This window comes from Staurois parvus, unplaced genomic scaffold, assembly GCF_062004578.1.
Source record: "Staurois parvus isolate SC_StPar_1 unplaced genomic scaffold, SC_StPar_1.0 ptg001325l, whole genome shotgun sequence".
In the NCBI taxonomy this organism is placed as follows: domain Eukaryota; kingdom Metazoa; phylum Chordata; class Amphibia; order Anura; family Ranidae; genus Staurois; species Staurois parvus.
Window position 1 is genome coordinate 1,925,789 of NW_028319121.1, and position 144,179 is coordinate 2,069,967.

Genomic DNA, 144,179 nt, shown 5'->3' on the forward strand with positions numbered 1-144,179 from the left:
GAAAAATTCACATCAGCATGACACGAGTGGAGTATACACTTAGAACACAAACACGTGTGGCCCAGAGGTTTGTGCTAAATAAACAGTAAATACAGAATAAATCACAGGATGAGGTATTACAATCTGTGGATGTCTACATACAGAACATAACTTGAGTGCAGAAACCCCTTAAGGTCTAGTAAAGTGTACAGAGGATGCAGTTGTGGGTTCCACAAGCCATTTAGACCAAACCTTGTCATATTTCACGGGCTGTTTGCATGTGTCACAGAGCTTGAGAAAAGAGGAAAGAAGAAATAAATCACATCATGTTAGTGGAGGAAATACAGCTTTATTAGATATCAAAGGACCATGACATTGCTTTGAATTAAGAACTGTTACATTATGTAAAGGGACTGCATCGTAGAGGACATTATCAAAGTGAAGAATGGTTTTGAAACCCCAATGTATAAAAAGATACCAGTTTTGTGTATTCAGTATTTGTACTAATTATCCAGACCTCCTGCATTCAGACCTTGTCACTGCTCAAGGAGCACCTGGCAACCTGTGGAGGAATCCTCAAAAAGGGGCTCCTTCAGAGGTTGCTATGTGTTCCTTGAGCATGAAGCAACTTCTGCCTCTCAGATGGCTAATTACTAACAACAAAGATCTTATTAGCAATCTTTAGGGGTGGCGGGATTCTGCCCAATGACCACAAATGTAAGGAGCATTTTTTCCCAGAGGACTGGGAATTGCATTGTGAATTGTAGCTATAGTAGTTATGGTAGTTCCCTGGAACTGCAAAGTTATTTCTAGGGTTCCTTCATGTTAAAAAGTTTGAAAAAGGCTGCCGTAAGTGAAGGTTAATTCTTAATGCTGGTATTCCCAAAGTACAAGCAAGTGAAGGGTTTGGGGGAGAAGTACCTGTACTAATCATTCAGACCTTCTGCAGTATTAACAACCACCATCATCATCTTGGACTAGGCATGAATACTAAAGATGATGAGTATAATTTTGTAACTTTTAGTCATTTTTGTGATGTGTAATAAATGCACCCAGTACAGGGTTGTTGAAAGACATGGATTGGGTTCAGTTGGACCCAACTCCATGAAAGAAAACGTTGATAAAATAAAAAATAGAGCTCCTTCTTCAATGTTTCTGCAGCATTGTTCTCTGCAGAGTCACCAGTATGTGATTTAACGCCAGTCTTCTTCTTCAACAAATGACACTCAGTGCTGTTCCTCAATTTTCTGTGAGCCCAGAACCTCAAAGACCCGAATCCTAGGGGTGTATCTTCAGGTCACCCTGGGCTGCTAGGAGAATTCTGCAAAGAGCAGTGCCACATCATTATAGACAGGACTACCCACTGCCAAGGACAGAAGAGAATTAAAGTGTTACTAAACCCAGGACCATGCATTTACAGTTGCAAGAAAAAGTATGTGAACCCATTGGGATTACGTGGAGTTTTGCATGAATTGTGCATAAAATGTGCTCTGAACGTCATCTAAGTCACAACAATTGAAGAACACAGTCTGCTGAACATAATACTACACAAACATTAGATGTTGCCATGGTTTAATTGCACATAACATGTAAACATTCACAGTGCAGGGAGGAAAAAGTATGTGAGGCCCTAGCTTAATGACTTCTCCCAGAGCTAATTGGAGCCAGGAGTGAGCCAACCTTGACTCCAATCAGTGGGATGATATTGGATGTGTTGCTGACAGCTGTCCTGCCCTTAAAAAACACACACCTGTTTTGGGTTTACTGGTTTCAAGAAGCACTGTCTGATGTGAACCATGCCTCGCAGAAAAGAGCTCTCAGAAGACCTACGATCAAGAACTGTTGACTTGCATGAATCTGGAAAGGGTTACAAAAGTATCTCCAAAAGCCTTGATGTTCATGTGTCCATGGTAAGACAGACTGTCTACAAATGGAGAAAGTTTAGCACTGTTGCTACTCTCCCTAGGCGTGGTCGTCCTGTAAAAATGACTGCAAGAGCACAGCGCAGAATGCTGCATGAGGTAAAGAAGAATCCCAGAGTGTCAGCTAAAGACCTACAGAAATCTCTGGCACATGCTAACATTTTTGTTGACACATCTACAATAAGGAAAACATTAAACAAGAATGGAGTACATGGGAGGACACCACGGAGGAAGCCATTGCTGTCCAAAAAGAATATTGCAGCACATTTGAAGTTTGCAAGAGAGCACCTGGATGTTCCACAGCACTGCTGGCAAAATATACTGTGGACAGATGAAACCAAGATTGAGTTGTTTGGGAAGAACACACAACACTATATGTGGAGAAAAAAAGGCACAGCACACCAACATCAAAACCTCATCCCCACTGTGAAACATGGCGGAGGGAGCATCATGGTTTGTGGCTGCTTTGCTGCCTCAGGGCCTGGACGGATTGTTGTCATTGATGGGAAAATGAATTCCAGAGTTTATCAAGACATTTTGCAGGAAAACGTACGACCATCTGTTCGCCAACTGAAGCTCCGCAGAGGATGGGTGATGCAACAGGACAATGACCCAAAGCATGCAAGTAATTCAACAAAACAATGGCTGCAACAGCACAGAATACGCCTTCTGGAGTGGCCCAGTCAGAGTCCTGACCTCAACCCGATTGAAATGCTGTGGCATGACCTTAAGAGAACGATTCACACCAGACATTCCAAGAATATTGCTACACTGAAACAGTTTTGTGAAGAGGAGTGGTCCAAAATGACTCCAGATCGTTGTGCAGGTCTGATCTGCAACTACAGGAAATGTTTGGTTGAGGTTATTGCTGCCAAAGGAGGGTCAACCAGTTATTAAGTCCAAAGGTTCACATACTTTTCCTCCCTGCACTGTGAATGTTTACATGTTATGTGCAATTAAACCATGGCAACATCTAATGTTTGTGTAGTATTATGTTCAGCAGACTGTGTTCTTCTATTGTGACTTAGATGACGTTCAGAGCACATTTTATGCCCAATTCATGAAAAACTCCACGTAATCCCAAGGGGTTCACATACTTTTTCTTGCAACTGTACCATATCTTGTCTCCCACAGTACACAACATGGAAATGCAATTATTTTAGTAATCTAAACTGCTAAATATCTTTTTTCATTAGCAGTTAGAACAGTCTTGTGACTTCTATCAGTGTCCAGCAGAACAATGGTCAAAGCTTGTAGTCAAAGTTTTCATTCTCCCCTGATTGTCAAATGAGGATGTAGGACCCCTGGCCCTCTGTCTTAGCTCTGTGCTGAGCACATGCACTCTCCCAGGAAAACAAAAACCAAGCAATACACACCAAACTTGCCCACAAGGCTCAGTTCTATCAGGAGATAGATTGGGGACAGTAGAAGAAGGGGAGGATCAGTGAACACAGGATCAAACAGCCTTTTTACACAATGTGGAAGATAAACTCCTTAAGTTCCACAGTGAGTATAACAAGCATGTTTCACTGCATATACAGACTGATTTTACTGTTGTGGGCTTAGTAACATTTTAAGTGAAACTGATGTCATGCAACTGGACTGAAGATGCTTAGAAAAAAGGTATGTATGCAATGTCTGTCTTAAAAGCACTTTCAAACATTGTTGTTGTTTTAACAAGGTATTAGTGTAGTTATGTTCACTGAGTTGTTTGTTTGCATTACCTTGTAATGATGAGCTCACATGTTGTGGCTGCAGATTGTAGTGTCATGTCTGATCAGTTCCCTTATGTCCATGTATTCATTTACCTAGCTTGTCCCTATATGCTAAAGCGGCAGACAATGTCTTGTTCTGGGTCCCACAGCATCCATCCATGCTTCTCCATTTCCTCTGTGTTGCATCACAGATGTAGGAGAGCTAATGTGATGAAAGACTTCATGGTGAACTCTTGGGTGATTGCTCTGCCTGCTTGTGTCTGTGTCAGATCTAATTACTATTTAGCTCTCACCTGCAGAACACTGGGCCAAGGGACACAGGAATTGCAGGATATATTGTTTCACCAAGGGAAATGTCAGTTCTCACACTACAAAGGACATGCATTAACCTGTGCAGTGCCATATCACATGCTTCATGTTTTAACACAGAGACTTCTGAAACCAGAATGGGAAGATTTACTATAGGCTGTGTGTACAGGGCAACAAATGACACCATGATACTACATGATTAATGTACATCCCATGCAGGGGAAAACACAAGGTGTAGGTAGGAAGTTTTATAAAGCTAAGGGTTTGGGGTGAATGGGGGAAGACTGCTGGGGAGATTTCCCTCAATTACTGTTCTCTCTGACACCAGTTACTACGACAGAAATGGATAATAAGTCTCCTCAATAGGACACCAGCAACAATAATATGTGAACATGTGTTTTTATAGCCATCTGTGTTCTAGCAGGGGGAGTCTCCCCTCCATTTCTTATCCCATCTGATGCCCATACAACTGGCCAGGGGTGAGGTTTGGTTGGAGCTGGGCTTTTGAATTGAATAATAAGATTAGTTGAAGATGTCCATAAATTACAGTTCTGTATTTCAAGATTAAAGTGTCAGGAATAACATAAGACAAATCTCTTCAATAAAAATATGAAGATAACTAAGAAAGCCAATATGTGTTTGAAGATATTATAAGAGTTTAAACAAACATGTTTGGATTGGTGGCACCAGACAGAAGTATAGTAAAAATATGACACAAAATTGTATAAAAGATGTGAAGAGCAGTAAGAGGATCAAGTCACATGCCCTGAATAACAGACCATCCTGCTGCTTTCATACTGAGATCTATAGAAACTGATCTAGTGCCAATCTGCATTGTACTGAATATGAATGCATCTCTGTATCATCATTAGAAGAACTATGAGGACGTTTCATCTACGGGAGGTTCTGTTTTATAGCAGTGTGCTTTTTATTTTAATATGCAGATCCACAATGAAATCTCCTACCACTGCATGTCATCTCAGAATAAGGAGAACTACTGATTACTATGAGGACCATTTCCAGGCTGGAGATATCATAATTGGTGGAATCTTTTCACTGAACAGCAGGGGACTCGATTTTCTCTCTCCAGAAGGACCCATCATATGTTGTTCAGAGTAAGCTTTGGTTGATCTGATTCCTTTTGTTGTGTTGTATTGTAATTTGAGATTTGATGCATACTGCTTTACCAAGGGCAAATACATTTTAATTGAATGTTAGGGAACTGTAAAGAGCTTTGTAGCTTTTACAAATTAAAGAGGTCCTTTCAGTAACTTCATAAATCTGCATGAAAATGAAATTCCTGATGTCACAATCTATAGCAACAGAATAATTTGTCTGAAAAGCTTCACATTTCATTACTAAGGATAAGTTTAAACTTGAAGTTGGGGGGCAGTAAAAACAACCTGTAAAGCTGTATTTTACCACCTTCTGACTGCCCCCCATGGCAGCTGTACAGGCGTATACACATGTCATGGTTGTGATGTTTTGCATTGCAGCAACGTGAACATTATCCCCCCGATGCTTTCAGTGGGTGGTACTGTCCTCCGAACACATTGAGGGATAATTGTTTTTCCAGTGAGTTGGGAATCGTATGTGTAAATGAGACCTAAGAATGTATCCTTGAGCTCCAGTCCAGCAACTCTTTCCTCGGTTGAGATGATGCCATTAGTCTCCTCTTCCCCATTGATCAGACTGCAATGTTGTAAATTGCAGCAAGTGACAAGTGGGGATGAGTTTTGAAATTCACCAAACTTGATTTCAGCACATCATTACTGGATGAGGTGGACAGGAGGGGCTGATCCCCAACTTATCCAATCATAAATCACCTGAACAAGGGGTTCTATGAATGGTGGCTGTGCTAAACACCCTTCCCCTCCCCCCCCCTGTGGTCAGTGTGCAGTGGGGCACCTGAGCAGGATCCAGAAGTCATTAAATGGTGTATTGTGGATATTCTGTATGTAGTAGCACCATCTTCTACACACATTTCCACCTTCCCCAACAATTCATCAGGAATAAGATACACATACATTGTGCCAATCTGGATGAATGTTAGTATGCAATACAGAGAAATCCTGGAGTTCAGCTTTAATGTCTCCCTTCTCTCTGTAATACGCTCATCAATGTCTCTTCTGTCACCTCGATGTTCTCCTGCTCTCTGTAATACGCTCATTAATGTCTCTTCTGTCACCTCCATGTTCTCCTGCTCTCTGTAATACGCTCATCAATGTCTCTTCTGTCACCTCCATGTTCTCCTGCTCTCTGTAATACGCTCATTAATGTCTCTTCTGTCCCCTCCATGTTCTCCTGCTCTCTGTAATACGCTCATCAATGTCTCTTCTGTCACCTCCATGTTCTCCTGCTCTCTGTAATACGCTCATCAATGTCTCTTCTGTCACCTCGCGGTTCTCCTGCTCTCTGTAATACGCTCATTAATGTCTCTTCTGTCACCTCGATGTTCTCCTGCTTTCTGTAATACGCTCGTTAATGTCTCTTCTGTCCCCTCCATGTTCTCCTGCTCTATAATACGCTCATTAATGTCTCTTCTGTCACCTCCATGTTCTCCTGCTCTCTGTAATATGCTCATTAATGTCTCTTCTGTCACCTCCATGTTCTCCTGCTCTCTGTAATACGCTCATTAATGTCTCTTCTGTCACCTCCATGTTCTCCTGCTCTCTGTAATACGCTCATCGATGTCTCTTCTGTCCCCTCGATGTTCTCCTGCTCTCTGTAATACGCTCAGTAGTGTCTCTTCTGTCACCTCCATGTTCTCCTGCTCTCTTTAATACGCTCAGAAATGTCTCTTCTGTCCCCTCCATGTTCTCCTGCTCTCTGTAATACGCTCATTAATGTCTCTTCTGTCACCTCCATGTTCTCCTGCTCTCTGTAATACGCTCAGAAATGTCTCTTCTGTCACCTCCATGTTCTCCTGCTCTCTGTAATACGCTCATCAATGTCTCTTCTGTCACCTCCATGTTCTCCTGCTCTCTGTAATAGGCTCATTAATGTCTCTTCTGTCACCTCCATGTTCTCCTGCTCTCTGTAATACGCTCAGAAATGTCTCTTCTGTCACCTCCATGTTCTCCTGCTCTCTGTAATACGCTCATCAATGTCTCTTCTGTCCCCTCGATGTTCTCCTGCTCTCTGTAATACGCTCATCAATGTCTCTTCTGTCACCTCCATGTTCTCCTGCTCTCTGTAATACGCTCATCAATGTCTCTTCTGTCACCTCCATGTTCTCCTGCTCTCTGTAATACGCTCATCAATGTCTCTTCTGTCACCTCCATGTTCTCCTGCTCTCTGTAATACGCTCATCAATGTCTCTTCTGTCACCTCCATGTTCTCCTGCTCTCTGTAATACGCTCAGTAATGTCTCTTCTGTCACCTCCATGTTCTCCTGCTCTCTGTAATACGCTCATCGATGTCTCTTCTGTCACCTCGATGTTCTCCTGCTCTCTGTAATACGCTCATCGATGTCTCTTCTGTCCCCTCCATGTTTTCCTGCTCTCTGTAATACGCTCATCAATGTCTCTTCTGTCCCCTCCATGTTCTCCTGCTCTCTGTAATACGCTCATTAATGTCTCTTCTGTCACCTCCATGTTCTCCTGCTCTCTGTAATACGCTCATTAACGTCTCTTCTGTCCCCTCCATGTTCTCCTGCTCTCTGTAATACGCTCATTAATGTCTCCTCTGTCCCCTCCATGTTCTCCTGCTCTCTGTAATACGCTCATCAACATCTCTTCTGTCCCCTCCACGTTCTCCAGCTCTCTGTAATGCGCTCATCAACGTCTCTTCTGTCACCTCCACGTTCTCCTGCTCTCGGTAATACGATCATCAACGTCTCTTCTGTCACCTCCATGTTCTCCTGCTTTCTGTAATACGCTCATCAATGTCTCTTCTGTCCCCTCCATGTTCTCCTGCTCTCTGTAATACGCTCATCAATGTCTCTTCTGTCCCCTCCATGTTCTCCTGCTCTCTGTAATACGCTCATTAATGTCTCTTCTGTCCCCTCCATGTTCTCTCAGGTGGGGGGCAGGGGTGTTTTTGATCAATGTCAGGCTCTCTCCTCAGGAGGGGGAAGGGGGGGGGGTGTTGGTCAGTTTCCGTGGGGGCAGCACAAAACCTAGGGCAGCACAAAACCTAAATACACCACTGATGTGATCACTGTGACCTATCACGTCAGTTGTGCACAATAGTTTTCATTTATAGCCATTGTGTACTTTTGTGATCTCTGTAACTGGTCATAGTGATCACATGGTATCATTAATTACAGCAAGCATGCACTATATGATAGTTGTGGCCAACCACAAAGATCACAAAAGTACAGAATGGCACATGAATGATGCCATTTATAAAAATAATTGCTTATAACAGTGATCATCACTGTAATAAGCAATCATAGTTTTATAAAATCCTGATCACCTTCCCAGAGTAGTACAGTAGTTACCATGGTGACATTGTACCGCTCTGGTCACAGTATGTAAAAATAAATTGATGAATAAAAAAGAAAAAAGTTTAATTATTTATTATTTTTATTTTTTCTATACTTTTACCAGTCAGTGTTCCCAATCAATGCCAAACCAGTACTGATATTAATGTGCAATATACACCGTGTTCCAAATTATTATGCAAATTCTATTTAAGTGTCACAAAGATTAAATATTTTGTTTTTCAGTGTAACTCATGGATGGCATTGTGTGTCAGGGCTCTTTTGATCACTGAAAACAATCTCGGACACCTGTGATAATTAGATTGGCCGGTGAGCCCAATTTAAGGAAAAACTCCTAAAGGAGGGTGTTCCACATTATTAAGCAGAGCACCATTTTCAAGCAATATGGAGAAGAAAAAGGATCTCTCTGCTGTGGAAAAGAGTGAAATAGTTCAATGCCTTGGATGAGGTATGAAAACATTCGATATTTCACGAAAACTTAAGCGTGATCATCGCAGTATTAAGAGATTTATGGCTGATTCAGAGCACAGACGGGTTGTGGCACATTGAGGAAGATTTCTGCCAGATCCATGCATTGGATCAAGAAAGCAGCTGCTAAAATACCATTACATAGCAGCAAACAGATATTTGAAGCTGCTGGTGCCTCTGGAGTCCCACGGACATCAAGGTGTAGAGTCCTCCAGAGTCTTGCAACTGTGCAGAAACCTTCTATTCAGCCACCACTAACCAATGTTCACAAGCAGAAACGGCTGCATTGGGCAGAAAAATACATGAAGACTAATTTTCAAACAGTCCCGTTCACTGATGAGTGCCGTGCAACCCTGGATGGTCCAGATGGATAGAGTAGTGGATGCTTGGTGGACGGCCACCTTGTTCCAACAAGGCTGCGATGTCAGCAAGGCGGTGGTGGAGTCATGTTTTGGGCCGGAATCATGGGAACAGAGCCGGTCAGCCCCTTTAGGGTCCCCGAAGGTGTAAAGATGACCTCTGCAAAGTATGTGGAGTTTATGACTGACCACTTTCTTCCCTGGTACAGAAGGAAGAACTATGCTTTCCGTAATAAAATCATCTTCATGCATGACAATGCACCATCTCATGCTGCAAAGAATACCTCTGCATCAATGGCTGTTATGGGGATAAAAGGAGAGAAAGTCATGGTGTGGCCTCCATCCTCCCCTGACCTCAATCCTATTGAGAACCTTTGGAGCATCCTCAAGCAAAAGATCTATGAGGGTGGGAGGCAGTTTACATCCAAACAGCAGCTCTGGGAGGCTATTCTGACATCTTGCAAACAAATTCAAGCAGAAACTGTCCAAAAACTCCCAAGTTCAATGGATGCCAGACTTGTGATCTGCTATCAAATAAGGGGTCCTATGTTACAATGTAACCTGACCTGTTAAAATGTTTAAAACGTTAAAATGTTGTTAAAAGTTTGATTGAAATAGCTTTTGATTTCAGTAAATATGCTGCAAACACAACAAATGACAATTTTCAGTTCTTTACAACCTAGAAAGTGTTTTGAAACTTACTGTGCGGAATAATTTGGAACAAAAATCCTGTTATCATTAGGAGGTTTGTTCAATAAAATGTGAATTGTACTCTTATAGTTGTAATCTGAGAATTATGCCGACTGATATTTACATCAATTATTGAGGGAAATGAGAAAAATATCATCTGCATAATAATTTGGAACACGGTGTATATACAGTCAGGTCCATAAATATTGGGACATCAACACAATTCTAACATTTTTGACTCTATACACCACCACAATGGATTTGAAATGAAACGAACAAGATGTGCTTTAACTGCAGACTGTCAGCTTTAATTTGAGGGTATTTACATCCAAATCAGGTGAACGGTGTAGGAATTACAACAGTGTGCATATGTGCCTCCCACTTGTTAAGGGACCAAAAGTAATGGGACAGTTGGCTTCTCAGCTGTTCCAGGGGCCAGGTGTGTGTTATTCCCTCATTATCCTAATTACAATGACCAGATAAAAGGTCCAGAGTTAATTTCAAGTGTGCTATTTGCATTTGGAATCTGTTGCTGTCAACTCTCAAGATGAGATCCAAAGAGCTGTCACTATCAGTGAAGCAAGCCATCATTAGGCTGAAAAAACAAAACAAACCCATCAGAGAGATAGCAAAAACATTAGGCGTGGCCAAAACAACTGTTTGGAACATTCTTAATAAGAAGGAACGCACCGGTGAGCTCAGCAACACCAAAAGACCCGGAAGACCACGGAAAACAACTGTGGTGGATGACCGACGAATTCTTTCCCTGATGAAGAAAACACCCTTCAGAACAGTTGGCCAGATCAAGAACACTCTCCAGGAGGTAGGTGTATGTGTGTCAAAGTCAACAATCAAGAGAAGACTTCACCAGAGTGAATACAGAGGGTTCACCACAAGATGTAAACCATTGGTGAGCCTCAAAAACAGGAAGGCCAGATTAGAGTTTGCCAAACGACATCTAAAAAAGCCTTCACAGTTCTGGAACAACATCCTATGGACAGATGAGACCAAGATCAACTTGTACCAGAGTGATGGGAAGAGAAGAGTATGGAGAAGGAAAGGAACTGCTCATGATCCTAAGCATACCACCTCATCAGTGAAGCATGGTGGTGGTAGTGTCATGGCGTGGGCATGTATGGCTGCCAATGGAGCTGGTTCTCTTGTATTTATTGATGATGTGACTGCTGACAAAAGCAGCAGGATGAATTCTGAAGTGTTTCGGGCAATATTATCTGCTCATATTCAGCCAAATGCTTCAGAAAAAGGGAAAGAAGTGGAATGTTATGCGATGGCCAAGTCAATCACCTGACCTGAATCCGATTGAGCATGCATTTCACTTGCTGAAGACAAAACTGAAGGGAAAATGCCCCAAGAACAAGCAGGAACTGAAGACAGTTGCAGTAGAGGCCTGGCAGAGCATCACCAGGGATGAAACCCAGCGTCTGGTGATGTCTATGCGTTCCAGACTTCAGGCTGTAATTGATGGCAAAGGATTTGCAACCAAGTATTAAAAAGTGAAAGTTTGATTTATGATTAGTATTCTGTCCCATTACTTTTGGCCCCTTAACAAGTAGGAGGCACATATGCAAACTGTTGTAATTCCTACACCGTTCACCTGATTTGGATGTAAATACCCTCAAATTAAAGCTGACAGTCTGCAGTTAAAGCACATCATGTTGGTTTCATTTCAAATCCATTGTGGTGGTGTATAGATCCAAAAATGTTAGAATTGTGTCGATGTCCCAATATTTATAGACCTGACTGTATATATATATAATGCTGAATAAATTGATGGCACTATATAAGTACCTGTAATAAAAATAAATAATAATAATATGGTGACACTGTACTGCTCTGGTGACAGTATGTAAAATACAAATTTAATAATGTAATTTCTTCATTTTCCATGTGACAAATAATTGTCAAAGTGTGACAAAAAAATGACAACTTCAAAAAACTTGTCATGCCGCTTATTAAATATCTTGGGTGTTTACTTTCCAAAATTGTGTTATATTGGGGGGTATTTGTGCTGTCCAGGCATTTTACCGCCTAAGGAAATGAAATATATATCTCATAGTTTGTAGACTCGATAACTTTCACACAGACTAAATAATAAACACTGATTTGAGTTATTTTTGCCAAATAAATGTAGCAGAATACATCTGGTCTAACATTTATGAAGAAAGATTATTTATTTGCAAAATTTTATAACAAAGAAAAGTTTTTATTTCAAACTTTATTGGTATATTTTCATTTATACAACACAAAAAATACAAAACTCCAGTATTAACTAAATACCACCAAAAGAAAGCTCTATTTGTATGAAAAAATTATCCAAATTTAATTTGGGTACAGTGTTGCATGACTGACTAATTGCCAGTTAAAGTAACTCAGTGCTGAGTAGCAAAAAATGCCCTGGTCGTGAAGGGAGTAAAACCTTCTGGAGGCCAAGCGATTAAAAAAATGCCACATGATATGAATCACATCATCCAGCAATCCAGCAAATCCTTTTCAATCCGGAGGAATGACATTCACCAAAACAAAAAAGCAGACCCACCAACACATTCACTGCTTTCGATAAATTATAGAGTCTACAGACTATGGTATATATTTGAAAATTGATGTACTGATGGCCTGTATCATTTCTTGAGGCCATAAAATACCCCCCCCCCCCCCCCCCAATACCCATTTTTGGAAAATAGACAGTCCGAGGTATTTAGTAAGAGGAGTGGCAAGTTTTTTGAAGTTGTAATCTTCTGTCACAATTGTTTGAAAAATTAAGAAATGGTTTGTGACTGGTGACAGTATGTAAAAAGTAAATATTTAATTTTTATTTCAACTTTTAAACATTTTTTCTTTAGTTTTTTTACATAATTTCATTAGAGTAGTTCAGTGTTACCATAGTGTCACTGTACTACTCTGGGGGGTGACCAGGATTTTTTTTTTTACACTGTTATTGCGTAGAACTGTGAAGTTCACTGTTATAAGCAATAGTTTTAGCTGTCATAAATTGGTTTCCATTCATGACAGCTTAGTTGCCGTTGACATGCTGTAATTGGCTACAGCTAATCCCATGTTACAGGTAGTCAGGTACCATGTGGTAGCTGTGGGCCAATCACAGCATCACAACAGTAATCAAGCTGTCATTAATTGAAACCCATTCATGACAGTTTGTTTACATAAATATCATGTGATTGCTATGATTGGTCATATCGATCACATGATACCCCAGCCAATCATAGCAGATGGGTATCGAGTGTTGTGATCCGCTGTGTCCACAGGTCACGGCTATCACGGAATCGGGCCATTTCCCTTGGCCTGCAGGCAACAAGTGTCCACAGGTCACGGCTTGTCAAAGTGGGTGATTTATTTATAGTTTACTTATTTTTGTGAGTGAAGGATCTATGTGCCCCCGACTCATTCACATAGAGGAAGGTGGGATCTGGGGGTCACCTTATTTTGTGAAGTGGGTTCAGCTCTCTGCCCGAAGACCCCTCAACCATAGGTGTGCGCAGTCTATTGCATTAGGACATGCACCCCAAAGCTGAAAACACACACGTGTGTATATATCCGCAACCACCCGCAGTCAAAATGCGTTGCTCTGTAGAGATGTGCGGGGGCTGCCATTTCTTCTTAAGGGCACCCCCATGCATCTAAACCCAAAGGGCACTTGTGTGAGCGGGAACCGCAGAGAAACTGCATGGTGTACAAGCACCATATGATTTCCCTGTGGCTGCATTTTGAACTTTTTTGGGGGCAAAACGCAGGCTCTGCCACCCATTCAAATGAATGCACTGCCGTGCCTACGCAATGGAAACCCGCTACAGTGTGAACCTAGCCCAAGTTCACCCTTCTGAACATTTTACACCTGTATTTAGGGTGTAACAGCATGCACCCCCTCTCCCCTCCAACCCCCCTCTGTGACAGAGGGTGGAAGATCCTCTCTCCCTTCACAAAAACAGCCATACAGGCTCCACCCACTTGGTCACATCATTCATTCATTTTCCTGTGAATGAAAAGACTACCTACAAGTACTGTCCAGCATTGCAGCTGATGGCTTGTAGTTCTCAATGAATTGTCAGGGTGCCGGTGAGTGTTCTCATAGTTCATTGATCTTTCTCTCAGGAAACTGCCTGTCTGTATGGGAGGTACGGGCAGACAGCTGTACTGAGAGTCTGCAGGAGCCTTGCATTGATTGAGGGTGAAGTGCTCTGCAGGATCCTTAGAAAAAAAATAAATGCAAAAAATGTTCATTGATTATTTTTTTTTTTCATAAAGGTGAACTTACCCTTTAACAGAAATCCTCCCTTGCTCCTCCTGAGTCCCATAGTTTTATGGGACTTGGAGTTGTGCAGCCATCCCTGTACAAGGTAGCAGTCCTCTCCCTGAACTACATCTCCCAGTGTCCCTTGCTGCAGCCCTGTATCCTCCACCTGCTGCTGATTGGCTGAGTGGTGACTGCAAGAGGGAGGGGGTTGGTGGGCTCTCACATAGACACATTGTCAATGGGACACTATACTATTGGAGTCACTAATATAGTTCTGATCATGATGAAGATACTGATCCATACAGACACTATACTAGTAGTGGCAGTATTCAGTGACTTATAGTGTGACTATGATACTGTGGAGGGCAAACTGGAGCTAACTGATTCTGGCTGGGAGGGGCAATAACTGACTCTGATGCAGGGGCGGACTGACCATTTGGAAACTTGGGCACTGCCCGAGAGCCCGGGGTCAGTAGGGGGCCCCATGAGATGCCCCTGGTACCTTTTTCATAGGCTCTTTTGAGTTTGGGCAAGGACACAGGGGCCCCATGATCCCCTATTGCCCGGGGGCCCCATGAGCTGTCAGTCCGCCCCTGCTCTGATGCTATTTGATGTCACAGTGACACTAATACAGTGATCAGTAAATAATTCCTGTCCTCTGTAGTAATGACGCTGGTGAAAGGGCAATCAAAGGATTAACTGGAGGACATCCATAGGGTTACATGTGCCTCACCAGTGTATGCAAGTGTACATGCTGCTTCTACTCACACAGGTCTGACTTTCTTCTCTCCTGGAATAAAAAGGACTCATGGACTGAAGAACTGGCCAGATCCCGTGCCTTTTTTTCAAGCAAGACACAGGACTGTGCTTGGCTACAGCCGATCAGCAGATTCAAAGCCAAGATCATTGGTCGGAAACTGCTCACAAATGTGTGCTGTAGCCAATCACAGCACAGGTCAGCAGGGGGTATGCACCTACGTAATGCAAATCCAGAAGCCAGATAAAGAGGTCCCGGTTCTTTGCCATGCGTAACTAGTAATATATGTACTGTTCATGGGCCACAAGTGGTTAAGTGATAGTGTGAGATGTTTTTGGTGAACATTGTTTTTTATGCTTTTTTCCCCCTTTTAAAAATAATGCCGTGGTGTGCCTGACAGCAAAAAATGGCATCAACAAGAAGTGAATTCTGCATTTCAATCACCCCATATGTAAAAATATCTGCAAACACAAAGATACTCCAAAAATATAACAATTACTAACATATGCCCCTTCTTATAAAAGGCCACTATTCTTATTCAAGAAAAGGAGCTTTTTAATGAATGGATTGGCAGCAAAAAGTGGCTGCTGTCCTCAAACTATCCACAAAAATCCCATAAATAAGTATAAAAACAACAGAAGGCAGCTGAAGGATAATGTTCCAACAGCTAGTACAAAAGATATAGTAGTCCTATAAACAGATTTGGGGTAAATAAAGATCTGTGAATAGGATGGGGGGCCACAGAAGAGAATGTACCTCACTACTACAATTCACAGAACCTGAGCAAAGTTTGTAAGTGATCCCCCTAACTACACTCCCCCTATGCTTACCCTGTCCTCTCACTAGTGCAGCTCCAACACGCTGACATTCACCCAATGAAAGTGCATTTACATTCATTCTCCGTGAATGGTGCAAAATAATGAATGTAAATAGATTATAAAATGGCAATGTTCAATTGTAAATTATTGATTTAAAATGGAAAAAGATATTTTTGATTTAAAATAAATGATTTACATTCACAATGCACAGGATAAAGCCTATTTATACTCGTTTTTGCCTAGTGCAGGGGCCTCCAAACTTTCTAAAACAAAGGGCCAGTTTAATATCCTTCAGACTGTAGAGCAAGGGCCGGATAATGGCAAGTAAAGAGCTGCATCCGGCCCCCGGGCCGCAGTTTGGAGATCACTGGCCAAGAGCAAATGAATGCGCACTATCACTGGACAAATGGCTATGTGTGTTCTTTATACATCAACCATATGACTACTCTCCACTCACCTTTTTATAGTGAGAGGCTGGGTTACTATTATTATTTAGGCTAAATAGTTAGCACTTCCGCCTGGCAGTACTTGGGTCATTGGTTTGAATGCCAGCCATGGCACCACCTGCCTGAAGTTTGCATGTTCTCCCTGTGCCTGCGTGGGTTTCCTCCAGATTCTCTGGTTTCCTCCCACACTCCAAAGACATGCTGGTAAGTTAATTGGCTCCTGTCTAAATTGTCCCTAGTATGTGTATGTATGAATGTGAGTTAGGGATCTTAGACTGTACACCCCTTGAGGGTTAGGGACTGATGCAAATGTACAATATATATGTAAAGTGCTGTGTAAATTGATGGCGCTATATAAGTACCTGAAATAAATAAAAACTATTACTACTACAGGTACTTATCTAGCACCATCAATTCACACAGTGCTTTACACATATATTGTACATTCACATCAGTCCCCACCCCCGAGGGGCGTACAATCTAAGGTCCCTAACTCACTATCACACATACACATACTAGGGACAATTTAGACAGGATCCAATTAACCTACCAGCATGTTTTTGGAATGTGGAAGAACCCAGGGGAAACCCACGCAGGCACAGGGAGAACATGTAAACTCGAGCCAGGTGGTGCCATGGTTGGTATTCAAACCAACGACCCGAGTACTGCCAAACGGAAGTGCTAATCTTTTAGCCACTGTGCTGCATCTCCATTATTGGCTGCTTGAAGCTTCAGACCAAGGTCAAAGGCAATGTAGAAGTGACCACCAAAATTCACAGCTCACAATTCATCCAAAATTCACCAGCTGGAGGTAAATGGCAATTTACCAAAATATATTAATTTGTGTTTGATGCTCGTCGCTGTTAAAAAAGGAGGAGTTTCTATTCTAGTCCCTTCCTTCAATGTATCAAGTTTTGTAATACAGCAATTTTAACACTGAATATAAATGGAGGTTTATGTAATCATCCGCTTGTTGCCATGGTTTGTCAGCAGGGGCAGACTGACCATTTGGAAACTCGGGCACTGCCCGAGAGCCCAGGGTCAGTAGGGGACCCCATGAGATGCCCCTGGTACCTTTTTCATAGGCTTTTTTGAGTTTGGGCAAGGACACAGGGGACCCATGATCCCCTATTGCCTGGGGGCCCCATGAATTTTTAGTCCCCCCCTGTTTGTCAGTAATTAAATTCACATGTTTCAAAGCCCAACTCCAGGGTCATAAATCATAAGATATACAACCTAACCTTAAGAAATGTAAAAAATAAGATTTTGATGTGTTTTAAATAAAAATAATTTATCTTTACAGACCATGTACCCAATCATTAATACATCTTCTCATTTTCTTCCACGCCATTGATGAAATTAATCGGAGTCCGGATATTCTACCAAATATCACATTGGGTTGGCATGCATTGGATTCGTGTATTGATACGAGATTGGCTGTAAGAAGTGTTTTACATATTTCATCTGGACCAAATAAAACAGTTCCTAATTATTGCTGCATGGACCATGGACAGTTGGCTGGGGTTATTGGAGATCATTATTCCACCACAACAGTACCAGAGGCTCAAATACTTGGTGTATATGGATATATACAGGTATATTTTTCAAATTAATTGGTTGGGGTACAAATATCTTAGCACAATGCAATGATCTTTTGATGCCTATAAGACCACAGTACGGTCTGATACTTCCAGCGTCCAGCAAGGTAAACAGAAGATATGCAGCTCTCAACCACTTGACCTCCAGAAGATTCTACCCCCTTCATCACCGGGGTATTTTTTGCTATCTAGTGCTGTGCTACTTTAACTGGCAATTGCACAGTCATACTACACTGTACTGAAATGAAATTTATATGATGTTTTTTCACACAAATAGAGCTTTCTATTGTTGACATTTCATCACCACTGGGTATTTTATTTTTCTTATATAAACAAAAAAATAAAATTTACATTCTGGAAAAAAAAACAATATTTTCTACTTTCTGCTATAAAACATATCCAATTAAAAAAATTTAAAACATTACATTTCTTCATAAATGTAGGCCAAAATTTATTCTGCTACATGTCTTTGGTAAAAAAAAATCCCAATAAGTGTACCGTATATACTCGAGTATAAGCCGACCCGAATATAAGCCGAGGTACCTAATTTTACCACAAAAAACTGGGAAAAACTATTGACTCGAGTATAAGCCGAGGGTGGGAACACCAGTGGGAAGAATCGTGCCTCATCATTGGTGTCAGTGGGAGGAATAGTGCCCCATCATTGGTATCAGTGGGAGGAATAGTGCCCCATCATTGGTGTCAGTGGGAGGAATAGTGCCCCATCATTGGTATCAGTGGGAGGAATAGTGCCCCATCATTGGTGTCAGTGGGAGGAATAGTTCCCCATCATTGGTGTCAGTGGGAGGAATAGTGCCCCATCATTGGTGTCAGTGGGAGGAATAGTGCCCCATCATTGGTGTCAGTGGGAGGAATAGTGCCCCATCATTGGTATCAGTGGCAGGAATAGTGCCCCATCATTAGTATCAGTGGGGGGAATAGCACCCCATTATTGGTGTCAGTGGAATAGTGCCCCATCTTTGGTGTCAGTGGGAGGAATAGTGTCCCATCATTGGTGTCAGTGGGAGGAATAGTGTCCCAACATTGGTGTCAGTGGGAGGAATAGTATCCCATCATTGGTGTCAGTGGGGGGGTGGAGGAATAGTGCCCCATCGTTGGTGTCAGTGGGGGGGAGGAAAAGTGCCCCATCGTTGGTGTCAGTGGGGGGGAGGAATAGTATCCCATGATTGGTGTCAGTGGGGGGTGGAATAGTGCTCCATGATTGGTGTCAGTGGGGGGTGGAATAGTGCCCCATCATTGGTGTCAGTGGGGGGGGGGAGGAATAGTGCCCAATCGTTGGTGTCAGTGGGGGGGAGGAAAAGTGCCCCATCGTTGGTGTCAGTGGGAGGAATAATGCCCCATCATTGGTATCAGTGACACCAATGATGGGGCACTATTCCTCCCACTGACACTTGCTGACCCCTGTTCCAGTATGGTGCTGCTGCAGCCAGCATATGTGGTTGCAGCAGCACCTAAGCACGGCACACTTACCTGCATCTCCTTCACTCGATTTTCGCGGGGCCGCTCAGCTCCGCCTCCTCGCCGGTGATTGGCCGCCTGTGTGCCTTTCCTGAGCTACAGTTCTGGCGGCCAATCACTGGTGAGAAGGCGGAGCCGAGCAGCAGCGCGAACATCCAGTGGAGGAACCGAATGAAGGAGCAGCCGCGCTTCCTGGACCGGATCGTCGTGGGACCGGAGCCAGGTAAGAGACAGCAGCCCCCTGCAGACGTTGACTCGAGTATAAGCCGAGGGGGCCGTTTTTCAGCACAAAAAATGTGCTGAAAAACTCGGCTTATACTCGAGTATATACGGTATATTAATTGCTTTGTGTGAAAGTGTAATGTATGTAATATGTGCTGCTTTTCCTAAGAGATGTGGCAGTTTTTCTCCCTGTTTTGCAGGGAGAAAAAACATCCAGATCGCTGCTCTGTGTACAGAGCCCTGTGTGTTTGTTATTGGCCACAGCCGATCAGCAGGTCTCAGCCATAAATCAATAGCTGACACCCGCTGACAAAATTGCATTGCGTCCAACCACAGCGCCGGTCAGCAGGGGGCATGTGCGTGCACGCCCCAAACCCAGAAACAAATTTCTGATGTTTATTTATGTTGCTGAGCCTGCAGCCTCCTCCTAGTCTACCATGACCAGGAGGCAAATGGTTAAGTAAGTGTTACAGGTAGTGATGAGCTGAACACAGATGAACTGCAGATGTAATTCAAAGAAATCATCAAAGATAAATCAAGGAATATCTTGGACAAAATAATAAAGACCAAGAAAACAAAATGGATCATTTTTACAGTGAAAATTTGTAGGCTATGTACCGGGGTGGGCTCCCCAGGATACAGTGAAGTCACGTACGAGGAGAGCAACCCCAACACCAGCTTTTGCCACAACAAAATTTTACTTATATGTGGCAAATAAACACAACCACAAATGCTGGAACATACAATAAATTTACATACACCCAGCCCAAAGTCTGAGACCCTTGTGCTGCACAGCACAGCGCCTCCTGATGGATGAAGGTAGAAGGTGTAGTAATTTACCTACTGGCTGGCAAAACTAAGCTGCCACATCTTACCTGTTATTACCCTAAAAGAGCAGGAATCAGTGTATGGGTGTATGGTATGGGCTAGCCTGCGGTGCAGCACAAGAGCTTACAATATTACACAAATCTACAGTATTCCCCCTCCCATAACTGGTCCTGTAGCACGTCCCTGAGTATTCCTTCTGAGCAAAATGCCAGTCTGGCTTGAGTTTGTAGGATTTTATCAGCTCTCCAATGTGAAATGTCACTTTAAGTTGTGGAGTCCTTCCAATGATCAGTAACAACACTTGTGGCAAACAGAGACCCTAACTAACTAACTATAGGCCTGAACTCAGTCTCAAGGCGCCAACACTGAAATGAGGTGTGCACACGATCTTACAGACCCGGGTCTGCTTTGCATCCGCTGGTGACTCTGAACAGAACAAATGTCTCTCCAACAAGCATGCGGTCTCGCCGTATATGTTGCTTAGTTCCTCTGCTCTCATCAGCATTCCTGGCAGCAATCTCATCAGCATTCCTGGCAGCAATCTCATCAGCTTCCTGGCAGCAATCTCATCAGCTTCACTTAGCTGCAGCTCTGGTTATGGAGGGATGCTCTCACACCTGGATGTCATCAGATTCTCAGCTCACACAGCCCCCCTCATTTACCATTCTCCAGAACATGGCTGCTCTCTCTTCTTCCTGTTCTCTCTCAACTCTGTGTGAAAACTCCACCTCTTCATGAATATAGAAATATCTATGCAGTCTGAGGCTGTGTTAGAAAAACAGTGACATCTTGTGGCTAAACTGCAGAATGTCAGTCAAAACATTTAATTTACTCCACACAAGCAGTATTCAAACAATGAGAGCTGTTTCCCCATCTCACAATTTCACAAAACAGAAAAGAAGCTAAAATCTAGAAAGACATTTTGTAAAAGAACTTAATCATGAATTCTAGAAAGGACTTAATTAAAAGCATGTTTTGTGCATGTTGCATTTGCACAGGTACAGCAGCCTATTCTTTTGAATGGGCCGCTGTACCTGCAGGAAACTCTAAAAAAGGGTCCCTGCGCCTATTTTAAAATTCCAGCCGCATAGAAACCATATGATGCTTCTCCACCAGGCCTTTTCCCGCACCCGATAACATGCTGTGCTTTCAGATGCATGGGGGTTCATGTCAGTCAGCAATTCCATTTTAGGACATGGCAGCCCATTTTTACGAAAAGGAAAGCAGAAAGTCAGTATAACATAAAGGTTTCCCGCACAGAGGTTCTTCTCCAGCAAAAAAGACAAAGGAAAATACAAGCCCATCTGTCCACTCATCAGCTTTTGGAACTGGTCCTCATACTACCATCTATTCCATGCACACAGCATTGAGCTTCTTGGATGTAAACAGCCTTATGCCCCGTACACACGATAAGAAAATCGTACAAAAAATTTTGCGGAACCACCGATTTTCTCTTGGTTGATGAGCAGGATGTTTTAACCGATAACGATATTCTGAACGAAAAAATCTGGTTGAACAATAGTGAAAAATGTGGTCATTTCGCATACGAACCAGCGATTTTCTATGGTATGGCGGTCGTATGAAAAAAAATCTATCAAGCGCTATCACGCATGAGCAGAAATAGAAAATGACCCGGATGTTTATGTCCAAGGAATCTTCGTAAACACGAATGAAAAATCCAAATGTTAAAAGTAGATTGGCCTAATGAGATCATGAAACCAGAATTCTGCATATTATATTTTTATGTATCACTATTTATGTATATAGGAAATGTAATAAACTATATTATACTCATTGCTGGTCATTGTTGTGTATATCGCTCATTCTGGCCAGAAGGGCGCAGCTACAAGGTCACATGCACACTGCATCACTTCCACTTGTACGTAAGACGTCAACACTACATATTGCCCAACCAACAATTTTTTTAGATTGGTTAATGTGGGCCATGATTTCGACCAACGAGCAAACGCCTCTTGGTCGTCGGATGACCGATCGGTCAATTTTCTAATCATGTATTCCCACCTTTAAGCTCCTTAAAGCACACCGGCTCAAGTCCCTTAATGCACACAGCAACTATCCCTGGATAGAGAGTCTCTCTTAATGGCTGTAACACCAACTCCCCTCTACTCCACATACAACTCACTAACATTACAAGGGCTGTGTGCTCCTTGGCACACAACCTGCTGGATGATCACAAAACCTAGACACTGGGTTAGAGATTCTGGCCTGCCAAAGAGTCCTTGAAATCTCCAAACTATGCAGCCCCATCCAGTGTCCGGAAAATGATGGAAGACATGAAAATGTCAGAGTGGTCACAACTCTTTTGCACCCAAAGCATGCTTAGCTTTGGGTGCAGAAGGGTTATGACCACCTTGATATTTTCATGTCTTCCATCCTTTTCTGCTTTATGCTCAACATCTACGTGTATGCCTTGCTGTCATCCAAGTTAAGTGGTCCTTTGATTACCTCCTGCACCCGCCCATACAAAGATTGAATACCCTACAGTTGTGGTTTGTGGTCCTCCCCACCCAGCCATGGGTGGACATTTTTGCTCCTTTTGAGATCTGTGACTTTGGACCATGTGGCCCCTGTGGGCTTTCAGGTCGATGTCGAACGACCTTTTTATGTTTTTTGCCAATCTATGTACCGTCATATTGCCCCTGATGAAGATTATATAGTTATCAAAACGTGAAAGAGATTGATTTAATTGTATCCCAATGAAAGTAGTTGTTGAGATGTTGAATTATGTGTTATTAAGTCAAGAGGTACAAGTTGTACAATTGTACATGTTTTGAATACCAGAATCAAAATAGTTTTTATTGTTTTTTTTTAATGACATTTGTATAAATTAAATATCTTTTTTAAGTGTTTACACTATTATGTTTGCATTAAATTCCCATGGGAGACAATTTATTTTGTAAATATATTTAGGAATGTAGCCGTCCTTGACTCAGGACAACTTACCCATCCCGTTGCCATCATTATTAATGAACAAATCACCAACATAAGTACATATTTCAGCATTATCATTATTAGACATAGCTGCTCTTGTGGGCTGTCTCATCCTTTTTCCCACCACTTGAGCAGCTTTATAGTCGACTTGGGAAACCCTACGCTCTGTCACTGTGGGCTCCTGGGAGGTTCCTCTGGGCAACTCTGCAGCACCTGGCACTAGGGAAAACATTCCCAGAACACTGCTGGATTACACCAGGCACATACAGAGTCCTCAAGTCCTTCTGAGTCCTTAACTTTGCTGCAGGTTGTGCTTCAACCTGTGTCTCCCCACTACTCAGGTAGTACACTGCAGTAAGTCCATGTCTATACACTTAGCAGATTTCCCCAACAGGCACACTCCTGCTTCACTGTGATCAGTCCCATAAACTGCAACAGTCTTACCAGATCCTGTAGCAGGTGACCTTTGGCTCATTTGAGTGTGTTGTCTCTTGGCTGCATCCTCACAGGCTACATCCTCCATGTGGGTACAGGATGACACTGAAGCCTTTCCAGACTCTCTGGCAGTATCCCAGATCACTGGGCAAGTAAAGATCCCATGCCCCACTTGACCACACTCCAAGCATGGTACTGGACTCTGAGCTTCAACAACTTGGCAACTTGAGTTCCTTAATGCATACAGCAACTATCTCTGCATAGAGATTCTCTCTCAAAGGCTGCAACTCCCTTTCACTCCACCTGCAAATCTCAGCAGACCAACAATATAAGGGCGGTGTGACCTGGGCGCACACCCTGCTATTTGACCATAAAACCCAGATACTGGGTTGGAGATTCCATCCCACCCAAGACTCTTTGGAATCTCCAAACTATGGAGCCCCATCCAGAAATATCAAAATCTGGAGAAATCTGCAAAGACAGTTTTCTCTGCTCAAAATTAATGCTCCATAATTCTACACTCAGCAAATGTGCAAACCCTGTGTCCTTTCCACGATGACAGAGCCATGTACTGTTGCAGAACCCAGCCTAAGAATGTAGACAAATATGAAAAAACAAGAATCACATTTTTGATGATCTGTAAAATCAAAAGGAAGTTTCAGCCTTGAATAGATATACCTAAACGTCCATGGAAAAATCATCACTGATGGAACTGAGATCAAACAAAGAATACAAAGAAGACCTTTATAGCACAGACATCAGTAATAGTGATGAGCCAAACACATCTTGGTTTGGTTCAAGAAGATTTCAGTGAACATAAGTAAAGTTCAGGTGCTGAACCTGAACTCCATTTAAATCAATAAGACCTGAATGTTGAAAATCAGTTCTGTCCATTTTCTAGGCTAATAGGGATTCTCAAAAAAATGGCATGGCCGTAGGGCAGTGTTCAATGTGATATAAATTAAAGAGAATCTTCAGTCCAAAAAAAAGAAAATTAAAATTCAGCAGCTACAAATATGGTAGCTGTTGATTTTAATAAAAGGACACTTACCTGTCCAGGGATCCAGTGCTGTCCTCACCTGGGTCGACTCTTCAGCAGTCTTTGGGTCCCCAGTGCAAGCATGCTTACTAAGGAAAGCCAGGTGTGATTAGTTGTGGATTCACAGCTGGTTATCACTGTGCATGCACAAGCCATGCTGGTCCTGCAGCCTTCTGGGACCTATGACATGTCCCAGAAGGCTAAAAGCAAAGAGGGGGGTCAAATTCCACTTGGATCACCTAGGCAATCCGAGCAGAAGTGGAAGCAGGTACCTGTCAAAACCAGGTACCTGCTCCCCCCAAAAAAATAAAAATGCCCAAAAGTGGTGGAAGAGGGGGAGAGGATGCAGAAAAGTGGAATTTCCCCATTGGATTAAAGAAAAAATAATATTTTTCAAAATTGATGGGGAGCAGCAATTTAAATAACCCCTACAGTAAAACTTAAAAAATGCCAAACTCCATTAAATCACATGCCTGGGTGATGCCCTGATCCTGCCTGTGATGTGGCCCCCCCATTGTGATATACAGTAAACAACTGACTACAGAAACAATGACATTTACAAATAAATATTTAAACTGCCAGCAAGATGACAGCTTCCAGCCTCTTCTTTGTGATTATGAACAAAGTGGTGAGGATTACACCATCTATACCATACACATAGTCTAGATGAGGGTCTGGTATAGATGGTAATGAGATTCACCCACACACACAAAAAACTACATGGAATTACCCCATAACTCATATAAGACCCTTCATTTATTGAATTTTAAGAGGGACTCCACTCAAAATGCTAAATTCCATACCAGACTGTCAGAGCCCGGGACCGAACCTGGGACTTCTGCTGTGTGTGGCAATGTCTGATTATCCCATTCCATGTTCTTGGACATGTTGCTTTGTCAATGGGGATAGGAGGGGTGACATTGACAGATGGCTATTGCAGCTAGAGACAAAGTGGACACAGATGTTAACTGCCATTGAGGCCTCTGGCTTGAAGGAAATTATTATTTATTTATTTGTGACAGGTACTTTTTATAGCGCCATCAATTTATGCAGCACTTTACATGAAAAAAATGAGAAAAATAACCTACAAGCATGTCATTGGAGTGTGGGAGGAAACTGGTGTACCCGGAGGAACCGCATGCAGGCACAGGGTGAACATGCAGTTGTTAGTTTTGTTTTTTGACTTCTATCTGTGGGGGATGCTTCTAGGGAGGATTCAGTCTGTCCTTTTCTTGAGGGAGCTCTGTTTTCCCCAGCAGAAAACATGTGATTGAATTGGGTGTGTGCCCCCAACATGTGGAGGATTTGGGTGGAGGTTGGGTCGGGAGTTTTCCCCTTGGTCCCTGCTCTATTTGATGTCTTTCCCTGTGGAGCCTCAACATGACCCGGATTTGTCCACCTGCTTGCATTGTGGCAGCTTTTCCCCTTTAATTATTGTACATTTGTATTAAAGGCCAAAGCCCATTTTTCCAGAACAAAGTTACAACAACACTTTTGGTGTAAACGTTGCAATGAAAGAGAACCCCAATCAATATAAAAGAAAACAAAAACAGAAGAAATGTGATCATGATTAGACAGCATGGTAAACTGTACAGTACAAAAGCACAAAACGACACAAGCCTGCACATCGTTGGGTTATATTATTTGTCAGAGGCTCGGTACATAAAGAGGTGTCTGAGCTATATAGGGGGGGGAGAGGAAGGAAGTCTACCAAAGGGAGAATAATCCCATAATTCCCAAATAGATACAAAATCACCCACTAGAGCTGTAAGATATTCCATTTCTCTGATTTCAGAGATCGCTCTTAAGAGATAATTTAGCATGGAGACATCAACTGATTTCCAGAGTCGTGGTATCACCCATCTAGCTGCCGTCAGAATATGTATTCCCAACCTCTCAGACCGCTTAGAGATACCCCTAAAGGGTATCTCCAAAAGATAGTATAGTGGGTGTAGGGGTAGGGTAACATTGAGTACTTGCTCCAAGACCATTTTAAACATAGCCTAATAAACCGCAATCTGTAGAGAAAATCAAAAGATGTGTGCCAAGGTGCCCACTCCTCCCATGCACCTCCAGCACATTGTCAGACAGATTTGGGTTGATCTCATGAAGCACTACAGGGGTCTTGTACCAATATATCAATATTTTATATAAGTTTTCTTTATATACAACACAATGAGAAGTCTCAATAGCAGATTCCCAAATCCTCTCCCAACATTTCAAGAGATTGGGCATTGGAGTTTGTCCTCCCTTCTCTTCATATAACGGTGAGGGTTATCAATAGAAGAACCTTTATTGAAAAGTAGTTTATATAAAGAGGTGATAAGATGTTGTTGGGAGGAACCTTTAACAGCTATCCTCCCAAAATCTGTGGGGCGGTCTAGCGTTAAAGAAGAATTCAAGGGCTGGAAACAATGATGGAACTGTAAATAGGTATATCTAGCTGTCAGGGCGCGGGTGTTCTGCAGCATCGCACCGGGCGGCGCATGCGCAGAACACCGACACGCTCTAGCCGGTGGGCGACGGGACCTGGACTAGCGCGGCTGCGGCGATGGACGCACATGCGCACTCGCGATCGCGGACACGTGCCTGGCACCAATGACAGCGCAGGGTGGGCTATTTAAACAGAACAGAGGTATGTCAAAATTGCCTATGTCTAGAACCATCAGGGCCAATGCAGTGAGCAGACCCCATAGATAATCTTGCAGATCAGCGTCTCCTACGGATTCAGAAACACCGCGTATACCGAGATTCTGTCTCCGCGCCCTATTCTCCAAATCTTCTTGTAGGGATTGTAAACTGGGACATCTGTTGTTTCAAAGTATGATTATCTTCCTCCAGTACATGTACATACTGCACCAGATCATCACATTTGGTTTCTAGGTGGTCTGTACGTTCTATCTCCCCTCTGCCTCTGAGTTCCTGTGCTATTTTCCCCACTGCCACAGAAATAGTATGGGACAAACTGTGCGACCGCCATCTTCAGCCTCCATGTATGCGCCCCCAGCTTTTCCCCTTTAGTTCGTGTGTGGGTGTAAATATGCTGCTGTGTTGTTGGTGGCAGTATGGGGAGGACATCTTGGCATCTATATCAGTGGGATAACAGAGGGGAGGTGGATTCTGAGAGGTGCATGGACCTAAAGGGTTCTAGGCAACTCTGAGGGAGGAAGGGGGTCTGAAAGGACTATTCGCCCACCGTGCCCCCCAGTGCACTGCACCCTGACAGTGCATTATGATTTGCCAAAGCAATTTTTGGGTTTGGCGGTGGCAACAGGAATTGTGATTGATGTTGGATTTACTTTGGGGGACATTTTATTTATTTTTATTTTTAATAAAGGACTTGTCAAAGACTGTCTCTTGTCATTTCTTACTACACATGGGGGGGCAGTATCTGGGAGCCCCCTTTTTAATGGGGGCTTCCAAATTCTGATAAGCCCTCCCACCCACAAACCCCCACAACCACCAGCCACGGTCATGAGGAAGAGGTCCTTGTCCCCATTAACATGGGGAAAAGGTGCTTTGGGGGGGCATGTGGCCTGGTATGTTTCAATGGGGGGGTGCTTGCTCCCCCCCCCTTTCTTGGTCTGCCAGGCAGCATGCTCGGATAAGGGTCTTGTTTGAATTCTGGAGGGGACCCCCATTTTTTTAAACAAGACCTGAAGGGCTGGGTATGGATGGGGGGGCACCATGCCTTTTTTAACATTTGTTTTTAATTGCTGGGCAATGTCGGCAATTTTTTTTATGTTCAGCTGTCAGTGGGGAATCCCACTGACAGCTGAAACATGAATGAGTGTTTCATGACTAAAATACTGCATGACCTCATAATGTAACTCAAATGCAGTATTTTAGTAACTGAGCGGAATCTTACCACATACTCAGATGCGGTAAGATACTGCTCAGTTTATTGTTCGGTTCGTGTTTGAAGTTCACCATTGAACATTCTGTAGGTTCTGATGTTTGGCCGAGAACAGAAAAGGGGGGTGTTCGGCCCATAACTAGTCAAGACTCTATGTATTTCACATTGTGCTTCACCAGAATTGCTGCTGATTTAAAACAAAATCAAATTCATATAATTCTGATGTTTCTGACATATGACCAACCAGATGAGGAGCGAGGTGGCCTGACTGCACATATCAAGCAGTCTATAAATAGACAAATTATCACATTTTTGTCATAGATATATAAATTAAGGGAAATAAATCATACTGTTGTCAGCCATCATCACTAGTCTGTGCAAAGAGTGATGCTGTGGGTGGGACCAAGCAGACTCATCCAATACAGGATGTCTACAGAAAACTAGAGGAGTGGGCGGAGACAAGACCAGTCACCCCGTACAACCAGAGAGAGTAGCAGTGACCAGTCTATATAACAGGCATCCTGCATAGAGGCAAAGTGCAGGTGTAGTTTCATGCTGGATTCCTGCACAGACCTTCAAGAAATGCACAAAGAACTGCAAGATTCAAGTAAGAATGGCTCTTGTATTTAGACAATATATATGTGTTTAGCATAAATTTCCATGCTAAGATGTTAGGAGAATATTGTATTTTATTCTGATGATTTTCAGATAAGTTTTGGAGCGATGGACTACTCTCTAACCAACAGACACATTTATCCACATGTGTTCAGAACAGTTCAAAATGATCACATCCACAGTACTATAATAACTGAAATCCTAAAACACTTTGGCTGGACCTGGGTTGGGATATTGGTGTCAGACGATGATTCTGGGGAGAATGCGCTTCAGAGACTAACCAAGTCCATGACAGACAATGGAATTTGTGCTGCCTTCATAATTAAATTGACATCTGATATTTCTGACAATCCAAATTTTTCAACATCCAAAACTTTACGAAATTCTAAAGCCAGTGTGATAATCGTGTGCGGAGCCTATTCTGACTTCTTTTTAACATTTTTGATACGTTATGAAAAAGAGCTCTTTGACAAAACCTTCATATTTCCTCCATCTTGGACCTCCAGTTCTTTGAACGAAGTCACAGATTATCTGGAAATTAATTGTAGCCTGGCTATAGAACTTTCTGTGCAGCGGACTATAAGAGCTGAGGATGTTTTACACAGCATTCAAAAATACCCCAAAACTGCTAATTTACTGAATTTGACATTATTTCAGCAATCTATGTCCCTTGGTGAACATGGAAGTAATTTCTATACAATTAATAGCACAACTAGTGGAGAAAATGAAACTATAGAATTTTTTGAACCCAATATAAATAAATTACTGTCCTCGGGTGTGGCTCCATATGTGTACCATGCAGTAGAAGTCTTGGCTAAAGCTCTGCACAATAGGCATTTATTTCTAAAATGGAAGTATGGAGAAGAAAACATTGATTACAAGGTAAGAAAGTGACAATGAACCAATCATTTTAAATGCTTTTCTACATAGCCACTTGATGACTGTAACCTCTAATCCAAGATCTCCTCTGTGACTAATGGGCCCAGAAGCGAAAAACATTACATTCCTCCCAGGTTCAGAGCTGTCATTCCCCGGCACCTGAAGCTGGGTAAGCAGCTAATCAAGCACAATACGTACTTGATCTGCTGCAGTGGAAAACATGGGTGACATTGATCTTTCCATAAGGAGAACCTAACATGCCTATACTATCACATAGCAAAGTTGTTAGCTAGAGTTAAATGAAAACGTTATCAAAATAAATTGTAATAAAATAAATAAATGAAAAAAAATGTGAAAGCACCCCCAGCCCAGCAACTACAGGTCCGGAAAGGGACAAAAAAAAGGCCCAGCCATTTTAGACTGAGCAGCCAATTTTTCCGGCGGTGGTGGTGAAGTGGGTGGGCATACTCGGGGGTGGTTAGTGATGGAATATTGAGGATGTCTCTTTGCTGGATTGGGAGGTCTCTTTGTTGGATAGGATGTCTCTTTGTTGGGTGGGATGTCTCTTTGCTGGACTGGGCTGTCTGTCAGGCTCCGCCCAACGGGATCTCTAGTGGTCCACAGCACGGGATTTCCCAGGACGCGGAGTCTAAGTCCCAGTCTGCCTTTTCACCAGAGCCCCTGATGGTGGGGATGGACTTGGTGCAAGACCGGAACCAGGTCGTGCCCCTGGGCACCCCCGGCAATGGCAGAGGGGTCCCGCTGAGGATATGTGCCCGGGATGAGCCTGCTGTGAAGGGGCTGACAGGTCCCGATCCGAGGGGGATGGATGGATGACTGCTAGGAGTGAGAGAGGTCAGACTAGCCGGGTCGGTAACAGTGGGGACAGGTGCGGTACCAAGCAGCAGGCAAAGAGTAGTCAGGTCACACGCCGGGTTCAGTAACAGAGGGTCCAAAATAACAGTAACTACAGGCAGAGGAATGGTCAGGGACGAGCCGGGGTCAGAGCAGGAGAGGGTCAGCATAAATCAGAACAGGCAGAGTTTGGCAACAGGGAAACGTACTAACAGGAACACAGGAACAGGAACAAGACCTTGCGGCAATTTGGAGATGCACAGGGCAGGTTTAAATAGGGCGCCCTGTGCTCTCATTGGTGCGGCCGCGATCGCTAGTGCGCATGCGCGGCCGCCGCGATCGCCGAGAACTCCGTGCTCGCCGGCTTGGAAGAATCGGCGATCTGCGCATGCGCGCCCTCCTGACATTGCCCCCCCCCTATGGGCAGCCTCCGGATGCCCAACCGACCCCTTCTTAACGGTTGGTTCTGAAAAAATTCCTGCACAAGTCTTGGGGCGTGCACATTTTGGGCCGGCTCCCACTAATTTTCCTCCGCCCCATATCCCTTCCATTTACCCAGAAACTGAGTTTGGCCTCCCCTTTTCCTACAATCCAAGATAGCTTCAACTTCAAATTCCTCCTCCCCATCCACGTTTACTGCCTCCGGTGGTTTAGACCTTCGATCCGGGAAGGGGTCTGGAGTTGCTGGTTTCAATAGGGACACGTGGAAGACCGGATGAACCTTCATAGATTCGGGTAGTGCGAGCTCGTATGCTACCTCATTGATCTTACACTTAACCCGGAAAGGGCCCAGGAATTTTGGAGCCAGCTTCTTCGATGGGCAGGACATTTTTAAATTTGCGGTGGACAACCAAACCTGGTCCTCCAGCTGAAAAATTAATTCCCCTCTTCTTTTCCTATCAAATGCCCTCTTATTGTCACCCTGGGCCTTTGCCATTGCTTCCTGTAATACCTTGTTATTAGACGACAAAAAGTTCAACATATCCTGCGTGGCCGGGACTGCGACCTCCGGGATCAGATCTGGCAGGAATACAGAGTGGAACCCGTAATTTGCGAAAAACGGGACTGTCTTGTAGCAGAGTGACTAGCATTGTTATATGCGAATTCCACAAGTGGCAGGAGAGTAAACCAGTCATTTTGGAGGAAGGTGGTAAAGCACCTGAGGTACTGCTCTAGGGTCTGGTTCGTTCACTCCGTCTGGCCATTGGTCTGTGGGTGGTAAGCTGAGGAAAATGATAGCTTAATTCCCAGGGTTTCAGATACAGCTTTCCAGAACCTAGATGTAAACTGAACCCCTCTGTCAGATACAATATCCCTTTGAATTCCGTGGAGTCTTACCACTTCCTTAATAAAGACTCGTGCTGTCTCAAGGGCCGTAGGTGTGTCTTTTAGAGGTACAAAATGGGCCATCTTGGACAGGTGGTCTACAACCACAAAGATTGCTGTGTGGTCCTGAGAGGGTGGAAGTTGCACAATAAAGTCAATGGAAGTCATTATCCATGGTCTGTCAGGTATTGGTAATGGACGCAAGAGACCTCAAGCCTTATTTCTAGTTGGTTTGTTTCTCTGACAAACGGGACAGGTCTTCACGTAAGCTTCGCACTCCCTGGCCATATTAGGCCACCAGAAAGTACGCTGCAGCAGCTCTAAGGTCTTACGTGCCCCAAAGTGCCCGGCCAGCGGGTGATCGTGGCAGTATCCTAGTACTACCGTACAGGCTTCCTCAGGGACCACAATCTGATCCTCCTTCCAGAGAAGTCCCTCCCTATTCAGTAAGGGGACAATTTAGAGCGGAGCTCCGATTGGAGGACTAGGAAATTCCCTGGGGACAGAATAGTGTCTGGCTTGGGAATCTCTTCGGGATCCCCAAACATGCGGGAGAGCACGTCTGGTTTCGTATTATTTGACCCTGGCCTATAGGTGATATGGAAAGAGAACCGTGAAAAGAACAGTGCCCACCTGGCTTGACGTGGCCTTAGACGTTTAGCTGTTCTCAAATATTCTAGGTTCTTGTGGTCAGTGAAAATCAATATTGGATGTACCGCCCCTTCTAACAAGTATCTCCATTCCTCTAGTGCCACCTTGATCGCCAAGAGTTCCCGATCCCCGATATCATAATTCCTTTCGGCAGGAGTTAGTTTCCTGGAGAAGAAGGCCACCGGGTGCATAAGCTCCTTGATGCCCTTTCTCTGAGACAGGATCACCCCGACTGCATTCTCGGATGCGTCTACCTCCAAGATATATGGTAAGGACAGATCAGGGTGGCTCAAAATAGGGGCTGCCGTAAACAACTCTTTTAAGGCTTTGAATGCCCTCTGTGCCTCAGGTGTCCACTGGAAGCGAATTACCTGCCTAGTCAGCTGGGTGATAGGGGACACTAGGCCCGAAAAGTTCTTAATGAACTTTCTATAAAAATTTGCGAAGCCGATAAAGCATTGGACCGCATTTTTATCGGTGGGTGCTGGCCAATCCAAGATGGCCGAAACTTTTTGGGGATCCATGGCTATTCAAAACAGCACTTGTCTGCCTTGGCATATAGGCTGTGTTGGCGAAGCCGTTCTAACACGCGCCTCACGTGACCTCTATGGTCCTCCAAGGTTGGGGAAAAGATAAGGCTATCGTCTAGGTACACAACAAAGAAGATATCCAGGTAGTCCCTGAACACATCGTTTATGAAATGCTGGAAGGTGGCCGGAGCGTTGCATAGGTCGAAGGGCATAACCAAATATTCAAAGTGTCCGAATCTGGTACGGAATGCTGTTTTCCACTCGTCCCCCTCCCTGATACGGACTAAATTATAGGCACCTCTCAAGTCTAGTTTAGTGAAGATAGATGCTGACTTCAGCCTCTGAAAAAGTTCGGGGACTAGTGGCAGCGAGTAGCGGTTCTTTACTGTGACCTTATTCAAGTCCCGGTAATCTACGCAGGGCCGGAGGGACTTGTCCTTTTTTTCCACAAAGAAAATGCCCACCCCAGCTGGTGACGTGGAGGGTTTAATAAACCCCTTATGGAGATTTTCATCAATATATTCTTTTAGCACCCCTAATTCCCATTCGGATAAGGGGAATATCCGCCCAAATGGAATTTCCGACCCTGGGAGGAGATCAATTGGGCAGTCATAAGCTCGGTGCGGGGGAAGAGTGTCCGCCCCCCGCTTGCTAAACACATCCAAAAAACTATGGTAGGCTGAAGGAATGACTTGCGCCAGCTCCGCATCTGTCTCTAGACACAACAAGGCCTCTGGAATCGGGGAGGTCCTAGGGAGGCAATGCTGCTGGCAATATGTGGAGAGGAACTGGATAGAACCCGTCTTCCAGTCCACCTGGGGATTGTGGGTGTAATGGACTGCCTGACAGTACCTCTATCAGTCCCCTGATAGAGCCTCCCCAGAGTGCGGAGTCTAAGTACCGGAGCACTTGTTCACCAGGGCCCCTGATGGTGGGGATGGACTTGGAGCGCTCCGGGACCAGGTCGCAGCTGCTAGGTATCTCTACCAGAGGTAGAGGAGTCTGCCAAGGGCTCCAGCGGGTTAAGAGTCTGATGTGAGGGAGCCCAGGGATCCCTGAGGGATGGATGGACGGATGAGCAAAGTCAGAGTCAAACAAGCCGGGTCGGTAACTAGCGGGTCGGTGAGGTACAAGACGAAAGGCAAAGGATAGTCGGGTCACACGCAGGGTCAATACCAAAAGATCAGATCTATAAGGGAACATCCAGGAGCAGAGTCAGGCAAGCCAAGGGGTCAGGACAGGAGAAGGCAACAAGGTCAGACAATCCAGATCAGAGTACTTACTACACAGGCAACAGGATACAAAAGACCATTCGGCAACAAGTGTTTGTGCAGGGCTGGTTTAAATAGCCCGCCCTGCACCTGACAGGCGCCGCCTGGGTCCCAGTGCCTGCCTAGTACTGTCAAGATGACGGGTGCGCCTGGGTCCTAGTGCCCTGCTACCCGCACGTCCTGACAGACACCTACGCATGTGTAGACCCATGCGTCGCGATGGTCCCTGACATTGGGCTCGTAACCACGGGAGCCCCAAAAAAATTGGGAATAATGGGGATGCTATGGCGTCTAACCGAAGGAGTTCTTGATGATGGGTCGATACTGTAGTACGGATAGGTGGGGTTTCGTGGTCCACCACCCCTGACCTAATACGGGACCCATCTGCTAGCAAAATATTCAATCCCACCTCTTTTGTTTGTAGGGGGATTTGTTGCTGAGCTGCAAAGTCCAAATCTATGAAGCAACTACATGCCCCAGAGTCCACAATTGCTGTGGTCACCACAGTTCTCCCAGGCAGCTGAAGTGACACAGGTACCGCTAGATAACTAGTGTTGCCCATACTGTTAGAAGTGACCGTAGAGAAAACAGCAGAACACTTACCCCTCTTGGCTGGACAGGTACGTACCACATGGCCTGCTCCTCCACAGTAGAGGCAGAGATGGTTGGCCAGACGCCTCTGGCGTTCCTCAGGTGTAAGTGTCGGCCGTATCCTTCCCGATGGCCCGGACTTGGGTGTATCCATAGCATCCTGATTCTGGCTTGCCTGCTGCGACTGGGTTAAAGCATGAGGGGGTGTTCCAGTTGGTCCCTGTCCTTGGTTGGACCTTTCCTGCCTGCTCTCCCACAACCGGCGGTGAATTTGAATAGTCAAAGCTATTAAGGCCTCCAAAGTGCTAGGTATGTCTATTCGGGCCAATTCATCCTTCAGGGATTCAGCTAACCCTCTGCGGAACTGGTGGTGCAGGGCCACCTCGTTCCATTGGCTGTCACTACGCCAACGCCTGAATTCGGCGGCATAGTCCTCCACTGTCTGGTGACCCTGCCTCAGTGTATATAGGGCCCTCTCGGCCATTGCTGTGCACAGAGGGTCGTCATACAAGGGTGCCATAGCCTCAAAAAATACTGTCACCGACCTCAACAGTGGGTCTCGATTCTCTAAGAGCCAGTGGGCCCAGTCTTGGGGTTCACCCTGTAGTAGGGAAATGATGAACCCTACCCTCACCAATTCTGAGAAAAAGGTCCGAGGCTGGAGGTTAAAGTATAGCTGACAGGAGCTACGAAAGGCCCTGAATCTACTTCGGTCTCCAAAAAAACATTCTGGTGTGGGGACACGGGGTTCTGGAACGGGTAACAACCCCGGTGTCTCCCTAGTGGGTTCCCCAGACCCCCTGGTAGGTGTAGCTAAGGTCTGCATGTGACCATCCAACTCTGTATAACTCTCCTGTAGGACCCTAACTCCTTGTGTAAGGGTCTCCAGCTGTTGACAGATGTCATCCAGAGGGGAAGTTTCCCTTCCAGGCTCAGTCATGGCCGCAAGGTACTGTCAGGCTCCGCCCAACGGGATCTCTAGTGGTCCACAGCACGGGATTTCCCAGGACGCGGAGTCTAAGTCCCAGTCTGCCTTTTCACCAGAGCCCCTGATGGTGGGGATGGACTTGGTGCAAGACTGGAACCAGGCCGCGCCCCTGGGCACCCCCAGCGATGGTAGAGGGGTCCCGCTGAGGGTATGTGCCCGGGATGAGCCTGCTGTGAAGTGGCTGACAGGTCCCGATCCGAGGGGGATGGATGGATGACTACTAGGAGTGAGCGAGGTCAGACTAGCCGGGTCGGTAACAGTGGGGACAGGTGCGGTACCAAGCAGCAGGCAAAGAGTAGTCAGGTCACACGCCGGGTTCAGTAACAGAGGGTCCAAAATAACAGTAACTACAGGCAGAGGAATGGTCAGGGACGAGCCGGGGTCAGAGCAGGAGAAGGTCAGCATAAATCAGAACAGGCAGAGTTTGGCAACAAGGAAACGTACTAACAGGAACACAGGAACAAGACCTTGCGGCAATTTGGAGATGCACAGGGCAGGTTTAAATAGGGCGCCCTGTGCTCTCATTGGTGCGGCCGCGAACGCTAGTGCGCATGCGCGGCCGCTGAGAACTCCGTGCTCGCCGGCTTGGAAGAATCAGCGATCTGCGCATGCGTGCCCTGCTGAGCGGCCGGGATCCCTGACACTGTCTCTTTGCTGCATTGGGATGTCTCTTTGCTGGACTGGGATGGCATATAGCAAAGAGGCATCCCAATCTAACAAAGAGACATCCGTCCAGCAAAGATACAGCCCATGCAACAAAGATACAGCCCATCCAGCAAAGATACATCCCAACCAGCAAAGAGACATCCCGTCCAGCAAAGAGATATGGCATCCAGCAAATGGACATCCCATCCAGCAAAGAGACATCCCATCCAGCAAAGAGACATCCCATCCAGCAAAGGGATATGGCATCCAGCAAATGGACATCCCATCCAGCAAAGAGACATCCCATCCAGCAAAGAGACATCCCATCCAGCAAAGAGACTGCTCATCCAGCAAAGAGCCATTCTGTGCAGTAAAGAGACAGCCCGTCCAGTAAAGGTACATCCCAACCAGCAAAGAGACATCCCGTCAAGCAAAAAGATATGGCATCCAGCAAATGGACATCCCATCCAGCAAAGAGACATCCCATCCAGCAAAGAGACATCCCATCCAGCAAAGAGATATGGCATCCAGCAAATGGACATCCCATCCAGCAAAGAGACATCCCATCCAGCAAAGAGACAGCTCATCCAGCAAAGAGACATCCCATCCAGCAAAGAGACATCCCATCCAGCAAAGAGACAGCTCATCCAGAAAAGAGACAATCCAATCCACCGCCACTACAGAGTGGGACTGTTCGGCTGTCACAGTGTGTCAGCTGGTGAAGGAGAGAGGCTGCTATTATCCTTTCAGTGCTGCTGTGTCTGCATCAGCCGGCCTGGGAGGTGTCTGTGAATCCCCTGCAGAGTCATCTCTGTCTCTCCTTCTGTCAGCCCTGCTTTAGGACTAGCCGCATAGCAGATGAGCGGTGGCCATGGTCTGTGTTAGCCCTGTCTAGACCATGGTCGGTCAGGTCATCAATAGGCCACTCTTCTTAGGCCCGGCAGCCTCGGCCCACCGGACAAATGCCTGGTGTGCCCTATCATCAGTCTGGACCTGAGCACGTACACACACTGTGTACATTTATATGTGGGTCCTCGTTGACTACCCTGGACCACCAGGAACAGCAAGCAAGGACCACCAAGCTGACAGCAGCCCAGGACCACCCCAGGATACCTGCACGGCAGCACCACCAAAACGGGTAAGCTGCCACCACCGATCCCCACAGACCTGCCAGCCTTCGCAGGGCCCTCCCCACTAGCCCTGTGTCCATCCCTGACCACCAGGAACCAGCTCAGGCCCACTGATCGCTGCTCCACTGCCCAACCCATACATCGGTTCTGGGCCCACCCCTGGACACCCTGCACCCAGCTACCGGGCACCCAGCTACCGCCCCTGGACACCCAGCACCCAGCTACCGGGCACCCAGCTACCACCCAGCTACCGGGCACCCAGCTACCACCCCTGGACACCCAGCTACCGGGCACCCAGCTACCGCCCCTGGACACCCAGCACCCAGCTACCGGGCACCCAGCTACCACCCAGCTACCGGGCACCCAGCTACCACCCCTGGACACCCAGCTACCGGGCACCCAGCTACCACCCCTGGACACCCAGCACCCAGCTACCGGGCACCCAGCTACCACCCCTGGACACCCAGCACCCAGCTACCGGGCACCCAGCTACCACCTCTGGACATCCAACACCCGGACCACCCAGCGAATCAAGACGTCGCCCAGCGAATCTCCCGGACCACCCAGCGAATCTCCAGTCACCGAGCCGCCAGCATCACCAGACGCCGTGCCTACCAACACCCCCAGACATCGCACCCTACGACCCCTCCACTCGCCGATCCACCGGACCCACTGAAGACCCCTCGGACGCCAGCACACTGCACTCACAGATTGCAGCTACAGAAGGACTCTAGTGGACTCCTCCACGGTGATACAGACTCTCCACATCACCTCGCCCTGACCCGTATCCCTTCACCTCCCCGACCCGAACAGCACTGCACTCACCCCAGCATGCCACCTGCACTTCTCCTCCTCGTTTTCCTCTCCTCCATCCCAAAAATCGCCTCCCTCTACCCGCCCACCCCCCCAAAACAGCTCTACATTGCCCCTTCACTTCTGCCCTCTCCCCACTACGGCACTCACCACCTCCTCCTGGTACTCCACTCCCCGGCCGACCCACGTGCCACCACTACCAGACCCACACGCTCCTACACCTCCCATTCCCATGCCACCCTCCTCACCCTTCTCCTATCCGCTGGGGACATCTCCCTGAACCCTGGCCCCTCACCACCTCTCCCCCCCTCCAGGGACCCCCCTGCCCCCGCCAGCCGCCGCAACCCCCTCAACCTCATATCTGTGCACCTCCTCCCCGCATCCATCCCCCCTCTCTCGGTTGCACTTCTGAATGCCCGTTCGGTTTGCAACAAACTAACTGCCATCCATGACCTCTTTATCTCCCGCTCCCTCAACCTCCTAGCCATCACCGAAACCTGGGTACAGGCCACTGACACTACCTCCCCTGTGGCACTCTCCCATGGAGGTCTCGTCTGGTCCCATTCACCAAGACTGAGCGGTCACAAAGGTGGTGGTGTCGGCCTGCTCCTATCACCGCTGAGCACCTTCCAGGTCCTCCCTAACCCCCCCTCCCTAACCTTCTCCTCCTTCGAGGCTCACTGCATCCGGCTCTTCTCACCCACCCCCCTAAGGATCTCAGTGATCTATAGGCCCCCCGGATCCATAGCCCGCTTCCTGGATGACTTCGCCGCCTGGCTTCCCTTCTTCCTCTCCTCTGAGCTACCGACCATCATCCTCGGGGACTTCAACATCCCCATCAATGACAACACCCCAGCTACCTCCCAACTCCTCCACCTAACCTCCTCCTTCGCGCTCACACAGTACACTCAATCCTCCACCCACATCAATGGGAACACCCTGGACCTCGTCTTCTCCCACCTCTGTACCCTTAACCACTTCACTAACACCCCCTTCCCTCTCTCCGACCACCACCTCCTCACGTTCTCTATCTCCCCTTCCCCTAACTCCCCCCCCCAGTGTGCCAAACCATCACCAGCCGCAACCTCCGCAACCTGCAACCGGCCCCCCTCCACTCGGCTGCCGACCGCTTACACGACAGCATCCTTCCACCGTCATGTCCTGACCTAGCCACCACCGCGTACAACGACTCACTATCAGCTACCCTAGACTCTCTGGCACCCCTTACCACACGCAACATCAAACCCAGACCGCCCCAACCCTGGCAGAACGACCACACTAAATGCCTCAAACGCCGCAGTCGTGGCGCAAAACCAGGTCCCCTCATGCTTTCTCCCTCTACAAATCTGCCTTCCTCACCTACACCTCCTCCCTCCACGCCGCCAAGCAGGCCTACTTCGTTAACCTGATTAACACCCTCTCCACCTGCCCTCGCCGACTCTTCTCCACCTTCAACTCCCTGCTCTCTCCCCCCCCTCCTCCACTCAGTACCTCACTTACCGCCCACGAGATTGCCACTCATCTCCACAACAAGATTGACGCAATCCGCAAGGACATAGTCAACTTGCAATCTACCTCCCCATCTAGCCTCCCCCCGTCCATCACCCCCTCATCTCTCCCCTCCTCTGACCTCGCAACGGCACTGCCCCCCACCACACCCATGGCCCTGCCTACCGTAACCCCCCCATCACTGCACTCCTTCAGCCCTACTACCACTAAGGAAGTCAGCAGAGTCTTCTCAGAAGCCCGCCTCACTACCTGCCCCCTGGACCCTATCCCCTCTCAACTCCTCCGGTCACCCCCCTCTTCCCTCATCCGCTCCCTTACCCACATCTTCAATCTCTCCCTCTCTACTGGCGTCTTTCCCTCCCCCCTAAAACATGCGCACATCACCCCCCTACTCAAAAAGCCCTCCCTGGACCCCACTGACCTCAACAACCTCAGACCAATTTCCCTGCTGCCACTCACTTCCAAGCTCCTTGAGCGCTTGGTCTTCAATCGCCTAAGCGCCCACCTGACTGACAGCAACCTCCTTGACCCACTACAGTCCGGATTCCGTCCCCTACACTCCACCGAAACCGCCCTCCTCAAAATCACCAACGATCTACTAACCGCCAAAGCCAAAGGCGACTACTCTGTCCTCCTCCTCCTAGACCTTTCCGCGGCCTTTGACACAGTCGACCACCCCCTCCTCCTTAATAAACTACTCTCCCTTGGCATCAGGGACACCGCTCTCTCTTGGTTCTCGTCCTATCTATCCCAACGCTTCTTCAGCGTTTCCTACAACGATACCACCTCCTCTTCCCTCCCCCTCTCTGTTGGGGTCCCCCAGGGCTCTGTCCTTGGACCCCTTCTCTTCTCCATCTACACCTCCTCCCTTGGCAAACTCATACACTCCCACGGCTTCAATTACCACCTCTACGCTGATGATACTCAAATCTACCTCTCCACCCCTCACCTCACCCCCACATTCTCCGCCCGCATCACTCACCTCCTAAACGACATCTCTGACTGGATGTCGCTCCATTTCCTCAAGCTCAACCTCTCCAAAACCGAGCTTCTCATCTTCCCCCCAGCCCGCGCCCCCCCCCCCATCCTTTCCATCACTACCAACAACATCACCATCAATCCCGCCCAGCAAGCCAAGGTCCTTGGCGTCATTCTGGACTCAAACCTTTCCTTTCAACCTCATATCAAATCTCTCACAAACACATGCAGGCTCCACCTCCGAAACATCGCCAAGATACGCTCCTTCCTTACCCCAGACACCACCAAACTACTCGTACACTCCATGATTATCTCACGCCTTGACTACTGCAACTCCCTCCTCACCGGCCTACCCCAGTGCAGGCTCTCCCCGCTTCAGACCATCCTGAACTCAGCGGCCAGACTCATCCACCTCACTAGCCGCTCCACCTCTGCCACCCCCCTCTGCCTCTCCCTCCACTGGCTCCCCATTGCTCAACGCATTAAATTCAAACTGCTCACCCTGACCTATAAGGCCATTCACAACACTGCCCCTAACTACCTCACCGACCTGATTACCAGGTACCACCCTACCCGTACCCTTCGCTCTTCACAGGACCTCCTTCTATCTTGCTCCCTGGTCTCCTCCTCCCACGCACGACTGCAAGACTTCTCCAGGTCCTCCCCCATCCTCTGGAACTCACTACCCCAATCCATCAGACTGTCACCTTCCCTCCTCACCTTCAGGCGCTCCCTGAAAACCCACCTCTTCAGGGAAGCCTACTCCACCCTCACCTAACAGCCGCTGCCCTTCCCTCCTCCTACCACTCCATCCCCCACAGCCGTTTCCTCCTGTGCCTCTACCCCCTCCCTCCTAGATTGTAAGCTCGAAAGAGTAGGGCCCTCTTACCCCTTGTGTACTGTTTGATGTTACTGTTCTGTTTCATGTATTGTCCCCCTCTATTGTACAGCGCTGAGCAAACCCTTTGGCGCTATATAAACTCGATAAATAAATAAATAAATAAATAGCAATTGTAACACACACGTAAGATATTGTTGCGAATATTGGAGCAAGAGCAATAATTCTAGGGCCAAAATTCAAGGTTACCTCTAAACCAATAACACGTAATAGGCTGTTAAAGCATTGGCTATGGACAGTTTGGGGTACTGTCATTTTTTGCCAGAGCACAGTCACCTGCTTACTCAACACAACCCCATATTTCATATCCCCCCCCCCCCCCAAAAAAAAAGTATTAAATTGTGCCTGTATGTACTAAAATTAATTTAGTTTATTTTAACCTTAAAATATGTCTTTGTATACGAAAAATTAAAAAACCGCCTGCATAGAAAAGTGTTAAAACGTTCCACACCTTTGTTTGCTGCTAACTCAGAGCCGACATTGTCACTGACAGCCACAGGTCTCAGACTAATGATCAGGAAGCCATCAGAGGAATTCCTAATTATGGTAAAAATGAAGTCTGCAGCTGTTTCTATTGAATGCTTTTCAAACAGTATCAGGGAAACTGTCAGGACAGGTTCATGGAAGCCGCCACTGCCTACTGTACTTGCTTTTGGTGCTGGCAGCACTTCCATCCAGTCATGCTGCAGCACAGGGTAACTAGGAGATCCTGAGCCTGTGATCAGTGGGGGATGGGTAATCTTGATGAGCTCCTAGTTATTTAGTGCTTCCACTGAAATGAGCCTCCTTTCTAGGAATATCTTATCTAATTCACCTACTTACCACCTAGGCACCAAATACAGGCCCAGTCTATCTGCAATATAGTTTCATGAAAGTAGTGACTCTTAAATGGTTCTGCCAAATATTTTGGGGTTGACTCTAAAGCAAGGGGCCTCAAATGTTTTAAAGATCAGGCCAGATCCCTGCCCATCAAATTGTTTTGGGGCCAGACTGTGGCCATTGGAAATTAGAATTTTAAAAAAATGATCCGGTGTCTGAGGTCAGTGATAGTAATAGGTGCAACTGTGTCAGTATTTAGTAGGATTCATATCTATCAATTAATGCATCAGTGGTTAGTGGAAGTAATAGACGTCCCAGTTTTAGTGGGTGCAAACAATGCCCTGGGGTCAGTGTAAGTAATTAATACTCTTGTGTTGGTAGGAGCAATACATGTCTCTGTAATCACAGTAATAATGCATTCCGCTTTGTCATTTGGAGTCATAAGTACCTTGGTGTCAGTGGTTGGTAGAAGAAATTAAAACCTGTGTGTCAGTGGCCAGTGGGAGTATTAAATTCCCCTGTGTCAAGGGTCAGAAGAAGTAGTAATTTCTTGTGTGTCAGTAGAAATAATAATTGCCCCTATATTAGTGGTCAGTAGTCTACTAATTTTCTGTGTCATTAGGAGTCATACATTTAACTAATACATTTAGGGCCCCATCATTGGTGTCAGTGAGAGGAACATAGTGCCCCATCATTAGTGTCAGTGGGATGAATATAGTACCCAATCACTGGTGTCAGAGGGAGGAACATAATGCCCGATCATTGGTGTCAGTGGGAGGAATATATTGTCCCATCACTGGTGTCAGAGGGAGGAACATAATGCCCCATCACTGCTGTCAGTGGGGGGAACATAGTACCCCATCATGGGTGCCCCAACACTAGTGCCAGAGGGAGGAACATAATGCCCTATCACTGGTGTCAGTGGGAGGTATATCGTGCCCCATGACTTTTTTCAGTGGGAGGAATATAGTGCCTATCACTGGTGTCAGAGAGAGGGACATAGTGCCCCATGACTGGTCTCAGTGGGAGGAATATTGTGCCCCATCACTAGTGTCAGAGGGAGGGATATAGTGCCCCATCACTGGTCTCAGTGGGAGGAATATATTGCCCCATCACTGGTGTGAGAGGGAGGGATATAGTGCCCCATCACTGGTGTCAGAGGGAGAGATATAGTGCCCCATCACTAGTGTCAGAGGCAGGGATATAATGCCCCATCACTGGTGTTGGTGGGAGGAATATAGTGCCCCATCACTGGTGTCAGTGGAAAGAATATAGTGCCCCATCATTTTTCATTAGAGGTGGGAAGACAATGCCCCATACTTGGTGCTCAGTAGAGCATACCTAGGTGCCTGCTTTATATCCCCAGCCACTCATTGTGGTAACATCACAGCAGAGATGATACAGAGACCACTCCTCAGCCTGATGAGTCTATGCTTGTCATAGAATTCTGGGTGCAGGGATAATGGAATAAATGAAGAAGATACCATGTTATTATGTCCACATCCCACCAATATATAAAACAAGAAAGATTGTATAGCAAAGGAACTGTAGAAGGGCATTCAGGTAGCGAGGGAAGCCAACAAAAAGAACATATACCATAAAATGCCAAGTTTATTGTACAACAATTTAAAAGGACATAGCAGTGACCACATCCATGTAATATACCTCAGCATGTTTCAAAAACACTCTTTCTTCTTCAGGAGCGCATGTGAACACATATGTTGTCCAAGAACATGGGTCATTGCAGTAAAAACAATGTCATAAAACCTTGTTCTGGTGAGTCAGCATACATGATGAAGCAGCAGGGAGCAAATAAAGGACTGTAAATTCATACATGTGACACCAGCAAATAGCATAGAATATCACCCATATACAGTACGTGGGGTGAGTAGGTGCATGAATTGGTGTCTATGGGTGCATGCTCACCATATAGTAGTGGGACATGACAATCATACATGACGGTTATAGTGGTGGTTTTTGCATAATCCTATGTATGCTGCATATCCATCATGGGGGCTGCTCATGGTCCTCTGTAGTACAGATGTGACTTATATCTGGGTATATTACATGGATGTGGTCACTATTATGTCCTTTTATACATTTTGTACAATAAACTTGGAACTTTATGCTATATTTTCTTTTTGTTGGCTTCTCTCACTACCTGTTTGCCCTTCTAAAGTCCTTTTGCTACAAAATGTTTCTTGTTGGGTTCAGGAATACTCTGCCCAGCACCCACTGCCACTTAATGCCTCCCTTCCTCCATTTTGCCATAAGAAAGTCCTGCATGTGAGGCCTTTTCATTGCAGCGGTTGGTTTCGGGCAACCAGTGGGTCATAGTTTGGGAACCGATGTATTCAAGGAATACAGAATGTTCACTTCATTTCTTGCACAAGATGAAGCCACTGTATACTTATCTGAATACCAATAAAAGTGTATAGGAAATGAAGGAAATAACATTTTTTGATATCATGAAATTGGCTAAAGTTAATGATTGCCATGGATTTTCCCATTCCATTCCCACCACTGTATTCTGATCTTTAATGCAACTAAATAAAGATGGGCTACATGTTAGTTCGATCAATCATCGGCCGAGTCGATGTTTGAAATAAGTTCCATGTTTGAAATACGTTCCGCAGCTTCATTACACACTAGACTGACAAGGTCTGTTTAGAAGGTGGGAGTTGGGATTTTGTATTTGACCCACACAGGTATGAGGGACAATTTAGACAGGAGCCAAATAGTTTACTTGGACGCCCTGAATGTGGGTGGAAACAAGAGTCCCCTGATGAAACCCACACAAGCAGTGCTCAATACTGCACAAAGTCAGGATTTGAACCAAGGACCCCAGTGCTGCAAGGCATAAATGGTCACCATTAGGTCACTGTACTGCCCCTCTGAACTTTTATTTCCATAAAGTGAGCATATTCTTTGATAGTGATGGGCCGAACCCCCCCCCCGTTCAGTTTGTGGTCGAACATTCCAACACAACGAAAGTTTGACCACGAGCTTCGAACAGAGGGGACAATTCACTAAGCAGTATCTTAACACATGAGTATGCAGAAAGATCCCGCACACCTACTAAACATATTCCTTATTGTTTCAGCTGTCCGTTGGGTTCCCCGCTGACAGCTGAATGTAAAACAAATTGCCGGCATTGCCCGGAAAATGAAAGATTAAAAAAAGAAATGTGTGGGCTCCCCCTATCCATACCAAGCCCTTCGGGTCTGGTATGGATTTTGAGGGAAACCTCCACACCAAAATGTAAAAAAAAAAAGGCATGGGGTCCCCCCCAAAATCCATTACAGACCCTTATCCGAGCATGCAGCATGACAGGTCAGAAACGGGGGGGACGAGCGAGCACCCCCCTCCTGAATCATACCAGGCCACATGCCCTCAACATGTGGGGGGTGCTTTGGGGCAGGGGACTCCCCCCAAAGCACCTTGTCCATACCAGACCCTTATCTGAACATGCAGCCCGGCAGGTCAGGAAAGGTGGGGATGAGCAAGCACCCCCTCTCCTGAATCATACCAGGCCACATGCCCTTAACATGGGGGGTGCTTTGGGGCAGGGGGACTCCCCCAAAAGCACCTTGCCCCCATATTGATGGGGACAAAGGCCTCAACCCCACAACTGTGGCCGGTGATTGTGAGGTCTTTGGGTGGGGGGCTTATTGGAATCTGGAAGCCCCCTTCAACAAGGGGGCCACCAGATCCCGGCCCCCCCATGCAAATGATTATGGGGTACACGGTACCACTACCCATTCACCAAAAAAAGGCTAGTGTAAAAAAGACAGAAGACATTCTTTGACTAGTCCTTTATTAAAAATAAAAATGTAAAAATTGTCCCCCAAAGTAGATCCAACATCAATCACGATGCCCGATGCATGATGACCTGTGGTAAGGTGCATTGCTTTGGCCAATCACAATGCAGGGTGCAGTGCATTGTGGGGCGTGGCAGGCGAACAGCCCGCTGAACGCCCTTGCCGTTTGTGTGTTCGCTGAACACAAGAACAGCCGATGTTCGAATCGAACTAACATTCCACTTGAACATACAGCCCATCTTTATTATCTGATGATCTTATGGTATTTATTGGACCTTTAAAAAAACGGACGGGAAAAAAATAATCTTGTTTGTGTTTTTTATCTAACATCCAGTCAAAACAGAACATAAAAGAAATGAAATATTCATTACAGCCAAATGAACTCAGGTCTTATTTTGATGAAAATGGGGAACATATCAGCCACTTCAAGATAACAAACAAATTATTTTATAGACTGAATAGACTTGATGTGGATGTTGGAAATTTTACCCCATGGGCAGCAGAGGGTCAGCAACTCTTCATCAATTCACAAGCCATAACGTGGAAACACAACCACCAGGTATGCCTGTTTATACTCATTGTTATATGGAGAACTAGCAAATGGATATAAACAAAGTGTAGTAAAAGTGTTGAATGTACAAGAGAGCATGTGACTTTGAGGCTCCATTCACATCGGAGCATAGCGTTTTTCAGCATTTTTTGTGCATTTTGTTGCACACATTTTTTCTTGTTTTTGCACATTTCCATACAGCGTTTTTAGCCATTTTGAGCTTTGGCTTTTTTTATTAGCCAATATATCATCAGTTGCATCATTTGTTGCTAGGTTTTTCTGTTTTCTTAGTTTCCATCAGCTTTAGCTTTTTTTATTATTATTATTATTCATTTTTTAGAGTAAGGGGTTAGAGTTAGGATTAGGGTTTGAGTTGAGGATAGTATTGTATTTATTATTATTTATTTATTTAATTTTAGTATTTAACTTATTATTTTCTTATTATTTATTTATTTTTTTTGTTAGGGTTAGAGTAATAATAATAATAAATAATACAAAATGAATAAATAAATGTAAAATAAATACACAAGTAAAGAAAAATATTAATAAATACATAGTAGGTATTAATAAATAAATAACCCCTAACTGCCTAACTCTTAAAAAATATAATAAACCAATTATTATGATGATTATTATTATTAATAATAATAATAATAATAATAATAATAAACACCTAACTTAAAAAAAATATGCATTATTATTATTATTATTACTGTTATTGTTAATAATAATATAATAATAAAAAATGAATAAATAAATGTAAAATAAATACGCAAATAAATAAAAATAATCATTAATAAGACCCCTAAAAAAGTAATACAATAATAATACCAATATATTATTATTAACCACTTGCCCTCCAGAGTATATACCCCCTTCCTGACCAGACCTTTTTTGCTATTTGGCACTGTGCTATTTCAACTGGTAATTGCGCCGTCATGCAGTGCTGTACCCAAACAAAATATATACCCTTTTTTCACACAGATAGAGCTTTCTTTGAGGGAGTGTTAAGCGTAGGGGCTAAACGCAGATACTGGCAGGTGCCAGGGCTGATCCCGCTAATGCAGCATTTTTGGGACACTATACTAATGTGGTATAGTGCTGATCAAAGATATGGATCCGTTCAGGCACTATGGAGGTTTATTGTGTGAGTGTGTTTCCGCCAATCAAGGGGTTAAATGTGATGACTGGTGTACTGACGGGCAATCTGATGCTATCTGGGAAGGACACTAACTGAGGCTAATGCTATCTGAAGTTGCCGGTGACACTAATACAGTGATCAGTAAAAAAATCTGTACTAATGACACTGGTGACAGGGCAGTGAAGGGGTGAACTGGGGGCCATCATGGGATTAAATGTGTCCTAAAAGTGTTTTTTTCTTTTTTTTAAGGAAAATTTATTAGGTTTTAACAAATTACAACCACAGGGAAATGATGATGCAGTTATGACACCCTTGTTGCATCAATTCTGGTCAAGGATATAACATTACGGCAAATAAACATAACATGACCTCAGTGCGGTGTTAGCAGTTAGGAAAAGGCATTGATACAGTACTAAGGTATATCAGTTGTGTTGATGAATAGCGAGGAAAATAATATAAGGAAGTGGAAGGCGAGAGGTTTGTGTGCAGAGAAGGGAAAAAATAATGTCCAATAGAGATTATGCATTCTGGACTTAATCTGGCGATGATGTAATTTGCCAGTAAATGGTGTTGAATAATGGGGATGTACGTAGATGTCATCAGTGTCCCACCAATACTGTGACCAAAATACAGTACAAAGAAGAATATCTGAGGAATCAGGTGGTGGGAGTAAATGGTAGTGGTAAAAAGAGGTTAAGGAAGAAAAGGGGAATAAATAGAAGAGGGGGGAATTTGTGAACAAAAGAAATAATCAGCGTCGATGAGATTATTGTGAAATGATGGTAAGATGGTATGTCCTCTGGAGTCAGGAAACAGACAGAAATAGAGAAGATTGTACTCGAAGGCTTAGATATAATATGGAGAGATAAGAGACCAAGAGACCGAGGTAGGATAAGAGCGAGAAGATAAAGATCAGTGAGTCGTATTTGGAAAGTGGCAATGAGAAATTGGAGAGTAGTAATTATTAATTAAATAATAATTTATTAACTAGTTGCCGACCGCAGATAGCCGAATGACGGCTGCACTGCGGCCGGCCAGTTCTGAGTGGACGTCATATGACGTCCTCACAGAACGCGCTCTCCTGCGCGCCCCAGGGGGCGCGCACCCGGCGATCTCCGTGATCGCTTTGTCCTACGGACACAGCTGATCACGTGATGTGGTAAAAGGCCAATCACAGCGGCCTTTTACCACGTGATCAGCGGTGTCCAATGACACGCTGATCACAGGGAAATGCAAGTGCCGGTTCTCGGCTGCACTTTCCTCACGCTGTCAGATCGTGAGGAAAGTACTGCCGAGAACCGGCAGTTGTCAGAGCGAGGATCGGCACCGATCATCAGGGCACTGATGATCAGTGCCCTGATGATCGGTGCCCAGCAGTGCCACCCACAAGTTCCACCCACCTGTGCTCAGCAGTGCGCCCACTAGCTCCGCCCACCTGTGCCCAGCAGATCACCCACCTGTGCCCAGCAGTGCACCCACCTGTGCCACTCTGCAGTGTAACACACCTGTGCCCAGAAGTGCCACCTACCTGTGCCCAGCAGTGCCACCCACCTGTGCCCACCCACCTGTGCCCACCAGTGCCACCCACCTGTGCCCACCCACCAGTGCCGCCCAGCAGTGCTGCCAGTCAGTGCCACCAGTCAGTGCCCAGCGGTTGTGCCAGTCAGTGCCGCCAGTCAGTGCCCAGAAGTGATGCCAGTCAGTGCCGTCTATCAGTACCCATCATCAGTGCCGCCTATCAGTGCTGCATATTAGTGCCGCCTATCCGTGACACCTCATTAGTGCTGCCTATCAGTGCCACCTCATTATTACTGCCTATCAGTGCCCTTTAGTGCTGCCCATCAGTGCCGCCTATAAGTGCCCATCAGTGAAGGAGAAAAATTACCTGTTTGAAAAATTTTATAATAGAAACAAAGAAACTTTTTTTTTTTTCAAATTTTTTGCACTTTTTTTATTTATAGCGCAAAAAGTAAAGCGCCCAGTGGCGATTAAATACCACCAAAAGAAAGCTCTATTTGTGAGAAAAAAATGATCAAAATTTCATATGGGTACAATGTTGCATGACCGCGCAATTGTCAAAGTGCGGCAGCGCTGAAAGCTGAAAATTGGCCTGGTAAATAAGGGGGTACAAGTGCCTGGTAGGCAAGTGGTTAATTATGTATTACGGGTTCCACCATGAGTGATGTGATGTGAAGGAAGTGTCACCCTCCACCTGGCTAACGAGGGTCTATGGTGTGGGGACAATGTCCAGTGTGTAGAAGACCATAAGTCGAGAAAATAATTAGGGAGTCAAGATATAGGTGAGATGAGGACAGAGAGGGAGTGAATGAGAAACAAAGAGAAAATTAATAGCAATTAAACAATGCACATGACCAATTAGTAGATGAGCAACGAGTCCGCGTCTGAGTAAAGAAGGCCTGCTCCTGTATGGATAGGGAGCCTGTAATATAGGAATTACGTTTTCTAAAATAATGGGATTCCTTTGAAGTAGTCGGTGAGGTGATTAGATGAAGCCTGTCCAAACGTAGGAGAGAGTTGAGTTCCTGTTTGGTGTCAGTCATAGTTGGAGGACAGTTGGCGACCCATTTGCGGAGAATGACCCATCTTGCAATTAGGAGGCATGTTGATATCCAAGATTTGTTATCTCTGAAGGATGACGTTTGTGAAGAGAAGAGACCAATGATTGGAAGTTCCAGAAATCTGAAAAGTAATGGTAGTGGGTGGATGGGTAATCAGAAAGCAGTGATGACGGATATGAAATGAACCACTTGCTTCCAGAATGTAGAGATAGCAGGACAGATACAGAATCTGTGTTGTAATGATGGATTTTGAATTCCACACAGAGGGCAGGTAGACATAGCCGGATCTTTTTTGGAGTAGAGACAGGCATATAGGCACAGTGAAGACTCTTAAGCTGTTGTTCACGCCAGAATTCATTGATATTGAAGGCACAAGTGGATTGGAAGCCTGATAATAATTGGTCAGCTGTGAGTGCATTGTTGAAATCTTTGACCCAGGATTTTAGAGCATTGAATGTCTCGAAAGGTTTGGCAAATAAAAGGTTCAGCTGTCTACATATGTTCGAGATATTGTATTTTCAAGAGTTCACCAAGACTTCAATAAATGTCGATTGAAATCTGGTAGATTTAGTGGGTGCCACGGGGTTGACAAAGTTCCTTACTTGGAGCATGTAAAAGAAATGGTGTGTCGGAAGTCCATAGGTTTGTAGGTGTTAGAATTTAAGAGTTGTGAAAAAACTCTATTAGTATTCCTGTACTTGTAGGTGGTTGCGGGAAGAAATCCTTTTCTGAGCCAGTTAGGAAAAAGCAGTGTGACTTTATTTGATCACATACCAAAAGATACAAAGTCAATATAAAAACAGTAAATTCAGATACAAAAAGATATGTAGCTTAAAATGAAATAAAAATAAAGAATATAAGTTGTTTGTCCCTTGGATATAAGAAGAAAAATGTAGTTCCTTTGTGTAGCTTAGAAAGGAGCTTGGCCTAGAACCATGTGCTCTAAGAAATGGCCATGTGCTTTCCTTTGTTCAAGCTTAGCATGCCATGTGCTCCTTTGTGTAAGTGTCTGAAGTGTATGTATGTCTGAATGAAGTGAAGTGAAGAGAAAAAGTGAGCAAGTGAGCCTGTTCCTTGAATGGGCTTACATACTTAAAATGCACAAGGAACTAAGTCCTCCCTTTATCCTTTGTTTCAAATTTGCGGGCTCATTAACCACTCCCCTAGTCACCTCCCAGTGTAGCAACACATGTGTTTCTGTTCAGTCAGTTAGGCCAATTAACATGAATGACATGAACACTCTAGAAGGGAACTCTGAAGTTCTTATGTTACATATACAGCTGTCTGAATACATGATTTATGAATACAATTTAAACTCTCAGACTCATTATATGAAATCAAAATAAGGTATACATTGCATAGCTAATCTTAAAGAAAACATACATTTAAACCTTTCCTAATTACCTAACCCAGACACAAATAATTCACATCTGTTACTACTCAATTTCAAAACCTCGCATTCACATCCAATTAAGAGGGTATATTCTCTGCCAGGCATATTTCAGAACTTACTAGAGACCGAATTAAAATTTAGATATTAAAAATTAATATTACAGTAGGATACTGTTAAGAGATCTTGGGGAACCCATAGAGATGTCATATAGTTGTTGTACCAGAGTTAGGTGTTGAACTCACCAGGTATCATATGCATCGTGAGATTGAGGAGGAGGAAAAGAGGGGTTATGATGAATAGGAAGAAAGCGTGAAAGCCACGGGGAGACCCCCAATTTACGCCTGACTTCCCTCCATGTGATAAGGGTGTCGCGAATGAGTGGGTTATGTTTTAAGTGGGGTGGCAAAGAGTTAACATTGGAGTGTAATAGTGCCAGGGAAGATCGCCGCGGCGCACGAATCTGCACATGCGCAGGGTCCCGAGAAGGCATACAGGCAGGCGGGCACTAGGACCCAGGCGCGCCTGTCATCAATGGCGGCATCGGGCAGGCACTAGGACCCAGACACGCCTGTCAGCGTTGGGTGGGCTATTTAAACGGGCCACTGCAGGATCCAAATTGCCATATGGTCTAATTTCCTGCCTGAGATTCCTGAACTCTGTGTTGCTTCCTGTTGCCGAACCCAACCCTGCTCCTGACAACCGTTGACCTTCTCCTACCCTGACCCTTGGCTTGTCTCTGGATATTCTTCTGCCTGCTCCTGATTGTTGTACCTCCCATTGCTGAACCTGGTTTGTGACCCGACTATCCTTCCGCCTGCTGTTCTGTTCTGCTCTGCCTTCTCAGATACCAAACCCGGCCTGCCTGACTCCGCTACTAGCCTCCGCTAGTGCATCTGCATCCATCCATCCCGCACGGACCCATCCGTTCCCTGCTCAGGTCCGCTCTGCCTCTTCACATCAGGCTCACCACTAAGATACGTGACTCTAGCGGATCCCTCTACCGCAGCTGGGCGTACCTAGGGGCCGCGACCTGGTCTCAGCCTGCTCCAAGTCCATCCCCACCATCAGGGGCTCTGGCGAACAAGCAGTCTGGGGCTTAGACTCCGCGCCCTAGGGAACCCCAAACTGTGGACCTATAGAGCTACCACCTGAGTCTCTTACAAATAGGGCCAAGAGATCAAAAGGGTATGCTAGTGCAGATTCCAAATGATAATTAGAGTAATTAGAGGATTGGGTGAGCCAGTCTAGGCCTATCCGAAGTAAACAGGACAGATTATAGATGCAAATATTCGGGAGACCGAAGCCTCCCTCGCATTTTGGTAGGAATAATTTATCAAGTGCTATGTGGGGACGTTTGCCTTTCCATAAAAAAGTAAATATTGCCATATTTAGCCTCGTTATGGCGCTGTGTTTAAGCAGGAGAGGTATGGTTTGGAGCTGGCAGAGAAGTTTTGGAAAGCTGACCATCTTAAAAAGGTGCGATCTGCCCAGGAGGGAAAGCGGTAAGTCCTTCCACATATCCAGTTCCCCAAAAACTTTGGCAATCGTTGGCGTATAATTTAACTTTTATAAGGATGAAGCTAGCTTCCCTATCTTTATACCTAAGTAGGTGATATGTTTGGGAGCGATTTTGAATGTCGAATTTTGGGTCCATACCGGGAGGCAGGAGTGGAATAGTGGAAGCATGTCACTATTGGAAAAATTAATGCGGAGTCTGGAGCAAAGGCAAAAAGAGGAGAAAATATGTTGGATATAGGGTAAGTCGAGGGAAGGGTGCGAGGTGAAAATTAAAATATCATCTGCAAACAAGGCGAGTCTCAGCTTTTCTTGCTCGATTTTGATGCCATGGAGATCAGATTGAAATAGTAGGAAGCGTGCTAACGGCTCTAGGGCCAAGTTGAAAAGTAACGGGGATAGAGGGCACCCCTGTCTAGTGCCTTTGTGGAGAGGAATAGGGTTAGATATGTGACCCGCTGCTACAACCCGGGCTGTTGGAGAGGAGTACATGGTTTGGATTAGAAGCATAAACGGGCCTTCAAACCCAAACTTTCTTAACGCTAAGAAAAGCCATTCAAAACTAACATTATCAAAAGCCTTTTTGGCGTCTAATGAGATTATTGCTGCATCTAGGAGTGTGTCGTTTGAGGCTTGACTCAAAGCGGATATCACCTTCTGAATATTCGAGGCTGCTGAGCGTCCTTGCACAAAACCCGCTTGGGAAGGATGAATAAGAGTGGGTAACATAGTTGCTAGGCAAGAGGTGATAATTTTTGACAAGAGTTTTGCATCAAGATTCAGCAGGGATATAGGACGATACAAGCCAGGTTCTAACGGATCTTTCTCTTTATTGGCAATCAATTTAATGTGGGCTTGGGAACCGGAGGGAAGGTAGTCTCCTCCCGTCAGAATGGTCTGGAACACCGATTGTAATGTAGGGGAAAGGATTTCAGCCATTAACTTGTAAAATTCGGCTGTATAGCGATCGGGGCCCAGGGCTTTACCGTTTGCTAGGGATTTAAAAGCTAGAGATACATCCGTCAGAGTAATGGGAGCATTTAAGGCTTGAAGTGAGGTGGGGTCTAACCGTGGCAATGTGACCTGGTCCAAGAAAGAGGTAGCTTTAGATATGTCTATAGGGTCCGGGGCATAGAGAGTTTGGAAGAAGTTTTCTAAAACGGATATAGTGTCTAGAGGATCGCTTTTTAGTGCTCCCTGTGCGTCTCTCAGACGTAAGAAGAGTAGGTGTAAATGGCTTTTTACATAATCTTGCTAACAATTTGCCCGGCTTATTGCCGAATTTATGAAATTACAGGTCAGTATGTGATTGGTGTATGGCCTCTTGGGCAGCTGCCCATGTGTCAAATTGATGCTTGGCCTCTAACCATGCAGTCCTATTTTCGTGGGAATTATGATTTGCTAGATCTTGCTGTGCTTGTCTTAAACGGAGGCTAGCTGCTAAATAGCTTCGGAGAAGGTTTTTCTTGTAGGTGAAAGTGAACGCTATGATTCTGCCACGTAGAACCATTTTCCCTGTCTCCCAAAAGAGGTTGGGGTTTGTTTGATGCTTCGCATTCGTTTCAGAGAACTCGCTCCAAGCATCATTCAATACTTGGAGCAAGTCCCGATTGTGTGCCAGAAAGGAGGGGATACGCCAGGTGCGTGAGTGGTGGTTATTTTGCACGTGTCGTATGGAGATGGAAATCGGGGAGTGATCGGAGATCTCTATATCCTGTATCTCAGAATCTTTGATGTTTTGTAAGAGCATGTGGTTGACAAAGAAATAATCAATTCTGGATAGGGTATGGTGTACAGAAGAGAAGAAACTGAATTCCCTTCCCTCTGGGTGTGTTAGTCGCCACACATCTGTGAGCTGTAACGACTCAGTGAAGTTGTTCAATAGCGTGTGTGTTGATGGGGAGGTGGGGTTAGCTGGACAATTCAGTGTGAAAGGTTTTTGTTTATCTTCCCGCATGTTCAGATTGAAGTCTCCTCCCAACAATACAGGGAGGTACATAAAATTTGACAATTTCGAGGACAGATCTTGTTAAAAAGGTTTGGGAGAGGAGTTCGGTGCGTGTACATTGGCCAATACTAAAGGAGAGGAATCTAGCATGACATGGGCCACAACGTATCGACCCTCCTCATCTGTGTCTAATGTGACAATGTCAGGTGTGAGGCGTTTATGAAAAAGGATGAGTACACCTGCTTTGCCAGAGAGAGATGGCAACCCCAGTACTTGTCCTACCCATAATATTTTCATACACATAAAGTCTGTTTTCATGCGTTTTAGATGGCAAAGGATGGTCATGCGTTTATGAGGCGATCTCAGGCCCTTAACATTCCATGAAATCACACGAAGCATAGGAAAGTAAATGCTAGGATGATTAGGAAGGCATCAGTATCGTCCTTGTTGAGCAGAAGATCCACGAACTCAGTCTCATGGTCTGAGCCCTCTCGGCTCTGTATGAGAAGAAGGGGCGTTGTGGGGTCTCCGGGTAAGAAAGAGATATAGCAAAGAGGGAGAAGAGAAGAGGGGGGGGAAACATACAAAAATCAGACTGACCCAACAGGGGTCGATCAAAAAACTAAAAGGAACAGTAAACTGTATAGTTACTTGGACTTCAAATTATTCCGCATGTGATCTCCTTTCATTAGCCTGCGTTACCAGAAATGATTTGGTGTGGATCCTGTACCGAGGAGTTGCGATATCAGGTAGGAGGAAGGAAGAGCCCCCTATGGCGGCATAGGCCACTAGCGAAAGAAGGGATCAACTCACATATTGTATCGCATACATATTGTAAATAAATCGTGAGTAAGAACGAGAGAGAGCCCATGAATCCAAAGAGAACAAGATTGAGCAGCGTAATTAACCGATAATATTATAATTGAACTAAAAGCTTTAGCGTGAGACGGGGAATACCAATTTATAAATTTGCCAGTAAGGTGTGTCTTGGCCTTCAGGGTGGTCTTTGTTTTGCTGACGTGTTATTAATGCGTTGGCATTTTGGCGGGTCCTTTCTTGGACTGCGTTGATCTCGCAGGCCGAGATCTCGTGGTGGTTGTAGAGGGCCCATAAAATCAGGTAAATTATTTTGTAAGAATAGAAGGGCTTCCTCTGGATGCCTGAATGATTTGGGTTCCCCTGCAGGCGTAGTGAAGCGAAGTGTAGCGGGGTAAGCAAGGGTGAATTTGACCCCTTTCTGAAATAGTGTAGCACAAATTTGTTGGAACGACTTGCGTTTGCGGGAGACTTCTGGCTAATTTTCAGCAAACAGTAAAAGCTTGTGACCATCCGGTTGCAGGAACGTGAGTTACGAAACAAATTAAGAATGGCTATTCGGTCAGCGTAGTTAAGATATTTAACAATTGTAGACCATGGCATGCGTCATTCATTTGAGGGGGCGCCTAATCGATGCGCCTTTTCGACCTGGCAATGTGTCGTGATTCCCAGTGCTGCGGGTATACGTTTAGAGCAGATTTCAGATAATTGACCTGAACTGTAAGATTCTGGGAGGCCCACAACCCGTAGATTATTCCTGTGTGAGCGGTTTTCTAAGTCATCCAATTTTTCTAGGCTGGTCTGTTGCTCACGTTTGACGTGTAGACCGTGCCAGCATAGCTTGAAGCTCATCCTCTAATTCTGAGAGGCGGTGTTAAACTTTGGTTATGCGTTTGGCGTTTTCTCCCAAATCTCTTCTAAGCTGCTCTATGCCCTGATGTACTGCTCTGTCTACTGCTTGTGTAATGGTGGGCAGCAACAGAGAAGCAACAGCCTGTGCAACTTGCTCATATTGATCCATGGGACTACTGTGCTCAGCATGCCCTATCAGGAGAGTGTGGGGCGGCTGTGCTTCTCTCCTACCTAGTCCTGACCCTGGATCTGGGTCTGGCTCCCGTTTTGTCTCCATGCTGGCCATCAGGGGAGAAGAGCTTGGGCTGCCGTGCTGTGTGGCCGGTGCTGTGAAGCTGCTATCTGCAGCGTGGTCGGCGGTGGCCATCTTGGTTGCACGGATGGGAGACCTGTCCCTCTGTATGCAGAGAGCAGGATCCTGGCCGGGTGCCGGCCAGAAGTACCGCTCCATAGATGGTCGGGAGCGGGGGAAGCAGGGGGGCACTCCCGTGCCGTTCAGGTAAGTCCTCTGGTGCAGGAGGCTGTATTTTTATGCCAATTGTTCCGGAGCCGTGGGATGCCTTCCCTAGCTCATGTGGCGCCAGAACCGGAAGTCCCTAAAAGTGTTTTAACTGTGTGTGTGTAGTGCTTTTACTTACGTGGATCTGCTTTCTTCTCTCTCTGGAATGTGTCCAGGGAGAGAAGATTTTATCATTTCCTGCACCTGTGTAAATGTAAGCACAGGTACAGGAAGATCTCTGATAGGGCAGAGATCAATCATCAGATCCAGGCCAAACATCACTGACCTGAATTTGATGATTGATCAGTCAGGCACCGAATCGTGACACCAGCGGGATGGCCCACGATCACCTCGGGAGCACAAATCACATATATATATATACCAGATTTTACACAGGGAGTCCACCGTGTAGCAGTATTCCTGCTATAGGGCGGACATAAAGCGGTTAATGCATTTTTTTGTCCGGGTGATTATTTATTATTATTACCAATTTATTTAATTTTTTTTAACCACTTGCCTTCCTGAGGATTTGCCCCCTTCCTGACCAGGTCTTTTTGTACAACTCGGCGCTGCACTACTTAAACTGATAATTGTGTGGTTGTGCAATGCTGCACCCAAACAAAGCGTACGTCCTTTTTTTCCACACAAATAGAGATTTGTTTCGATGGTATTTGATCACCTGTGCGCTTTTTATTTTTCACGCTATAAACAAAAAAAGACAGAAAATTAAAAAAAACAATATTTTTTTGCTTTTGTGTGTAAAAAAAATATAGTAAACTCAAAGTTAGTCATAAATGTAGGCCAAAATGTATTCTGCTACATGTTTTTGGTCAAAAAATCCCAATAAGTGTATATTGATTGCTTTGTGTGAAAGTTATAGCGTCTACAAACTATGGTATAGATACTGCAATTTATACCATTTTTTGCTATACAGCGCTGCACTAGTTTAACTGACAATTGCATTGTCATGCAATATTGTACATAAATAAAATTTATGTCCTTTTTTTGCACAAATAGAGCTTTTTTTTTTGGTGGTATTTGATCACCTCTGGGGTTTTTTTTGCGCTATAAACAAAAATAGACCAAACATATTGAAAAAAAAAAGATATTTTCTCATTTCTGTCATAAAAAATTATACAAAAAACTCAAACTTCATCATACATTTAGGTCAAAATGTATTGTACTATATGTCTTTGGAAAAAATCCAAATAACTGCATATTAATTGGTTTGTGTGAAAGTTATAGCATGTGTGAACTATGGTATAGATACTGGAATTTACACAGTGTCAGGGATCCCGGGTCCTCGGCGGTGCGCGCATGCGCAGACTGCCGATCCGTCCCAGCCGGCGAGCGCCGAGTCCTCGGCGATCGCGGCGGCGGCCGCGCATGCGCAGTAGCGATCGCGGCCGCACCAATGGGAGAGCAGGGCGCTCTATTTAAAGCTGCCCTGTGCATCTCCAAGTTGCCGCAAGGTCTTGTTTCCTGTCCTGTAGTACGTTTCCTTGTTGCCAAACTCTGTCTGTTCTGTTTATGCTGACCTTCTCCTGCTCTGACCCCGGCTCGTTCCTGACCATCCCTCTGCCTGACCCTCGGTACCTTGTTGCCCGCTACCTGTTGAACCTGGCTTGTGACCCCGACCATTCTCCGCTTACTCCCCCTGTACCACGCTGCCCGCACAATACCGACCCGGCTAGTCTGACCTCGCCTACTCCTGACAGTCGCCCATCCATCCCGCTCAGATCGGGATCTGTCATCCCATCCATCCCGCTCGGATCGGGATCTGTCATCCCATCCATCCCGCTTGGATCGGGATCTGTCGTCCCCTTCACAGCAGGCTCAACCCGGGCACATACCCCCAGCGGGACCCCTCTGCCGCCGCCGGGGGTGCCCAGGAACGCGACCTGGTTTCAGTCTTGCACAAAGTCCATCCCCACCATCAGGGGCCCTGGTGAAAAGGCAGACTGGGACTTAGACTCCGCGTCCTGGGAAACCCCATGCCGTGGACCACTAGAGATCCCGTTGGGCGGAGCCTGACAGTACCTTGCGGCCATGACTGAGCCTGGAAGGGGAACTTCCCCTCTGGACGACATCTGCCAACAGATGGAGACCCTTACACTGGGAATTAGGGGCCTACAGGAAGGTTATACGGAATTGGAGAGTCACATGCAGACCTTAGCTACCTCTACCAGGGGGCCTGGGGAACCCACTAGGGAGACACCGGGGTTGTTACCCGCACCAGAACCCCGTGTCCCCACACCGGAACGTTTTTTTGGAGACCGAGGTAGATTCAGGGCCGTTTCGTAACTCCTGTCAGTTATACTTTGACCTCCAGCCTCGGACCTTTTCCTCCGAATCGGTGAGGGTAGGGTTCATTATTTCCCTACTACAGGGAGGACCCCAGGACTGGGCTCACCGGCTCCGAGAGAATCGAGACCCACTGTTGAAGTCAGTGACGGTATTTTTTGAGGCTATGGCCCTCTTGTATGACGATCCGCTGCGCACCGCAACGGCCGAGAGGGCCCTATATACGCTCAGGCAGGGTCACCGGACAGTGGAGGACTATGCCGCCGAATTCAGGCGTTGGCGTAGTGACTGCCAATGGAACGAGGCGGCTCTGCACCACCAGTTCCGCGTAGGGTTAGCTGAATCCCTGAAGGACGAATTGGCCCGAGTAGACATACCTAGCACTTTGGAGGCCTTAATAGCTTTGACTATTCGAATTGACCGCCGGTTGCGGGAGCGCAGGCAGGAAAGGTGCAACCAAGGACAAGGCCCAACGGGAACACCTCCTCAGGCTTCAACCCAGTTTCAGCCGGCAAGCCAGAATCAGGATGCTATGGATACACCCGAGACCGAGTCATCGGGAAGGATCCGGCCGACACTTACACCTGAGGAACGCCAGAGGCGTCTTACCAACCATCTCTGCCTCTACTGTGGGGGAGCAGGCCATGTGGTACGTACCTGTCCAGCCAAGAGGGGTAAGTGTTCCGCTGTTTTCTCTATGGTCACTTCTAACAGTGTGGGCAACACTAGTTATCTAGCGGTACCTGTGTCACTTCAGCTGGCGGGGAGAACAGTAGTAACCACGGCTATTGTGGATTCTGGGGCGTGTAGTTGCTTCATAGATTTAGACTTTGCAGTTCAGCAACAAATTCCTCTACAAACCAAGGAGGTGGGATTGAATATTTTTCTAGCAGATGGGTCACGTATTAAGTCAGGGGTGGTGGACCACCTATCCATACTACCGTATCGACCCATCACGAAGAACTCCTTCGGTTGGACGCCATAGCATCCCCATTATTTCCCATTATTTTGGGACTCCCGTGGTTACGAGCCCATAATTCCCAGGTGGACTGGAAAGCGGGTTCTATCCAGTTCCTCTCCACATACTGCCAGCAGCATTGCCTCCCTAAGATCTCCCCGATTCCGCCGACCTTGTTGTGTCTAGAGACAGATGCGGAGCTGGCGCAAGTCATTCCTTCAGTCTACCATAGTTTTCTGAATGTGTTTAGCAAGCGGGGGGCAGACACTCTCCCCCCGCACCGAGCTTATGACTGCCCAGTTGATCTCCTCCCAGGGTCGGAAATCCCATTTGGGCGGATATTCCCCCTATCCGAACGAGAGTTAGGGGTACTAAAAGAATATATCGATGAAAACCTCCATAAGGGGTTTATTAGACCCTCCACGTCACCAGCCGGGGCAGGCATTTTCTTTGTGGAGAAAAAGGACAAGTCCCTCTGGCCCTGTGTAGATTACCGGGACTTGAATAAGGTCACAGTAAAGAACCGTTACCCGCTACCACTAGTCCCCGAACTTTTTCAGAGGCTGAAGTCTGCATCTGTCTTCACTAAACTAGACTTGAGAGGTGCCTATAATTTAGTCCGTATCAGAGAGGGGGACGAGTGGAAGACAGCATTCCGTACCAGATTCGGACACTATGAATATTTGGTTATGCTCTTCGGCCTATGCAACGCCCCTGCCACCTTCCAGCATTTCATAAACGATGTGTTCAGGGACTACCTCGATATCTTCATCATCGTATACCTAGACGATATCCTTGTTTTTTCCCCAACCTTGGAGGACCATAGAGGTCACGTGAGGCGCGTGTTAGAACGGCTCCGCCAACACAGCTTATATGCCAAGGCAGACAAATGCTGCTTTTGAACAAAGCAGTATTTCGTTTCTGGGTCTAACCATCTCTCCCACGGGAATAGCCATGGATCCCCAAAAGGTTTCGGCCATTTTAGATTGGCCAGCCCCCACCGACAAGAAAGCGGTCCAACGCTTCATCGGCTTCGCGAACTTTTACAGAAAGTTCATTAAGAACTTTTCGGGCCTAGTGTCCCCAATCACCCAGCTGACCAGGCAGGGGGGTTCGCTTCCAATGGACACCTGAGGCACAGAGGGCTTTCGAAGCCTTAAAGGAATTGTTTACGGCAGCTCCTATTTTGAGCCACCCTGATTCGTCCTTGCCATATATCTTGGAGGTGGACGCATCCGAGAATGCGGTCGGGGCGATCCTGTCCCAGAGGAAGGGCATCAAAGAGCTCATGCACCCGGTGGCTTTCTTCTCCAGGAAACTAACTCCTGCGGAAAGGAATTATGATATCGGGGATCGGGAGCTCTTGGCAATCAAGGTGGCACTAGAGGAATGGAGATACTTGTTAGAGGGAGCGGTACACCCAATATTGATTTTTACGGATCCTAAAAACCTAGAATATCTGAGGACAGCTAAACGTCTGAGGCCACGTCAAGCCAGGTGGGCGCTGTTCTTTTCACGGTTCTTTTTCCATATAACCTATAGGCCAGGGTCTAAGAACACAAAACCAGACGCGCTCTCCCGCATGTTTGGGGATCCCGAAGAGAATCCCAAGCCAGACACTATCTTGTCCCCAGGAAATTTCCTAGCCCTCCAATCGGAGCTCCATTCGCAACTGCAGACCGCGTCCGTAGGGATGCAAGGTCCACCCGGTGTCCCCTTATTAAATAGGGAAGGACTTTTCTGGAAGGAGGATCAGATTGTGGTCCCTGAGGAGGCCCGTACCTTGGTATTAGGATACTGCCACGATCACCCGCTGGCCGGGCACTTTGGGGTACGTAAGACCTTGGAGCTGCTGCAGCGTACTTTCTGGTGGCCTAATATGGCCAGAGAGTGCGAAACCTACATAAAGACCTGTTCCGTTTGTCAGAGAAACAAACCCACTAGGAATAAAGCTTGGGGTCTCTTGCGCCCATTACCCATACCCGACAGGCCATGGACCATGATTTCCATTGATTTTATCGTGGAACCTCCACCCTCTCAGGACCACACAGCAATCTTCGTGATTGTCGACCGCCTGTCCAAAATGGCCCATTTTGTACCTCTAAAGGACACACCTACGGCCCTTGAGACAGCACGTGTGTTTATTAAGGAAGTGGTAAGACTCCACGGAATTCCCAGGGATATTGTATCTGACAGAGGGGTTCAGTTTACGTTCAGGTTCTGGAGAGCTCTATGCGAAACCCTGGGTATTAAGTTATCGTTCTCTTCAGCCTATCACCCACAGACCAATGGCCAGACGGAGCGTACAAACCAGACCCTAGAGCAGTACCTCAGGTGCTATACCACCTTCCTCCAAAATGACTGGTTTACTCTCCTGCCGCTTGCGGAGTTCGCATATAACAATGCAAGCCACTCTGCTACTAAACAGTCCTCGTTTTTCGCGAACTATGGGTTCCACCCTGTATTCCTGCCTGATCTAATCCCGGAGGTCGCAGTCCCAGCCACGCAGGATATGTTGACCTTTCTGTCAGCCAATAGCAAGGTATTGCAGGAAGCAATGGCAAGGGCCCAGAATGACAATAAGAGGGCATTTGATAGGAAAAGAAGGGGGAATTGAGTTTGCGGCCAGAGGACCAGGTTTGGTTGTCCACCGCAAATTTAAAAATGTCCTGCCCTTCAAAGAAATTGGCTCCCAAATTCTTGGGGCCTTTTCGGGTCAAACGTAGGATCAACGAGGTGGCATACGAACTGGCACTGCCCGAGTCTATGAAGGTTCATCCGGTCTTCCACGTGTCCCTGTTGAAACCAGCAACTCCAGACCCCTTCCCGGATCGAAGGTCTAAACCACGGGAGGCAGTAAACGTGGATGGGGAGGAGGAATTTGAAGTTGAAGCTATCTTAGAGTGTAGGAAGAGGGGAGGCCAAACTCAGTTTCTGGTTAAATGAAAAGGATATGGGGCGGAGGAAAATTCATGGGAGCCGGCCCAAAATGTGCACGCCCCAAGGCTTGTGCGGGAATTTTTTCAGAACCAGCCGTTGAGTAGGGGTCGGTTGGGCATCCGGAGGCTGCCCGTAGGGGGGGGGGGCAATGTCAGGGATCCCGGGTCCTCGGCGGTGCGCACATGCGCAGACTGCCGATCCGTCCCAGCCGGCGAGCGCCGAGTCCTGCGCAGTAGCGATCGCGGCCGCACCAATGGGAGAGCAGGGCGCTCTATTTAAAGCTGCCCTGTGCATCTCCAAGTTGCCGCAAGGTCTTGTTTCCTGTCCTGTAGTACGTTTTCTTGTTGCCAAACTCTGTCTGTTCTGTTTATGCTGACCTTCTCCTGCTCTGACCCCGGCTCGTTCCTGACCATCCCTCTGCCTGACCCTCGGTACCTCGTTGCCCGCTATCTGTTGAACCTGGCTTGTGACCCCGACCATTCTCCGCTTACTCCCCCTGTACCACGCTGCCCGCACATTACCGACCCGGCTAGTCTGACCTCGCCTACTCCTGACAGTCGCCCATCCATCTCGCTCGGATCGGGATCTGTCATCCCATACATCCCGCTCGGATCGGGATCTGTCATCCCATCCATCCCGCTTGGATCGGGATCTGTCGTCCCCTTCACAGCAGGCTCAACCCGGGCACATACCCCCAGCGGGACCCCTCTGCCGCCGCCAGGGGTGCCCAGGAACGCGACCTGGTTTCAGTCTTGCACCAAGTCCATCCCCACCATCAGGGGCCCTGGTGAAAAGGCAGACTGGGACTTAGACTCCGCGTCCTGGGAAACCCCATGCCGTGGACCACTAGAGATCCCGTTGGGCGGAGCCTGACACACAGCTTTTACTTTCAGACAGCCTGTTACATTTCTTGAGGTGCTAAAATACCAGGAAAAAACAAACACCGCCAAATGACCCCTTTTCAGAAATTAGACACCCTAAGCTATATGCTGAAAGGAATGTTGAGTCCATGGAAGATTTATTTTTTTCCACAAGTTTTTGGAAAATTACAATTTTATTTATTTTTTTTTACACAAAGTTGCCATTTTGGGGTTTACTGCTATCCTGGCATTTCAGGGCCTCCAAAACTGTGATAGGTAGTGAGGGAATGAAATGAGGAAGTTACGCACCTTCAGGCTTTCAAAGTGATCATTGGTTTTCAGGCTCCTGTATGTGGCTAGGCTCCCAAAAAGTCTCACACATGTGGTATCCTCATACTCGGGAGAAGTAGCAGAATGTATTTTGGGGTGTAATTCCACATATACCTATGGCTTGTGTGAGCAATAAATCATTTAACCCCTTGCCTACCGGGCACTTATACCCCCTTCCTGCCCAGGCCAATTTTCAGCTTTCAGCACTGTCGCACTTTCAATGCCAACTGTGCGGTCATGCAAAATTGTACCCATATAAAATTTGTATAATTTTTTTCACACAAATAGAAATTTCCTTTGGTGGTATTTACTCACCACTGGGTGTTATAATTTTTGTGCTATAAACAAAAAAAGAGCAAAAAATTTGAAAAAAAAAGTTTTTCTTTGTTTTTTTATTATAAAATTTTGCAACCAGGTAATTTTTCTCCATCACTGATGTGTGTTGATGAGGCTGCACTAATGGGCAGCATGGATGGGCACTGACAGGCAGCACTGATGGACACTGATGAGGTGGCATGGATAGGCAGCACTGATGGGCACTGATAGGAGGAACTGATAGGTGGCACTGATGATGCCGCACTGATGGGCAGCACTGCTGTGCACTGATCGGTGGCACTGATGGGCAGCACTGGTTGGTGGCACTGCTGGGCACTGATGGCTGGCACTGCTGGGCACAGGTGGGCGACACTGATGGACACAGGTGGGTGGCACTGATGGGCACAGGTGGGTAGCACTGAAGGGCACTGAGAGGTGGCACTGCAGGGCACAGGCGGGTGAAACTGCTGGGCACAAGTGGGTGGCACTGCAGGGCACAGGTGGGTGGCACTGATCATCAGTGCCCTGATGATCAGTGTGGATCCCTTCGTTGAAAATTGCCAGTTCTCAGCAGTATTTTCCTCACGCTGTGAATCTGTGAGGAAAGTGCAGCTGATAAATGGCAACTGTATTTACCCAGCGATCGGCTGTGTCATTGGACACAGCTGATCATGTGGTAAAAGGCCGCTGTGATTCGCCGTTTACCATATCATGTGATCAGCTGTGTCCGTAGGACACGGCATTGACTGGCGGTGCCGGGTGCGTGATGATGGCACGATAAGGGTGCGCAGGGGGGCATGTCCTGGAATGACTTCCGTGGACGCCGTCCCAGGATTACACAACTGTAGCAGTCCTTCATTAAATTACAATTTTGTGGTACAAAAATAAATTATTCTATTGACTCAACATGCCTCTCAGCAAATAGTTTGGGGTCTACTTTCCAAAAAGAGGTAATTTGGAGCGGGGGGGGGGGGGCATTTTATTCCCAGCATTAGAAGTTTATGCCACAAATCACTCACTCTTCTAACCACCTGAAGACCAAGCCTTTTCTGGCACTTTTTGTTCACATGAAGAAAATCTGTATTTTTTGCTAGGAAATTACTTTGAACCCCCAAACATTATATCATTTTTTTAAAGCAGACACCCTAGTGAAGAAAATGGTGGGTGCTGCAATTTTCCAGTGATTTTCCAAATGCAAATTATTTTTTTTAATTTTATGCGTATAAACACAATATATTGGCCAATTATTTGGTGAAATTAAATTTGATGATGGTATGCTGAGTCAACAGATACAAAACATGACATGCTTTAAAACTGCGCACACCCTGTGCAGTGACGACAAACTGCATACATTTTTAATATTCATAGGCGATGCTTTAAAAGACTTTACAGGCTACCATTTTAGATAGAAAGAGGAGGTCCTCTGTCCTCGATTTGACATTTGCGTCGATACCTCACATGCTTGCAACTCAACAGCAATCGCTGTTTACATACTGGCACAGGGTCAATGGTGGGAGGAGTGTGCTTTTTTTTCACTTCTTCTGATTTTTTAAAATTATTTTTACACTGGCCCTTTCTTTTTTTTATCACTTTTATTGCTATCACAGGAAATGTAAATATCTCCTGTAACTGAAATAGGCTTTGACATGTATTCTTTTTTGCGAAATCTGGGACATCTCCTCTGCCCTTACATCATCTGATCTCACCAAGATCGGTGTGATCAGGTGCTTTCCCAATTTACAAATGGCGCTGTTTATATCCTGCAGGACTGAAGTGATGAAATGCTCGTAGCTTCCAATTTCTTAGAATATAGAGATGATTTGCACCATTCTGGTCTCCAATCAGCTCTATGGTCAGCTGGCAGAAACACCGGCTGCACTCTCAGGTTCCCCCGATGGCACGGGACTGCCCAAGAAGGCCGTGGAAGGCAACGGGGGGAGGGGCATCTTCTCCCACTGCTTGAAAAAGCAATCCTGCAGTTAATTAGCCACTAGGATTGCTTTTACATGAAAGCCGATCGCTGGTTGAAAAAAATTATACTAGGAATATGCCTGCAGCTGAAGGCATCATCCTAGTATAACCACTCAAAGTCCATTGGTGTACCAGTACATCCTTGTTGGGTGTAAATGCTATGTTCTTTTTTTATGCAGCCTATGGGTTGAATACAAAAAAAAAGAGAAGAAATCTCTGCCAGAACAACTGTGTGGTATGCCCACCATTGGAATATACCACTCACTTCTAATGGTGGGCACACATGAAATATTCTTTTTTTGTCCTTCAGCCCGTGGGCTGAAAAAAAAAGAAATTAACAGATTCCTCTATTCACATTGATTGATGTGAATGAAGAATTCTCTGCCAAAAGAAATTTAAAAATATATGCCGAAGCATAGGGACCATCCACCCACTGGCACCCCAGGCCCCCATGCTTGGAAATACATGCTCCTTTTTAACCGCAGATAAAAAATTTAATCCAAAAGCGCTGCACACACATATATTCTGAAAGCAAGACCCTGTTCTGTCCGAATAAACAGATCGGTGCTTCAGCTGAATGGCACTCCTGCAAAGAAAACAGCAATGGTTAACAATAAAACAATAACTCAATTAAATAATGTTTTTATTGAAATATGTTCCAAAAAATATTAGAAAAATATTATGCCAAAACATAGGAGCCATCCACCTACTGGTCACCCCAGGTCCCCATGCTTTGGCATATATGCTCTTTTTTTAACTGCGGATGAAATATCTCATCCAACAGCGCTGCACACACCTACTTATTTATATTCTGAGAGCAAGACCCTGTTGCTGTCAGAATAAACAGATCGGTGCTGTAGCTGAATGGCATTCCTGAAAAGAAACTAGCAATGGTTAACAACAAAACAGGAAAACCGTAACCGTAAACCAGTAACTAGACAACAAATAAAACTACAACTATTTTTAGTTTTTAAAATTTAAAAAAAAATTTTACTTTTACTTTTTATTTTTTTATGTTTTTTTTTTTACTTTAATTTTAACCAGATTGTAGGGTCCCTCAAAATGCGATAGCCAGTTTCCTGACCACCTAACATCTTTTGAGACCCTGTGAAAATATGTGCCCTGAACTGTGCCTTGCTGTACCCTATAGTAATACTCCACTAGTGTGTGGTAGAGACAGAATCAGTCCTTGAGGTAGAGACCAGGTTGGCCAGGACAGGAGGGAAAAAAAAGTGGGCATCGTGCCTAATTCCGTGTCTGCCACAAACACATCTTTTTTGGGGTGTCCTTTGGGTTGGGGTACCAGGAATGGCATCAAGAAAATGCCTCTCATGCAGCTGGCTAACTGCATCCGGGTTGGGGTTTGGACCATACCATCTTCTGGATACAAATGGGTTTGTAATGATCTCTTCCTGGAATTTTAGGAAGGATCCATTATGTCCAGTTGCTTTGTAAAGCACAAAAGCGTTATATAGAGCCAATTGAAATAAATCAACAGACAATTTTTTTTGTACCAGTGTCTGGCTTTTTGGGAAACAAAGTACGGCTTCATCATCTGGTCGTTGAAGTCCACCCATCCTATGTTAAGGTTATAGTTGTGGACACTCAACAGCAGCCGGTTATATGTTACGGTTATAGTTGTGGACTCTCAACAACACCGGCTGTTGTGGCAATTTGGATGGTCGTGTCTGCGCGAATGGAAGACAGGATGAAAACATCCCGTTTGTCCTTCCACTTCAGTGCAAGCAATTCCTCATTTCTCAAGCAGGCGTTTTCCCCCTTTTCTAAGACTGGTATTTACAAGCCATTGGGGAAAGCCCCAGCAATTAGGTTGCACGGTGCCACATGCATCAATTTCAAGATTGTACAAATTTCTAAAGAGTGGCATTCTTGAATAAAAATTGTCCATGTATAAGTGTTACCCCATATGGAAAAAGGATGACACCAAGTCCCAAACTATCTTGCCACTGCTCCCCATGTATTCTGGGTATTCAGGGGGGCTCCACGGGACTCATCAAAACAGATGTTTTGCTGGGGAGTATAGACATACTGGCCATGGCAGTAGAGAACAGACATATGATGAATCAGGTCTGTGGACCAATACAACCACAATTCAATTTTTTTTAGTAATGCCAATGTTGAGGGTTAAATATGGAAACCATAATGGGTCTCCATGCAAATGGTCTGGCAAGGTTGGAATTTGGGTTGGTAGCGATAAACTATTGTGTATATAAATTGCTTTGATCCATAAATCAATGCATACAGGTCTTCTGTGAAAAACAGCTCCAAAAAATCCAAAAAAAAGGGGAGTATTTAAATTTGCTGTTTCTACCTGAATTCCGGGTCGGGAAGTGAATGGGGGAAGTACGGGTGCTGCAGAATTTGTGGGCTGTGAATCAGGACTTGCAAGCACATTTGGGAGGATACTAGGGGCTCTATGGGCCTGTATGTGAATTCTTGGTGGTTGCAGGACACTACTTGTGCTCGCCACCGCACCAGCTTATACTGCACTTTTGGGACTCGCCACATCACCAAGTGATCCTGCAGTACTGGTATGTGAAAGACCAGGATGTACTAGGCCGCTGGTGCTCACCAGTTCACCAAAAGGTAGTGCAGCACTAGTATTGACACTTTGCTGCATATGAGACAAGTCATGCGATCCTAGCGCTTCAGCTTTATGGGATCAGGTACGCCTGATCTTAACAGGGACCTCTTCTCCATCATATGAGCTACTTGTCAGGGTGCCGCTACTGTCTACAGATTCGTATTCTGAGGCCGATTGTGTCAGGAAGTCTTCCCCTTTTCTCTCATCTGACATGCTCAGAATCCTGTAGGCCTCTTCACTAGTGTACCTTTCATTGGACATTTTGGACTCTAAATTTACATTTTTGGACTCATGGGAAAAAGAGCACCTGGCTGTCAGGGACTGCTTGAACCGCTACAAAAAAATTATCGGCAAGTGCTAACAGAGATCATGCCTGTGAACACTGCGGTTCTGTTTGCAATGTATTACAGGTGACAGTGATCAGAAATTATACTGACACTGCACTTCTTGTTAGAGGTGGGGGGGAGCATTGGGGCTAAACGCTAGTGCTGGCAGCGAACAGGGATGATCCTGCTAACACTGCGTTTTTGGGGACACTAATACTAAGGGGGCACTGGTATAATTTTGTTCGTGATCAATATATTGATCCGTACAAAGACTAAACTAGTAATGTTGGTGATCAGCGACCTATAGCGTGAGTGTGATAGTGTGCGGGCAATCTAACGCTAGCTAACTCTGGCTGGGAGGGACCCTAACTGACCATGACGCTATCTGATGTCACTAGTGGCATTAATACATGGGGGCAGGAGGCAATCAAAGGGTTAAATGTGGCAATCAAGGGGTTAAAATGCCTCTATCTAATGAGTGTGGGTGCAAATGTGCTGTTTTTACTCACGAGTGATGTCTTTTCTTCTCTCTCTGGAACAAAATGGCACCAGGGAGGGAAGAACCAGTTAGAACCTGTGTCTGTATTTATAAATACAGGCACAGCTCTGTATCTCCATTTACTGTAGAAGATCGGCAGAGTGCCGGCCAAAATCACTGCTGACATACACCTCCTACAATGAATAACAGTGGGGGTCAGTGGGGGGGGTGCGCTCTAAACCCGGTAGAGCAAAGCGGCATACGGGTACGTTGCTTTGCCTGCAGCTACCGCCTCTCCGCAGTACATTGCGGGTGGTAAGTGGTTAAAGTTAGTGGTTAATTATTTAATTATTTATTTATGTATGTATTTATTTATCACAATTTTTTATTTATATATGTATTTATTTTATTTGTTTTACATTTATTTATTCAAATATTGTTACTATTTTTTTTTTTTCATTTCAGCAGAAAATTACACACAATATGTGTAATAACGCGCTTCTATTCTTTTCTATTGGAATAAAAATGTGCCAAAAATAGGGACATCTGCCCAAAATGAACTACAAAAACTTTTTTGAGCTTCAGACGTTCTGCTTCAGGTGACTTGGAGTGGAGATCTAAACCATCTCCATAGAGTAATATTGTTTTTTCCCCCCTGAGCATTTTGGAGCTTCGAGCTTCACGTTACAAAACGCTCAGGTGTGAATGGGGCCGTAAGAGCTGCATGAAAGAAAAGGTAATTTTACAAATGGAAATGGAAATTTGCTAGAAGAAAGGCCAGTTTGTGAGTGTTTGTAAATATGATGTAAATATATAAAATGTCCCATTAAGCTAAGCACGCAAAGTCAGATTTTGCTCAGAATGATTTAATTTTGATAAAAAAGACACTTCTAATCAGTAAACAGATAACTGTCTGCTATTTGCAATAGACGGCCTCTAGCTTTATACTTGTATTGGAAGTCAAACTGTCCTGCTTCCCCTTGACATACTGTATGCTTGGAAATCATTTACAGATTTAGAACATTTTTTGGAGTTTCAGTGAAATCATCGGGAAATGTCAAATCAGGGCATGTGGGGGGGGGGGGCATGATTGGCTGATTAAGTTTGTTTTTAACCTTACACCAAAATAGCCCCAAATACCCAACAGTGTAAAGTATCTGAACATTTATTAATATGGTATTTTTACACCTATGGACTAAACCTATTCCACTAATACCATACTACACCCAAAAACAAATGAAAAGACAAGTAAACTAAAACAAAGGCAATGCTCTGTTTTTTGTGTCTTCCCAGCAATCCTGATAGTGACAGCGACTCTTGTTGCTAAACCACTGTATCACAAATAGCAGCAGCATTGTCAGCCTGCTGTTCAGGTTCACCTTTGGGCTGCCCATAAGGATTGATAGCAGCAGCCAATGACTTCCGCTACTGTCACTGAGTCCAGGAAGGAGGGATAGAGACGGCAGCCTCACTGCTCTCAGGCACAGTGCTGGATCGAGACTGGGCTCAGGTACTGTAAGTATTAGATGGGGCCTGCGGGAGGGGACCGACAATAAAAAGTTTTTCCCTTAACCACTTGCCTACTGGGAACTTTTACCCCCTTCGTGTCCAGGCCAATTTTCAGCTTTCAGCACTGTCACACTTTGAATGACAATTGCACGGTCATGCAACACTGTACCCATATGAAATTTTTATCATGTTTTTCACAACCATAGATATTTCCTTTTGGTGGTATTTAATCACCACTGGGTGTCATATTTTTTGCACTATAAAAAAGAGCAAAACATTTGAAAAAAGTTTTTCATTGTAATATAAAATTTTGCAAACAGGTAATTTTTCTCCTTCACTGATGTGTGTTGATGAGGCTGCACTGATAGGCAGCACTGATGGGCACTGATAGGCAGCATTGATGGGCACTGAAGATGGGGCATGGATAGGCAGCACTGGTGGGCATTGATGAGGAGGCAGTGATGATGCTGCACTGATATGCAGCAATGATTTCCACTGACAGGTGGCACTGATAGGCGGAACTTATGGACATTGATGGGTGACACTGATGTGTAGCACTGATGGGCGGCACTGCTGGGCACTGATGGGCGGCACTGCTGGACACTGGTGGGTGGCACTGCAGGGCACTGATGGGCACTGCTGGGTGGCACTGCTGGGCACTTGGGGGTGGCACTGCTGGATGGTACTGCAGGGCAGTGATCATCAGGGTACTGATCATCAGTGCCCTGATGATCAGTGCTGATCTGCTCTGAAACAGCTGCCAGTTATTGGAAGTACTTTCTTCACTGTGACAGCATAAGGAAAGTGCTGCCAGTAACCGGCAACTGTATTTACTCCATGATCTGTTGTGTCATTGGACACAGATAACCATGTGGTAAAAGACTGCTGTGATTGGCCTCTTACCTCATCACGTGATCAGCAGTGTCCACTGGGGGTGCGTGGGAGGGTGTGTTCTGGGAGGATGTCATGTGATGCCCTGTCAGAACTGGGTAACCGCACTGTAGCCGTCATTTGGAGAAAGCATTAAGGTAAAAACCCTTCATCCATTACAATCACTTTAGAGGTTTACACTTCTCAATTATTTTTCACGGTCAGTGAATCATATAAATTTGTTCTAAAATATTTTTGGGCCCGAGTCCCTTCCAGCTAGTTGATCTATTCAGAACACCAGCTAGGATACATACAGATATCAGTGATACCTTTTTATTAATACTTATTTGTTGTTTGTATGTTTACCAGACCTTCCGAATATTGGAAATAATTGGCATTATACTGGTATATTATTGAAGGGTATTCCTTTGGATATTAGGAGTATCTTATAAGTGTTCTTATGTGTTCGGGTTGTGTCATAGAACTTTATATCTTGATGAATTTTGGATTTAAGGTTATTTGTTGTGCTCTTTATTGGTTATTTTCTTTTTGTGAAGCAAAATGTTTGTAACTGGTTCTGGGCCAGCATGCAGTGATGGTTCCGTTCAGTTTGGTTTGTGCTAACTGTATATTCTGCATCAACACTGAGATTATTGGTCTTTTCATTGTTTTCAGGTCCCGGTGTCTGAGTGCTCTGAACATTGTTTACCAGGAAGCAGAAAAAAGCTGAGATCAACAAAATATTCGTGCTGTTATGACTGCGTTCCATGTTCAGAAGGAGAAATATCTAACGATACCGGTATATCTGGTTCATGCTCGGTTTATACAAATATAGACAGTGTTGATGATGGGGGTGTTGGTGATATTAATCAAGATGATGATGCATACAGATGTATATACTATATCTATAGTCTGCATTTCACTTTTCTAGTCCTTTTCTTTGCAGTTGCTCTTTTTCATTCATTCATGTTCTCTCTCCCGCACTCTTTTGGGCATAACAACAGGTAGAAGAGTCATGAGTACACCCAGCTCTCACACCCATCCAGCCTGCCACTGTCTGCTCTAGCCAGATACCTCTGTGATCCTTCCTTTGCTCCCCCTCCTCTCCCTGTGCTTGGTGATGTGGGATGGGGCTTACATTCACACGCTCCACCACATGAATAGAGGTTGGCAGTTCCCTAATTGGCTGCCTCCAGACTGCACAGGCACAGTTCAAAATCATCAACAAATATTTTTTTTTCTAAAGTGTTTTACCGCCAGCCACTTGCAAGTTGCAGCAAAGCCAGTGTATGAAAGGGGGCACTCTGGAGGAGAAGAATATAAGGGGGCACTAAGGGGTACTCTGGAGGAGGATGTAAGGGGGCACTCTGGAGGTACTATCTTAGTACTTCTAGAGTGCCCCCTTAGTGCCTCCAGAGTACCCCTTTACATCCTTATCCTTTACATAATGAATTTCTTTGTTCACAATTGGAGTTGCTGTCATGTTTTAGCTTGTCAGTAAAACAAATGTCCTCCATTAGTACATTTTTCATTAATGTCCATAAAAAAAGTAATTGGGGGTTGGCAACACAGCCCCATGAGCAAGACCATCTTTTTTCATGGACACCCCTGAGCACAGTCCAGGGGCCCCAGGTGCATAGGGCTGCTGCAGTTTCCCTTTCCCAACAGGAGGGATTGTGAGTGAACAGTGCAACGGGTGGAGGAAATAACTGAAACCAATTTTTTTTTCTTCTGCTCCAGCTGCTGCAGTGAGAGCCACAAAAGATAAGTTCCAATTTTTTCTCCCACCTGCTGAACTGATAAGGGTTTCTCTCACTGCTTGGACCCCCCTGTACTGCTGCCAGCCTCCCTCCTTTCCTCCCCTGCTAGCAGCAGCAGGCACACAGGGGAATCTTTAGGATGGAGAACGCAAAAGGGGTCAGTAAATATGTCATTTACCAGTATTTTCCTTTTCTAAGTGAACTCAGTGATTGGTAATGATTAGAGATGAGCGAAGTATTCAAAAATTCGATTCGACTGATTCGGCGAATTCGTGGAAAATATTCGATTCGAGTCGAATATATTCGCTGTGAATTTAACTTAAAAAAGGGTGTTTCTAGGCTTCAGAGAGATTTAATATTAGTGCAGAACACTGTACCTTTAATTTAAATGCCCTTGGAGTCTGCTGGGGAAGAGAAATAATACTGTCAGTCAGTGTGACATGCAGATGAGTGCCGTCGATCTTAGAATCACCGCACACTTCACTCATTTGGGCAGTCACGGGGCCAAAACCAGAGTGTGGAGCCACAGTGTGGCGGTGGAGGCAGCAGCAATGGGAGGCCATACAGCACCCTATGACAAAAATGGAACCCACCAGCAGTGTGAGGAGACCTGAAAGTGGCACATGGCAGAGTGTGGCGATGGAGACAGCAGCAATGGGAGGCCGTACAGGGACCCATGAGAGACTCTGGACCTGGCAGCAGCATGAGGAGGCAGTATATAGGGGCCTATGGCAGATTAGGGGCCTGGCAGCAGCTATGGGAGGCCCGTAATCTGCCAGCACCCTATGTCAAAAAATTCAACACACCAGCAGTGTGAAGAGACCTGAATGTGGCACATGGCAGAGTGTGGCGATGGAGACAGCAGCAATGGGAGGCCGTACAGGGACCCATGAGAGACTCTGGACCTGGCAGCAGCATGAGGAGGCGGTATAGGGGCCCATGGCAGATTAGGGGCCTGGCAGCAGCTATAGGAGGCCCGTAATCTGCCAGCACCCTATGACAAAAAATGGAACACACCAGCAGTGTGAGGAGACCTGAAAGTGGCACATGGCAGAGTGTGGCGATGGAGACAGCAGCAATGGGAGGCCGTACAGGGACCCATGAGAGACTCTGGACCTGGCAGCAGCATGAGGAGGCGGTATAGGGGCCCATGGCAGATTAGGGGCCTGGCAGCAGCTATGGGAGGCCCGTAATCTGCCAGCACCCTATGACAAAAAATGGAACACACCAGCAGTGTGAGGAGACCTGAAAGTGGCACATGTTTGGGGCATGATTCATGGCGGATTTAGTCAGTTGTGTCAGGAACTGGTGGTTTGAAATCCAGACTAATCCACGCCTGATTCATTTTCACAAACGTGAGTCTCTCCACACTTTGGGTGGACAGTCGTGTCCTCCGCGGAGTTGCAATACCTCCTGCCGCACTAAACACGCGCTCCGATGCCACGCTACTGGCCGGGCATGACAGCCTTTCAAGGGCAAATTCAGCTAGTTGGGGCCAAAGGTCAAGTTTCGTTGCCCAGTAGTCAAGGGGATTGTCTACCTCGGTTGGCAGGGTGCTGTCCAAGTAGGCCTAAGCCTGTTGTTTGAGGTCCTGCTCCAGGTCCACCTGATGCTGCTGCTGCTGCGGCTGGTTATTAGTTTCCTCACTGCGCTCGTGAAGAAAGCTACTCATCATCGACTGCAGACTGAGGCAGCTGCTGCTGGTGGAGCTGCCACTGCTCCTACCACCCCACCCCTCCCCTGCTGCCATGGCAGCGGAACGCGAGCGCACAGGGCCCACAGTGTCTGAGGATGGACATTGGCGCAGACAGGCAGAGACCAGCTGACTACATAGGTGGTTTTTATAGTACGTTATTTTGGCCTCCCTCTCAGCAGGTGTGAAAAAGGCCACCATTTTTGAACGGTAGCAAGGGTCCAACAAGGTGGACAGCCAAAAGTCATCCCTCTGTCTGATGGTTATTATTCGGCTGTCGCTACGCAAGCAACCGAGCATGCTATGGGCCATTTGTGCCAAGGAATGCGAGGGACTCCCTGCCTCCATCTTCACAGCATACTGCCACGGTGTGTCTGGGTCCTCTGTCTCCTCTTCCTCCTCCTCTACCAGATGCTCCTGCTCCTCCACTCCTGTCCGCTGAGTGGAAAAACCACCCATTTCACTCAATAATTCCTGAGCACCAATGTCCTCCTCTACCTCCTCCTCTTCTTCCTGTCCTGCCCCCACAGGGGTCATGTGGCGTTGAGATCTGTGCGCCACGTCTACCGCACCCTGACCAGCCATTATTAACAGCATTTGTTCCAGGACGTGCAACAGAGGAATGACGTCGTTCATCCCATAGTCCTGCCGACTCACGAATAGCGTGGCCTCCTCAAAGGGCCTGAGCAAGCGCAGGTGTCATGCATGAGCTGCCAATGGGTGACATCGAAGTTACACAGGGAGTACCTTTATCCGCTTTTAACATCAGGAAATCTGTGATGGCCTTTTGCTGTTCGTAAAGGCGGTCTAACATATGTAGGGTTGAATTCCACCTTGTTGCAACGTCACAGCATGAGGAGTCGGTACGGGGGCCCATGGCAGATTACGGGCCTGGCAGCAGCAATGGGAGGCCCGTAATCTGCCAGCACCCTATGTCAAAAAATTCAACACACCAGCAGTGTGTGAGGAGACCTGAAAGTGGCACATGGCAGAGTGTGGCGATGGAGACAGCAGCAATGGGAGGCCGTACAGGGACCCATGAGAGACTCTGGACTTGGCAGCAGCATGAGGAGGCGGTATATAGGGGCCCATGGCAGATTAGGGGCCTGGCAGCAGCTATGGGAGGCCCGTAATCTGCCAGCACCCTATGTCAAAAAATTGAACACACCAGCAGTGTGAGGAGATCTGAAAGTGGCACAAGGCATGAGAGACTGTGGACCTGGCAGCAGCATGAGGAGGCGGTATAGGGGCCCATGGCAGATTAGGGGCCTGGCAGCAGCTATGGGAGGCCCGTAATCTGCCAGCACCCTATGTCAAAAAATTCAACACACCAGCAGTGTGTGAGGAGACCTGAAAGTGGCACATGGCAGAGTGTGGCGATGGAGACAGCAGCAATGGGAGGCCGTACAGGGACCCATGATAGACTCTGGACCTGGCAGCAGCATGAGGAGGCGGTACAGGGGCCCATGGCAGATTAAGGCCTGGCAGCAGCAATGGGATGCCCGTAATCTGCCAGCACCCTATGACAAAATGGAACCCTGGGCTGGGGCAGGCAGAACCGCCATATCTTTATCACGGTTTTCCCAGGCCACCGAATGGCGACGCTGCATATGCTGACGCAACGCTGTAGTCCCAACATGGGCCCCCTGGCCACGCTTGACTTTCTGGCCACATAGTCGACATACGGCTACGTTTACTTCCTCGGGCGGCTTGACGAAAAATTGGCACACCGCCGAGTAGGAAACTTTGCCCCCGCTACTCCTCACTGGCTGACTGCTACTTCCTCCGTGCACACCGGCACCACTACTGGCCGTGGTGGTAGGCTGCAGTGGAGCTGGTGCTCTACTCCGTGGCCGTTTGCCTCCACTGACACTGCTGCGACCCTGCTGCCTCCTGGCAGCAGCAATGGGAGGCCGTACAGGCACCCATGAGACACTCTGGACCTGGCAGCAGCATGAAATGAAGAGGCGGTACAGGGGCCCATGGCAGATTACGGGCCTGGCAGCAGCAATGGGAGGCCCGTAATCTGCCAGCACCCTATGACAAAAAATGGAACACACCAGCAGTGTGAGGAGACCTGAAAGTGGCACATAGCAGAGTGTGGCGATGGAGACAGCAGCAATGGGAGGTCGTACAGGGACCCATGAGAGACTCTGGACCTGGCAGCAGCATGAGGAGGCGGTATAGGGGCCCATGGCAGATTAGGGGCCTGGCAGCAGCTATAGGAGGCCCGTAATCTGCCAGCACCCTATGTCAAAAAATTCAACACACCAGCAGTGTGAGGAGACCTGAAAGTGGCACATGGCATGAGAGACTGTGGACCTGGCAGCAGCATGAGGAGGCGGTATAGGGGCCCATGGCAGATTAGGGGCCTGGCAGCAGCTATGGGAGGCCCGTAATCTGCCAGCACCCTATGTCAAAAAATTCAACACAACAGCAGTGTGTGAGGAGACCTGAAAGTGGCACATGGCAGAGTGTGGCGATGGAGACAGCAGCAATGGGAGGCCGTACAGGGACCCATGAGAGACTCTGGACTTGGCAGCAGCATGAGGAGGCGGTATATAGGGGCCCATGGCAGATTAGGGGCCTGGCAGCAGCTATGGGAGTCCCGTAATCTGCCAGCACCCTATGTCAAAAAATTGAACACACCAGCAGTGTGTGAGGAGACCTGAAAGTGGCACATGGCAGAGTGTGGCGATGGAGACAGCAGCAATGGGAGGCCGTACAGGGACCCATGAGAGACTCTGGACCTGGCAGCAGCATGAGGAGGCGGTATATAGGGGCCTATGGCAGATTAGGGGCCTGGCAGCAGCTATAGGAGGCCCGTAATCTGCCAGCACCCTATGTCAAAAAATTCAACACACAAGCAGTGTGAGGAGACCTGAAAGTGGCACATGGCATGAGAGACTGTGGACCTGGCAGCAGCATGAGGAGGAGGTATAGGGGCCCATGGCAGATTAGGGGCCTGGCAGCAGCTATGGGAGGCCCGTAATCTGCCAGCACCCTATGTCAAAAAATTCAACACACCAGCAGTGTGTGAGGAGACCTGAAAGTGGCACATGGCAGAGTGTGGCGATGGAGACAGCAGCAATGGGAGGCCGTACAGGGACCCATAAGAGACTCTGGACTTGGCAGCAGCATGAGGAGGCGGTATATAGGGGCCTATGGCAGATTAGGGGCCTGGCAGCAGCTATAGGAGGCCCGTAATCTGCCAGCACCCTATGTCAAAAAATTTAACACACCAGCAGTGTGTGAGGAGACCTGAAAGTGGCACATGGCAGAGTGTGGCGATGGAGACAGCAGCAATGGGAGGCCGTACAGGGACCCATGAGAGACTCTGGACCTGGCAGCAGCATGAGGAGGCGGTATATAGGGGCCTATGGCAGATTAGGGGCCTGGCAGCAGCTATAGGAGGCCCGTAATCTGCCAGCACCCTATGTCAAAAAATTCAACACACCAGCAGTGTGTGAAGAGACCTGAAAGTGGCACATGGCAGAGTGTGGCGATGGAGACAGCAGCAATGGGAGGCCGTACAGGGACCCATGAGAGACTCTGGACCTGGCAGCAGCATGAGGAGGCGGTATATAGGGGCCTATGGCAGATTAGGGGCCTGGCAGCAGCTATAGGAGGCCCGTAATCTGCCAGCACCCTATGTCAAAAAATTCAACACACCAGCAGTGTGTGAGGAGACCTGAAAGTGGCACATGGCAGAGTGTGGCGATGGAGACAGCAGCAATGGGAGGCCGTACAGGGACCCATGAGAGACTCTGGACCTGGCAGCAGCATGAGGAGGCGGTATATAGGGGCCTATGGCAGATTAGGGGCCTGGCAGCAGCTATAGGAGGGCCGTAATCTGCCAGCACCCTATGTCAAAAAATTCAACACACCAGCAGTGTGTGAGGAGACCTGAAAGTGGCACATGGCAGAGTGTGGCGATGGAGACAGCAGCAATGGGAGGCCGTACAGGGACCCATGAGAGACTCTGGACCTGGCAGCAGCATGAGGAGGCGGTATATAGGGGCCTATGGCAGATTAGGGGCCTGGCAGCAGCTATAGGAGGCCCGTAATCTGCCAGCACCCTATGTCAAAAAATTCAACACACCAGCAGTGTGTGAGGAGACCTGAAAGTGGCACATGGCAGAGTGTGGCGATGGAGACAGCAGCAATGGGAGGCCGTACAGGGACCCATGAGAGACTCTGGACCTGGCAGCAGCATGAGGAGGCGGTATATAGGGGCCTATGGCAGATTAGGGGCCTGGCAGCAGCTATAGGAGGCCCGTAATCTGCCAGCACCCTATGTCAAAAAATTAAAAACCCCAGCAGTGTGTGAGGAGACCTGAAAGTGGCACATGGCAGAGTGTGGCGATGGAGACAGCAGCAATGGGAGGCTGTACAGGGACCCATGAGAGACTCTGGACTTGGCAGCAGCATGAGGAGGCGGTATATAGGGGCCCATGGCAGATTAGGGGCCTGGCAGCAGCTATGGGAGGCCCGTAATCTGCCAGCACCCTATGTCAAAAAATTCAACACACCAGCAGTGTGAGGAGACCTGAAAGTGGCACATGGCAGAGTGTGGCGATGGAGACAGCAGCAATGGGAGGCCGTACAGGGACCCATGAGAGACTCTGGACCTGGCAGCAGCATGAGGAGGCGGTATATAGGGGCCTATGGCAGATTAGGGGCCTGGCAGCAGCTATAGGAGGCCCGTAATCTGCCAGCACCCTATGTCAAAAAATTCAACACACCAGCAGTGTGAGGAGACCTGAAAGTGGCACATGGCATGAGAGACTGTGGACCTGGCAGCAGCATGAGGAGGCGGTATAGGGGCCCATGGCAGATTAGGGGCCTGGCAGCAGCTATGGGAGGCCCGTAATCTGCCAGCACCCTATGTCAAAAAATTCAACACACCAGCAGTGTGTGAGGAGACCTGAAAGTGGCACATGGCAGAGTGTGGCGATGGAGACAGCAGCAATGGGAGGCCGTACAGGGACCCATAAGAGACTCTGGACTTGGCAGCAGCATGAGGAGGCGGTATATAGGGGCCTATGGCAGATTAGGGGCCTGGCAGCAGCTATAGGAGGCCCGTAATCTGCCAGCACCCTATGTCAAAAAATTGAACACACCAGCAGTGTGTGAGGAGACCTGAAAGTGGCACATGGCAGAGTGTGGCGATGGAGACAGCAGCAATGGGAGGCCGTACAGGGACCCATGAGAGACTCTGGACCTGGCAGCAGCATGAGGAGGCGGTATATAGGGGCCTATGGCAGATTAGGGGCCTGGCAGCAGCTTTAGGAGGCCCGTAATCTGCCAGCACCCTATGTCAAAAAATTCAACACACCAGCAGTGTGTGAGGAGACCTGAAAGTGGCACATGGCAGAGTGTGGCGATGGAGACAGCAGCAATGGGAGGCCGTACAGGGACCCATGAGAGACTCTGGACCTGGCAGCAGCATGAGGAGGCGGTATATAGGGGCCTATGGCAGATTAGGGGCCTGGCAGCAGCTATAGGAGGCCCGTAATCTGCCAGCACCCTATGTCAAAAAATTCAACACACCAGCAGTGTGTGAGGAGACCTGAAAGTGGCACATGGCAGAGTGTGGCGATGGAGACAGCAGCAATGGGAGGCTGTACAGGGACCCATGAGAGACTCTGGACCTGGCAGCAGCATGAGGAGGCGGTATATAGGGGCCTATGGCAGATTAGGGGCCTGGCAGCAGCTATAGGAGGCCCGTAATCTGCCAGCACCCTATGTCAAAAAATTCAACACACCAGCAGTGTGTGAGGAGACCTGAAAGTGGCACATGGCAGAGTGTGGCGATGGAGACAGCAGCAATGGGAGGCCGTACAGGGACCCATGAGAGACTCTGGACCTGGCAGCAGCATGAGTAGGTGGTATATAGGGGCCTATGGCAGATTAGGGGCCTGGCAGCAGCTATAGGAGGCCCGTAATCTGCCAGCACCCTATGTCAAAAAATTCAACACACCAGCAGTGTGTGAGGAGACCTGAAAGTGGCACATGGCAGAGTGTGGCGATGGAGACAGCAGCAATGGGAGGCCGTACAGGGACCCATGAGAGACTCTGGACCTGGCAGCAGCATGAGGAGGCGGTATATAGGGGCCTATGGCAGATTAGGGGCCTGGCAGCAGCTATAGGAGGCCCGTAATCTGCCAGCACCCTATGTCAAAAAATTAAAAACCCCAGCAGTGTGTGAGGAGACCTGAAAGTGGCACATGGCAGAGTGTGGCGATGGAGACAGCAGCAATGGGAGGCCGTACAGGGACCCATGAGAGACTCTGGACTTGGCAGCAGCATGAGGAGGCGGTATATAGGGGCCCATGGCAGATTAGGGGCCTGGCAGCAGCTATGGGAGGCCCGTAATATGCCAGCACCCTATGTCAAAAAATTCAACACACCAGCAGTGTGAGGAGACCTGAAAGTGGCACATGGCATGAGAGACTGTGGACCTGGCAGCAGCATGAGGAGGCGGTATAGGGGCCCATGGCAGATTAGGGGCCTGGCAGCAGCTATGGGAGGCCCGTAATCTGCCAGCACCCTATGTCAAAAAATTCAACACACCAGCAGTGTGTGAGGAGACCTGAAAGTGGCACATGGCAGAGTGTGGCGATGGAGACAGCAGCAATGGGAGGCCGTACAGGGACCCATGAGAGACTCTGGACTTGGCAGCAGCATGAGGAGGCGGTATATAGGGGCCTATGGCAGATTAGGGGCCTGGCAGCAGCTATAGGAGGCCCGTAATCTGCCAGCACCCTATGTCAAAAAATTCAACACACCAGCAGTGTGTGAGGAGACCTGAAAGTGGCACATGGCAGAGTGTGGCGATGGAGACAGCAGCAATGGGAGGCCGTACAGGGACCCATGAGAGACTCTGGACCTGACAGCAGCATGAGGAGGCGGTATATAGGGGCCTATGGCAGATTAGGGGCCTGGCAGCAGCTATAGGAGGCCCGTAATCTGCCAGCACCCTATGTCAAAAAATTCAACACACCAGCAGTGTGTGAGGAGACCTGAAAGTGGCACATGGCAGAGTGTGGCGATGGAGACAGCAGCAATGGGAGGCCGTACAGGGACCCATGAGAGACTCTGGACCTGGCAGCAGCATGAGGAGGCGGTATATAGGGGCCTATGGCAGATTAGGGGCCTGGCAGCAGCTATAGGAGGCCCGTAATCTGCCAGCACCCTATGTCAAAAAATTCAACACACCAGCAGTGTGTGAGGAGACCTGAAAGTGGCACGTGGCAGAGTGTGGCGATGGAGACAGCAGCAATGGGAGGCCGTACAGGGACCCATGAGAGACTCTGGACTTGGCAGCAGCATGAGGAGGCGGTATATAGGGGCCTATGGCAGATTAGGGGCCTGGCAGCAGCTATAGGAGGCCCGTAATCTGCCAGCACCCTATGTCAAAAAATTCAACACACCAGCAGTGTGTGAGGAGACCTGAAAGTGGCACATGGCAGAGTGTGGCGATGGAGACAGCAGCAATGGGAGGCTGTACAGGGACCCATGAGAGACTCTGGACCTGGCAGCAGCATGAGGAGGCGGTATATAGGGGCCTATGGCAGATTAGGGGCCTGGCAGCAGCTATAGGAGGCCCGTAATCTGCCAGCACCCTATGTCAAAAAATTCAACACACCAGCAGTGTGTGAGGAGACCTGAAAGTGGCACATGGCAGAGTGTGGCGATGGAGACAGCAGCAATGGGAGGCCGTACAGGGACCCATGAGAGACTCTGGACCTGGCAGCAGCATGAGTAGGTGGTATATAGGGGCCTATGGCAGATTAGGGGCCTGGCAGCAGCTATAGGAGGCCCGTAATCTGCCAGCACCCTATGTCAAAAAATTCAACACACCAGCAGTGTGTGAGGAGACCTGAAAGTGGCACATGGCAGAGTGTGGCGATGGAGACAGCAGCAATGGGAGGCCGTACAGGGACCCATGAGAGACTCTGGACCTGGCAGCAGCATGAGGAGGCGGTATATAGGGGCCTATGGCAGATTAGGGGCCTGGCAGCAGCTATAGGAGGCCCGTAATCTGCCAGCACCCTATGTCAAAAAATTAAAAACCCCAGCAGTGTGTGAGGAGACCTGAAAGTGGCACATGGCAGAGTGTGGCGATGGAGACAGCAGCAATGGGAGGCCGTACAGGGACCCATGAGAGACTCTGGACTTGGCAGCAGCATGAGGAGGCGGTATATAGGGGCCCATGGCAGATTAGGGGCCTGGCAGCAGCTATGGGAGGCCCGTAATATGCCAGCACCCTATGTCAAAAAATTCAACACACCAGCAGTGTGAGGAGACCTGAAAGTGGCACATGGCATGAGAGACTGTGGACCTGGCAGCAGCATGAGGAGGCGGTATAGGGGCCCATGGCAGATTAGGGGCCTGGCAGCAGCTATGGGAGGCCCGTAATCTGCCAGCACCCTATGTCAAAAAATTCAACACACCAGCAGTGTGTGAGGAGACCTGAAAGTGGCACATGGCAGAGTGTGGCGATGGAGACAGCAGCAATGGGAGGCCGTACAGGGACCCATGAGAGACTCTGGACTTGGCAGCAGCATGAGGAGGCGGTATATAGGGGCCTATGGCAGATTAGGGGCCTGGCAGCAGCTATAGGAGGCCCGTAATCTGCCAGCACCCTATGTCAAAAAATTCAACACACCAGCAGTGTGTGAGGAGACCTGAAAGTGGCACATGGCAGAGTGTGGCGATGGAGACAGCAGCAATGGGAGGCCGTACAGGGACCCATGAGAGACTCTGGACCTGACAGCAGCATGAGGAGGCGGTATATAGGGGCCTATGGCAGATTAGGGGCCTGGCAGCAGCTATAGGAGGCCCGTAATCTGCCAGCACCCTATGTCAAAAAATTCAACACACCAGCAGTGTGTGAGGAGACCTGAAAGTGGCACATGGCAGAGTGTGGCGATGGAGACAGCAGCAATGGGAGGCCGTACAGGGACCCATGAGAGACTCTGGACCTGGCAGCAGCATGAGGAGGCGGTATATAGGGGCCTATGGCAGATTAGGGGCCTGGCAGCAGCTATAGGAGGCCCGTAATCTGCCAGCACCCTATGTCAAAAAATTCAACACACCAGCAGTGTGTGAGGAGACCTGAAAGTGGCACGTGGCAGAGTGTGGCGATGGAGACAGCAGCAATGGGAGGCCGTACAGGGACCCATGAGAGACTCTGGACTTGGCAGCAGCATGAGGAGGCGGTATATAGGGGCCCATGGCAGATTAGGGGCCTGGCAGCAGCTATGGGAGGCCCGTAATCTGCCAGCACCCTATGTCAAAAAATTCAACACACCAGCAGTGTGTGAGGAGACCTGAAAGTGGCACATGGCAGACTGTGGCGATGGAGACAGCAGCAATGGGAGGCAGTACAGGGACCCATGAGAGACTCTGGACCTGGCAGCAGCATGAGGAGGCGGTATATAGGGGCCTATGGCAGATTAGGGGCCTGGCAGCAGCTATAGGAGGCCCGTAATCTGCCAGCACCCTATGTCAAAAAATTCAACACACCAGCAGTGTGTGAGGAGACCTGAAAGTGGCACGTGGCAGAGTGTGGCGATGGAGACAGCAGCAATGGGAGGCCGTACAGGGACCCATGAGAGACTCTGGACTTGGCAGCAGCATGAGGAGGCGGTATATAGGGGCCCATGGCAGATTAGGGGCCTGGCAGCAGCTATGGGAGGCCCGTAATCTGCCAGCACCCTATGTCAAAAAATTCAACACACCAGCAGTGTGTGAGGAGACCTGAAAGTGGCACATGGCAGACTGTGGCGATGGAGACAGCAGCAATGGGAGGCAGTACAGGGACCCATGAGAGACTCTGGACCTGGCAGCAGCATGAGGAGGCGGTATATAGGGGCCTATGGCAGATTAGGGGCCTGGCAGCAGCTATAGGAGGCCCGTAATCTGCCAGCACCCTATGTCAAAAAATTCAACACACCAGCAGTGTGTGAGGAGACCTGAAAGTGGCACATGGCAGAGTGTGGCGCTGGAGACAGCAGCAATGGGAGGCCGTACAGGGACCCATGAGAGACTCTGGACCTGGCAGCAGCATGAGGAGGCGGTATATAGGGGCCTATGGCAGATTAGGGGCCTGGCAGCAGCTATAGGAGGCCCGTAATCTGCCAGCACCCTATGTCAAAAAATTCAACACACCAGCAGTGTGTGAGGAGACCTGAAAGTGGCACATGGCAGAGTGTGGCGATGGAGACAGCAGAAATGGGAGGCCGTACAGGGACCCATGAGAGACTCTGGACCTGGCAGCAGCATGAGGAGGCGGTATATAGGGGCCTATGGCAGATTAGGGGCCTGGCAGCAGCTATAGGAGGCCCGTAATCTGCCAGCACCCTATGTCAAAAAATTCAACACACCAGCAGTGTGTGAGGAGACCTGAAAGTGGCACATGGCAGAGTGTGGCGATGGAGACAGCAGCAATGGGAGGCCGTACAGGGACCCATGAGAGACTCTGGACTTGGCAGCAGCATGAGGAGGCGGTATATAGGGGCCCATGGCAGATTAGGGGCCTGGCAGCAGCTATGGGAGGCCCGTAATCTGCCAGCTCCCTATGTCAAAAAATTCAACACACCAGCAGTGTGTGAGGAGACCTGAAAGTGGCACATGGCAGAGTGTGGCGATGGAGACAGCAGCAATGGGAGGCCGTACAGGGACCCATGAGAGACTCTGGACTTGGCAGCAGCATGAGGAGGCGGTATATAGGGGCCTATGGCAGATTAGGGGCCTGGCAGCAGCTATAGGAGGCCCGTAATCTGCCAGCACCCTATGTCAAAAAATTCAACACACCAGCAGTGTGTGAGGAGACCTGAAAGTGGCACATGGCAGACTGTGGCGATGGAGACAGCAGCAATGGGAGGCAGTACAGGGACCCATGAGAGACTCTGGACCTGGCAGCAGCATGAGGAGGCGGTATATAGGGGCCTATGGCAGATTAGGGGCCTGGCAGCAGCTATAGGAGGCCCGTAATCTGCCAGCACCCTATGTCAAAAAATTCAACACACCAGCAGTGTGTGAGGAGACCTGAAAGTGGCACATGGCAGAGTGTGGCGATGGAGACAGCAGCAATGGGAGGCCGTACAGGGACCCATGAGAGACTCTGGACCTGGCAGCAGCATGAGGAGGCGGTATATAGGGGCCTATGGCAGATTAGGGGCCTGGCAGCAGCTATAGGAGGCCCGTAATCTGCCAGCACCCTATGTCAAAAAATTCAACACATCAGCAGTGTGTGAGGAGACCTGAAAGTGGCACATGGCAGAGTGTGGCGATGGAGACAGCAGCAATGGGAGGCCGTACAGGGACCCATGAGAGACTCTGGACTTGGCAGCAGCATGAGGAGGCGGTATATAGGGGCCTATGGCAGATTAGGGGCCTGGCAGCAGCTATAGGAGGCCCGTAATCTGCCGGCACCCTATATCAAAAAATTGAACACACCAGCAGTGTGTGAGGAGACCTGAAAGTGGCACATGGCAGAGTGTGGCGATGGAGACAGCAGCAATGGGAGGCCGTACAGGGACCCATGAGAGACTCTGGACCTGGCAGCAGCATGAGGAGGCGGTATATAGGGGCCTATGGCAGATTAGGGGCCTAGCAGCAGCTCTAGGAGGCCCGTAATCTGCCAGCACCCTATGTCAAAAAATTGAACACACCAGCAGTGTGTGAGGAGACCTGAAAGTGGCACATGGCAGAGTGTGGCGATGGAGACAGCAGCAATGGGAGGCCGTACAGGGACCCATGAGAGACTCTGGACCTGGCAGCAGCATGAGGAGGCGGTATATAGGGGCCTATGGCAGATTAGGGGCCTGGCAGCAGCTATAGGAGGCCCGTAATCTGCCAGCACCCTATGTCAAAAAATTCAACACACTAGCAGTGTGTGAGGAGACCTGAAAGTGGCACATGGCAGAGTGTGGCGATGGAGACAGCAGCAATGGGAGGCCGTACAGGGACCCATGAGAGACTCTGGACTTGGCAGCAGCATGAGGAGGCGGTATATAGGGGCCCATGGCAGATTAGGGGCCTGGCAGCAGCTATGGGAGGCCCGTAATCTGCCAGCACCCTATTTCAAAAAATTCAACACACCAGCAGTGTGAGGAGACCTGAAAGTGGCACATGGCATGAGAGACTGTGGACCTGGCAGCAGCATGAGGAGGCGGTATAAGGGCCCATGGCAGATTAGGGGCCTGGCAGCAGCTATGGGAGGCCCGTAATCTGCCAGCACCCTATGTCAAAAAATTCAACACACCAGCAGTGTGTGAGGAGACCTGAAAGTGGCACATGGCAGAGTGTGGCGATGGAGACAGCAGCAATGGGAGGCCGTACAGGGACCCATGAGAGACTCTGGACTTGGCAGCAGCATGAGGAGGCGGTATATAGAGGCCCATGGCAGATTAGGGGCCTGGCAGCAGCTATGGGAGGCCCGTAATCTGCCAGCACCCTATGTCAAAAAATTGAACACACCAGCAGTGTGTGAGGAGACCTGAAGGTGGCACATGGCAGAGTGTGGCGATGGAGACAGCAGCAATGGGAGGCCGTACAGGGACCCATGAGAGACTCTGGACTTGGCAGCAGCATGAGGAGGCGGTATATAGGGGCCTATGGCAGATTAGGGGCCTGGCAGCAGCTATGGGAGGCCCGTAATCTGCCAGCACCCTATGACAAAAAATGGAACACACCAGCAGTGTGTGAGGAGACCTGAAAGTGGCACATGTTTGAGGCATGATTCATGGTGGATTTAGTCAGTTGTGTCAGGAACTGGTGGTTTGAAATCCAGACTAATCCACGCCTGATTCATTTTCACAAATGTGAGTCTCTCCACACATTGGGTGGACAGTCGTGTCCTCCGCGGAGTTACAATACTTCCTGCCGCACTAAACACGCGCTCCGATGCCACTCTACTGGCCGGGCATGACAGCCTTTCAAGGGCAAATTCAGCTAGTTGGGGCCAAAGGTCAAGTTTCGTTGCCCAGTAGTCAAGGGGATTGTCTACCTCGGTTGGCAGGGTGCTGTCCAAGTAGGCCCAAGCCTGTTGTTTGAGGTCCTGCTCCAGGTCCACCTGATGCTGCTGCTGCTGCTGCTGCGGCTGGTTAGTAGTTTCCTCACTGCGCTGGTGAAGAAAGCTACTCATCATCGACTGCAGACTGAGGCAGCCGCTGCTGGTGGAGCTGCCACTGCTCCTACCACCCCACCCCTCCCCTGCTGCCATGGCAGCGGAACGCGAGTGCACAGGGCCCACAGTGTCTGAGGATGGACGTTGGCGCACAAAGGCAGAGACCAACTGACTACATAGGTGGTTTTTATAGTACGTTATTTTGGCCTCCCTCTCAGCAGGTGTGAAAAAGGCCACCATTTTGGAACGGTAGCGAGGGTCTAACAAGGTGGACAGCCAAAAGTCATCCCACTGTCTGATGGTTATTATTCGGCTGTCGCTACGCAAGCAACCGAGCATGCTATGGGCCATTTGTGCCAAGGAATGCGAGGGACTCCCTGCCTCCATCTCCACAGCATACTGCCACGGTGCGTCTGGGTTCTCTGTCTCCTCCTCCTCCTCCTCTACCAGATGCTCCTGCTCCTCCACTCCTGTCCGCTGAGTGGAAAAACCACCCATTTCACTCAATAATTCCTGAGCACAAATGTCCTCCTCTACCTCCTCCTCTTCTTCCTGTCCTGCCCCCACAGGGGTCATGTGGCGTTGAGATCTGTGCGCCACGTCTACCGCACCCTGACCAGCCATTGTTAACAGCATTTGTTCAAGGACGTGCAACAGAGGAATGACGTCGTTCATCCCATAGTCCTGCCGACTCACGAATAGCGTGGCCTCCTCAAAGGGCCTGAGCAAGCGGCAGGTGTCACGCATGAGTTGCCAATGGCTGACATCGAAGTTACACAGGGGAGTACCTTTATCCGCTTGTAACATCAGGAAATCGGTGATGGCCTTTCGCTGCTCGTAAAGGCGGTCTAACATGTGTAGGGTTGAATTCCACCTTGTTGCAACGTCGCAGATCAGGCGATGATGTGGAATTCCGTTCTGCCGCTGCAGCTCAATGAGGGTGTGCTTTGCGGTGTAGGAATGGCTGAAATGCATGCAAAGTTTACGTGACATTTTAAGGATGTCTTGCAGTGGGATGGTGGATTTTAGGAACCGCTTGACAACCAGATTGAACACGTGAGCCATGCATGGCGCATGGCACAACCTTCCTTGACGCAGAGCAGACACCATGTTCTTTCCGTTGTCGGTCAACATGGTTCCGATTTTCAGTTTGCGTGGAGACAGCCATCTGTCGATTTCTCTGTTCATTACACTGAGAAGTTCCTCCCCTGTGTGACTACGTTCGCCAAGGCATACCAGGTGCAGAACAGCGTGACACTGTTGCGCTCTGCACATGTGATATGCCGGTCGGGTAATGGGACTTGGCACGGGGGTGGCGGCTGAGGACACGGCGGAAGAAGAGGTGGTAGAGGCGGACATCTTTTGTGGACCAAGGACGTGCAAACGTGGAGGCAAAAGCGGCGTGACCTGTCCAAGTTGCTGGTGCGGCTGTGACGGCACCACCTTCACCCAGTGGGCCGTAAATGACATGTACTGTCCCTGACTGTAGTTACAGCTCCACACGTCGGCGCTGCCGTGCACTTTGGCAGAGACCGACATGCTCAAAGACTGGCCCACCATCTCTTCTACATGTGAATGCAGGGCTGGCACTGCCTTTTTGGCGAAGAAATGACGGCTTGGCACTCTCCACCGCGGCGCGGCACAAGCCATCATTTCTCGGAAAGGTGCTGAGTCCACCACTTGGAAAGGGAGGGACTGCAGCACCAGCAACTTGGACAGGAGGACGTTCAGCTTTTGCACCGTCGGGTGCGTGCTCGCAAACTGTTGTCTCTTGGAAACGGATTCCAAGAAAGACTGCTGACGGAATCCGTGAAGAGGAGTAGCAGGAGAAGGAGCATCTGAACGAGCGGAAGATGCCAACGAGCGACAACTCCCCTCAGCAGAGGTGTTGGAGCCTTGACTGGCTGATGGAGGGCGATTGACGTCGGGTGACGGAGCAAGTAACGGAGCGGGTGATGGAGCGGGGGCTGGGGCGGGCAGAACCGCCGTATCTTTATCACGGTTTTCCCAGGCCACCAAATGGCGACGCTGCATATGCTGCCGCAACGCTGTAGTCCCAACATGGGCCCCCTGGCCACGCTTGACTTTCTGGCCACATAGTCGACATACAGCTACGTTTACTTCCTCGGGCGGCTTGACGAAAAATTGCCACACCGCCGAGTAGGAAACTTTGCCCCCGCTACTCCTCACTGGCTGACTGCTGCTTCCTCCGTGCACACCGGCACCACTACTGGCCGTGGTGGTAGGCTGCAGTGGAGCTGGTGCTCTACTCCGTGGCCGTTTGGCTCCACTGACACTGCTGCGACCCTGCTGCCTCCTGGGCAACCCACCGACTGTTTCGCTCGCTGCCAAGCTGCCACCCTCTTCTCCTGATGATGCGTAAGAAATTGCCTGATGACGACGAGGCTGCCAAGTGCGATCAACCTCCTCATCATCAAGTAGGGTCTCCGCCTCACTACTAGCCCCCTCGGCTGCGTCTGGGTCAGGAGACAGACCTGTCTCTAGACCGGCTACCGAGCCACTCTCCTCGCCACTACTTCTTCGCCTGGCTGCTGAAAAGGCGGATGTCTCCCCCCGTTCCTGACCGCCCTCTGTTAGCTCTTCCTCACTGTACAGTGGGGCTGAGCCCACAGCATGCGATACTTCGCTTGGTGAGGGAACACCAAAGGACAGGGGCAGGTAGAGGACACGTGATTTCAGTGGGCTTGGTCCCGGGCCATGCCAACTAACGGTTGTGTCTGACGTACCCACCGACCGTTGGCTGTAGGTGTCAGAGGTGACCTGGGAAGAGGAAGACGACCGAGCCAACCAATCGATGACGGCAGGGTTGTCGGTGGAGACACGACCGCTGGATGACACCGGGAGCACTGGCCTCTGGCTGCGAATAGTGCTGCCTCGACCCCTTCCTCTGCTGCCACGTCTGCTCGCTCCTAAAACATTGCCTCCTCTGCCACTCCTCTGCATGTTGTCTGACATACTCTTTAATTCAACGATTCTGTGTCCCTGAGTAACAATTCTGTGTCCCTGAGTAACAATTCTGTGTCTGTCCCTGAGTAACAATTCTGTGGCCCTAAGTAACGGTTCTGTGTCCCTCAGTAACAATTCTGCGTCCCTCAGTAACAATTCTGTGTCTGTCCCTGAGTAACAATTATGTGGCCCTAAGTAATGGTTCTGTGGCCCATCAGTAACAATTCTGTGTCCCTGATTAACGTTTATGTGGCCCTAAGTAACGGTTCTGTGGCCCTCAGTAACAATTCTGTGTCCCTGAGTAACAATTCTGTGTCTGTCCGAGTAACAATTCTGTGGCCCTAAGTAACAGTTCTGTGGCCCTCAGTAACAATTCTGTGTCCCTGAGTAACAATTCTGTGGCCCTAAGTAACGATTCTGTGGCCCTCAGTAACAATTCTGTGTCCCTCAAGAAACAATTCTGTGTCTGTCCGTGAGTAACAATTCTGTGGCCCTAAGTAACGGTTCTGTGGCCCTCAGTAACAATTCTGTGTCCCTGATTAACGTTTATGTGGCCCTAAGTAACGGTTCTGTGGCCCTCAGTAACAATTCTGTGTCCCTGATTAACGTTTATGTGGCCCTAAGTAACGGTTCTGTGGCCCTCAGTAACAATTCTGTGTCCCTGATTAACGTTTCTGTGGCCCTAAGTAACAGTTCTGTGGCCCTCAGTAAAAATTCTGTGTCCCTCAAGAAACAATTCTGTGTCTGTCCGTGAGTAACAATTCTGTGGCCCTAAGTAACGGTTCTGTGGCCCTCAGTAACAATTCTGTGTCCTTGATTAACGTTTATGTGGCCCTAAGTAACGGTTCTGTGGCCCTCAGTAACAATTCTGTGTCCCTGATTAACGTTTATGTGGCCCTAAGTAACGGTTCTGTGGCCCTCAGTAACAATTCTGTGTCCCTGATTAATGTTTATGTGGCCCTAAGTAACGGTTCTGTGGCCCTCAGTAACAATTCTGTGTCCCTGATTAACGTTTCTGTGGCACTAAGTAACGGTTCTGTGGCCCTCAGTAACAATTCTGTGTCCCTGAGTAACAATTCTGTGTCTGTTCGAGTAACAATTCTGTGGCCCTAAGTAACAGTTCTGTGGCCCTCAGTAACAATTCTGTGTCCCTGAGTAACAATTCTGTGGCCCTAAGTAACGGTTCTGTGGCCCTCAGTAACAATTCTGTGTCCCTGAGTAACAATTCTGTGGCCCTAAGTAACGGTTCTGTGGCCCTCAGTAACAATTCTGTGTCCCTCAGTAACAATTCTGTGTCTGTCCCTGATTAACGTTTACGTGGCCCTAAGTAACGGTTCTGTGGCCCTGAGTAACAATTCTGTGTCCCTGATTAACGTTTCTGTGGCCCAAAGTAATGGTTCTGTGGCCCTCAGTAAAAATTCTGTGTCCCTCAAGAAACAATTCTGTGTCTGTCCGTGAGTAACAATTCTGTGGCCCTAAGTAACGGTTCTGTGGCCCTCAGTAACAATTCTGTGTCCCTGATTAACGTTTATGTGGCCCTAAGTAACGGTTCTGTGGCCCTCAGTAACAATTCTGTGTCCCTGATTAACGTTTATGTGGCCCTAAGTAACGGTTCTGTGGCCCTCAGTATCAATTCTGTGTCCCTGATTAACGTTTATGTGGCCCTAAGTAACGGTTCTGTGGCCCTCAGTAACAATTCTGTGTCCCTGATTAACGTTTCTGTGGCACTAAGTAGCGGTTCTGTGGCCCTCAGTAACAATTCTGTGTCCCTGTGTAACAATTCTGTGTCTGTCCGAGTAACAATTCTGTGGCCCTAAGTAACAGTTCTGTGGCCCTCAGTAACAATTCTGTGTCCCTGAGTAACAATTCTGTGGCCCTAAGTAACGGTTCTGTGGCCCTCAGTAACAATTCTGTGTCCCTGAGTAACAATTCTGTGGCCCTAAGTAACGGTTCTGTGGCCCTCAGTAACAATTCTGTGTCCCTCAGTAACAATTCTGTGTCTGTCCCTGATTAACGTTTACGTGGCCCTAAGTAACGGTTCTGTGGCCCTGAGTAACAATTCTGTGTCCCTGATTAACGTTTCTGTGGCCCTAAGTAACGGTTCTGTGGCCCTCAGTAACAATTCTTTGTCTGTCCCTGAGTAACAATTCTGTGGCCCTAAGTAACGGTTCTGTGGCCCTCAGTAACAATTCTGTGTCCCTGATTAACTTTTATGTGGCCCTAAGTAACGGTTCTGTGGCCCTCAGTAACAATTCTGTGTCCCTGATTAACGTTTCTGTGGCCCTAAGTAACGGTTCTGTGGCCCTCAGTAACAATTCTGTGTCCCTCAGTAACAATTCTGTGTCTGTCCCTGAGTAACAATTCTGTGGCCCTAAGTAACGGTTCTGTGGCCCTCAGTAACAATTCTGTGTCCCTGAGTAACGTTTCTGTGGCCCTAAGTAACAATTCTGTGGCCCTCAGTAACAATTATGTGTCTGACCCTGAGTAACAATTCTGTGGCCCTAACTAACGTTTCTGTGGCCCTAAGTAACAGTTCTGTGGCCCTCAGTAACAATTCTGTGTCTGTCCCTGAGTAACAATTCTGTGGCCCTAACTAACGTTTCTGTGGCCCTATGTAACAATTCTCTGGCACTCAGTAACAATTCTGTCTGTCCCTGAGTAACAATTCTGTGGCCCTAACTAACGTTTCTGTGGCCCTAAGTAACAGTTCTGTGTCCCTCAGTAACAATTCTGTGTCCCTGAGTAACGTTTCTGTGGCCCTAAGTAACAATTCTGTGGCCCTCAGTAACAATTCTGTGTCTGTCCCTGAGTAACAATTCTGTGGCCCTAAGTAACGTTTCTGTGGCCCTAAGTAACAGTTCTGTGGCCCTCAGTAACAATTCTGTGTCCCTGAGTAACAATTCTGTGGCCCTAACTAACGTTTCTGTGGCCCTAAGTAACAGTTCTGTGGCCCTCAGTAACAATTCTGTGTCTGTCCCTGAGTAACAATTCTGTGGCCCTAACTAACGTTTCTGTGGCCCTAAGTAACAATTCTCTGGCACTCAGTAACAATTCTGTCTGTCCCTGAGTAACAATTCTGTGGCCCTAATAACGTTTCTGTGGCCCTAAGTAACAGTTCTGTGGCCCTCAGTAACAATTCTGTGTCTGTCCCTGAGTAACAATTCTGTGGCCCTAAGTAACGTTTCTGTGGCCCTAAGTAACAGTTCTGTGGCCCTCAGTAACAATTCTGTGTCTGACCCTGAGTAACAATTCTGTGGCCCTAACTAACGTTTCTGTGGCCCTAAGTAACAGTTCTGTGGCCCTCAGTAACAATTCTGTGTCTGTCCCTGAGTAACAATTCTGTGGCCCTAACTAACGTTTCTGTGGCCCTATGTAACAATTCTCTGGCACTCAGTAACAATTCTGTCTGTCCCTGAGTAACAATTCTGTGGCCCTAATAACGTTTCTGTGGCCCTAAGTAACAGTTCTGTGGCCCTCAGTAACAATTCTGTGTCTGTCCCTGAGTAACAATTCTGTGGCCCTAAGTAACGTTTCTGTGGCCCTAAGTAACAGTTCTGTGGCCCTCAGTAACAATTCTGTGTCTGACCCTGAGTAACAATTCTGTGGCCCTAACTAACGTTTCTGTGGCCCTAAGTAACAGTTCTGTGGCCCTCAGTAAAAATTCTGTGTCTGTCCCTGAGTAACAATTCTGTGGCCCTAACTAACGTTTCTGTGGCCCTAAGTAACAATTCTCTGGCACTCAGTAACAATTCTGTCTGTCCCTGAGTAACAATTCTGTGGCCCTAACTAACGTTTCTGTGGCCCTAAGTAACAGTTCTGTGGCCCTCAGTAACAATTCTGTGTCCCTGAGTAACGTTTCTGTGGCCCTAAGTAACAATTCTGTGGCCCTCAGTAACAATTCTGTGTCTGTCCCTGAGTAACAATTCTGTGGCCCTAAGTAACGTTCCTGTGGCCCTAAGTAACAGTTCTGTGGCCCTCAGTAACAATTCTGTGTCCCTGAGTAACAATTCTGTGGCCCTAACTAACGTTTCTGTGGCCCTAAGTAACAGTTCTGTGGCCCTCAGTAACAATTCTGTGTCTGTCCCTGAGTAACAATTCTGTGGCCCTAACTAACGTTTCTGTGGCCCTAAGTAACAATTCTCTGGCCCTCAGTAACAATTCTGTGTCTGTCCCTGAGTAACAATTCTGTGGCCCTAAGTAACGTTTCTGTGGCCCTAAGTAACAGTTCTGTGGCCCTCAGTAACAATTCTGTGTCTGACCCTGAGTAACAATTCTGTGGCCCTAACTAACGTTTCTGTGGCCCTAAGTAACAGTTCTGTGGCCCTCAGTAACAATTCTGTGTCTGTCCCTGAGTAACAATTCTGTGGCCCTAAGTAACAGTTCTCTGGCACTCAGTAACAATTCTGTCTATCCCTGAGTAACAATTCTGTGGCCCTAATAACGTTTCTGTGGCCCTAAGTAACAGTTCTGTGGCCCTCAGTAACAATTCTGTGTCTGTCCCTGAGTAACAATTCTGTGGCCCTAACTAACGTTTCTGTGGCCCTAAGTAACAATTCTCTGGCACTCAGTAACAATTCTGTCTGTCCCTGAGTAACAATTCTGTGTCTGTCCCTGAGTAACAATTCTGTGTCTGTCCCTGAGTAACAATTCTGTGGCCCTAACTAGCGTTTCTTTGGCCCTAAGTAACGATTCTGTGGCCCTCATTAACAATTCTGTGTCCCTGAGTAATGTTTCTCTGTCCCTAAGTAACGTTTCTCTGTCCCCAAGTAACGTTTCTGTGGCCCTAACTCTGTCCCTAATACAGAGCGGTCTGCCTCTCTTGAATGACTGGAGGCAAATGAAGAATTCTAAAATGGCCGCTATTTATAGCTCGACCATTACACAGTGCTGGCTGGCTGGCTGCTGATTGGCTAATGCGATCACATGTCACTAAGGAATGCATTATGGGTCAGCGCGCCTTGTCTGCGCGCCTTCCCAGACATCCCCGCTCCGTCGCCGCACATGTCCGCCGCCATTTTAGGAAAAATTTCGATTCGCGCCGAATCCGAAAAATAGCCTACTTCGGACGCGCGAATCGAAATCGAAATCGCGCGTCCGAAGTAGGCTATTTTTCGGATTCGGCGCGAATCGAAAATTTTCCAATATTCGACTCGAATTCCACTTCGCCTACTTCGATTCGCTCATCTCTAGTAATGATCACTCACTGTATTCATTAATAACTGAAGCATAGCAAACTGTGTTTACCATGCTTCAGTTTATAAATGAAACAGTTACTTCTGTCTCCCATTTATACATCTGCAGTGCAGCTGAGGCTACAAATAAAGGGATTGGGGAATGTGTCCTCAGTCCCTTTCTCTGTCTCAGAAGGGAGACTTCAGAGGGTCTTTTTAGACCCCTGAAATCTCACAAAAGCTCCCAACAGTGTTGTGAAAAATTGAAACCATTAATAATTTAAAATTAATTTTAAAATATGTAACAAACTGTACAAAAATTGGAAACAAATCTGTCTAAAATTTCTAATCAGACTTCAAAACAATGCCCAATATGTGTCTTAATTTAGTACATAGCACACTGCAGGTCACCATCTCCTTGGGCCCAGAGGCCCATGATGCTGTTAAGGTTGCACTGCCCATGAGATGCTCCTGGTACCTTTATTGGCTTTCCAGATTTAAGTCTCCTGCCACTTTGCATGTCACTGAGCTTGGTGCCCACCAAAATAATGTTGCATCATAAGGATGGCTGCCGTGTGATGGCCATCTTTAAACCTGCGGCCTCCATGAGTTTGTATCGCCCAGGGGCCCCATTAGTTGTCAGTCTGCCCCTGTTACCAATATGGACATTGAACTCTTGTTGACCATCATATTTAAAATGTCAGCAACATACAGTAAGAGTCTCCTGCAGGCTCAGCAATCTCTCCACTTATTTCTCATATCTTTGGACTTGCTTCAGTTGCATATTTTCCACACTGCTCTCCCATTGGCTAGGCTCATCTGATTGCAACATGCAATCATAAAATGCATCATCTAGTAGATAACCCTGTTTTTATACTTTGAAGTAGAAGGAAACAAAGGAAATCTTAAACGTTTGAATTCCACTGAGCTCTATACTCATCTACCTGTATGACTTGGCTTGAGAAAAAGTGGAGGACTGCAAAACTGTTGATGTTTTATCCATACTCCCATCTGCAGTGCATGCTTCAATGAAAATCTCTAATGTGCTGCAACCTCCCTGTTCTTTATATATATATATATATATATATATATATATATATATATATATATATATATATATACATAAAGTATACATAAAATTACACTGTGGGAGCTGATTAAATATTACAATGTTACATTTTTTGACAATAGTGCTGATGATCCCTCAATCCTCTAATGGGTCAGTAGGATCCTGTTTGAGACTTTCATTACAATATTATGTGGAATGGGATATTATGCACATAATGCAGTTCATGCAGTAACTAAAAAATAATCAATAAATTATCTTTATATTTTTTCCCTATAGACAGTTTAGGCTGCACGAGATGTCCAGATGACCAATGGCCCACTAATAAACAAGATCGCTGTGTGCAAAAAATAGTGGAATTTATTTCTTATCAAAATGACACCCTTACTACAGTAATATCATCTGTGACTGTTTTATGTTGTCTTATAACTGGCCTTATATTGGGATTATTTGTTTATCATCGGACTACACCCATTGTTAAAGCTAATAACCGGAACCTGAGCTATCTCCTCCTGGTCTCCATCATGTTGAGCTTCCTCTGTGTCTTCTTGTTCCTCGGCCGTCCAGTAGATGTAACCTGCATGCTGCGTGTAACCTCTTTTGGTGGCATCTTCTCAGTTGCCATCTCTTCTCTACTTGCCAAAAGTATCACGGTGTGTATTGCTTTTAAAGCCACCAAACCTGGGAGTTCCTGGAGAAAACGGTTTGGGACCAAATTGCCCAACTGTGTAATGTGTGGGTGTTCATCTATCCAAGTCATAATCTGTGTCACTTGGTTGTCTATTTCTCCTCCCTTCCAGGATCAGGACACTCACTCTTATCAGGGAAAGATCATCATTCAGTGTAATGAGGGTTCAGTTATCGGCTTCTACTCTGTCCTGGGATATATGGGGCTTCTGGCAGTTGTGAGCTTCATTATAGCTTTTTTAGCCAGGACATTACCGGACAGTTTTAATGAAGCCAAGTACATCACCTTCAGCATGCTGGTGTTCTGCAGTGTCTGGATTGCCATGATCCCGGCCTATCTGAGCACTAAAGGGAAAAACATGGTGGCTGTGCAGATTTTTGCCATTATGTCATCAAGCGCTGGACTTCTCTGTTGTATTTTTTTCCCAAAATGTTACATAATTCTGTTCAAACCAGGAAATAATACAAAACAATTAATTTTGCCGATAACAAGAAACCACTAAATATGTTTTTTTATTTTTAAATGCTTATGTGTGCAGTTATTTTGGTTTTATGTGCTATTTCTGCAGCAGCTTGTTTCTGACTAATTATGATGTCATGGTAATAACCTATACATTGTGTCTCATAGAGAGTCAAAAGGAAAGACAGATTATCAATAAATAAAACTAAATACAATATAACATTTTTCCTGATCAAATGTAAAACTCCACTAGTAGTCATGAAATAAAAGATGAGTTAAGGTATTGTACTATTGTTTCTTCTAGACAAGAGGTAGTCGTCATGTTTTTGTGCAGAAACTAGTCATCCAGGAAAACAGCTTCATACTTCGTTGTAATACATGTACGGTATGTTTACAGCTTTACCTGCCAAGGTATTTGTAGTTCTGTTCAGCTAATCTTCTTATTTACACAGCTCTGCCCTACTGCACTGCCAGAAAAATTACTCTAATGCTTCCTGGTTCAGTTTTATTGCTTCCTGGATAATTTTCCTATTAACTGGACAAAGCTGATAGTTCTGATTAATGTTAAATAAGCAGATGTTAGGCAGAGAGATGATTACTTACTCAACCACTTTCCCGTCATTCATACACACATATGCAGCCTATTGGGGGGTGGGCTTGAGGACTCCATGCCTCGATTGAACAAAGGACAAAGAATCATTTAAGATTTTTTTAAATCTTTCTCTTTTTCCTTGACCTCTGGGAAAAGAGTTCATACTAAACTTTACAATGCATATGGTGTTATTATTATTTGACAGGATTACTTTAATCAAAAATGTCAATTGTATTATTTTGTTTATTATTATTTGTCTTATTATTGAATGAAGTTAATGATTGCTTACTAAAGTAATTTTGGTTGCATAGTACTATATTCAATTTCCATATACACACACATATATATATATATATATACATTGGTGTATGTTGTGGATATTATATTTTCAACATTATAAATAATTAGCTTGAGTTCATTATATTATAAAGTCTGTATACTACTTATGATGTCAGATAATTAGGAAGTCTCAGTGTTCTGTCTCTCCAATATAAACATTGAAAGTGTGATTTCTATAACTTACAGTTGTGATGAGATAGTGATAACTCCAATCTTAGTTGAATAACACAGGCAGTGACTCGATCCAGATGACACCTTGTAGATCTTGTGAAGTTTATTCCATAAACTGAGAGAATCTTACAACAACGAACATTGGATAGGTCAAAAGATCATAATGTGACCTACTTCATGACATGAAGCTTGAAGCTGAGGTGCATTACTGGGAAAATGAACACAAAGGTGGGGCTATCTATACAGCATGAACTAAACCAAAGGAGAGGGAGAAGCAGAGACAACATACAACAAACACTTAAAGGCATATGACAGCCCTGTGAAACATGACACTTCCCGCCAAAATCTATGATTTCTATTATAACAAACTTTAGTCCATGTCCAATATAAGTAATGAAGATTCTTTCCAGGAACATCTGCAAAACAAGAATGAAGAATGAATGGAAGAACAAAGGAAAACAATGCAAACATTTAGCATAATACTTGCAGATGTTCATCTCGAAAGTCCAGGCTGAGACATGGAAATCCATATTCAGAGGGGAAGGCAGCAACATGCACCATTCCTTCTTACCTCCATTTAAATCAAGTTGATGACTTGTCTTCCTCTTTGGGCAAAAGAAGTTCTAGTTCCTTTATAGGCCTGAAATAAAGGTGTGCAGAGCCTTCTTTCATGGTGGATACAGCCAAGATGTGTCCAGAAATGCAGTAGTAGGTACTTCACGACTGCCACAGTCAGCAGGGTTGAGGCTAGTGGGAACATAGTGCCATTGTTCAGGCGTAGAGAACTTCCTTATGTGTTCCACTCTGTTGCCGACATACACGTAGAGCTGTCTTGTGCAATTGTGTATATATCCTAGCACTATTTTGTTGTCTGTATACAAGTCAAAAGGAGTCTATTTCAACATCTGTTTCAAGTTCTATAAGCTCATTAATTTCCACAGCTAACACAGCTGCACAAGTTCAAGACTTGGAATAGTATGTGCGGACTTTGATGTGGGCTTGGTCTTGCCCATGATAAATCCTACACTCACTTCACCGCTCGGATCCGTAGCTCAACGATAAAAAAAATTAGTGTCTTTTTTTTAGACTGTCGATGGAAATAGCATGCAGCATTCCACTGTAGCTAAGATGCCTTTTAGAACAGACCTGAATTTCTGAGAGCTTGAGCAGGCATTTACAATAAATTAAAAAAGTGTATTTTTTTGGCCACTGAGCATAGAAATAGCATACAGGTTTACATCACAGCTAGAAGGCATTTTGGGAAAAGCTGCATTTTCTGAGATCTTTAGCAAGCATTAAGCCTCCAAATTAATTGTGTTTTTTTGGACAGCAAAGATGGAAATTGAATGCATGATTGCAACACAGAAAGATTTTTTAAACAGGCCACAATTTCTGACAGTTTCTGTGGGCATGTAGCATACACCAAAATATATTAGTGTTTTCTTTTGGTCACTAGTGATGGAAATAGCAATTCCAATTTGAAGGTGAATACTATCTCCAGAAAATGGGCACAGCTATGGGGGCAAAATTTGCTCCCGGTTATGCCAACCTAACAATGGGGCTGTGGGAGGCCAGGTGTGTCTGGCACAATTCCTTTGCAGCACACTTGGTCTTCTATGGCTGTTATATTGATGACATTAATATCATTTGCACTGGACTATCTAGTCAGTTAGGAAAATTTTCCTACTTTAAACCTTTCACTTCAACACTATTTCTCTTTGTTTTTTGGACTTGGAGCTTAGTCACTCAAATGCATCCATTGTAACTAAGAACTGCACTAAGCCCAGGAAATTATTTTCTACATTTGGGTGAACGAGATGGGTGAACAACATTCCCAAGGCCCTGATTTACTATTGTGCCTGGGCGCATTTTCGTGGGCGAACGTCTAATTTTTATGAGCGACCGTCCACTTTTACCCCGCTAAGAGATTTACTATTGAGCAGCGTCCATAAGTAGACGCTCAATCGAATTTACTAACGAGACACACGCCAGGAATCAGACTCACAAAGCAGACTTGGTAAGAGGTATGTCTAACACCATGAAAAATCACTGCAGAGACATGTTCACTTTGAAATTTGCTTTGCCAAATATCAGGACTTCACTTTAAACAATATCTGCCATTTCCAAAAAAATAAAAAATGTGTTAAAAATAGTTTTTTTTCAAGCAAAGCAACACAGTAAAAAACTAGATGTCCGTGCAGTGTCTTTGGCAGATATAAATGCTTGTGTGCGACCATATTTTAGCCGTCTGCCGTGGGCGTTTGCTTTTTAGCCACTGCTCAATAGTAAATCTCAGTGTAGATTCCTCTGACAGCCGGCACTCGGTCGCGTCTACTGTGTTTAACAAACAGCACTCGGCATATCTTTATGTATTCTAATTTAATTTCCTTAGTTCTAGTGATTCTATTTTTGTTTCGTATCCTTTATAATTATTTCTGTAATGATTTTACTTATTTCGAAGGTCTAGATAATATTTATTTTGACAGCTGAATGTAAAAATAAAGGTCCGCAATAAAAAAAAAAAAAAAAACAGCGTGGGTCCCCCTTCTCATCCATACCAAGCCCTTCAGGTCTGGTATGGATATTAAGGGAGAACTCCACAACAACATTTTAAAAAAAAAACAGCGTGGAGTACCCCCCAATATCCATACCAGACCCTTATCCGAGCATGCAGCCCGGCAGGTCAGGAAAGGGTGGGACGAGTGAGCGCCCCCCCTCCTGAACCATACCAGGCCACATGCCCTCAATATGCTCCCCCCCAAAGCACCTTGTCCCCATGTTGATGGGGACAAGGGCCTCTTCCCCACAACCCTGGCTGGTGGTTGTGGGGGTCTTCGGGCGGGGAGCTTATCAGAATCTGGAAGCCCCCTTTAACAAGGGGGCCCCCAGATCCCGCCCCCCCTACGTGAATGAGACTGCGCTACATGGTCCCGCTACTCATTCACAAAAAAACAAAGTGTTGTGTAAAAAAAACACAGTACAGGGTCTTTGACAAGTCCTTTATTAAAACAATGTCCCCCGAAGTAGATCCAACGTCAATCACGGTGGCGGCGACCCGAAAAAAGAAAAAAAAAGTTCCGGTCCTGTCGGAGGCTTCCAGCCTTCTGAAAAAAGTCTTGCTGACGGTTCTTAAATAGGTTAGGGGCGGGACCAGCCGGGGACATCATCCGAGTGACCTCGCCCCATGTCACATGCTTGCTGTCCCCGGCTGGCCCCGCCCCTTACCTATATAAGAACTGTCAGACTGTCTCCTGCATACAGCTAGTTAGCCTCAGTGGAGAGACAGGGTGACAGTTCTTAAATAGGTAAGGGGCGGGGCCAGCCGGGGACTTCACCTGAGAAACCCCACCCCATGTGACATCACTCGGATGATGTCCCTGGCTGGCCCTGCCCCCTAACCTATTTAAGAGCTGTCAGCGAGACTTTTTTCCAAAAGCCTGGAAGCCTCCGACGGGACCAGAACTTTTTTTTTCTTTTTTCGGGTCGCCGCCGCCGTGATTGACGTTGGATCTACTTCGGGGGACATTGTTTTAATAAAGGACTTGTCAAAGACCCTGTATTGTGTTTTTTTACACAACACTTTGTTTTTTTGTGAATGAGTAGCGGGACCATGTACCACAGACTCATTCACGTAGGGAGCCCCCCTGCCCCAAAGCACCTTGTCCCCATGTTGATGGGGACAAGGGCCTCTTCCCCACAACCCTGGCTGGTGGTTGTGGGGGTCTGCGGGTGGGGGGCTTATCATAATCTGGAAGCCCCCTTTAACAAGGGGGCCCCCAGATCCCACCCCCCCCTACGTGAATGAGTCTGCGGTACATGGTCCCGCTACACATTCACAAAAAAACAAAGTGTTGTGTAAAAAAAACACAGTACAGGGTCTTTGACAAGTCCTTTATTAAAACAATGTCCCCCGAAGTAGATCCAACGTCAATCACGGCGGCGGCGACCCGAAAAAAGAAAAAAAAAGTTCCGGTTCCGTCGGAGGCTTCCAGCCTTCTGAAAAAAAGTCTTGCTGAGAGTTCTTAAATAGGTTAGGGGCGGGGCCAGCTGGGGACATCATCCAAGTGACTCCGCCCCATGTGACATCATTGATGTCACATGGGGCGGGGTTTCTCGGGTGATGTCCCCGGCTGGCCCTGCCCCTTATCTATTTAAGAGCTGTCAGTGAGCGACTTAACGCATAAGGCTAGTAAGCCTCGTCGAAAACCCGTTCCGCACTCGAGGCTTACTAGCCTTATGCGGTGAGTCACTCGCTGACAGCTCTTGCAGGTTCATGCGCAGATTTTTTATCTGTAAAAAGATCAGCCAATGTGCTGATCATTGCCGCTAAAATTGGCCGATCTGCAAAATCGGCCGATTTTTATCCAAATTTACCCATTAAAAAAGGTGGCAAAATCCCAAAAAATGGCTGACCAATTAACCCACTAATGGCCCGAAAATCAGCCGATTTTTTTTTTGGCCGATTTTAGACCCATCTAAAGCAGGCCATAGATGGGTTTAAAATCGGCTGATATTTCTGCCGAAAAAAAATCAACAATTTTCGGGCCATTAGTGGGTTAATTAGTTGGCCGTTTTTTGGGATTTTGGCACATTTTTTTTATCAGTAAATTTTGAAAAAAAATTTCCAACTTTACTGATAAACAAAATGTGCCAAAATCCCAAAAAACGGCCGACCAATTATCCCACTAACGGAAGAGGCCCTTGTCCCCATTAACCAAAGGGTTTGGTGTGGATGGGAGGGGGGACCCCATGCCATATTTTATTTATTATGGTGCTGGTTTTTAAATGTAATTTTCCCTTTTTTTTCTTCACTATAGCTCAGAACTTCAGCTGTCACTTCCCCCAGCTAAAAGATAAAGTTTTCTTGGAATTTATATCCCTAAAGGAAACAATGTTTACTTTGAGTTTATTAAAAGTTTTCTGTAACTTCGGGGAAAGTGACTTCTAACCTTGTGAACTATAGTGAAGAAAAAAAAAGGCGGCATTTGCATTTGAAAATCAGCGCTGACATACACTTTGTATTGCAAAAAAAATTATTAACAATTATGTAAACCGAGGCATTATTTTCAATGGATTTTCATTCGTAAACCGAAAATTACGTTAACCGAGGCGTTGGTGAACCGAGGTACGCCTGTACTAGTATTGCAATCCTTTGTATTCGGATACATAGAACCAACATACATCTGAATTGGCAACATAGCACAACATTTGTGTCACATTGGAGATATCTGGCTAGTTACACTGACCTTGCCCAGGGACTTAGGGTTGATTCACACCACAGAAATACAAGCAGGTTTAGTGTTCAACAGCTCCGTGGATTAGTGGTTAGCACTACTGCCTCACAACGGTAGGGTTGTTGGTTTGAATCCCAACCACAGCAATGAATTTGCATGATCTCTGTGTGACTACCCTAACATACATGTGCTGGTGACTAGAGATGAGCGAATCGAACCAGGAGAACCGGAATTCGAGTCGAATTTCAGGAAATATTCGATTTGCGTCGAATCCGAAATTTTGCCTACTTCGGGTGCGCGAATCGAATATTTCCCGATCAGCCGGCAAAAGTGTCCCTGCAGTGAGCTCCGCTATTTCTGACAGTTCTCTGACAGAAGGAACACATGTAAAGCGGTTGAAACATTGTATCTATTAGTTTCCATTTAGGATACAGATGTTTCAACCGCTGTACATGTGAAGAAGCTGTCAGAGAACTGTCAGAAATAGAGGAACTCTGCACATACACTTTTTGCCGGTTTGGAATTCTTATTTTCATCCTACTTCTTCTTCTTCTTCTACTTCTTCATCCTCATCCTCAGAAGAAGAAGAAGAGGATGAGGATGAGGATGAAGAAGAAGAAGAAGAAGAAGAAGTAGGATGAAAATAAGAATAATTCCAAGCTGGCAAAAAGTGTATGTGCAGAGTTCCTCTATTCTGCAGATACACTTAGAGGAGCTCTGCAGATACACTTAGAGGAGCTCTGCACATACACTTTTTGCCGGCTTGGAATTAATCTTATTTTCATCCTACTTCTTCTTCTTCTTCATCCTCATCCTCATCCTCAGAAGAAGAAGAGGATGAGGATGAGGATGAAGAAGAAGAAGAAGAAGTAGGATGAAAATAAGAATAATTCCAAGCCGGCAAAAAGTGTATGTGCAGAGTTCCTCTATTCTGCAGATACACTTAGAGGAGCTCTGCAGATACACTTAGAGGAGCTCTGCACATACACTTTTTGCCGGCTTGGAATTAATCTTATTTTCATCCTACTTCTTCTTCTTCTTCTTCATCCTCATCCTCAGAAGAAGAAGAAGAGGATGAGGATGAGGATGAAGAAGTAGGATGAAAATAAGAATAATTCCAAGCCGGCAAAAAGTGTATGTGCAGAGTTCCTCTATTCTGCAGATACACTTAGAGGAGCTCTGCAGATACACTTAGAGGAGCTCTGCACATACACTTTTTGCCGGCTTGGAATTAATCTTATTTTCATCCTACTTCTTCTTCTTCTTCTTCATCCTCATCCTCAGAAGAAGAAGAAGAGGATGAGGATGAAGAAGAAGAAGTAGGATGAAAATAAGAATAATTCCAAGCCGGCAAAAAGTGTATGTGCAGAGCTCCTCTAAGTGTATCTGCAGAGCTCCTCTAAGTGTATCCGCAGAATAGAGGAACTCTGCACATACACTTTTTGCCGGAAACCGCTGTATGGAGGGAATGTCCCAGAACTGTCAGAAATAGACTATTTATGACAGTTCTGGGACATTCCTTCCATACAGCGGTTGAAACATTGTATCTATTTGTTTCCATAAATGGATCCATTTATGGAAACAAATAGATACAATGTTTCAACCGCTGTATGGAAGGACAGTCCCAGAACTGTCATTAATAGTCTATTTCTGACAGTTCTGGGACATTCCCTCCATACAGCGGTTTCAACCGCTGTATGGAGGGAATGTCATAGAACTGTCAGAAATAGACTATTAATGACAGTTCTGGGACTGTCCTTCCATACAGCGGTTGAAACATTGTATCTATTTGTTTCCATAAATGACATTCTGCAAATACACTTAGAGGAGCGCTGCAGATACACTTTTTGCCGGCTTGGAATTAATCTTATTTTCATCCTACTTCTTCTTCTTCATCCTCATCCTCATAAGAAGAAGAAGAGGATGAGGATGAAGAAGAAGAAGAAGAAGTAGGATGAAAATAAGAATAATTCCAAGCCGGCAAAAAGTGTATCTGCAGCGCTCCTCTAAGTGTATCTGCAGAATGTCATTTATGGAAAAAAATAGATACAATGTTTCAACCGCTGTATGGAGTGAATGTCCCAGAACTGTCAGAAATAGACTATTTATGACAGTTCTGGGACATTCACTCCATACAGCGGTTTCAACCGCTGTATGGAGGGAATGTCATAGAACTGTCAGAAATAGACTATTAATGACAGTTCTGGGACTGTCCTTCCATACAGCGGTTGAAACATTGTATCTATTTGTTTCCATAAATGGATCCATTTATGGAAACAAATAGATACAATGTTTCAACCGCTGTATGGAGTGAGTGTCCCAGAACTGTTAGAAATAGTCTATTTCTGACAGTTCTATGACATTCCCTCCATACAGCGGTTGAAACCGCTGTATGGAGTGAATGTCCCAGAAGTGTCAGAAATAGACAGAAACTGTCACAGAACTGTCCTTCTTCTCATCCTTCTCCTTCTTCTCATCCTTCTTCTCATCCTTCTCCTTCTTCTCATCCTTCTCCTTCTTCTCATCCTTCTCCTTCTTCTCATCCTTCTTCTCATCCTTCTCCTTCTTCTCATCCTTCTTCTCATCCTTCTCCTTCTTCTCATCCTTCTCCTTCTTCTCATCCTTCTCCCTCTTCTCATCCTTCTCCTTCTTCTCATCCTTCTTCTCATCCTTCTCCTTCTTCTCATCCTTCTCCTTCTTCTCATCCTTCTCCTTCTTCTCATCCTTCTCCTTCTCCTTCTTCTCATCCTTCTCCTTCTTCTCATCCTTCTTCTCATCCTTCTCCTTCTTCTCATCCTTCTTCTCATCCTTCTCCTTCTTCTCATCCTTCTCCTTCTTCTCATCCTTCTCCTTCTTCACATCCTTCTTCTCATCCTTCTCCTTCTTCTCATCCTTCTCCTTCTCCTTCTTCTCATCCTTCTCCTTCTTCTCATCCTTCTCCTTCTTCTCATCCTTCTCCTTATCCTTCTCCTTCTCCTTCTTCTCATCCTTCTCCTTCTCCTTCTTCTCATCCTTCTCCTTCTCCATCTTCTCATCCTTCTCCTTCTCCTTCTTCTCATCCTTCTCCTTCTTCTCATCCTTCTCCTTCTCCTTCTTCTCATCCTTCTCCTTCTCCTTCTTCTCATCCTTCTCCTTCTCCTTCTTCTCATCCTTCTCCTTCTCCTTCTTCTCATCCTTCTCCTTCTTCTCATCCTTCTCCTTCTCCTTCTTCTCCTTCTTCTCATCCTTCTCCTTCTCCTTCTTCTCATCCTTCTCCTTCTCCTTCTTCTCATCCTTCTCCTTCTCCTTCTCCTTCCTCATCTCCAAGGGCATTTAAATTAAAGGTACAGTGTTCTGCACTAATTTAAAGGCTCTCTGAAGCCTAGAAACCCTTTTAATAAGTTAACTTCGTAGCGAAGAAATTCGCATAGAATCGAATTTCACACTGGAATTCGCCGAATCAGCCGAATCGAATTTTTGAGAAATTCGCTCATCTCTACTGGTGACAGCATCTTTGCTTTCTGTTTAACCACTTCCCGACCGGCCGTTGCATATAAACGGCTGGACGGTGGCACTGCAGGGTCGGGTGGCCGTCTATAAACGGCCTCCCCGCACCCTGCTTGTGCGCGCTCCCTGGGAGCGCGCAGCACCGCGATCCGGTGCCCGCTGTGTCCTCCGGACACAGTGAAACACCGATCGTTGGACGGGACCTCTGTACGAGGTCCCGATCATGTGATCACTGATTGGCCAATCAGTGATCACATGCAAAGTAGTAAGCAAAATGTCACTTGTGACATCATTGCTTACTACGTGTGAAATCTGTGAATGATCACAGAGGTCACATGGTACAAGCCTATTCACAACAGGCTTGTACCATGTGACAAGCTGTGACCAATCACAGCTCAGTCAGTACTTCTCAATGAGTGCATGAATGCACACAGAGAGAAAGAGAAATGATTGCTTTTACATCCTATATGGGTGTAAAAGCAATGTGTAAAAAAAAAATCTTCATCACCCCCCACAAGTAGTACAGTGTCACCATGGTGACACTATACTGCTAGGGTGACGGTATGTAAAAAAAAAATAAAAAAAATAAAAAATAATAATATAAAAAAATAAAATAAAAATGTAAAAAAAAATGTTTAAAAATTATAATTTTTGTTATAAACTAATTTGGATTTTTTTTTTACTAAAAAGATAACGGAATAAATTTTGGCAAAGATTTATGATGAAATATTATTTATTTGCAAAATTTTATAAAAAAAACACTTTTTTTCAAAATTTTTGGACTTTTTCATTTACATAGTAAAAAAAATAAAAATCCCAGCGGTGAATAAATACCACCAAAATAAAGCTTTATCTGTTTCAAAAAAATGGTAAAAAATTCATTTGGGTACAGCGTTGCATGACCGCGTAATTGTCATTCAAAGCGTGATAGCGCTGAAAGCTGAAAATTGCCCTGGTCAGGAAGGGGGTAAAAGTGTCCGGTCTTGAAGTGGTTAAATGATCCCTAGAATGTGAATTAGAATGAGGCTTTGTCTGTTCAAACACCTTTAAAGTAGCACCTTGGGGGGGGCGCATGCACGGCCGGCTCCGAGATGGACGTGCTTTGAGCGCAGTTCCGTCCATCCGCCAGCAGTAAAGCGGCACACACCGGCCCGGGGGGACAACAATATTATACTTACCTTGCCGACCCGTGCCCGCACCTCAGAGAATACGCCCCGCAGGAGAAAAACCCCAGGGCAGCCGGGGAAGTTAACGCAATTCTTCTCGGCCGTCGTGACGGGAATCCAAGATGGCGCCCGCAGCAGCAAGCAGGGGGACAGCGGCGGCCATGAGGAGAACTACAGGTCCCAGCAACAGGATCCTAGACTGCAGCATGCGCTATACCCAGGGGACTCTGGTGAGTTGTCACCCCCGCTGTCCCCTACTACTAGCAGCCCAGCCAAGTCTCGGCCACAACTTGACCAGGACCCTGACACCCCGTACCAGGCCCTAAACCTACCACCTCAACCACCTCATACTGCCCTACCTGACATAGACGCATTTCCTTCGTCGGACCAGCCATTAACAGAAGTATGCATGAAGTGCATGCTCACATCACTACGGCAATCCCTGCACAATGACATCTTCACATCACTAAATCAAATTTCTAACTTGGTACAACAGCAAGAACGCAGAATACGCCACATTGAAACTAACATGGGAGACATAATCACGGCACATAATGATTTGATCGACGCCCAGATCACTCATCTGACATCGAACAAATCAATTTAAAATTAGCCGACTTAGAAGATCGGTCACGCCGTAACAATATTAAATTTAGAGGGATCCCTGAATCAGTTACCAACGAGACACTGCTACCCTACCTGCAACAATACATCAAACTCCTCCTCCCATCACTCTCTGATTTAGAGCTTGCGATCGATCGAGCCCATCGATTACCTAAGCCCTCATTTCTGTCGGCATCTATTCCAAGAGACGTACTGGCCCGCATACACTTTTATCACATTAAGGAGAAAATGATGACGGCGGCTAGAAACCCAACAACATTCCCGCCATCACACGTTAATCTCTGCTTGTATGCAGATTTATCCAAAGCCACACTTCTTAACAGAAAAAAAATGGTCTCCATTACCAAAGCTCTACGAAACCACGGCATAGCCTACCAATGGGGGTTCCCCACCAAACTAACAGTACGGCAACAAGGCAGGATCTTCACTATCAAAACCCTGGAAGCAGGCCTAGACCTACTCAAAACCTGGAACATTCTACCTGCGGACACACAGGATACTGCACCTAGCTCCATCCAACACATGGAGGCATCATAATTGTCAGCGTGGCACTCATCATGCTCAGGCACACTTACACCTCCCCTAAGAAGCCACTTTTCAGTACACATGTTTCTGGCGATCGGGCTAGATCCGATGAAGTTTGCTCTACATGTTTTCAGTTGGCATGACCCCTTCGGTGGTCAAAGCCCATTCAATCCCCCCAGCTCTGAAGTAGCAATGTTAGCTACTTGGCCTACTTGCATTTTACGCAAGTGTCTTTTTATTGTTCTTTCTGTCCCTACCTTCCTTTTACCGCGGCACCACAGGTTACCTACCCATACCCCAAGATCTGCAAACCTTCAATCAACATGGAATATTCACTTTACCTCTTCAATCGAGCCTAGTCCATACTGCAACTATACTACTACTTTCCCTCTCAAGGAGACTACCAAGTCACGACCCTCTCAAACAACAATTCAACTAATTATATACCTCAGAAACACATTTACCAATGATTAATATTACATCTCTTAACGTACGAGGCCTAAACTCTCCTTTCAAGAGATCGCTACTCTCCAAAGAAGCCCGGAAATCCCAAGCCGATATCCTTTTTATACAAGAAACCCATTTCGCTGCGGAAAAGACACCCAAACTACATCTCCATTGCTTTTCCCAACTATTTATGGCGACCAATTCCAAGAAGAAGAATGGAGTTATTATTGCTATCAATGACTCTCTGTCATTTTGTATCATCTCGAAGACAGCCGACCCACACGGACGTTACTATATCTTAGTGTGCCAAATAAACAACATAACCCATACGCTAGTGAATGTATACGGCCCGAACAGCAAACAGATACGATACTACCGCAAACTCTACAAAATCATCTCTCATCACAAACAGGGCAGACTCATCATTGGTGGTGACTTCAATATTACGGGCAATCCACTTATAGACTCATCCTCCAACAAAAAATCCTCCAAAATTAACTTTAACCACTTCCTATTTGACCACGATTTGTATGACATTTGGAGATGCCAACATGGCACAGAGAGAGATTATACCTACTACTCCTCTCCTCACCTCTCATATTCAAGAATAGACATGTTCATTACCAACAAATGGACACTACAACAAGTGACATCATCCAATATTGGAACCATAACCTGGTCAGACCACGCTCCAATCAAAATATCTTTGGACGATGATCGACGCACGGCAATCCCGCCCATCTGGAGAATTAACTCCTCACTCCTGAAAATCCCGGAAAATCAGAAGCATATACTAGAAGCCCACAATCTCTTTTTTGATACTAACGCCACTCCTGACATCTCTATTACTACACTTTGGCCAGCATACAAGGCCTACATGAGAGGTATCCTCATACAATTAAACTCCCGTATTAATAGACAGCGATCCCGACAAATTGACCAACTTTTGACCTCCATCCATTTAAACAAAGAAATTAACAAAAAGAATCCAAATCCTTCCACATCTGTGGCCCTAAACCTTGACAGAAATAAATTACGCACCATTTTACTCCACACTTATGACGTTAATCTCCAAAAAACAAAGACCAAATTCTATGCACTCGGTAACAAAGTGTCAGGGCAACCACCACCCACAGACCGGAGTCCCTCAGGGAGTGGAGTCTAAGTCCCAGGCTGACCTTCACCAGGGTCCCTGATGGTGGGGATGGACTTGACACAGCCAGGAACCAGGTCGCGGCCCCCAAGACACCCCAGTGGTAATTTGCGGTAATGGCCGCTGCCAATGGCATGTAGCTGGTAGGAAACAGATCAGACAATAGCGTAGTCGGGCAGGCCGGGTCGACAACAACGAGACAAACGGTACAGAACAGTAGACAAGAATCACAGGTCACAGGCCGGGTTCAGCAACGGGAGGTCAGATCAAAGGAAAACACAGAGAATGGTCTAGTCACAAGCCGAGTCAGATTCCAGGAGAGTCACGAGAGTATAAACGGAGCTGTTGCAACACTACTACACAAGACACGAATGCAAAGGGCATGTGCGGACAACAGACTTATATGTAATCAGCCACACCCCTCTGGGGGATGGACCTCAGAGGCCTGAAAGCATAAAAGACTCCCACCATGCTCTTTGCAGAAACCCAAGATGGATGCCAGCACATGGAGCAGCACAACCTCTGGGAAAAGGTAGAACCTTGACACAAAGCAAACTCACTCCTCACTAAAATCATCAAACAAAAACGACTTAAAACTAAAATCTCCACAATTCAACACCCTACCACACACACCTCTCTAACAAACCCACAGGATATAGCCAACGCTTTTGCGTCTTACTACCAGGAATTATATAACATAAAAGATGACCCAAACACAACCCAACCAACGATTTTCTCTATTGAAAATTTTCTACACAATACCAACCTCCCCCACATTACTCCATCCCAACTCGAATCCCTCTCTGTGCCGATATCACCCACAGAGATTGAAAAGACCATACGCACCCTCCCCCTAAACAAATCACCAGGAAACGATGGCTTCACCAATTAATTTTACAAAACATTTGCATCCAATATTAAATCACACTTCTCTGTCCTATACAACCATGTTGCCTCTAATAGGGAATTCCCCCCTGATATGCTACAGTCAATAATCACCACTATCCCGAAACTGGGCAAAGACCCCCAATTAGACCAAAATTACAGATCGATTTCCCTACTAAATACGGATATAAAAGTATACACCAAAATAATTGCCCTAAAACTACTCCCATATCTACCTACACTAATCCACCCAGACCAAGTGGGATTTATACCTGGTAGATAGGCTCCTGATGCTACTCGACGAATTGTATCCCTGATACACCATCTTGAATCTGATAACCAACCCTCCTTTCTTCTATCACTAGATGCGGAAAAAGCATTTGACCGAATTCACTGGCAATTAATGACACTTACACTTTAAAAATTTGGAATTACAGACTGGATGCTCTCAGCGATCCTATCCCTCTACTCCAAACCTTCTGCCAGAGTACTTACCAACGGCACACTATCACAACCCTTCTACATATCCAACGGAACCAGACAGGGTTGCCCCCTATCCCCCATAATTTTCACCTTGCTTATTGAACCACTAGCAACCAATCTTAGAAACGACCCAAACTTCACGGGAATTAAATTTCTTAAAACCGAACACAAAATTAGACTCTTCGCAGACGACATTATTCTAATGGTTACAAATCCATACAAGTCACTCCAAACAATACGCACACATATCCAAAGCTACACAGTAGTTTCATATTACAAACCTAACAAACCTAAATCTTCTATATTAAATCTGTATACACCCACCGTAACCCAAAACCTACTCTCTAAACATTTCCCTTTTACTTGGGAAAAAACACAGCATCCCTTAACTTGGGATTAAACTCACCACCACAAATAACCAACTTTACACTGCTAATTTTAAATCATTACTTGAAACTATTCCCCAGGAGCTTAAAGGCTTACGCACCACTAATCTGTCGACGCTAGGCAGAATAGCAACTGTAAAAATGTGCATTCTACCTAAAATACTCTATATCTTTTGTACACTCCCGATCCCAGCTCCCTACGCCTTCTTTTCTAAACTTCAAACAATACTGAACAAATTCCTATGGAACTCAAAAAGACCTAGATGTACCACAAATCTTCTAATATGTCCACCCTCCAGAGGTGGAGCTGGTCTCCCAAATTTAAAATCATACTACCAAGCCGTCTTACTAGACCAGCTCTTCTTCTGGTGGCACCCTACCGCTGAAAAAATATGGACCATCATGGAAACCTCCCAATACCTACCACAAACTATAACAGATCTGTTATTCATGCCCCGTACAGCCCAATCTAAAACCCTACATAAACATCCCTGCATACAAGCCTCTTTAGCGGCTTGGCACAACTTCATAAATTACAATCAGCTACACAAAGATAATCTGCAACTCCATACTCCACTTACATCCCTACACTTCAACATTCCCCACTTAAACCTAACATTGTGGAAAAACCTTGGAATACTCCATATCCAAGACATCTACAATACATGCAAAATAGACCCTTTCCAGACTATCCAAAAGAAATTCCACCTTCCTGACAGTGAACAATGCACCTATATGCGCATAGTCCACTCACTTCACAAAACAAATATACCGCTCAATATAGAAATCCCGGCAACTGCATACCAATTCTTTCATAGGATAAATTACCCAAAAAAAGGAATCTCAATTTTCTACACACTTATAATTGAAATGCAATTTACCACATACATTTCATCTTTAACCAACTGGGAAAAACTTCTTCTCCAACTAATAACCCCACAAACATGGGAAAAAACATTCACCATTACTTTCAAAGCCTCGAAATGTAGCTCCCATTGGGAAACATACCTGAAAATCCTCCACCAATGGTACCTAACCCCTACTAAATTATCTTTATACTACCCTCAATATTTGCAGGTCTGCTGGAGACACTGCAGAGAAACAGGCTCACTTCTTCACATACTCTGGACATGTAAGTCCCTCAAATCCTATTGGAACAAAGTTTTTCAAATAATCTCCTCAATCACGCAAACGCCAGTAACCCCAAATCCAGCTCTAGCTCTCCTTCACATCGGCATAGATAAATTCCCCAAGAACTCGCGCATCATCATCATCCACATCCTAGCGGCTGCAAAAACTAATATCACCAGACTATGGCGATCCATCACCACTCCTCCTCTGTCTCGCCTATTATCTGACCTTAATCTCCAATGTGAGATGGAAAGAATAGCCATCCACAATTTCTCATACCATAAATTTACGATCCACTGGTCTCGATGGTTAAAAAACCCCAATTGCTCAATAAATTGATTACTATTATAGACCACTTTATTATACTCTATCCCTACTACATTGGTGCCTTCCCCATTCCCTTATTTTTTCCCCCACCCCATGTTCCTCCCGTACTTACACCTACCAACTTCCTAGCATGGTTCACAAGTCACTGAGCATACCTCTCATGTAAACATGATAAAGACTCATAGTTTCCCCGGCCAAATGGTGGGGACCCTCTACTCTTACTTTTCTTTTCCTTGCAATACTCCTCTCAAATGTGAACCATTCCATGTTAATGTCTATATACAATTTTTGTATGTTAAAACTTTTCAATAAAAATTATTTGAATATAAAGTAGCACCTTATGTGAATGTCAAACGATGGGATGAGATAAGGGCCTGGACTAATGATTGAATGGATAATGCTGGTTTGCACTCCACCTCCTTTTGGGAAAGTTTGTCAAACCATGAGAAGAGTGAGCGAGAGAAAAGCATTAAAAAAAAAAAATAATAAAATAATGGCATGGAGTCCCCCCCCCCCCCCAAATCCATAACAGACCCTTATCTGAGCATGCAGATACCGCATGCCTTCAAAGATTTATTTCCTTTGTTGAATTGCCTGCTTGGTTCACTCTAGATGTGATTTAAAATTGTGCTTTTTGTTCGCAATTTCCGCGTGTTTTCTGTAGATTTACCAATGAGTTATTGCGTTTTCAATTGTGTTTTGCATTGCGATTTCTATTGTAGTCTATATGTGAAATCGCTACAAAATACTGAAAAAAAGTTAGACGAGAACTTCTTTTGAAATTGTGCTGCAGCAAATCGCTTACGTTAAGACACTCACATCCACATTCATTAGATCGGATATCAGGTACAATTTCAATTCCCAAATCACACCTGAAATCATGCACCCTGGATGCGACTTGGCATGCAATTTGCATGGCATGCGACTTGCAAATCGTATGCCAAGTCGCACCCTATTGTCTGCTATTAGAGCAGTCACATGGGTGCGTTTCCGACACTGATGATCGGCTTTGATGTGACCGGGGTGTAAGGCCTTTTTATGTTTGATTTCCTGAGTGTTTTTCCGATTTATGGAAAATGCCTCATACTAGCAAAAGTGAATTGACATTTTCAGTATTGCATGCGAGATGTGGTCATGTGACTGCCTTAACTCATGCGATAATCTGGAGTGAATTGTGCCCATAGGACCAAGAAATATTGTCAATAGGGTTCCCTTTCACATCCCTGTTCAATGTTCTGTTGTATGCTGCACAGGTACACTTCACTGTGGCTTTCTTTCTGACTCTGATTTGTGGGGCCTGTATACCAAGGGTTAACGCAGGTGGGAAGAGAATTAATCAGGTGCAAACACTTTCTCTGACCCAATGAATGACAGTGGTGGGTGTGGCCTACCTTATAAAAAGAGATGCAGTTCTGGCTGATTTTTGCCTGGTACAGGCACATTATTTCTGCAAGTCCTTGTCTGTGGTGGTTTGGGGAGGAAGAGATATTGTGGTTGCCCCAGGCCACACTCACGCTGTGTTTTGATGTGGGCTGTGAATGTTTTGCATGTTCTTCCTTCTAAGGTGTGTTTGCGTGTTATTGTACAACGATTGTGTGTTTATTATCTTTGCATTGTAATCCTAACACATGCCAATTGCTCTGCTCTTGCAAGTTTGCTTTATTTAGAATGAAATGCAGTTTTCAGACAAACATGATGAGAAATGTATGTGTGGGGGACTTGGGGAGGTGGGAGGTGTTTTTATTTTGGCATGTATGTATTTTTATATTGATATTTCGATCTGCAGCTTGTTTTGTGAATAAGCCCAAGTGATATTAACCGTTTGTCTCCTGCTGTAACCTGTGAAAGCACAGTTCATTAGAAGTATAATCTTTTAGATTGTAAGCCCTTATGAGCAGGACCGTTCTATTTAGCAACATCAATCCTGTTTTTTTTTGTTTTTTTTTTTTTGTTTTTTTCACAAGAAGATATTGAATGTAGCTTTTTGTTGCTGTCCAAATAAATGTGGAATGTGTATTTGATCTATAAACATTTGTACTATGTATTTTTTGGGGGGATTATTTCATGTTCTAGTTGAAGGTTGCGCAGTGGCTAAATGGTTAGCACTTCCACCTGCCAGTACTAGGGTCATTGGTTTGAATCCCAGCCATGGCACCTCCTGTCTGGAGTTTGCATGTTCTCCCTGTGCTTACTCCAGTTTCCTCCCACACTCTAAAGACATGCTGGTAGGTTAATTGGATCCTGTCAAAATTGGCCCTAGTATATGTATAAATGTAAGTTAGGGCTCTTAGTATGCCCCTTGAGGGTTAGGGACTGATGTGAATTTACCACATCTATGTGTAAATTGACAGCGCTATGTAAGTATCTTAAATGTACTAGCACCCCTAACACATATTTTTGCTAGTTATATAATATGCCCAAATCTTCCTTGTTAGAGCGCACATGTGCAAGTATGTCCAAACTAACAAACCAAAAGCCCCCTATTGCAGCACAAGACCATGTTATGTACCAATGAATAGGTCGTGTTTATTGTCCAGCTAGCTATTTTTCTACAATCCTCTTAACCATAATAAATCGGGCCTCCAATTTATGTTGACTTTGGGCCTTTACTGGCAAATATATATTTGCTAATGTCATATACACAGTATAGCTGCAAGCATACATTCACCAATGCCAAATCCACAATAGAACTGCAAACATATATTCGCCAATGTCATATACACAATGGAGCCACATGTAAAATTGCTATGGTGCACAAATAAATGCCAAGACGGCTGTTGGAGGAGGCGCTAGAGCAGCTGTCATACAGGAAATACGTCATGATGTTGGCGGAAGGATGTTTGCACACACCCAGAAGTGGAAGTGGGGAGTGTTTGGGAGTGTAGTTAGGAGAGTTTAGTGGTAATTTGCAAGTCTATTTTTTAGTTTTGTGAATTGTTCTTTTGTGGAATTCCAAACCACATCTGGACATGACGAGATCGCTGTTCTCCACCGAGGAGCTGATCCTCATTTGCTGGGGAAACATTACTAATAATTGTTGTATTTTCAGTTGAAAACATGTCAAATTCCTAGATCCATTGAGGTACATAGCAGAGGTTCAAGGTTCTTCCTAACTATACAGGTGCCACAGACACAAGCATACACCCAGGGCCACTGTTAGATATCATGGGGCCCCGTACAGCATACCTGACAGCCCCCCCCCACCACCAGAGAAAATATCCAAATTTTATTTATGGTAAAAATACACTAAAAACATTATTAATGGACATAATCCCAACCATATTCCTGTGAAATCTAAATGATAAAACTGTACTGAGTACATAAATAAAGCTGTGTGTGTAATTGAGGTGTAATTGAGGTTGGAAATATTGCAGGTCATAATTTGACAAGCATATGGGTGCAGGTGTACAGCCCTGAACACAGACAATGAGCATTCAGGGCCACTTCCCCACGCCTTCACACCTGTCAGATGACAACCTGTGTTCATACAGCTGCTGTGTCCCCATAGTGTAACAGGTGGCTCCAGCCACATGAACAACCCCCTCATTCATGCTGTACAAGTCAGAGGACCTGTGTGAATGGGGCATTTTTTCCTCAGCTCCTTAATTTCAATGGGCTGCCTAATGTGTGGGAACATGCAAAAATACTGCAGGCATATTATTTTAAAAGTGTGTTGCACCTAACCGCACACATCTGCAAAGGGCATTGCATTTCTTTGCTGTGCTGGAAAAATGTGTGTTCTTGCATGTGTTTCTGCACCACCAATGGTGTGAACAAGTCCTAAGGGCCAGTTCACACTATAGAAACAGTCTAGATGTGTTCCTGATGCGTTTTTGCATGCCCTTTTGGCATGCATGTTTAGTGTGTTCCAGTACATTTTGGATGCGTTTTGGACACGTTGCATTGTATTTTTGTATCCCTTCCAGTTTGTTTTTTCTACTTTCTTTTTATTCAATTTAATTAGGGACATGTGCGTTTCAGTACATTCAAGCACGTTTCAATGTGTTCCAGTACAGTTCTGTGCAGAAACAATGCAGCGTGGTCAACTTTGTTTACAGCACCTGCAATGCACTGAAAATGCAAGCGCTGATGTGAACTATGACATTGACAACCAAATAACCTTCTTTCTGCGCGTTTGTGATGCCGAAAAAGCAACTGAAACACATATAGTGTGAACTGGCCCTAAAGATTATTAGAGGTAAGGGAACGGGACTGACCAGGGATTGTGAATTCAATCAGACTAGTGGTGATATACAATAAGCAATCGTATAATAATGTGAGATCTGAGCTGCAGCTGATAGAAAATGAGACACATTCACTTGATCAGTAAATAGTTAAAAAGAGTGGGGCGTGATCCATAGATTTGCATATGAGACAGGTGATGATGGGGTGGGGGAGGGGGTCAAGTTGTATAAGGACACAGATTTGAAAGAAGATAAAAAAAATTACAATGAAATATACACAGCATGAAACTTGCACATTTCCAACTTGTCATAAGAACAGGACACAGGTAACATTCATCCACTTTCTAGTCATTAGGCAAAATCATAATTGATTGATCAATATTCCTGGCGCTGACACAACCCAGAAAATTGATCTCCATTTTTTAAACGTTCATAAATGTCAAGGAGCTTATAATCTTAGGGCAGAAACTCAGCCAGGTGCTAGGTCCAATGAACCTAACAGCATGTCTTTTGAGTGTTGGAAGAAACACATCCATACAGGGAAAGCATGCTAACTGGGATTAGAACCATGACCCAAGTGCTGTAAGTTTTGAGCTCTAACCACTAAGCCAATGTGGGAGACACAGTTTGAGCTACAATGTAGAATAGGTACATTGTTTAAAAATGATAAAGCGAGCGCTTGTAAAATTATATAGACTTCTAAAATGGTATTACACAAGATAAATATAACCACGAACAGTAGTGCATGAACTCGTGAAAGGTCATCCACCCTTGTGACAGTGTACTACACTATTAAGCACCTTTCTGGCTCCTGTGGCTGAGCTAATTCCTCCCCAGGACCATTTGAGCACCCACCCTGATGGATGGATGGATGGATGGATGGATTGATGGCTGGAGCTGGATGACTAACCCATAGCTGTCAGCATACCGCTGCACCCCCAGATGTGTGATGTGTATAACCCATGAGCATTAATACTTTTGTTCTGGTGAGTGTAGACCAGTCCCAAGGGTGGTTTATCTTTCACGAGTTCATGGACTACTGTCCGTCACGGAGAGACCACACGTGCCATTCATAGGCACTCTCTGAGTTGGTACTCTCAAACGAAGGACATTCCATTATTCGGGAATGATTATATGAACTTATTTTAGCACCATTTACCATTTTACATCATTATTGCAATTATTTGCACTTTTTGGATTTTTCATGCGTTCATTATTGATCACATGCATTTATAGCGCTGCACTATGACTTTAACATAGAATAGTTACATGATTAAAGAGAAGGAAGCTATATCATTATATTGGGAACTTAGAACTAGACATTCCAAATTATTTGAGATATAAAAGTGAAAAGGTTTAACATTTGAAAATAGAATGTATGACATTCATTAGTAAATGCATTAGTTGTCTGATCATTTTGGAGAAACAGCAAAAAAAAAAAAAACAATTCTAATATAGGTGTACTATTTATGTTACATTCTAAGTATTCTCTTATGCTAACACAAAACCACCAACGCTACAAAGCCTGCGCTTGTGCGCCATCTAGCGAACATATCCAGTATTGCACATAAAAATGTGCCAGACGCGATTCCACATTTACTAATAGCAAAGTAGACGTTCGTCAATGAGATTGCTAGACGCCGCTCAGAAGACTGACAGGTCTTGATTGATTTAACTGAGTCTGCCTGAATGTTCAGAGTCTGCTGGTAGACTCAAGTCTTAGTAAATGACCATTTTTTGAGAAGTAGACAGTCCAAGGTATTTAGTAAGAGGCATAGCAAGTTTTTTCAATATGTAATTTTTTATCACAATTTTTTAGAAAGTAAAGGAATTAAATAAAATGTGTTTTTTTACCAATGTTTTTATACATATTGTCACCAGAGCATCAGAGTGCCATCATATGAATGGTGTGGCTGTGGTCAGGGATACCTACTGGCGACAGTATGTAAATACTGGGGGGGGTCAGATTTTTCACATTTTAATTTCCTTTTTTACAATTTGTTTTTCATTTTTTACATTTTTTTTTAAATACTGTTACCAGAGCAGAGAAGTGTTACATAGTGACACTGCACTACTCTGGGAAGGGGATCAGGATTTTTTTTTACACTATGATTTCTTATAAAAGTGATGAGCACTGTTATAATCAATTATTTTTTATAAATGGCATCCATTCATTCACAAGGTATACTGTTGTGAGAGCTGTGATTGGTCACAGCTATCACATGGTACATATGCGCTGTGACTGGCCCTGTCTGTCCCATGTAGTTACTGTAACCAATCACAGAGATTATCACAATGGCTATGAATGATATTCATTGTGCACAACTGTCATGGTCACTGCGATCACAAGGTACCGGGGCTGGACAGGTACAATAATCTGTCATCCGCTGTGCTTGGTGGACACAGCAGGTGACAGATTGAGCTTCAGCGCCATTAATATGCAGCCCTGTATAAACAACTTGCCACACTGAGAGCGCGCTCCCTGGATACTTCGGTAAGCTTCCAGTGCATACTTGCAATCGGGAGCTTTCTGATCATGTGACCACTGTGACAGCCAATCACAGCAGTCACATGGCATCAATGCCTGCCTCTGCCTCCCGGCATCTAAAAGCTATTTACTTCTTCCCTGCTGCCCTATAGCAGAACTATGGAGCGGCAGGGCTGCACAAAATCACGTATATATACATGATTTTGCATTTCTGGGTAGAGGGCACGCAGGGCTGCCCTATCCGTACCTTCATTGGCAGCTACAGCTGTCGATCACCGGGTCCCAGCTAGAGATTCCCCACCGACACCCGGCTATCACTGAGGAACAGTGAAAGGGGAGAGGTCTGAATGTAAACAACACAAATCTCTCCCCTGTCAGCACGAACAAGCTGCTTTGCATTGCTCTGCACAGCATGTCTCCCTAGTAAAACAGCACACAGTTAACCCTTTGATCACCCCATATGTTAACCCCTTCCTGCCCAGTGACATTAGTATAGTGTCAGTGCTTTTCACTAGCACCGATCACTGTATTGGGATGTCAGTGGCAGTTAGTCAGTTCCCCCCCAGCGTCAAAATGCCTGCTTCAGTCTCGCAGTAAGTCGCTGATTGCCGCCATTACTAATATAAAAAACTGTTTAAAAAAAATTACAGTACTTTGTATAAATTGGGGGAAATCTCAGATTCTCCCATTAGATTTAGGTGCCCCTACTAAGGAACAGGCTAGTCTTCCTTTGGTTAGGGTCAGTACCATTACTCATCTCGGGATTGTGGTCTCTCGTGATGCTGCGGATAATACCTGACTTAACTTAGAACCCCTTTATCCTATGCTAAAGTCTAGATTGCAGGCCTGGCCCCGTCTTCCCCTAGGGGTTATGGGACGGGTTAATTTGATTAAGATGGTGATTATTGCTAAACTTCTCTATATTCTTTGGCATGCACCTATATATTTGCCGCTGCAGGTCTTTAAGTCCCTTGACTCTCTGCTTAACTCTTTTGTTTGGGGTAATACCCGGCATAAATTGTCCTGGCACGCTCTTAAAAATCCCGGTCATCTGGGGAGTACCGCACTCCCGGATATAAACCTTTATTACTTGGCAGCCCAATTATCTAATTTTTTCCATTTGGACAAGGGGGATAGGAATAGATACCTTGCACTGGTGTGTGCCCTGGCTTTCTCCTGGGTTGTTTATCCCTTTCAATTATTACTGCTGTCAGGGATCCCCTCGATCCCCGCCGCGATGGTCCCGGCGCAGGCGCAGTATGCCGCCCTGTGCAGGGACGCGGGCTCTAGGTCCTGGCCGGCCGCGGCGAGTGAGTTCGCGCATGCGCAATAGGAGCCGCGGCCGCCCGCTGGGCACCAATGGCAGCGCAGGGCGCGATATTTAAACGGCCCTGAGCTGTCATTCAGTGCCTTCTGGTCTTGTCCTTGCCCTGTATCCTGTATCTGAACCTGAACTGTAAGTTGCTGACCCGGATTGTACCTGACCACTGCTGAATTCTCCTGCCCAGACCCTTGCTTGCCTGACCTCTCTTCCGTATGTCCCCTATTGGATCTGACCTACTGTTGATGACCTGGCGTGTGACCCGACTATTCTCTGCCCGCTGCCTTGTACTGTGCCATCCTCCCCGTTACCGACCCGGCTTGCCTGACCCTGCACTTGCTCCACCATCCATCCATCCATCCATCCATTCCTCTCAGCGGGGTTCCCAGACCTCCTCATATCAGGCTCTCTCCCGTGGGAGCCCCTGGCGACCACCCCTACCACTGACGGGTGTCCTCAGTAAGCACGACCTGGTCCCGGGGTGCTCCAAGTCCATCCCCACCATCAGGGGCTCTGGTGAACAAGTACCCTGGGACTTAGACTCCGTGCGCTGGGGACGCCTGATTAGTGGAGTGCTAGTGGTGTCGCCAGGTGGTCCCTTACAGTACCAGAAGGCCATGACTGAGCCTAGAGGAGGGCCCTCCCCGCTGGAAGAAATTTGCAGGCATCTATCTAACCTGACGCAGGCTGTAGCAGCCCTGCAGGATAAATGCATGCAGCTGGAGAACCGCTTCCAGACCTGCTCCCTATCTGACCCAGCCCCACAGGCCCCAGTTTCTGCACCCCCGGCTGCTCTTGAGCCAGCGTCAGGGGCCTCCGCCCCGCTACCTATGGCGGAACCCCGGGTACCCCTACCGGAGCGTTTTCACGGGGACCGCACACGCTTCAGGTCATTCCGTGAGTCCTGCCTCCTATTTTTTGAACTTCAACCCCGTACCTTTTTGACCGAATCAGTAAAGGTGGGATTTATAATCTCCCTGTTGCAGGGCGAACCCCAAGACTGGGCCCATCGGTTAAGGGGAAACAATGACCCACACCTAGGAACAGTCAAGGACTTCTTTGAGGCGATGGCCATCCTATATGATGACCCGCAGCGGGCTGCTTCTGCCGAAGCAGTCTTATACACACTCCGACAGGGCCGTCGGGCGGCCGAGGAATACGCCTCAGATTTTAGGCGCTGGATGGGGGACACTCGCTGGAACGAGTTTGCTTTATTGCACCAGTTCCGCATGGGGCTATCAGAACCCCTAAAGGATGAGCTGGCCCGGGTAGAGGTTCCTGAGTCATTAGAGGACCTAATTGCCCTGACGATAAAGATTGACCGACGACTGCGGGAACGCAGGTTTGAGAGGTCCGGCTAGGGTCGTGGAAACAACTGGGGTCCATTCCTAGGCCCCAGCCAACCACCCAGACCAAGTTTCCAGAATCCACTCCCAGGAGATGTTCCAGAACCCATGCAATTAGGCCTGGCTCGGCCCAAATTATCGCCAGAAGAACGCCAGCGGAGACGCTCGCAGAACCTCTGCCTCTACTGCGGGGAAGCCGGTCATATGGTACGATCCTGCCCTCAGAAAATGAGTAAGTGTACCTCTTTTTCTTCCTTGTCTATTGGCAATGTCAGTCCTTCCCAATACTTAGTTGTACCCCTCTCCTTTCAGCTTCCCGAAAGGACCGTGGAAGTGACAGCCATAATTGATTCGGGGGCATGCAGTTGTTTTCTGGACTTAGACTTTGCTCGTCAGCAGAAAATTCCCCTCCAACCCAGAAAGAGGGGCTTTAACATATTTTTGGCCGATGGTTCCCAGATAAAATCAGGAGTGGTTAATCAGGAAACTCCCCCCATTGCCACTACCATTGCCAACCAACACCAGGAATTCCTCCGCCTGGATGCCATTGCGTCACCTCTGTTCCCAGTCATTTTGGGGCTCCCTTGGTTACGGGCCCATAACCCCCAAATTGACTGGGAAACCGGGTCAATCTTGTTCCCTTCCCCATACTGTCAGGAACACTGTCGCACTTCAGGCCCGGCAGGCCCCCAGGTCCTCCTATGCTCCGAGGGGGATTCTGATCTGAAACAGGTTATTCCCACAGAATATCATGAATTCCTGGACGTGTTCAGTAAACGGGGAGCAGATGCCCTGCCCCCCCACCGCCCGTATGACTGTCCCATTGACCTGTTACCCGGCTCTGAGATTCCTTTTGGGCGAATTTTTCCCCTTTCGGAACTCGAACTGGGGGCCCTGAAGGAATACATAGAGGACAGTCTCCAGAAGGGGTTCATCCGTCCCTCCACTTCACCAGCAGGGGCGGGGATCTTCTTCGTGGAAAAAAAAGACAAATCTCTGAGACCATGTATAGACTACCGGGAGCTGAACAGGGTCACGATTAAAAATCGTTACCCTTTACCGTTAGTGCCAGAGTTATTTCAGAGCCTAAAGACTGCGGTCATATTTACTAAACTTGATCTAAGGGGGGCGTACAACCTAGTTCGCATAAGGGAGGGGGACGAGTGGAAAACCGCGTTCCGTACACGGTTTGGGCACTTTGAATACCTGGTCATGCCATTTGGTCTGTGCAATGCACCAGCCACATTTCAGCATTTCGTAAACGATATCTTTAGGGATTACCTGGACATTTTCGTTATCGTTTACCTGGACGATATACTGATTTTCTCATCCTCCCTGAAGGATCACAGGATACATGTGGCAAGGGTGTTGGGGCGGTTACGTCAGCATGGGTTATACGCCAAGGCAGATAAGTGTTGCTTTGAGCAACCTAGCATTACTTTCCTGGGGTTGATTATCTCCACCGCGGGGGTCGCAATAGACCCTCAGAAAGTCTCGGCGATTTTGGAGTGGCCGGTACCCGCGGACAAGAAAGGCGTCCAGCGGTTTATCGGTTTTGCGAATTTCTACCGAAAGTTCATTAAGAACTTCTCGGGTCTGGTCTCCCCCATAACTCAGTTGACCAAGCTTGGAACCCGGTTCAGATGGACGCCGGAGGCTCAGGAAGCCTTTGAGGCCTTGAAGAAGCTCTTTACTTCGGCACCCATTCTGGGCCACCCGGACGCTGCCCTGCCATACATCTTGGAAGTAGACGCTTCAGAGAATGCGGTGGGGTCCATCCTGTCCCAGCGAAAGGGCACCAAAGAATTGCTCCATCCTGTAGCGTTCTTCTCAAGGAAACTTACCCCAGCAGAAAAGAACTACGATATCGGCGATCGAGAGTTGTTGGCCATCAAAACAGCTCTCGAAGAATGGAGGTACCTGCTAGAAGGTGCCTCGCACCCCATCTTGATCTTCACTGATCACAAGAATCTCGAGTACCTGAGGACCGCCAAACGCTTACGCCCACGGCAGGCAAGATGGGCATTGTTCTTCTCCAGGTTCATTTTTCACATCACGTATAGGCCCGGATCTAAGAATACGAAACCTGATGCACTATCTCGCATGTTTGAAGACTCCAAAGAAGATCCGGTACCTGATACGATTCTGTCTGCAGGAAATTTCTTGGCGCTCCAGACGGACCTTCGGTCCAAACTATTGGAGGCATCCACGGCCGCGTCAGTCCCAGTTGGCGTGTCCCTCCAGAACAAGGGGGGACTCCTATGGAAGGATGGGTTGGTCATGGTCCCTGAAGAGGTCCGGACCCTTGTCCTGGGACATTGCCATGACCACCCGATGGCGGGACACTTTGGCCCAGCCAAGACCCTGGAGCTTCTCCAACGCTCTTTTTGGTGGCCAAGTATGGCCAAGGATTGTAAACTCTATGTAAGATCCTGTACCATCTGCCAGAAAAACAAGCCATCGAGGAACAAGGCTTGGGGACTGCTGCGTCCCTTGCCGATTCCTGAACGACCGTGGCAAGGGATCGCAATGGACTTTATAGTCGAGCTCCCACCGTCCCAAGAACACACCGCGATCTTCGTGGTCATCGATCGATTATCAAAAATGGCTCACTTTGTACCATTGAGGAAGACTCCGTCTGCGTCCGAGACTGCGCGAATATTCATCCAGGAAATCGTAAGGTTACATGGAATCCCGGAGGACATCGTCTCGGATCGTGGGGTCCAATTCACATCTAGATTTTGGAGGGCCCTGTGCAAGGCCCTGGATATCAAGTTGTCCCTCTCCTCTGCTTTCCACCCTCAGACCAACGGACAGACCGAGAGGACCAACCAGACCCTAGAACAATACTTGCGTTGCTACACATCCTTCCTTCAAGATAATTGGTTACCACTGTTACCTCTAGCGGAATTTGCATATAACAACGCAAGCCATTCAGTGACAGGGCAATCTCCGTTCTTCGCTAATTACGGATTTCACCCTGTCTTCCTTCCTGATTTGGTCTTTGAATGCCCAGTTCCGGCAACGCAAGACGCATTAAACTTCTCCTCGAACAGCAAAGTACTACGGGAAGCCATCGCTCGAGCCCAGGAGGATAACAAGAATGCATATAACAAGAAACGAAGAGGGAATCTGGTGCTGAAGCCTGGGGATAAGGTCTGGTTGGCAACAACCAACTTGAGAATGCTTTGTCCCTCAAAGAAATTGGGACCTAAATTCGTGGGGCCTTTTTGTGTGAAGCGAATGGTCAACGAGGTGACATATGAACTTACCCTTCCTGAAACATTCAGAATTCATCCTGTTTTCCACGTGTCCTTACTTAAACCTGTGATCCCGGATGCCTTCCCAGAACGTGAATCCAGACCTCCGGAAGCCATAACGGTGGAGGGACAGGAAGAATATGAGGTGGAAACGATCCTGAAGTGCCGAAGAAGGGGGGGCCAGACCCAATTTCTTATAAAATGGAAGGGCTATGGCCCCGAGGACAATTCTTGGGAGCCAGCCCATAATGTCCATGCACCCAGACTTGTCCGGCGGTTTCTTCGTGACCACCCGTGGTGGAGAGATCGGGTGGGCATCCGGAGGTTGCCCGTAGGGGGGGGGCAATGTCAGGGATCCCCTCGATCCCCGCCGCGATGGTCCCGGCGCAGGCGCAGTATGCCGCCCTGTGCAGGGACGCGGGCTCTAGGTCCTGGCCGGCCGCGGCGCGTGAGTTCGCGCATGCGCAATAGGAGCCGCGGCCGCCCGCTGGGCACCAATGGCAGCGCAGGGCGCGATATTTAAACGGCCCTGAGCTGTCATTCAGTGCCTTCTGGTCTTGTCCTTGCCCTGTATCCTGTATCTGAACCTGAACTGTAAGTTGCTGACCCAGATTGTACCTGACCACTGCTGAATTCTCCTGCCCAGACCCTTGCTTGCCTGACCTCTCTTCCGTATGTCCCCTATTGGATCTGACCTACTGTTGATGACCTGGCGTGTGACCCGACTATTCTCTGCCCGCTGCCTTGTACCGTGCCATCCTCCCCGTTACCGACCCGGCTTGCCTGACCCTGCACTTGCTCCACCATCCATCCATCCATCCATTCCTCTCAGCGGGGTTCCCAGACCTCCTCATATCAGGCTCTCTCCCGTGGGAGCCCCTGGCGACCACCCCTACCACTGACGGGTGTCCTCAGTAAGCACGACCTGGTCCCGGGGTGCTCCAAGTCCATCCCCACCATCAGGGGCTCTGGTGAACAAGTACCCTGGGACTTAGACTCCGTGCGCTGGGGACGCCTGATTAGTGGAGTGCTAGTGGTGTCGCCAGGTGGTCCCTTACAACTGCAGGGGGTGTGGGATTTCGTGGCTGTGGAGGGCCAGAGAGGATTGTTGTATCATCACTGTAAGATTTGGTCCTTTGCCTCTGGAAGGTTGCAACTTCTGCATATCCATTCCCATACCCCTTTGTGGGATAACCCGGATCTTTCCAAATTGCGTATACTCCCTGATTATAGCCTATGGATCGGCAGGGGGATTTTGTACGTTTCCCAGGTGTTCACTGGTGCCGGAGTCAAATCTTTTCAAGACCTTAAAGGGGAATATGATCTACCTAATTTTATGTTTTTTCGCTGTCTTCAGCTCCATCATGCTCTGCGGGCCAAGTTTGGTAACTCTGTTTTACAATTTAATTCTAATTGTCTCTTGGATGTGATTATGGGCACGGAACCTAAGAAACTCTTGTCCAAATTCTATAATGTTTTACTCCTACCTTCTGCATCATTATTGGCTTATCGCCTCAAAACCCACTAGCAGGTGGACGTGGGGGAGCTGGATGATGAAATATGGGAGGAAGTGTTGTCCTCGACTAAGATGGTTCCCCCGAGGTTGTCGAAGCATCTTACTCAGCTATATATTATACATAGAACCTACTTGACACCAATTCATATGTCTAAATACAGGCCGTAATATAGTCCACTCTGCCCTAAATGCTGAGACCCTGATAGTACTTTTTTTCATTTATTATGGTCCTGCCCCCTCATACGGGGCTACTGGTCCCAGGTGGTCTGGTTCCTTCATGACAAGATGGGTTCTCCCCTTACTCTGTGCCCTAAACTGTGTTTGCTTGGACTTCTTCCTAGCTCAGAAACTCACAAATTTCAGACTCTTTTCTTGCATGAGACGCTATTTGTGGCTAGACTTCTACTTACCCGTATGTGGTTGCAGGCGCTGATGCCTACGTTTTCACAATGGATAGCTGCGGTAAATAGTACTTTACCATATAAGAAGATCATTTATACACATAGAGTATGCCTTGCTAAGTATCAAAAAGTTTGGGATAGATGGCTTGACTCTACATCTACTCCTGAGGAGGAGGAGGTAGAATAATTATCTTTTGTAAATTCATTTTGTTGGTTGTTCCTATGCTGGTCCTCCTTTCCTTGCCTGCCGCAAAGGCTCTAAAATTTGTATAATGCTTTACTTGTTTGAGTATTTGTCCTATGGTTTTTTGCTGTTGAATGTGAAATGTGGCTGCATATCTGTTCCTCTCAATAAAAGTTAGCTTGATTAAAAAAAAAAAAATCCATTATCTATACCCACAAATACAATGGTGCAAATAAGAAAGTCGCCACATGGTGGGACATGATTACCTATGAAAAATATTTGAAGGATAGGGTAGTTCCCAGGAGACTCAGATGGGATGTGCCAATATGTGATGGCCTTCTTGATGAAGAATCCACTGAGGAGTGGTTCAACTTCTTTCACGAGAAAGGTTTGGAGTTGCTCAAACTATTACTAAAGAGGAAACAGAAAAAAATGAGGAGCTTGGATATACAAATAGGTGAAATAGATGGTTGGGCTCACCAAAAGATTGAATAAAGATCTAGAAAAATTGGACCAGGAGATTAAATACAGGAAAAGCAAGAATTATCAAGTTTTTAAATGGCAATCCTCACCGAATGTAACAGAGGCAATATCAGCTAACACTACTCCGGCTAGGGAAATCAAAATAGAAACACCCAGATTGCCCCCTAATTAACGAGGTGAACAAAGGAAATGGAAATTATTGTAAACCCCAATATCCACCCTATAGACCAAATTATGCCCCGAAGCCAAATTATGTACCACAACAATCAGAAATTTATCATAGACCTGAACAAGGGTATTATGAAAAAAGCCCCAGACACCACCCACAGGAAAGGTGGAATCAGTATAATTATGAAGGAAAGAGTCCTATACCACTATACAATAGGTATGAACCATTGAGATATGACTATCCCCAACGGGATTTTTTAGAGAGGGACAGGATGGAGTGAAGTCCAGGACTGGAAAGGTGGAGAAGCCCCCCAAGAGGAGGGGGTGTAGAGCAGGGGTTAAGAAGCAAAAGAAAAAGAGAATAGTGGGGGGGGAAGTTGTGTTTAATTTAAGTGGGTCCAATCTAACTAAAGAAGAGATGTTGGTGTTGGATAAAGGTCTTAAGTTTGCCCCACCTAAACCTGCCAATAAGTTTGATATATATGTAGACACACAAAAATGTATTAGAAGACTTAACATCAAGAAATATTTTATGGGATTACTAGGTACTAAAAATGTAATTAGTAATGCTTTTAGTAGTGAGATTTTACACTCTAATATAAGGAATAGATCAAGTAACAGCCAGGTGAAAGTTTTTAAAAAGATGGTGAACCAGGATTTAGAGAATTTAATGATCCCAAAGACGTCATATAATAGTGGGATACAAGTTGGCATTAAGAGGTTTTAAAAAAGGGATGACATAGTTGTCAGACAAGCAGATAAAGGAGGTGGTATTGTAGCTATCAAAGGAATACTATTTACGGGAATTAGAAACTCCTGGGGGTCGATGGAGGGAGGAAGTGCTGTCTGATAGCTGAACAGTGATCTCTCCCAGGCTGTGTGCTGCGTGGAAGGAGGGAGTCTTGTGCTTTACTCCGGCAGAGGTGAGGAAACAAGTGCAGAGGGAGAGGATTGGGTTTCCCCACGGAGAGCAGTGCTGGCCGGCGTAGCAGGGCACCCACGTGGAGGCTGCAGGGAGATCAGGAGACGCTGACCTGTTCCCGGGGAGATGGACATTGGAGCCCCTGTGACATAGGAACAACTGACAGAGCCGATGGAGCTGCAGGTTGGAAGTGAGTGGAGAGATCTGATCAATAAGCTGGGCTCCCAGATGGAGCAGTCTTGAAGGAGAGGATAAGCTGGACTGATAAATTAATTCAAAGGAAAAAACATCGGTAATTTTTCCAAAAGGAGAGATATGAGATACTTGGAACAGACGGACCACCCGCTCAAGACCCCATAAGAAGCCAGATTGACATTCCTGACAGGACTGGGTGAGTTGCTGTGGACAACGGCTAAGTTCATATACTTAAATCAATGTATGATGAATGCAGGAATTTGAATATCTGTGAAGACGGGTCTGGGTGGTTAAGAAAAAGGAGGTGTGGCTCCTTAAATGAGCAAAGTGAGGTGAAATTAACAGAAAGTAATTATATCTCATATTTAAGTGACTTTAACTTGAAGTGAATATATTTAGATTAATATTTCCTATATAGCGTTTAAAGGACAATCTTATAAAAGAAATGAAGAGCAGATCTAATAAAGGAGGAGGGGTAAAAACTCCCCAAGCGTATACAAGTACTATAAAAAAAATATCAGTTCAAGAAAAGTCCTGAAATGCATGATCCGGATAATCATAGGGAAAAAAAGGGGAAGTCTGATGGGGAACAACCCAGAATGTCTATTGGAATACGGGAGGATAATCAATTGAACGATCTCATAAGTAATGAAAGTGCAATGGAACAAAATGAAATAGAACAACAGGGAGCCTTGTCGCTAATTCCCACTAAAAATGAAATGGCAGAAATGTTTGCAAAAATTGGAACTGTTGATAATAAATGAAGTGGCAGTGATTCATAAAGACTTAGGGAAAATGTTATCAAGAGTGGAAGAAATAGAAGTGAAAATGGAGGTTCAAGATCAGTAGATAATAAAATTAAAAATGTAAGTTGAAGAGATGGAAAAAGAACAAAGGAAACTGTCATTTAGGCCCTGATTTACTATTGTGCCTAGGCGCATTTTCGTGTGCTCACATCTACTTTTTAATAGCGACCATCTACTTTTACACTGCAGAGATTTACTAACGAAAGCGTCAACAAGTAGAAGTCAAATCGAATTTACTAACGAGACACACACCAGGAATCAGACTCAAAAAGCAGACTTGCTAAGAGGCACGTCTAACACCATGAAAAATTACTGCAGAGACATGTTCACATTGAAATTTGGTTTGCCAAATATCCGGACTTCACTTTAAACAATATCTGCCATTTCAAAAATTTTTTAAAATGTGTTAAAAATAGTTTTTTTAAAGCAAGTCGACACAGTGAAAAACTAGACACTTTTGTAGCATCTTTGGCCGATATAAATGTGCATGTGCAGAACACATTTTAGACGTCCTCTGTGGGTGCTTTTTTTTTAGCTGCTGTTCAATAGTAAATCTCAGTGTGGAGTCCTCTGACAGCCGGCACTCGGTCACATCTACTGTGTTTAACAAACAGCACTCGGCATATCTTTATGTATTCTAATTTGATTTCCTTAGTTCTATTGATTCAATTTTTTTTTCTTATCCTTTATAATTATTTCTCTAATGATTTAGCGCCCCCCCTCCTGAACCATACCAGGCCACATGCCCTCAACATGGGGGGATGCTTTGGAGCAGGGGAGGGCTCCCCCCCAATGCACCTTGTCCCCATGTTGATGGGGACAAGGGCCTCTTCCCCACAACCCTGACCGGTGGTTGTGGGGGTCTGTGGGCGGGGGACTTATCAGAATCTGGAAGCCCCCTTTAACAAGGGGGCCCCCAGATCCCCCCCCCCCTACGTGAATGAGTATGCGGTACATGGTACCGCTACTCATTAACAAAAAAAGCAAAAGTGTAGCGTAAAAAACCACAGTACAGTGTCTTTGACAAGTCCTTTAATAAAACAATGTCCCCCGAAGTAGATCCAACGTTAATCACGGTGTCACGTGGCGGCCACTGTTTTTTTTTTTTTTAATAATTCCCTGCAATGTTTTTACATTCAGCTGTCAGTGGGGAACTCTGCCGACAGCTGAAACATGAACGTTGTATTGGTTTTCACTACTAAAATGCTGCATGAGTTTATAAAATAACTTATTCGTGATTCTAGTAGCGACAACCATGTGTTAATGTTTCAGCTGTCAGCGGAGTTCCCCACAGACAGCTGAATGTAAAATAATTCCCGTAAATTAAATAAATAATAAAGAAAACAGCGTGGGGTCCCCCCTCCCATCCTTACCAAGCCCTTCGGATCTGGTATGGATTAAGGGGTAACTCCACGCCAAAATTATTCTGATAAGCCCCCCCTGTCCCAAAGCATGTTGAGGGCATGTGGCCTGGTATGGTTCAGGAGGGGGGGCGCTCGCTCGCCCCCCCCCCCCTTTCCTGACCTGCCGGGCTGCATGCTCAGCTAAGGATCTGATATGGATTTTGGGGGGGGACTCCATGCCGTTTATTTTTTAATTTCGGCGTGGAGTTACCTTTTGATATCCATGCCAGACCTGAAGGGCTTGGTGTGGATGGGAGGGGGGACCCCATGACATTTTTTATTTATTATGGTGCTGGTTTTTAAATGTAATTCTCCCTTTTTTTTCTTCACTATAGCTCAGAAATTCAGCTGTCACTTCCCCCAGCTAAAAGAGACAGTTTTCTTGGAATTTATATCCCTAAAGGAAACAATGTTTACTTTGAGTTTATTAAAAGATACAAAGTTTTCTGTAACTTCGGGGAAAGTGACTTCTAAGCTTGTGAACTATAGTGAAGAAAAAAAAAAGGCGGCATTTGCATTTGAAAATCAGCGCCGACATACACTCTGTATTGCGAAAAAAATTATTAACAATTGTGTAAACCGAGGCATTATTTTCAATGGATTTTCATTCGTAAACCGAAAATTACGTTACCGAGCCGTTGGTAAACCGAGGTACGCCTGTATTAGTATTGCAATCCTTTGTATTGGGATAAATATAACCAACATACATCTGAATTGGCAACATAGCACAACATTTGTGTCACATTGGAGATATCTGGCTAGTTACACTGACCTTGCCCAGGGTTTTAGGGTTGATTCACACCACAGAAATACAGGAAGGATTAGTGTTCAACAGCTCCATGGATTAGTGTTCAACAGCTCCGTGGATTAGTGGTCAGCACTGCTGCCTCCTGATGGTAGGGTTGTCGGTTTGAATCCCAACCACAGCAATGAATTTGCATGATCTCTGTGTGACTACTCTAACATACATGTGCTGGTGGCAGCATCTTTGCTTTCTGTCTAAACGTTCCTTAGAATGTGAATTAGAATGAGGCCTTGTCTGTTCAAACACCTTTAAAGTAGCACCTTATGTGAATGTCAAATGATGGGATGAGATAAGGGCCTGGATTAATGATTGATTGGATAATGCTGGTTTGCACTCCGCCCCCTTTGTCAAACCATGAGAAGAATGAGTGAGAGAAAGAAAAGGATTTAAAAAAAAAATATATATAAAATAATGGCATGGAGCCCACCCAAATCCATAACAGACCCTTATCCGAGCATTCAGATACCGCTTGCCTTCAAAGATTTATTTCCTTTATTGAATTGCCTTCTTGGTTCACACTAGATGCGATTTAAAAGTGTGCTTTTTGTTGGCAATTTCACCGTATTTTCTGTACATTTACCAATGAGTTATTGCGTTTTCAATTGTGTTTTGCATTGCGGTTTCTATTGTAGTCTATATGTGAAATCGCTACAAAATGCAGAAAAAGTTAGACAAGAACTACTTTTGAAATTGTGCTGCATCAAATCGTTTATGTTAAGACAGTCACATCCACATTCATTAGATCCGATATCAGGTACAATTTCAATTCCCCAATCGCACCTGAAATCGTGCACCCTGGATGCGACTTGGCATGCGATTTGCATGCCCTGTGACTTGCAAATCACATGCCAAATTGCACCTGATGTGACTGGGGGCCACAACGGTCGCATCAAAGCGGATTTTGAAGTGGTGCGACTTACACTACGGTCACATCATTAGACTTACAGTGAAGTCACATGATTTCAAAGTCGGGGGAGATGCTGATTTAAAGTGCGATTTACAACACATCTGACACAGATCTCTCTGCAAATCGCATGAAAAGTAGTGTATTCATTACTTTAGAATTTGTTGCGGCTCCAAGAAAGTTTGAACCACACCAATATGAACACTCTAATAGCGTTCACATTGAGTGTGACTTGGCATGTGATTTGCATGACATGCGACTTGCAAATCGTATGCCAAGTCGCACCCTATTGTCTGCTATTAGAGTGGTCACATGGGTGCGTTTCCGACACTGATTTCTAAAGTAGTACATGTACTACTTTTGTGGTGATTTGCATAGATATCTGTGTCAGATGTCTTGCAAATCCCAAGGAAATCGGCATCTTCACTGTACGTCGCACAATTTCTAAATCTGCTTTGATGTGACCGGGGTATAAGGCCTTTTTTATGTTTGATTTCCTGAGTGTTTTCCGATTTATGGGAAATGCCGCATACTAGCAAAAGTGAATTGACATTTTCAGTATTGCATGTGAGATGTGGTCATGTGACTGCCTTAACTCATGCGATAATCTGGAGTGAATTGTGCCCATAGGGCCAAGAAATATTGTCAATAGGGTTCCCTTTTACATCCCTGTTCAATGTTCTGTTGTATGCTGCACAGGTACACTTCACTGTGGCTTTCTTTCTGACTCTGATTTGTGGGGCCTGTATACCAAGGGTTAACGCAGGTGGGAAGAGAATTAATCAGGTGCAAACACTTTCTCTGACCAAATGAATGACAGTGGTGGGTGTGGCCTACCTTATATAAAGAGTTGCAGTAGTGGGTGATTTGTCTTGTACAGGCACATTATTTCTGCAAGTCCTTGTCTGTGGTGGTTTGGGGAGGAAGAGATAATGTGGTGAATTGCCCCAGGCCACACTCACCTGTGTTTTGATGTGGGCTGTAAATGTTTTGCATGTTCTTCCTTCTAAGGTGTGTTTGTGTGTTATTGTACAATGATTGTGTGTTTATTATCTTTGCATTGTAATTAGAGATGAGCGAAGAAATGAAAAATTCGATTCGACTGATTCGGCGAATTCGTGGACAATATTAGATTCGAGTCGAATAAATTCGCTGTGAATTTAACTTAAAAAAGGGTGTTTCTAGGCTTCAGAGAGACTTAATATTAGTGCAGAACACTGTACCTTTAATTTAAATGCCCTTGGAGTCTGCTGGGGAAGAGAAATAATACTGTCAGTCAGTATGACATGCAGATGAGTGCCGTCGATCTTAGAATCACTGCACACTTCACTCCTTTGGCCAGTCACGGGGCCAAAACCAGTGTTTGGAGCCACAGTGTGGCGGTGGAGCCAGCAGCAATGGGAGGCCATACAGCAACCTATGACAAAATGGAAACCAGCAGGAGCGTGAGGAGACCTGAAAGTGGCACATGGCAGAGTGGGAGCAATGGGAGGCGGTACAGGGACCCAGGTCACACTGTGGGCCCAGCAGCAGCGTGACCAGGCGTTACGGGGGCCCATGGCCGATTTGGGGCTTGGTGGCACCTATGGAAGGCCTGTAATCTGCCAGCAACCTATGACAAAATGGACAACCGCAGGAGTGTGAGGAGATTTCAAAGTGGCACATGGCAGAGTGGAAGCAATGGGAGGCCGTACAGGGACCCAGGTCACACTGTGGGCTCAGCAGCAGCGTGACCAGGAGGTACGGGGGCCCATGGCCGATATGGGGCCTGGCGGCACCTATGGGAGGCCGCTAATCTGCCAGCAACCTATGACAAAATGGAAAACCGCAGGAGTGTGAGGAGATTTCAAAGTGGCACATGGCAGAGTGGAAGCAATGGGAGGCCGTACAGGGACCCAGGTCACACTGTGGGCTCAGCAGCAGCGTGACCAGGAGGTACGGGGGCCCATGGCCGATATGGGGACTGGCGGCACCTATGGGAGGCCTGTAATCTGCCAGCAACCTATGACAAAATGGACAACCGCAGGAGTGTGAGGAGATTTCAAAGTGGCACATGGCAGAGTGGAAGCAATGGGAGGCCGTACAGGGACCCAGGTCACACTGTGGGCCCAGCAGCAGCGTGACCCGGCGGTACGGGGCCCATGGCCGATATGGGGCCTGGCGGCACCTATGGGAGGCCGCTAATCTGCCAGCAACCTATGACAAAATGGAAAACCGCAGGAGTGTAAGGAGACCTCAAAGTGGCACATGGCAGAGTGGAAGCAATGGGAGGCCGTACAGGGACCCAGGTCACACTGTGGGCTCAGCAGCAGCGTGACCAGGAGGTACGGGGGCCCATGGCCGATATGGGGACTGGCGGCACTATGGAAGGCCGCTAATCTGCCAGCACCCTATGACAAAATGGAACCCTGGGCTGGGGCAGGCAGAACCGCCGTATCTTTATCACGTTTTTCACAGGCCACCGAATGGCGACGCTGCATATGCTGACGCAACGCTGTAGTCCCAACATGGGCCCCCTGGCCACGCTTGACTTTCTGGCCACATAGTCGACATTAGGCTACGTTTACTTCCTCGGGCGGCTTGACGAAAACTTGCCACACCGCCGAGTAGGAAACTTTGCACCCGCTACTCCTCACTGGCTGACTGCTACTTCCTCCGTGCACACCGGCACCACTACTGGCTGTGGTGGTAGGCTGCAGTGGAGCTGCTGCTCTACTCCGTGGCCGTTTGCCTCCACTGACAAAGCTGCGACCCTGCTGCCTCCTGGCAGCAGCAATGGGAGGCCGTACAGGGACCCAGGTCACACTGTGGGCTCAGCAGCAGCGTGACCAGGAGGTACGGGGGCCCATGGCCGATATGGGGCCTGGCGGAACCTATGGGAGGCCGCTAATCTGCCAGCAACCTATGACAAAATGGACAACCGCAGGAGTGTGAGGAGATTTCAAAGTGGCACATGGCAGAGTGGAAGCAATGGGAGGCCGTACAGGGACCCAGGTCACACTGTGGGCTCAGCAGCAGCGTGACCAGGAGGTACGGGGGCCCATGGCCGATATGGGGCCTGGCGGCACCTATGGGAGGCCGCTAATCTGCCAGCAACCTATGACAAAATGGACAACCGCAGGAGTGTGAGGAGATTTCAAAGTGGCACATGGCAGAGTGGAAGCAATGGGAGGCCGTACAGGGACCCAGGTCACACTGTGGGCCCAGCAGCAGCGTGACCAGGCGGTACGGGGGCCCATGGCCGATATGGGGCCTGGCGGCACCTATGGGAGGCCGCTAATCTGCCAGCAACCTATGACAAAATGGAAAACCGCAGGAGTGTGAGGAGACCTCAAAGTGGCACATGGCAGAGTGGAAGCAATGGGAGGCCGTACAGGGACCCAGGTCACACTGTGGGCTCAGCAGCAGCGTGACCAGGAGGTACGGGGGCCCATGGCCGATATGGGGCCTGGCGGCATCAATAGAAGGCCTGTAATCTGCCAGCAACCTATGACAAAATGGACAACCGCAGGAGTGTGAGGAGATTTCAAAGTGGCACATGGCAGAGTGGAAGCAATGGGAGGCCGTACAGGGACCCAGGTCACACTGTGGGCTCAGCAGCAGCGTGACCAGGAGGTACGGGGGCCCATGGCCGATATGGGGCCTGGTGGCACCTATGGGAGGCCGCAAATCTGCCAGCAACCTATGACAAAATGGAAAACCGCAGGAGTGTGAGGAGACCTCAAAGTGGCACATGGCAGAGTGGAAGCAATGGGAGGCCGTACAGGGACCCAGGTCACACTGTGGGCTCAGCAGCAGCGTGACCAGGCGGTACGGGGGCCCATGGCCGATATGGGGCCTGGCGGCACCAATGGAAGGCCTGTAATCTGCCAGCAACCTATGACAAAATGGACAACCGCAGGAGTGTAAGGAGACCTCAAAGTGGCACATGGCAGAGTGGAAGCAATGGGAGGCCGTACAGGGACCCAGGTCACACTGTGGGCTCAGCAGCAGCGTGACCAGGAGGTACGGGGGCCCATGGCCGATATGGGGCCTAGCGGCACCTATGGGAGGCCGCTAATCTGCCAGCAACCTATGACAAAATGGACAACCGCAGGAGTGTGAGGAGATTTCAAAGTGGAACATGGCAGAGTGGAAGCAATGGGAGGCCGTACAGGGACCCAGGTCACACTGTGGGCCCAGCAGCAGCGTGACCAGGCGGTACGGGGGCCCATGGCCGATATGGGGCCTGGCGGCACCTATGGGAGGCCGCTAATCTGCCAGCAACCTATGACAAAAGGGAAAACCGCAGGAGTGTGAGGAGACCTCAAAGTGGCACATGGCAGAGTGGAAGCAATGGGAGGCCGTACAGGGACCCAGGTCACACTGTGGGCTCAGCAGCAGCGTGACCAGGAGATACGGGGGCCCATGGCCGATATGGGGCCTGGCGGCACCTATGGGAGGCCGCTAATCTGCCAGCAACCTATGACAAAATGGACAACCGCAGGAGTGTGAGGAGATTTCAAAGTGGCACATGGCAGAGTGGAAGCAATGGGAGGCCGTACAGGGACCCAGGTCACACTGTGGGCCCAGCAGCAGCGTGACCAGGCGGTACGGGGGCCCATGGCCGATATGGGGCCTGGCGGCACCTATGGGAGGCCGCTAATCTGCCAGCAACCTATGACAAAATGGAAAACCGCAGGAGTGTGAGGAGACCTCAAAGTGGCACATGGCAGAGTGGAAGCAATGGGAGGCCGTACAGGGACCCAGGTCACACTGTGGGCTCAGCAACAACGTGACCAGGAGGTACGGGGGCCCATGGCCGATATGGGGCCTGGCGGCATCAATAGAAGGCCTGTAATCTGCCAGCAACCTATGACAAAATGGACAACCGCAGGAGTGTGAGGAGATTTCAAAGTGGCACATGGCAGAGTGGAAGCAATGGGAGGCCGTACAGGGACCCAGGTCACACTGTGGGCTCAGCAGCAGCGTGACCAGGAGGTACGGGGGCCCATGGCCGATATGGGGCCTGGCGGCACCTATGGGAGGCCGCTAATCTGCCAGCAACCTATGACAAAATGGAAAACCGCAGGAGTGTGAGGAGACCTCAAAGTGGCACATGGCAGAGTGGAAGCAATGGGAGGCCGTACAGGGACCCAGGTCACACTGTGGGCTCAGCAGCAGCGTGACCAGGAGGTACGGGGGCCCATGGCCGATATGGGGCCTGGCGGCACCTATGGGAGGCCTGTAATCTGCCAGCAACCTATGACAAAATGGACAACCGCAGGAGTGTGAGGAGACCTCAAAGTGGCACATGGCAGAGTGGAAGCAATGGGAGGCCGTACAGGGACCCAGGTCACACTGTGGGCTCAGCAGCAGCGTGACCAGGAGGTACGGGGGCCCATGGCCGATATGGGGCCTGGCGGCATCAATAGAAGGCCTGTAATCTGCCAGCAACCTATGACAAAATGGACAACCGCAGGAGTGTGAGGAGATTTCAAAGTGGCACATGGCAGAGTGGAAGCAATGGGAGGCCGTACAGGGACCCAGGTCACACTGTGGGCTCAGCAGCAGCGTGACCAGGAGGTACGGGGGCCCATGGCCGATATGGGGCCTGGCGGCACCTATGGGAGGCCTGTAATCTGCCAGCAACCTATGACAAAATGGACAACCGCAGGAGTGTGAGGAGATTTCAAAGTGGCACATGGCAGAGTGGAAGCAATGGGAGGCCGTACAGGGACCCAGGTCACACTGTGGGCCCAGCAGCAGCGTGACCAGGCGGTACGGGGGCCCATGGCCGATATGGGGCCTGGCGGCACCTATGGGAGGCCTGTAATCTGCCAGCAACCTATGACAAAATGGACAACCGCAGGAGTGTGAGGAGATTTCAAAGTGGCACATGGCAGAGTGGAAGCAATGGGAGGCCGTACAGGGACCCAGGTCACACTGTGGGCCCAGCAGCAGCGTGACCAGGAGGTACGGGGGCCCATGGCCGATATGGGGCCTGGCGGCACCTATGGGAGGCCTGTAATCTGCCAGCAACCTATGACAAAATGGACAACCGCAGGAGTGTGAGGAGATTTCAAAGTGGCACATGGCAGAGTGGAAGCAATGGGAGGCCGTACAGGGACCCAGGTCACACTGTGGGCCCAGCAGCAGCGTGACCAGGCGGTACGGGGGCCCATGGCCGATATGGGGCCTGGCGGCACCTATGGGAGGCCGCTAATCTGCCAGCAACCTATGACAAAATGGAAAA